Source organism: Cetorhinus maximus, chromosome 11, assembly GCF_964194155.1.
Source record: "Cetorhinus maximus chromosome 11, sCetMax3.hap1.1, whole genome shotgun sequence".
NCBI classification, from domain to species: Eukaryota; Metazoa; Chordata; class Chondrichthyes; order Lamniformes; family Cetorhinidae; genus Cetorhinus; species Cetorhinus maximus.
Window position 1 is genome coordinate 50617 of NC_135889.1, and position 144179 is coordinate 194795.

The following is a 144179-nucleotide window of genomic DNA, read 5'->3' on the forward strand; positions in this document are numbered from 1 at the left end:
AGTGTGTCTGTGTGTGTACAGGTGTGGATGTCTCTCTCAGTGTGAGTGTGTGTACAGGAGTGGATATCGCTCTCAGTGTGTGTGTGTACAAGAGTGGATGTCTCTCTCAGTGTGTGTGTGTGTACAGGAGTGGATATCTCTCTCAGTGTGTGTGTGTGTACAGGAGTGGAAATCTCTCTCACTGTGTTTGTGTGTACAGGAGTGGATATCGCTCTCAGTGTGTGTGTGTACAAGAGTAGATGTCTCTCTCAGTGTGTGTGTGTGTACAGGAGTGGATGTCTCTCTCAGTGAGTGTGTGTGTGTGTGTGTGTACAGGAGTGGATGTCTCTCTCAGCGTGTGTGTGTACAGGAGCTGATGTCCCTCTCACTGTGTGTGTGTGTACAGGAGTGGATGTCTCTCTCAGTGTGTGTGTGTGTGTACAGGAGAGGATGTCTAATTCAGTGTGTCTTTGTGTACAGGAGTGGATAAACATCTCAATGTCTGTGTCTGTACAGAAGTGGATGTCTCTCTCAGTGTGTGCGTGTTTGTGTACAGGACTGGATGTCTCTCTCGGTGAGTGTGTGTGTACAGGAGTTGATGTCTCTTTCAGTGTGTGTGTACAGGAGTCGACGTCTCTCTCAGTGTGTGTGTGTGAGTACAGGAGTGGATGTCTCTCTCAGTGTGTGTGTGTGTACAGGTGTGTATGTCTCTCTCACTGTGTGTGTGTGTACAGGAGTGGATGTCTCTCTCAGTGTCTATGTGTACAGGAGTGTATGTTTCTCTCAGTGCGTGTGTGTACAGGAGTTGATGTCTCTCTCAGTGTGTGTGTGTGTACAGGAGTGGATGTCTCTCTCAGTGTGTGTGTGTGTGTACAGGAGTGGATGTCTCTCTCAGTGTGTGTGTGTGTGTACAGGAGTGGATGTCTCTCTCAGTGTGTGCGTGTACAGGAGTGGATTTCTCTCTCAGTGCGTGTGTGTACAGGAGTGGATGTCTCTCTCAGTGTGTGTGTGTGTACAGGTGTGGATGTCACTCTCAGTGTGTTTGTGTGTTTGTACAGGAGTGGATGTCTCTCTCAGTGACTGTGCGTGTACAGGAGTGGATGTCTCTCTCAGTGTGTGTGTGTACAGGAGTGGATTTCTCTCTCAGTGCCTGTGTGTACAGGAGTGGATGTCTCTCTCAGTGAGTGTGTGTGTGTGTACAGGAGTGGATGTCTCTCTCAGTGTGCGTGTGTACAGGAGAGGATGTCTCTCTCAATGTGTCAGTGTGTACAGGAGTGGATGTCTCTCTCAGTGTGTGTGTGTGTGTACAGGAGAGAATGTCTCTCTCAATGTGTGAGTCTACTGGATTGAATTTCTCTCTCAGTGAGTGTGTGTGTACAGGCGTGGATGTCTCTCTCAGTGTGTGTGTGTGTACAGGAGTGGATGTCTCTCTCAGTATGTGTGTGTACAGGAGTGGATGTCTCTCTCAGTGTGTGTGTGTGTACAGGAGTTGATTTCTCTCTCCGTGTCTGTGTGTGTACAGGAGTGGATGTCTCTCTCAGTGTGTGTGTGTACAGGAGTGGATGTCTCTCTCAGTGTGTGTGTGTGTGTGTACAGGAGTGGATGTCTCTCTCGGTGAGTGTGTGTGTACAGGAGTTGATGTCTCTCTCAGTGTGTGTGTGTGTACAGGAGTCGACGTCTCTCTCAGTGTGTGTGTGTGAGTACAGGAGTGGATGTCTCTCTCAGTGTGTGTGTGTGTACAGGTGTGTATGTCTCTCTCACTGTGTGTGTGTGTACAGGAGTGGATGTCTCTCTCCGTGTCTATGTGTACAGGAGTGTATGTTTCTCTCAGTGCGTGTGTGTGTACAGGAGTTGATGTCTCTCTCTGTCTGTGTGTGTGTACTGGAGTGGATGTCTCTCTCAGTGTGTGTGTGTGTACAGGAGTGGATGTCTCTCACAGTGTGTGAATGTGTACAGGAGTGGATGTCTCTCTCAGTGTGTGTGTGTGTACAGGAGTGGATGTCTCTCTCAGTATGTGTGTGTGTGTGTGTACAGGAGTGGATGTCACTCTCAGTGTGTGTGTGTGTACAGGAGTGGATGTCTCTCTCAGTGTGTGTGTCTACAGGAGTGGATGTCTCTCTCAGTGTGTGTGTGCACAGGAATGGATGTCTTTCTCAGTGTGTGTGTGTGTGCGTACAGGAGTGGATGTCTCTCTCAGTGTGTGTGTGTGTACAGGAGTGGATGTCGCTCTCAGTGTGTGTGTGTCCAGGAGTGGATGTCTCTCTCAGTGTGTGTGTGTGTGTGTACAGGAGTGGATGTCTCTCTCAGTGTGTGTGTGTGTGTGTACAGGAGTGGATTTCTCTCTCATTGTGTGTGTGTGTACAGGAGTGGATTTCTCTCTCAGTGTGTGTGTGTATACAGGAGTGAATGTCTCTCTCAGTGTGTGTGTGTGCACAGGAGTGGATGTCTCTCTCAGTGTGTTTGTGTGTGTACAGGTGTGGATTTCTCTCTCAGTGTGTGTGTGTGTGTATAGGTGTGGATGTCTCTCTCAGTGTGAGTGTGTGTACAGGAGTGGATATCGCTCTCAGTGTGTGTGTGTACAGGAGTAGATGTCCCTCTCAGTGTGTGTGTGTGTACAGGAGTGGATGTCTCTCTCAGTGTGTGTGTGTGTACAGGAGTGGATGTGTCTCTCAGTATGTGTGTGTACAGGAGTGGATGTCTCTCTCAGTGTGTGTGTGTGTACAGGAGTTGATTTCTCTCTCCGTGTCTGTGTGAGTACAGGAGTGGATGTCTCTCTCAGTGTGTGTGTGCACAGGAGTGGATGTATCTCTCAGTGTGTGTGTGTGTGTGTACAGGAGTGGATGTCTCTCTCAGTGAGAGTGTGTTTGTGTGTACAGGAGTGGATGTCTCTCTCAGCGTGTGTGTGTACAGGAGCTGATGTCTCTCTCACTATGTGTGTGTGTACAGGAGTGGATTTCAGTCTCAGTGTATGTGTGTGTGTTTACAAGAGTGCATGTCTCTCTCAGTGTCTGTGCGTGTACAGGAGTGGATGTCTTTCTCAGTGAGTGTGTGTGTGTGTACAGGAGAGGATGTCTCTCTCAGTGAGTGTGTGTGTGTGTACAGGAGAGGATGTCTCTCTCAGTGTGTCAGTGTGTACAGGAGTGAATGTCTCTCTCAGTGTGTGTGTGTGTGTATAGGAGTGGATGTCTCTCTCAGTGAGTGTGTGTGTGTGTGTGTACAAGAGAGGATGTCTCTCTCAGTGTGTCAGTGTGTACAGGAGTGGATGTCTCTCTCAGTGTGTGTGTGTGTGTACAGGAGAGGATGTCTCTCTCAATGTGTGAGTCTACTGGATTGAATTTCTCTCTCAGTGAGTGTGTGTGTGTGTACAGGAGTGGATGTCTCCCTCAGTGTGTGTGTGTGTACAGGAGTGGATGTCTCTCTCAGTATGTGTGTGTACAGGAGTGGATGTCTCTCTCAGTGTGTGTGTGTGTACAGGAGTTGATTTCTCTCTCCGTGTCTGTGTGAGTACAGGAGTGGATGTCTCTCTCAGTGTGTGTGTGCACAGGAGTGGATGTATCTCTCAGTGTGTGTGTGTACAGGAGTGGATGTCTCTCTCAGTGTGTGTGTGTGTGTGTGTGTGTGTACAGGAGTGGATGTCTCTCTCAGTGTGTGTGTGTACAGGAGTGGATTTCTCTCTCAGTGCGTGTGTGTACAGGAGTGGATGTCTCTCTCAGTGTGTGTGTGTGTACAGGTGTGGATGTCACTCTCAGTGTGTGTGTGTGTTTGTACAGGAGTGGATGTCTCTCTCAGTGACTGTGCGTGTACAGGAGTGGATGTCTCTCTCAGTGTGTGTGTGTACAGGAGTGGATTTCTCTCTCAGTGCCTGTGTGTACAGGAGTGGATGTCTCTCTCAGTGAGTGTGTGTGTGTGTACAGGAGTGGATGTCTCTCTCAGTGTGCGTGTGTACAGGAGAGGATGTCTCTCTCAGTGAGTGTGTGTGTGTGTACAGGAGTGGATGTCTCTCTCAGTGTGCGTGTGTACAGGAGAGGATGTCTCTCTCAATGTGTCAGTGTGTACAGGAGTGGATGTCTCTCTCAGTGTGTGTGTGTGTGTACAGGAGAGAATGTCTCTCTCAATGTGTCAGTCTACTGGATTGAATTTCTCTCTCAGTGAGTGTGTGTGTACAGGCGTGGATGTCTCTCTCAGTGTGTGTGTGTGTACAGGAGTGGATGTCTCTCTCAGTATGTGTGTGTACAGGAGTGGATGTCTCTCTCAGTGTGTGTGTGTGTACAGGAGTTGATTTCTCTCTCCGTGTCTGTGTGTGTACAGGAGTGGATGTCTCTCTCAGTGTGTGTGTGTACAGGAGTGGAAGTCTCTCTCAGTGTGTGTGTGTGTGTGTGTACAGGAGTGGATGTCTCTCTCGGTGAGTGTGTGTGTACAGGAGTTGATGTCTCTCTCAGTGTGTGTGTGTGTACAGGAGTCGACGTCTCTCTCAGTGTGTGTGTGTGAGTACAGGAGTGGATGTCTCTCTCAGTGTGTGTGTGTGTGTGTGTGTGTACAGGAGTGGATGTCTCTCTCAGTGTGTTTGTGTACAGGAGTGGATGTCTCTCTCAGTGTGTGTCTGTGTACAGGAGAGGATGTCTCTCTCAGTGTGTGTGTGTATACAGGAGTGGATGTCTCATTGTGTGTGTGTGTGTAGAGGAGTGTATGGCTCTCTCATTGGGTGCATGTGTACAGGAGTGGATGTCTCTCTCAGTGTGTGTGTGTACAGGAGTGGATATCTCTCTCAGTGTGTGTGTGTGTACAGGATTGAATGTCTCTCTCAGTGTGTGCGTGTGTTTACAGGAGTTGATGTCTCTCTCAGTGTGTGTGTGTGTGTGTGTACAGGAGTGGATGTCTCTCTCAGCGTGTGTGTGTACAGGAGTTGATGTCTCTCTAACTGTGTGTGTGTGTACAGGAGTGGATTTCACTCTCAGTGTGAGCGTGTGTGTTTACAGGAGTGCTTGTCTCTCTCAGTGTCTATGTGTACAGGAGTGTATGTTTCTCTCAGTGTGTGTGTGTGTACAGGAGTTGATGTCGCTCTCAGTGTGTGTGTGTGTACAGGAGTGGATGTCTTTCTCAGTGTGTGTGTGAGTGTGTACAGGAGTGGATGTCTCTCTCAGTGTGTGTGTGTGTACAGGAGTGGATGTCTCTCTCAGTGTGTGTGAGTGTGTGTACAGGAGTGGATGTCTCTCTCAGTGTGTGTGTGTACAGGAGTGGATGTCTCTCTCAGTGTGTGTGTGTGTGTGCACAGGAGTGGATGTCTCTCTCAGTGTGTGACTGTGTATAGGAGTGGATGTCTCTCTCAGTGTGTGTGTGTCCAGGAGTGGATGTCTCTCTCAGTGTGTGTGTGTGTGTGTGTACAGGAGTGGATGTCTCCCTCAGTATGTGTGTGTGTGTGTACAGGTGTGGATTTCTCTCTCAGTGTGTGTGTGTGTACATGAGTGGATTTCTCTCTCAGTGTGTGTGTGTATACAGGAGTGGATGTCTCTCTCAGTGTGTGTCTGTGCACAGGATTGGATGTCTCTCTCAGTGTGTGTGTGTGTGTGTGTACAGGTGTGGATGTATCTCTCAGTGTGTCTGTGTGTGTACAGGTGTGGAAGTCTCTCTCAGTGTGAGTGTGTGTACAGGAGTGGATATCGCTCTCAGTGTGTGTGTGTACAAGAGTGGATGTCTCTCTCAGTGTGTGTGTGTGTACAGGAGTGGATGTCTCTCTCAGTGTGTGTGTGTGTACAGGAGTGGATGTCTCTCTCACCGTGTTTGTGTGTACAGGAGTGGATATCGCTCTCAGTGTGTGCGTGTGTGTTTACAGGAGTGCATGTCTCTCTCAGTGTCTATGTGTACAGGAGTGTATGTTTCTCTCAGTGTGTGTGTGTGTACAGGAGTTGATGTCGCTCTCAGTGTGTGTGTGTGTACAGGAGTGGATGTCTTTCTCAGTGTGTGTGTGTGTGTGTACAGGAGTGGATGTCTCTCTCAGTGTGTGTGTGTGTACAGGAGAGGATGTCTCTCTCAGTGTGTGTGAGTGTGTGTACAGGAGTGGATGTCTCTCTCAGTGTGTGTGTGTACAGGAGTGGATGTCTCTCTCAGTGTGTGTGTGTGTGTGTGTACAGGAGTGGATGTCTCTCTCAGTGTGTGTGTGTGTACAGGAGTGGATGTCTCTCTCAGTGTGTGTGTGTCCAGGAGTGGATGTCTCTCTCAGTGTGTGTGTGTATGTGTACAGGAGTGCATGTCTCCCTCAGTGTGTGTGTGTGTGTGTACAGGTGTGGATTTCTCTCTCAGTGTGTGTGTGTGTACAGGAGTGGATTTCTCTCTCAGTGTGTGTGTGTATACAGGAGTGGATGTCTCTCTCAGTGTGTGTCTGTGCACAGGATTGGATGTCTCTCTCAGTGTGTGTGTGTGTGAGTGTGTACAGGTGTGGATGTCTCTCTCAGTGTGTCTGTGTGTGTACAGGTGTGGATGTCTCTCTCAGTGTGAGTGTGTGTACAGGAGTGGATATCGCTCTCAGTGTGTGTGTGTACAAGAGTGGATGTCTCTCTCAGTGTGTGTGTGTGTACAGGAGTGGATGTCTCTCTCAGTGTGTGTGTGTGCACAGGAGTGGAAATCTCTCTCTGTGTTTGTGTGTACAGGAGTGGATATCGCTCTCAGTGTGTGTGTGTACAAGAGTAGATGTCTCTCTCAGTGTGTGTGTGTGTACAGGAGTGGATGTCTCTCTCAGTGAGTGTGTGTGTGTGTGTGTGTACAGGAGTGGATGTCTCTCTCAGCGTGTGTGTGTACAGGAGCTGATGTCCCTCTCACTGTGTGTGTGTGTACAGGAGTGGATGTCTCTCTCAGTGTGTGTGTGTGTGTACAGGAGAGGATGTCTAATTCAGTGTGTCTGTGTGTACAGGAGTGGATAAACATCTCAATGTCTGTGTCTGTACAGAAGTGGATTTCTCTCTCAGTGTGTGCCTGTTTGTGTACAGGACTGGATGTCTCTCTCGATGAGTGTGTGTGTACAGGAGTTGATGTCTCTTTCAGTGTGTGTGTACAGGAGTCGACGTCTCTCTCAGTGTGTGTGTGTGAGTACAGGAGTGGATGTCTCTCTCAGTGTGTGTGTGTGTACAGGTGTGTATGTCTCTCTCACTGTGTGTGTGTGTACAGGAGTGGATGTCTCTCTCAGTGTCTATGTGTACAGGAGTGTATGTTTCTCTCAGTGCGTGTGTGTACAGGAGTTGATGTCTCTCTCAGTGTGTGTGTGTGTACAGGAGTGGATGTCTCTCTCAGTGTGTGTGTGTGTGTACAGGAGTGGATGTCTCTCTCAGTGTGTGTGTGTGTGTACAGGAGTGGATGTCTCTCTCAGTGTGTGTGTGTACAGGAGTGGATTTCTCTCTCAGTGCGTGTGTGTACAGGAGTGGATGTCTCTCTCAGTGTGTGTGTGTGTACAGGTGTGGATGTCACTCTCAGTGTGTTTGTGTGTTTGTACAGGAGTGGATGTCTCTCTCAGTGACTGTGCGTGTACAGGAGTGGATGTCTCTCTCAGTGTGTGTGTGTACAGGAGTGGATTTCTCTCTCAGTGCCTGTGTGTACAGGAGTGGATGTCTCTCTCAGTGAGTGTGTGTGTGTGTACAGGAGTGGATGTCTCTCTCAGTGTGCGTGTGTACAGGAGAGGATGTCTCTCTCAATGTGTCAGTGTGTACAGGAGTGGATGTCTCTCTCAGTGTGTGTGTGTGTGTACAGGAGAGAATGTCTCTCTCAATGTGTCAGTCTACTGGATTGAATTTCTCTCTCAGTGAGTGTGTGTGTACAGGCGTGGATGTCTCTCTCAGTGTGTGTGTGTGTACAGGAGTGGATGTCTCTCTCAGTATGTGTGTGTACAGGAGTGGATGTCTCTCTCAGTGTGTGTGTGTGTACAGGAGTTGATTTCTCTCTCCGTGTCTGTGTGTGTACAGGAGTGGATGTCTCTCTCAGTGTGTGTGTGTACAGGAGTGGATGTCTCTCTCAGTGTGTGTGTGTGTGTGTGTACAGGAGTGGATGACTCTCTCGGTGAGTGTGTGTGTACAGGAGTTGATGTCTCTCTCAGTGTGTGTGTGTGTACAGGAGTCGACGTCTCTCTCAGTGTGTGTGTGTGAGTACAGGAGTGGATGTCTCTCTCAGTGTGTGTGTGTGTACAGGTGTGTATGTCTCTCTCACTGTGTGTGTGTGTACAGGAGTGGATGTCTCTCTCCGTGTCCATGTGCACAGGAGTGTATGTTTCTCTCAGTGCGCGTGTGTGTGTACAGGAGTTGATGTCTCTCTCTGTCTGTGTGTGTGTACAGGAGTGGATGTCTCTCTCAGTGTGTGTGTGTGTACAGGAGTGGATGTCTCTCACAGTGTGTGAATGTGTACAGGAGTGGATGTCTCTCTCAGTGTGTGTGTGTGTACAGGAGTGGATGTCTCTCTCAGTATGTGTGTGTGTGTGTGTGTACAGGAGTGGATGTCACTCTCAGTGTGTGTGTGTGTACAGGAGTGGATGTCTCTCTCAGTGTGTGTGTCTACAGGTGTGGATGTCTCTCTCAGTGTGTGTGTGCACAGGAATGGATGTCTTTCTCAGTGTGTGTGTGTGTGCGTACAGGAGTGGATGTCTCTCTCAGTGTGTGTGTGTGTACAGGAGTGGATGTCGCTCTCAGTGTGTGTGTGTCCAGGAGTGGATGTCTCTCTCAGTGTGTGTGTGTGTGTGTACAGGAGTGGATGTCTCTCTCAGTGTGTGTGTGTGTGTGTGTACAGGTGTGGATTTCTCTCTCATTGTGTGTGTGTGTACAGGAGTGGATTTCTCTCTCAGTGTGTGTGTGTATACAGGAGTGAATGTCTCTCTCAGTGTGTGTGTGTGCACAGGAGTGGATGTCTCTCTCAGTGTGTTTGTGTGTGTACAGGTGTGGATTTCTCTCTCAGTGTGTGTGTGTGTGTATATGTGTGGATGTCTCTCTCAGTGTGAGTGTGTGTACAGGAGTGGATATCGCTCTCAGTGTGTGTGTGTACAGGAGTAGATGTCCCTCTCAGTGTGTGTGTGTGTACAGGAGTGGATGTCTCTCTCAGTGTGTGTGTGTGTACAGGAGTGGATGTGTCTCTCAGTATGTTTGTGTACAGGAGTGGATGTCTCTCTCAGTGTGTGTGTGTGTGTGTACAGGAGTGGATGTCTCTCTCAGTGAGAGTGTGTTTGTGTGTACAGGAGTGGATGTCTCTCTCAGCGTGTGTGTGTACAGGAGCTGATGTCTCTCTCACTATGTGTGTGTGTACAGGAGTGGATTTCAGTCTCAGTGTATGTGTGTGTGTTTACAAGAGTGCATGTCTCTCTCAGTGCCTGTGCGTGTACAGGAGTGGATGTCTTTCTCAGTGAGTGTGTGTGTGTGTACAGGAGAGGATGTCTCTCTCAGTGAGTGTGTGTGTGTGTACAGGAGAGGATGTCTCTCTCAGTGTGTCAGTGTGTACAGGAGTGAATGTCTCTCTCAGTGTGTGTGTGTGTGTATAGGAGTGGATGTCTCTCTCAGTGAGTGAGTGTGTGTGTGTGTACAAGAGAGGATGTCTCTCTCAGTGTGTCAGTGTGTACAGGAGTGGATGTCTCTCTCAGTGTGTGTGTGTGTGTACAGGAGAGGATGTCTCTCTCAATGTGTGAGTCTACTGGATTGAATTTCTCTCTCAGTGAGTGTGTGTGTGTGTACAGGAGTGGATGTCTCCCTCAGTGTGTGTGTGTGTACAGGAGTGGATGTCTCTCTCAGTATGTGTGTGTACAGGAATGGATGTCTCTCTCAGTGTGTGTGTGTGTACAGGAGTTGATTTCTCTCTCCGTGTCTGTGTGAGTACAGGAGTGGATGTCTCTCTCAGTGTGTGTGTGCACAGGAGTGGATGTATCTCTCAGTGTGTGTGTGTACAGGAGTGGATGTCTCTCTCAGTGTGTGTGTGTGTGTGTGTGTGTACAGGAGTGGATGTCTCTCTCAGTGTGTGTGTGTACAGGAGTGGATTTCTCTCTCAGTGCGTGTGTGTACAGGAGTGGATGTCTCTCTCAGTGTGTGTGTGTGTACAGGTGTGGATGTCACTCTCAGTGTGTGTGTGTGTTTGTACATGAGTGGATGTCTCTCTCAGTGACTGTGCGTGTACAGGAGTGGATGTCTCTCTCAGTGTGTGTGTGTACAGGAGTGGATTTCTCTCTCAGTGCTTGTGTGTACAGGAGTGGATGTCTCTCTCAGTGAGTGTGTGTGTGTGTACAGGAGTGGATGTCTCTCTCAGTGTGCGTGTGTACAGGAGAGGATGTCTCTCTCAATGTGTCAGTGTGTACAGGAGTGGATGTCTCTCTCAGTGTGTGCGTGTGTGTACAGGAGAGAATGTCTCTCTCAATGTGTCAGTCTACTGGATTGAATTTCTCTCTCAGTGAGTGTGTGTGTACAGGCGTGGATGTCTCTCTCAGTGTGTGTGTGTGTACAGGAGTGGATGTCTCTCTCAGTATGTGTGTGTACAGGAGTGGATGTCTCTCTCAGTGTGTGTGTGTGTACAGGAGTTGATTTCTCTCTCCGTGACTGTGTGTGTACAGGAGTGGATGTCTCTCTCAGTGTGTGTGTGTACAGGAGTGGAAGTCTCTCTCAGTGTGTGTGTGTGTGTGTACAGGAGTGGATGTCTCTCTCGGTGAGTGTGTGTGTACAGGAGTTGATGTCTCTCTCAGTGTGTGTGTGTGTGCAGGAGTCGACGTCTCTCTCAGTGTGTGTGTGTGAGTACAGGAGTGGATGTCTCTCTCAGTGTGTGTGTGTGTACAGGTGTGTATGTCTCTCTCTCTGTGTGTGTGTGTACAGGAGTGGATGTCTCTCTCCGTGTCTATGTGTACAGGAGTGTATGATTCTCTCAGTGCGTGTCTGTGTACAGGAGTTGATGTCTCTCTCTGTCTGTGTGTGTGTACTGGAGTGGATGTCTCTCTCAGTGTGTGTGTGTGTACAGGAGTGGATGTCTCTCACAGTGTGTGAATGTGTACAGGAGTGGATGTCTCTCTCAGTGTGTGTGTGTGTACAGGAGTGGATGTCTCTCTCAGTATGTGTGTGTGTGTGTGTACAGGAGTGGATGTCACTCTCAGTGTGTGTGTATGTACAGGAGTGGATGTCTCTCTCGGTGTGTGTGTCTACAGGAGTGGATGTCTCTCTCAGTGTGTGTGTGCACAGGAATGGATGTCTCTCTCAGTGTGTGTGTGTGTGCGTACAGGAGTGGATGTCTCTCTCAGTGTGTCTGTGTGTACAGGAGTGGATGTCGCTCTCAGTGTGTGTGTGTCCAGGAGTGGATGTCTCTCTCAGTGTGTGTGTGTGTGTGTACAGGAGGGGATGTCTCTCTCAGTGTGTGTGTGTGTGTGTACAGGAGTGGATTTCTCGCTCATTGTGTGTGTGTGTACAGGAGTGGATTTCTCTCTCAGTGTGTGTGTGTATACAGGAGTGAATGTCTCTCTCAGTGTGTGTGTGTGCACAGGAGTGGATGTCTCTCTCAGTGTGTTTGTGTGTGTACAGGTGTGGATTTCACTCTCAGTGTGTGTGTGTGTGTATAGGTGTGGATGTCTCTCTCAGTGTGAGTGTGTGTACAGGAGTGGATATCGCTCTCAGTGTGTGTGTGTAAAGGAGTAGATGTCTCTCTCAGTGTGTGTGTGTGTACAGGAGTGGATGTCTCTCTCAGTGTGTGTGTGTGTACAGGAGTGGATGTCTCTCTCAGTATGTGTGTGTACAGGAGTGGATGTCTCTCTCAGTGTGTGTGTGTGTACAGGAGTTGATTTCTCTCTCCGTGTCTGTGTGAGTACAGGAGTGGATGTCTCTCCAATGTGTGTGTGCACAGGAGTGGATGTATCTCTCAGTGTGTGTGTGTGTGTGTACAGGAGTGGATGTCTCTCTCAGTGAGAGTGTGTATGTGTGTACAGGAGTGGATGTCTCTCTCAGCGTGTGTGTGTACAGGAGCTGATGTCTCTCTCACTGTGTGTGTGTGTACAGGAGTGGATTTCAGTCTCAGTGTATGTGTGTGTGTTTACAAGAGTGCATGTCTCTCTCAGTGTCTGTGCGTGTACAGGAGTGGATGTCTTTCTCAGTGAGTGTGTGTGTGTGTACAGGAGAGGATGTCTCTCTCAGTGAGTGTGTGAGTGAACAGGAGAGGATGTCTCTCTCAGTGTGTCAGTGTGTACAGGAGTCGATGTCTCTCTCAGTGTGTGTGTGTGTGTACAGGAGTGGATGTCTCTCTCAGTGAGTGTGTGTGTGTGTGTGTACAAGAGAGGATGTCTCTCTCAGTGTGTCAGTGTGTACATGAGTGGATGTCTCTCTCAGTGTGTGTGTGTGTGTACAGGAGAGGATGTCTCTCTCAATGTGTGAGTCTAATGGATTGAATATCTCTCTCAGTGAGTGTGTGTGTACAGGAGTGGATGTCTCCCTCAGTGTGTGTGTGTGTACAGGAGCGGATGTCTCTCTCAGTATGTGTGTGTACAGGAGTGGATGTCTCTCTCAGTGTGTGTGTGTTTACAGGAGTTGATTTCTCTCTCCGTGTCTGTGTGAGTACAGGAGTGGATGTCTCTCTCAGTGTGTGTGTGCACAGGAGTGGATGTATCTCTCAGTGTGTGTGTGTGTGTGTACAGGAGTGGATGTCTCTCTCAGTGTGTGTGTGTGTACAGGAGTGGATGTCTCTCTCAGTGTGTGTGTGTCCAGGAGTGGATGTCTCTCTCTGTGATTGTGTGTGTGTGTACAGGAGTGGATGTCTCTCTCAGTGTGTGAGTGTGTGTGTGTGTACAGGAGTGGCTGTATCTCTCAGCGTGTGTGTGTACATGAGTTGATGTCTCTCTGACTGTGTGTGTGTGTACAGGAGTGGATTTCACTCTCAGTGTGTGTCTGTGTGATTACAGGAGTGCATGTCTCTCTCAGTGTCTGTGCGTGTACAGGAGTTGTAGTCTCTGTCAGTGTGTGCGTGTGTGTACAGGAGTGGATGTCTCTCTCAGTGTGTGTGTGTTTGTACAGGAGAGGATGTCTCTATCAGTGTGTCTGTGTGTACAGGAGTGGATAAACTTCTCAATGTCTGTGTCTGTACAGGAGTGGATGTCTCTCTCAGTGTGTGCGTGTTTGTGTACAGGAGTGGATGTCTCTCTCGGTGAGTGTGTGTGTACAGGAGTTGATGTCTCTCTCAGTGTGTGTGTGTGTACAGGAGTCGACGTCTCTCTCAGTGTGTGTGTGTGAGTACAGGAGTGGATGTCTCTCTCAGTGTGTGTGTGTGTAGAGGTGTGTATGTCTCCCTCACTGTGTGTTTGTGTACAGGAGTGGATGTCTCTCTCAGTGTCTATGTGTACAGGAGTGTATGTTTCTCTCAGTGCTTGTGTGTACAGGAGTTGATGTCTCTCTCAGTGTGTGTGTTTGTACAGGAGTTGATGTCTCTCTTCGTGTGTGTGTGTGTGTACAGGAGTGGATGTCTCTCTCAGTGTGTGTGTGTGTGTACAGGATTCGATGTCTCTCTCAGTCTGTGTGTGTACAGGAGTGGATTTCTCTCTCAGTGCGTGTGTGTACAGGAGTGGATGTCTCTCTCAGTGTGTGTGTGTGTACAGGTGTGGATGTCACTCTCAGTGTGTGTGTGTGTGTGTACAGGAGTGGATGTCTCTCTCATTGACTGTGCGTGTACAGGAGTGGATGTCTCTCTCAGTGTGTGTGTGTACAGGAGTGGATTTCTCTCTCAGTGCGTGTGTGTACAGGAGTGGATGTCTCTCTCAGTGAGTGTGTGTGTGTGTACAGGAGTGGATGTCTCTCTCAGTGTGTGTGTGTACAGGAGAGGATGTCTCTCTCAATGTGTCAGTGTGTACAGGAGTGGATGTCTCTCTCAGTGTGTGTGTGTACAGGAGAGGATGTCTCTCTCAATGTGTGAGTCTACTGGATTGAATTTCTCTCTCAGTGAGTGTGTGTGTACAGGAGTGGATGTCTCTCTCAGTGTGTGTGTGTGTACAGGAGTGGATGTCTCTCTCAGTATGTGTGTGTACAGGAGTGGATGTCACTCTCAGTGTGTGTGTGTGTACAGGAGTTGATTTCTCTCTCCGTGTCTGTGTGTGTACAGGAGTGGATGTCTAACTCAGTGTGTGTGTGTACAGGAGTGGATGTCTCTCTCAGTGTGTGTGTGTGTGTGAACAGGAGTTGATGTCTCTCTCGGTGAGTGTGTGTGTACAGGAGTTGATGTCTCTCTCAGTGTGTGTGTGTGTACAGGAGTCGACGTCTCTCTCAGTGTGTGTGTGTGAGTACAGGAGTGGATGTCTCTCTCACTGTGTATGTGTGTACAGGTGTGTATGTCTCTCTCACTGTGTGTGTGTGTACAGGAGTGGATGTCTCTCTCCGTGTCTATGTGTACAGGAGTGTATGTTTCTCTCAGTGCGTGTGTGTGTACAGGAGTTGATGTCTCTCTCAGTCTGTGTGTGTGTACAGGAGTGGATGTCTCTCTCAGTGTGTGTGTGTGTGTGTGTACAGGAGTGGATGTCTCTCTCAGTGTGTGCGTGTGTACAGGAGTGGATGTCTCTCTCAGTGTGTGTGTGTACAGGAGTGGATTTCTCTCTCAGTGCGTGTGTGTACAGGAGGGGATGTCTCTCTCAGTGTGTGTGTGTGTACAGGAGTGGATGTCTCTCTCAGTGTGTGTGTGTGTGTGTGTGTACAGGAGTGGATGTCTCTCTCAGTGTGTGTGTGTACAGGAGAGGATGTCTCTCTCAGTGTGTCAGTGTGTACTGGAGTGGATGTCTCTCTCAGTGTGTGTGTGTGTGTACAGGAGAGGATGTCTCTCTCAATTTGTGAGTCTACTGGATTGAATTTCTCTCTCAGTGAGTGTGTGTGTACAGGAGTGGATGTCTCTCTCAGTGTGTGTGTGTGTACAGGAGTGGATGTCTCTCTCAGTATGTGTGTGTACAGGAGTGGATGTCCCTCTCAGTGTGTGTGTGTGTACAGGAGTTGATTTCTCTCTCCGTGTCTGTGTGTGTACAGGAGTGGATGTCTCTCTCAGTGTGTGTGTGCACAGGAGTGGATGTCTCTCTCAGTGTGTGTGTGTGTGTGTAGAGGAGTGGATGTCTCTCTCAGTGTGTGTGTGTGTACAGGAGTGGATCTCTCTCTCAATGTGTGTGTGTCCAGGAGTGGATGTCTCTCTCAGAGTGTGTGTGTGTGTGTACAGGAGTGGATGTCTCTCTCAGTGTGTGTGTGTGTGTGTACAGGAGTGGATTTGTCTCTCAGTGTGTGTGTGTATACAGGAGTGGATTTCTCTCTCAGTGTGTGTGTGTATACAGGAGTGAATGTCTCTCTCAGTGTGTGTGTGTGCACAGGAGTGGATGTCTCTCTCAGTGTGTGTGTGTGTGTAGAGGTGTGGATGTCTCTCTCAGAGTGTGTGTGTGTGTGTACATGTGTGGATGTCTCTCTCAGTGTGAGTGTGTGTACAGGAGTGGATATCGCTCTCAGTGAGTGTGTGTACAGGAGTAGATGTCTCTCTCAGTGTGTGTGTGTGTACAGGAGTGGATGTCTCTCTCAGTGTGTGTGTGTGTACAGGAGTGGATGTCTCTCTCACTGTGTTTGTGTGTACAGGAGTGGATATCGCTCTCAGTGTGTGTGTGTACAGGAGTAGATGTCTCTCTCAGTGTGTGTGTGTGTACAGGACTGGATGTCTCTCTCAGTGATTGTGTGTGTGTGTACAGGAGTGGATGTCTCTCTCAGTGAGTGTGTGTGTGTGTGTATAGGATTGGAAGTCTCTCTCAGCGTGTGTGTGTACAGGAGTTGATGTCTCTCTCACTGTGTGTGTGTGCACAGGAGTGGATTTCACTCTCAGTGTGTGTGTGTGTGTGTACAGGAGTGGATGTCTCTCTCAGTGTCTGTGCGTGTACAGGAGCTGTAGTCTCTCTCAGAGTGTGCGTGTGTGTACTGGAGTGGATGTCTCTCTCAGTGTGTGTGTGTGTGTACAGGAGAGGATGTCTCTATCAGTGTGTCTGTGTGTACAGGAGTGGATAAACTTCTCAATGTCTGTGTCTGTACAGGAGTGGATGTCTCTCTCAGTGTGTGCTTGTGTACAGGAGTTCATGTCTCTCTCAGTGCGTGTTTGTGTACAGGAGTGGATGTCTCTCTCGGTGAGTGTGTGTGTACAGGAGTTGATGTCTCTCTCAGTGTGTGTTTGTGTACAGGAGTCGACGTCTTTCTCAGTGTATGTGTGTGAGTGCAGGAGTGGATGTCTCTCTCATTGTGTGCGTGTGTACAGGTGTGTATGTCTCTCTCACTGTGTGTATGTGTACAGGAGTGGATGTCTCTCTCAGTGTGTGTGTGTGAACAGGAGAGGATATCTCTCTCAGTGTGTGTGTGTGTACAGGTGTGTATGTCTCTCTCAGTGTGTGGATGTGTGTACAAGAGTGGATGTCTCTCTCAGTGTGTGTGTGTGTACAGGAGTGGATGTCTCTCTCAGTGTGTGTGTGTGAACAGGAGTGGATGTCTCTCTCAGTGTGTGTGCGTGTACAGGAGTGGATGTCTCTCTCAGTGTGTGTGTGTGTACAGGAGTGGATGTCTCTCTCAGTGTGTGTGTGTGTACGGGAGTGGATGTCTCTCTCAGTGTGTGTGTGTGTAAAGGTGTGTATGTGTCTCTCAGTTTGTGTATGTGTGTACAGGAGTTGATGTCTCTCTCAGTGTGTGTGTGTGTACAGTAGTTGATTTCTCTGTGTGTGTGTGTGTATACAGGAGTGCATTTCCCTCTCAGTGTGTGTGTGTGTACAGGAGTTGATGTCTCTCTCAGTGTGTGTGTGTACAGGAGTGGATGTCTCTCTCAGTGTGTGTGTGTGAACAGGAGTGGATGCCTCTCTCAGTGTGTGTGTGTGTACAGGTGTGTATGTCTCTCTCAGTGTGTGGATGTGTGTACAGGAGTGGATGTCTCTCTCAGTGTGTGTGTGTGTCCAGGAGTGGATGTCTCTCTCAGTGTGTGTGTGTGTGTATAGGAGTGGATGTCTCTCTCAGTGTGTGTGTATGTACAGAAGTGGATGTCTCTCTCAGTTTTTGTCTGTACAGGAGTGGATTTCTCTCTCAGTGCGTGTGTTTACAGGAGTGGATGTCTCTCTCAGTGAGTGTGTGTGTGTGTGCAGGAGTGGATGTCTCTCTCACTGTGTGTGTGTACAGGAGTGGATTTCTCTCTCAGTGAGTATGTGTACAGGAGAGGATATCTCTCTCAGTGTGTGTGTGTGTGTACAGGAGAGGATGTCTCTCTCTGTGTGTGAGTGTACAGGAGTGAATTTCTCTCTCAGTGAGTGTGTGTGTATGGGAGTGGATGTCTCTCTCAGTGTGTGTGTGTGTACAGGAGTGGATGTCTCTCTCAGTATGTGTGTATACAGGAGTGGATGTCTCTCTCAGTGTATGTGTGTGTACAGGAGTTGATTTCTCTCTCCGTGTCTGTGTGTGTATAGGAGTGGATGTCTCTCTCAGTGTGTGTGTGTGTGTGTACAGAAGTGGATGTCTCTCTCAGTGTGTGTGTGTGTGCGTACAGGAAAGGATGTCTCTCTCAGTGTGACAGTGTGTACAGGAGTGGATGTCTCTCTCAGTGTGTGTGTGTGTGAACAGGAGAGGATGTCTCTCTCAATGTGTGAGTCTACTGGAGTGAATTTCTCTCTCAGTGTGTGTGTGTGTACAGGAGTGGATGTCTCTCTCAGTGTGTGTGTGTGTGTGTGGGTACACGAGTGGATGTCTCTCTCAGTGTGTGTGTGTACAGGAGAGGATGTCTCTCTCAGTGTGTCAGTGTGTACTGGAGTGGATGTCTCTCTCAGTGTGTGTGTGTGTGTACAGGAGAGGATGTCTCTCTCAATTTGTGAGTCTACTGGATTGAATTTCTCTCTCAGTGTGTGTGTGTGTACAGGAGTGGATGTCTCTCTCAGTGTGTGTGTGTGTACAGGAGTGAATGTCCCTCTCAGTATGTGTGTGTACAGGAGTGGATGTCTCTCTCAGTGTGTGTGTGTGTACAGGAGTTGATTTCTCTCTCCGTGTCTGTGTGTGTACAGGAGTGGATGTCACTCTCAGTGTGTGTGTGCACAGGAGTGGATGTCTCTCTCAGTGTGTGTGTGTGTGTGTACAGGAGTGGATGTCTCTCTCAGTGTGTGTGTGTGTACAGGAGTGGATGTCTCTCTCAGTGTGTGTGTGTGTACAGGAGTGGATTTCTCTCTCAGTGTGTGTGTGTATACAGGAGTGAATGTCTCTCTCAGTGTGTGTGTGTGCACAGGAGTGGATGTCTCTCTCAGTGTGTGTGTGTGTGTACAGGTGTGGATGTCTCTCTCAGAGTGTGTGTGTGTGTAAATGTGTGGATGTCTCTCTCAGTGTGAGTGTGTGTACAGGAGTGGATATCGCTCTCAGTGTGTGTGTGTACAGGAGTGGATGTCTCTCTCAGTGTGTGTGTGTGTACAGGAGTGGATGTCTCTCTCAGTGTTTGTGTGTGTACAGGAGTCGATGTCTCTCTCACTTTGTTTGTGTGTACAGGAGTGGATATCGCTCTCAGTGTGTGTGTGTACAGGAGTAGATGTCTCTCTCAGTGTGTGTGTGTGTACAGGACTGGATGTCTCTCTCAGTGATTGAGTGTGTGTGTACAGGAGTGGATGTCTCTCTCAGTGAGTGTGTGTGTGTGTGTATAGGATTGGAAGTCTCTCTCAGCGTGTGTGTGTACAGGAGTTGATGTCTCTCTCACTGTGTGTGTGTGCACAGGAGTGGATTTCACTCTCAGTGTGTGTGTGTGTGTGTACAAGAGTGGATGTCTCTCTCAGTGTCTGTGCGTGTACAGGAGCTGTAGTCTCTCTCAGTGTGTGCGTGTGTGTACAGGAGTGGATGTCTCTCTCAGTGTGTGTGTGTGTGTACAGGAGAGGATGTCTCTATCAGTGTGTCTGTGTGTACAGGAGTGGATAAACATCTCAATGTCTGTGTCTGTACAGGATTGGATGTCTCTCTCAGTGTGTGCGTGTGTACAGGAGTTCATGTCTCTCTCAGTGCGTGTTTGTGTACAGGAGTGGATGTCTCTCTCGGTGAGTGTGTGTGTACTGGAGTTGATGTCTCTCTCAGTGTGTGTGTGTGTACAGGAGTCGACGTCTTTCTCAGTGTGTGTGTGTGAGTGCAGGAGTGGATGTCTCTCTCATTGTGTGCGTGTGTACAGGTGTGTATGTCTCTCTCACTGTGTGTATGTGTACAGGAGTGGATGTCTCTCTCAGTGTGTGTGTGTGAACAGGAGTGGATGTCTCTCTCTGTGTGTGTGTGTACAGGTGTGTATGTCTCTCTCAGTGTGTGGATGTGTGTACAGGAGTGGTTGTCTCTCTCAGTGTGTGTGTGTGTACAGGAGTGGATGTCTCTCTCAGTGTGTGTGTGTGAACAGGAGTGGATGTCTCTCTCAGTGTGTGTGTGTGTACAGGAGTGGATGTCTCTCTCAGTGTGTGTGTGTGTACAGGAGTGGATGTCTCTCTCAGTGTGTGTGTGTGTACGGGAGTGGATGTCTCTCTCAGTGTGTGTGTGTGTAAAGGTGTGTATGTGTCTCTCAGTTTGTGTATGTGTGTACAGGAGTTGATGTCTCTCTCAGTGTGTGTGTGTGTACAGTAGTTGATTTCTCTGAGTGTGTGTGTGTATACAGGAGTGCATTTCCATCTCAGTGTGTGTGTGTGTACAGGAGTTGATGTCTCTCTCAGTGTGTGTGTGTACAGGATCGGATTTCTCACTCAGTGTGTGTGTGTGTCCAGGAGTGGATGTCTCTCTCAGTGTGTGTGTGTGGGTGTATAGGAGTGGATGTCTCTCTCAGTGTGTGTGTATGTACAGAAGTGGATGTCTCTCTCAGTTTTTGTCTGTACAGGAGTGGATTTCTCTCTCAGTGCGTGTGTTTACAGGAGTGGATGTCTCTCTCAGTGAGTGTGTGTGTGTGTACAGGAGTGGATGTCTCTCTCACTGTGTGTGTGTACAGGAGTGGATTTCTCTCTCAGTGAGTATGTGTACAGGAGAGGATGTCTCTCTCAGTGTGTGTGTGTGTGTACAGGAGAGGATGTCTCTCTCTGTGTGTGAGTGTACAGGAGTGAATTTCTCTCTCAGTGAGTGTGTGTGTACAGGAGTGGATGTCTCTCTCAGTGTGTGTGTGTGTACAGAAGTGAATGACTCTCACAGTATGTGTGTATACAGGAGTGGATGTCTCTCTCAGTGTGTGTGTGTGTACAGGAGTTGATTTCTCTCTCCGTGTCTGTGTGTGTACAGGAGTGGATGTCTCTCTCAGTGTGTGTGTGTGTGTGTACAGGAGTGGATGTCTCTCTCAGTGTGTGTGTGTGTGTGTACACGAGAGGATGTCTCTCTCAGTGTGTCAGTGTGTACAGGAGTGGATGTCTCTCTCAGTGTGTGTGTGTGTGTACAGGAGAGGATGTCTCTCTCAGTGTGTCAGTGTGTACAGGAGTGGATGTCTCTCTCAGTGAGTGTGTGTGTACAGGAGTGGATGTCTCTCTCAGTGTGTGTGTGTGTACAGGAGTGGATGTCTCTCTCAGTATGTGTGTGTACAGGAGTGGATGTCTCTCTCAGTGTGTCAGTGTGTACAGGAGTTGATTTCTCTCTCCGTGTCTGTGTGAGTACAGGAGTGGATGTCTCTCTCAGTGTGTGTGAGCACAGGAGTGGATGTATCTCTCAGTGTGTGTGTGTGTGTGTTCAGGAGTGGATGTCTCTCTCAGTGTGTGTGTGTGTACAGGAGTGGATGTCTCTCTCAGTGTGTGTGTGTCCAGGAGTGGATGTCTCTCTCAGTGATTGTGTGTGTGTCTACAGGAGTGGATGTCTCTCTCATTGTGTGTGTGTGTGTGTGTACAGGAGTGGATGTCTCTCTCAGCGTGTGTGTGTACAGGAGTTGATGTCTCTCTGACTGTGTGTGTGTGTACAGGAGTGGATTTCACTCTCAGTGTGTGTGTGTGTGTGTTTACAGGAGTGCATGTCTCTCTCAGTGTCTGTGCGTGTACAGGAGTTGTAGTCTCTGTCAGTGTGTGCGTGTGTGTACAGGAGTGGATGTCTCTGTGTGTGTGTGTGTGTGTGTACAGGAGAGGATGTCTCTATCAGTGTGTCTGTGTGTACAGGAGTGGATAAACTTCTCAAAGTCTGTGTCTGTACAGGAGTGGATGTCTCTCTCAGTGTGTGCGTGTTTGTGTACAGGAGTGGATGTCTCTCTCGGTGAGTGTGTGTGTACAGGAGTTGATGTCTCTCTCAGTGTGAGTGTGTGTACAGGAGTCGACGTCTCTCTCAGTGTGTGTGTGTGAGTACAGGAGTGGATGTCTCTCTCAGTGTGTGTGTGTGTACAGGTGTGTATGTCTCTCTCACTGTGTGTGTGTGTACTGGAGTGGATGTCTCTCTCAGTGTCTATGTGTACAGGAGTGTATGTTTCTCTCAATGCGTGTGTGTACAGGAGTTGATGTCTCTCTCAGTGTGTGTGTGTGTACAGGAGTGGATGTCTCTCTCGGTGTGTGTGTGTGTGTACAGGAGTGGATGTCTCTCTCAGTGTGTGTGTGTACAGGAGTGGATTTCTCTCTCAGTGCGTGTGTGTACAGGAGTGGATGTCTCTCTCATTGTGTGTGTGTGTACAGGTGTGGATGTCACTCTCAGTGTGTGTGTGTACAGGAGTGGATGTCTCTCTCAATGACTGTGCGTGTACAGGAGTGGATGTCTCTCTCAGTGTGTGTGTGCACAGGAGTGGATTTCCCACTCAGTGCATGTGTGTACAGGAGTGGATGTCTCTCTCAGTGAGTGTGTGTGTGTGTACAGGAGTGGATGTCTCTCTCAGTGTGTGTGTGTACAGGAGAGGATGTCTCTCTCAATGTGTCAGTGTGTACAGGAGTGGATGTCTCTCTCAGTGTGTGTGTGTGTGTACAGGAGAGGATGTCTCTCTCAATGTGTGAGTCGACTGGATTGAATTCTCTCTCAGTGAGTGTGTGTGTACAGGAGTGGATGTCTCTCTCAGTGTGTGTGTGTGTACAGGAGTGGATGTCTCTCTCAGTGTGTGTGTGTACAGGGGTGGATGTCTCTCTCAGAGTGTGTGTGTGTGTGTACAGGAGTGGATGTCTCTCTCGGTGAGGGTGTGTGTACAGGAGTTGATGTCTCTCTCAGTGTGTGTGTGTGTACAGGAGTCGACGTCTCTCTCAGTGTGTGTGTGTGAGTACAGGAGTGGATGTCTCTCTCACTGTGTGTGTGTGTACAGGAGTGGATGTCTCCCTCACTGTGTGTGTATGTACAGGAGTGGATGTCTCTCTCCGTGTCTATGTGTACAGGAGTGTATGTTTCTCTCAGTGCGTGTGTGTGTACAGGAGTAGATGTCTCTCTCAGTCTGTGTGTGTGTACAGGAGTGGATATCTCTCTCAGTGTGTGTGTGTGTGTGTACAGGAGTGGATGTCTCTCTCAGTGTGTGCGTGTGTACAGGAGTGGATGTCTCTCTCAGTGTGTGTGTGTACAGGAGTGGATTTCTCTCTCAGTGCGTGTGTGTACAGGAGTGGATGTCTCTCTCAGTGTGTGTGTGTGTACAGGAGTGGATGTCTCTCTCAGTGTGTGTGTGTGTGTGTGTGTACAGGAGTGGATGTCTCTCTCAGTGTGTGTGTGTACAGGAGAGGATGTCTCTCTCAGTGTGTCAGTGTGTACTGGAGTGGATGTCTCTCTCAGTGTGTGTGTGTGTGTACAGGAGAGGATGTCTCTCTCAATGTGTGAGTCTACTGGATTGAATTTCTCTCTCAGTGAGTGTGTGTGTACAGGAGTGGATGTCTCTCTCACTGTGTGTGTGTACAGAAGTGGATGTCTCTCTCAGTATGTGTGTGTACAGGAGTGGATGTCTCTCTCAGTGTGTGTGTGTGTACAGGAGTTGATTTCTCTCTCCGTGTCTGTGCATGTACAGGAGTGGATGTCTCTCTCAGTGTGTGTGTGCACAGGAGTGGATGTCTCTCTCAGTGTGTGTGTGTGTGTGTACAGGAATGGATGTCTCTCTCAGTGTGTGTGTGTGTACAGGAGTGGATGTCTCTCTCAGTGTATGTGTGTCCAGGAGTGGATGTCTCTCTCAGTGTGTGTGTGTGTGTGTACAGGAGTAGTTGTCTCTCTCAGTGTGTGTGTGTATGTACAGGATTGGATTTCTCTCTCAGTGTGTGTGTGTGTACAGGAGTGGATTTCTCTCTCAGTGTGCGTGTGTGTACAGGAGTGAATGTCTCTCTCAGTGTGTGTGTGTGCACAGGAGTGGATGTCTCTCTCAGTGTGTGTGTGTGTGTACAGGTGTGGATGTCTCTCTCAGTGTGTGTGTGTGTGTGTACAGGTGTGGATGTCTCTCTCAGTGTGAGTGTGTGTACAGGAGTGGATATCGCTCTCAGTGTGTGTGTGTACAGGAGTAGATGTCTCTCTCAGTGTGTGTGTGTGTGTATACAGGAGTGGATGTCTCTCTCAGTGTGTGTGTGTGTACAGGAGTGGATGTCTCTCTCACTGTTTTTGTGTGTACAGGAGTGGATATCGCTCTCAGTGTGTGTGTGTACAGGAGTAGATGTCTCTCTCAGTGTGTGTGTGTGTGTACAGGACTGGATGTCTCTCTCAGTGATTGTGTGTGTGTGTACAAGAGTGGATGTCTCTCTCAGTGAGTGTGTGTGTGTGTGTACAGGATTGGATGTCTCTCTCAGCGTGTGTGTGTACAGGAGTTGATGTCTCTCTCACTGTGTGTGTTTGCACAGGAGTGGATTTCACTCTCAGTGTGTGTGTGTGTGTGTACAGGAGTGGATGTCTCTCTCAGTGTCTGTGCGTGTACAGGAGTTGTAGTCTCTCTCAGTGTGTGCGTGTGTGTACAGGAGTGGATGTCTCTCTCAGTGTGTGTGTGTGTGTACAGGAGAGGATGTCTCTATCAGTGTGTCTGAGTGTACAGGAGTGGATAAACATCTCAATGTCTGTGTCTGTACAGGAGTGGATGTCTCTCTCAGTGTGTGCATGTGTACAGGAGTTGATGTTTCTCTCAGTGCGTGTTTGTGTACAGGAGAGGATGTCTCTCTCGGTGAGTGTGTGTGTACATGAGTTGATGTCTCTCTCGGTGTGTTTCTGTGTACAGGAGTCGACGTCTCTGTCAGTGTGTGTGTGTGAGTACAGGAGTGGATGTCTCTCTCATTGTGTGCGTGTGTACAGGTGTGTATGTCTCTCTCACTGTGTGTATGTGTACAGGAGTGGATGTCTCTCTCAGTGCGTGTGTGTGAACAGGAGTGGATGTCTCTCTCAGTGTGTGTGTGTGTACAGGTGTGTATGTCTCTCTCAGTGTGTGGATGTGTGTACAGGAGTGGATGTCTCTCTCAGTGTGTGTGTGTGTACAGGAGTGGATGTCTCTCTCAGTGTGTGTGTGTGAACAGGAGTGGATGTCTCTCTCAGTGTGTGTGTGTGTACAGGAATGGATGTCTCTCTCAGTGTGTGTGTGTGTACAGGAGTGGATGTCTCTCTCAGTGTGTGTGTGTGTACGGGAGTGGATGTCTCTCTCAGTGTGTGTGTCTGTACAGGTGTGTATGTGTCTCTCAGTTTGTGTATGTGTGTACAGGAGTTGATGTCTCACTCAGTGTGTGTGTTTGTACAAGAGTTGATTTCTCTGTATGTGTGTGTGTATACAGGAGTGCATTTCCCTCTCAGTGTGTGTGTGTTTACAGGAGTGGATTTCTCTCTCAGTGCGTGTGTTTACAGGAGTGGATGTCTCTCTCAGTGAGTGTGTGTGTGTGTACAGGAGTGGATGTCTCTCTCACTGTGTGTGTGTACAGGAGTGGATTTCTCTCTCAGTGAGTATGTGTACAGGAGAGGATGTCTCTCTCAGTGTGTGTGTGTGTGTACAGGAGAGGATGTCTCTCTCTGTGTGTGAGTGTACAGGAGTGAATTTCTCTCTCAGTGAGTGTGTGTGTACAGGAGTGGATGTCTCTCTCAGTGTGTGTGTGTGTACAGGAGTGGATGTCTCTCTCAGTATGTGTGTATACAGGAGTGGATTGTCTCTTTCAGTGTGTGTGTGTGTACAGGAGTTGATTTCTCTCTCCGTGTCTGTGTGTGTACAGGAGTGGATGTCTCTCTCAGTGTGTGTGTGTGTGTGTACAGGAGTGGATGTCTCTCTCAGTGTGTGTGTGTGTGTGTACAGGAGTGGATGTCTCTCTCAGTGTGTGTGTGTCCACAGGAGTAGATGTCTCTCTCAATGTGTTTGTGTCCAGGAGTGGATGTCTCTCTCAGTGTGTGTGTGTATGTGTACAGGAGTGGATGTCATTCTCAGTGTGTGTGTGTGTATTGGAGTGTATGTCTCTCTCAGTGTGTGTGTGTGTGTGTACAGGAGTGGATTTCTCTCTCAGTGTGTGTGTGTATACTGGAGTGGATGTCTCTCTCAGTTTGGGTGTGAGTGTGTACAGGAGTGGATTTCTCTCTCAGTGTCTATGTGTACAGGAGTGGATGTTTCTCTCAGTGTGTGTGTGTGTACAGGAGTTGATGTCTCTCTCAGTGTGTGTGTGTACAGGAGCGGATTTCTCTCTCTGTTTGTGTCTGTGTACAGGAGTGGATTTCTCTTTCAGTGTGTGTGTACAGGAGTGGATGTCTCTCTCAGTGTGTGTGTGTGTACAGGAGTGGATGTCTCTCTCAGTATGTGTGTGTGTACAAGAGTGGATGTCTCTCTCAGTGTGTGTGTGTGTACAGGAGTGGATATCTCTCTCAGTGTGTGTTTGTGTACAGGAGTGGATGTCTCTCTCAGTGTGTATGTGTGTACAGGAGTGGATGTCTCTCTCAGTGTGTGTGATTGTGTACAGGAGTGGATGTCTCTCTCAGTGTGTGTGTGTGTACAGGAGTATATGTCTCTCTCAGTGTGTGTGTGTGTACAGGAGTGGATGTCTCTCTCATTGTGTGTATGTACAGGATTGAATGTCTCTCTCAGTGTGTGTGTGTGTACAGGATTGGATGTCTCTCTCAGTGTGTGTGTGTGTACAGGAGTGGATGTCTCTCTCAGTGTGTGTGTGTGTACAGGAGTGGATGTCTCTCTCAGTGTGTGTGTGTGTACAGGAGTGGATGTCTCTCTCAGTGTGTGTGTGAATACAGGAGTATATGTCTCTCTCAGTGTGTGTGTGTGTACAGGAGTGGATGTCTCTGTCAGTGTGTGTATGTACAGGATTGAATGTCTCTCTCAGTGTGTGTGTGTGTACAGGAGTGGATGTCTCTATCACTGTGTGTGTGTACAGGAGTGGATGTCTCTCTCAGTGTGTGTGTGTGAACAGGAGTGGATGTCTCTCTCAGTGTGTGTGTGTGTACAGGAGTTGATGTCTCTCTCAGTGTGTGTGTGTGTACAGGCGTGGATGTCTCTCTCAGTGTGTGTGTGTGTACGGGAGTGGATGTCTCTCTCAGTGTGTGTGTGTGTAAAGATGTGTATGTGTCTCTCAGTTTGTGTATGTGTGTACAGGAGTTGATGTCTCTCTCAGTGTGTGTGTGTGTACAGTAGTTGATTTCTCTGTGTGTGTGTGTGTATATAGGAGTGCATTTCCCTCTCAGTGTGTGTGTGTGTACAGGAGTTGATGTCTCTCTCAGTGTGTGTGTGTACAGGATCGGATTTCTCACTCAGTGTGTGTGTGTGTCCAGGAGTGGATGTCTCTCTCAGTGTGTGTGTGTGTGTGTATAGGAGTGGATGTCTCTCTCAGTGTGTGTGTATGTACAGAAGTGGATGTCACTCTCAGTTTTTGTCTGTACAGGAGTGGATTTCTCTCTCAGTGCGTGTGTTTACAGGAGTGGATGTCTCTCTCAGTGAGTGTGTGTGTGTGTACAGGAGTGGATGTCTCTCTCACTGTGTGTGTGTACAGGAGTGGATTTCTCTCTCAGTGAGTATGTGTACAGGAGAGGATGTCTCTCTCAGTGTGTGTGTGTGTGTACAGGAGAGGATGTCTCTCTCTGTGTGTGAGTGTACAGGAGTGAATTTCTCTCTCAGTGAGTGTGTGTGTACAGGAGTGGATGTGTCTCTCAGTGTGTGTGTGTGTACAGGAGTGGATGTCTCTCTCAGTATGTGTGTATACAGGAGTGGATGTCTCTCTCAGTGTGTGTGTGTGTACAGGAGTTGATTTCTCTCTCCGTGTCTGTGTGTGTACAGGAGTGGATGTCTCTCTCAGTGTGTGTGTGTGTGTGTACAGGAGTGGATGTCTCTCTCAGTGTGTGTGTGTGTGTGTACAGGAGTGGATGTCTCTCTCAGTGTGTCAGTGTATACAGGAGTGGATGTCTCTCTCAGTGTGTTTGTGTGTGTACAGGAGAGGATGTCTCTCTCAGTGTGTCAGTGTGTACAGGAGTGGATTTCTCTCTCAGTGAGTGTGTGTGTACAGTAGTGGATGTCTCTCTCAGTGTGTGTGTGTGTACAGGAGTGGATGTCTCTCTCAGTATGTGTGTGTACAGGAGTGGATGTCTCTCTCAGTGTGTCAGTGTGTACAGGAGTTGATTTCTCTCTCCGTGTCTGTGTGAGTACAGGAGTGGATGTCTCTCTCAGTGTGTGAGAGCACAGGAGTGGATGTATCTCTCAGTGTGTGTGTGTGTGTGTTCAGGAGTGGATGTCTCTCTCAGTGTGTGTGTGTATACAGGAGTGGTTGTCTCTCTCAGTGTGTGTGTGTCCAGGAGTGGATGTCTCTCTCAGTGATTGTGTGTGTGTCTACAGGAGTGGATGTCTCTCTCAGTGTGTGTGTGTGTGTGTGTACAGGAGTGGATGTCTCTCTCAGCGTGTGTGTGTACAGGAGTTGATGTCTCTCTGACTGTGTGTGTGTGTACAGGAGTGGATTTCACTCTCAGTGTGTGTGTGTGTGTTTACAGGAGTGCATGTCTCTCTCAGTGTCTGTGCGTGTACAGGAGCTGTAGTCTCTGTCAGTGCGTGCGTGTGTGTACAGGAGTGGATGTCTCTCTGTGTGTGTGTGTGTGTGTACAGGAGAGGATGTCTCTATCAGTGTGTCTGTGTGTACAGGAGTGGATAAACTTCTCAAAGTCTGTGTCTGTACAGGAGTGGATGTCTCTCTCAGTGTGTGCGTGTTTGTGTACAGGAGTGGATGTCTCTCTCGGTGAGTGTGTGTCTACAGGAGTTGATGTCTCTATCAGTGTGTGTGTGTACAGTAGTCGACGTCTCTCTCAGTGTGTGTGTGTGAGTACAGGAGTGGATGTCTCTCTCAGTGTGTGTGTGTGTACAGGTGTGTATGTCTCTCTCACTGTGTGTGTGTGTACTGGAGTGGATGTCTCTCTCAGTGTCTGTGTGTACAGGAGTGTATGTTTCTCTCAGTGCGTGTGTGTACAGGAGTTGATGTCTCTCTCAGTGTGTGTGTGTGTACAGGAGTGGATGTCTCTCTCAGTGTGTATGTGTGTGTACAGGAGTGGATGTCTCTCTCAGTGTGTGTGTGTGTGTACAGGAGTGGATGTCTCTCTCAGTGTGTGTGTGTACAGGAGTGGATTTCTCTCTCAGTGCGTGTGTGTACAGGAGTGGATGTCTCTCTCAGTGTGTGTGTGTGTACAGGTGTGGATGTCACTCTCAGTGTGTGTGTGTACAGGAGTGGATGTCTCTCTCAATGACTGAGCGTGTACAGGAGTGGATGTCTCTCTCAGTGTGTGTGTGTGTACAGGAGTGGATATCTCTCTCAGTGCGTGTGTGTACAGGAGTGGATGTCTCTCTCAGTGAGTGTGTGTGTGTGTGTACAGGAGTGGATGTCTCTCTCAGTGTGTCTGTGTACAGGAGAGGATGTCTCTCTCAATGTGTCAGTGTGTACAGGAGTGGATGTCTCTCTCAGTGTGTGTGTGTGTGTACAGGAGAGGATGTCTCTCTCAATGTGTGAGTCGACTGGATTGAATTTCTCTCTCAGTGAGTGTGTGTGTACAGGAGTGGATGTCTCTCTCATTGTGTGTGTGTGTACAGGAGTGGATGTCTCTCTCAGTATGTGTGTGTACAGGAGTGGATGTCTCTCTCAGTGTGTGTGTGTGTGTACAGGAGTTGATTTTTCTCTCCGTGTCTGTGTGTGTACAGGAGTGGATGTCTCTATCAGTGTGTGTGTGTACAGGGGTGGATGTCTCTCTCAGAGTGTGTGTGTGTGTGTACAGGAGTGGATGTCTCTCTCGGTGAGTGTGTGTGTACAGGAGTTGATGTCTCTCTCAGTGTGTGTGTGTGTACAGGAGTGGATATCTCTCTCAGTGTGTGTTTGTGTACAGGAGTGGATGTCTCTCTCAGTGTGTATGTGTGTACAGGAGTGGATGTCTCTCTCAGTGTGTGTGATTGTGTCAGGAGTGGATGTCTCTCTCAGTGTGTGTGTGTGTACAGGAGTATATGTCTCTCTCAGTGTGTGTGTGTGTACAGGAGTGGATGTCTCTCTCATTGTGTGTATGTACAGGATTGAATGTCTCTCTCAGTGTGTGTGTGTGTACAGGATTGGATGTCTCTCTCAGTGTGTGTGTGTGTACAGGAGTGGATGTCTCTCTCAGTGTGTGTGTGTGTACAGGAGTGGATGTCTCTCTCAGTGTGTGTGTGTGCACAGGAGTGGATGTCTCTCTCAGTGTGTGTGTGAAAACAGGAGTATATGTCTCTCTCAGTGTGTGTGTATGTACAGGAGTGGATGTCTCTGTCAGTGTGTGTATGTACAGGATTGAATGTCTCTCTCAGTGTGTGTGTGTGTACAGGAGTGGATGTCTCTATCACTGTGTGTGTGTACAGGAGTGGATGTCTCTCTCAGTGTGTGTGTGTGAACAGGAGTGGATGTCTCTCTCAGTGTGTGTGTGTGTACAGGAGTGGATGTCTCTCTCAGTGTGTGTGTGTGTACAGGCGTGGATGTCTCTCTCAGTGTGTGTGTGTGTACGGGAGTGGATGTCTCTCTGTGTGTGTGTGTGTGTAAAGGTGTGTATGTGTCTCTCAGTTTGTGTATGTGTGTACAGGAGTTGATGTCTCTCTCAGTGTGTGTGTGTGTACAGTAGTTGATTTCTCTGTGTGTGTGTGTGTATATAGGAGTGCATTTCCCTCTCAGTGTGTGTGTGTGTACAGGAGTTGATGTCTCTCTCAGTGTGTGTGTGTACAGGATCGGATTTCTCACTCAGTGTGTGTGTGTGTCCAGGAGTGGATGTCTCTCTCAGTGTGTGTGTGTGTGTGTATAGGAGTGGATGTCTCTCTCAGTGTGTGTGTATGTACAGAAGTGGATGTCTCTCTCAGTTTTTGTCTGTACAGGAGTGGATTTCTCTCTCAGTGCGTGTGTTTACAGGAGTGGATGTCTCTCTCAGTGAGTGTGTGTGTGTGTACAGGAGTGGATGTCTCTCTCACTGTGTGTGTGTACAGGAGTGGATTTCTCTCTCAGTGAGTATGTGTACAGGAGAGGATGTCTCTCTCAGTGTGTGTGTGTGTGTACAGGAGAGGATGTCTCTCTCTGTGTGTGAGTGTACAGGAGTGAATTTCTCTCTCAGTGAGTGTGTGTGTACAGGAGTGGATGTGTCTCTCAGTGTGTGTGTGTGTACAGGAGTGGATGTCTCTCTCAGTATGTGTGTATACAGGAGTGGATGTCTCTCTCAGTGTGTGTGTGTGTACAGGAGTTGATTTCTCTCTCCGTGTCTGTGTGTGTACAGGAGTGGATGTCTCTCTCAGTGTGTGTGTGTGTGTGTGTACAGGAGTGGATGTCTCTCTCAGTGTGTGTGTGTGTGTGTACAGGAGAGGATGTCTCTCTCAGTGTGTCAGTGTATACAGGAGTGGATGTCTCTCTCAGTGTGTGTGTGTGTGTACAGGAGAGGATGTCTCTCTCAGTGTGTCAGTGTGTACAGGAGTGGATGTCTCTCTCAGTGAGTGTGTGTGTACAGGAGTGGATGTCTCTCTCAGTGTGTGTGTGTGTACAGGAGTGGATGTCTCTCTCAGTATGTGTGTGTACAGGAGTGGATGTCTCTCTCAGTGTGTCAGTGTGTACAGGAGTTGATTTCTCTCTCCGTGTCTGTGTGAGTACAGGAGTGGATGTCTCTCTCAGTGTGTGTGAGCACAGGAGTGGATGTATCTCTCAGTGTGTGTGTGTGTGTGTTCAGGAGTGGATGTCTCTCTCAGTGTGTGTGTGTATACAGGAGTGGATGTCTCTCTCAGTGTGTGTGTGTCCAGGAGTGGATGTCTCAGTGATTGTGTGTGTGTCTACAGGAGTGGATGTCTCTCTCAGTGTGTGTGTGTGTGTGTGTACAGGAGTGGATGTCTCTCTCAGCGTGTGTGTGTACAGGAGTTGATGTCTCTCTGACTGTGTGTGTGTGTACAGGAGTGGATTTCACTCTCAGTGTGTGTGTGTGTGTTTACAGGAGTGCATGTCTCTCTCAGTGTCTGTGCGTGTACAGGAGCTGTAGTCTCTGTCAGTGGGTGCGTGTGTGTACAGGAGTGGATGTCTCTGTGTGTGTGTGTGTGTGTGTGTGTGTACAGGAGAGGATGTCTCTATCAGTGTGTCTGTGTGTACAGGAGTGGATAAACTTCTCAAAGTCTGTGTCTGTACAGGAGTGGATGTCTCTCTCAGTGTGTGCGTGTTTGTGTACAGGAGTGGATGTCTCTCTCGGTGAGTGTGTGTGTACAGGAGTTGATGTCTCTCTCAGTGTGTGTGTGTGTACAGGAGTCGACGTCTCTCTCAGTGTGTGTGTGTGAGTACAGGAGTGGATGTCTCTCTCAGTGTGTGTGTGTGTACAGGTGTGTATGTCTCTCTCACTGTGTGTGTGTGTACAGGAGTGGATGTCTCTCTCAGTGTCTGTGTGTACAGGAGTGTATGTTTCTCTCAGTGCGTGTGTGTACAGGAGTTGATGTCTCTCTCAGTGTGTGTGTGTGTACAGGAGTGGATGTCTCTCTCAGTGTGTGTGTGTGTGTACAGGAGTGGATGTCTCTCTCAGTGTGTGTGTGTGTGTGTACAGGAGTGGATGTCTCTCTCAGTGTGTGTGTGTACAGGAGTGGATTTCTCTCTCAGTGCGTGTGTGTACAGGAGTGGATGTCTCTCTCAGTGTGTGTTTGTGTACAGGTGTGGATGTCACTCTCAGTGTGTGTGTGTACAGGAGTGGATGTCTCTCTCAATGACTGTGCGTGTACAGGATTGGATGTCTCTCTCAGTGTGTGTGTGTACAGGAGTGGATTTCTCTCTCAGTGCGTGTGTGTACAGGAGTGGATGTCTCTCTCAGTGTGTGTGTGTGTGTGTACAGGAGAGGATGTCTCTCTCAATGTGTGAGTCGACTGGATTGAATTTCTCTCTCAGTGAGTGTGTGTGTACAGGAGTGGATGTCTCTCTCAGTGTGTGTGTGTGTACAGGAGTGGATGTCTCTCTCAGTATGTGTGTGTACAGGAGTGGATGTCTCTCTCAGTGTGTGTGTGTGTGTACAGGAGTTGATTTCTCTCTCCGTGTCTGTGTGTGTACAGGAGTGGATGTCTCTCTCAGTATGTGTGTGTACAGGAGTGGATGTCTCTCTCAGTGTGTGTGTGTGTGTACAGGAGTTGATTTCTCTCTCCGTGTCTGTGTGTGTACAGGAGTGGATGTCTCTATCAGTGTGTGTGTGTACAGGGGTGGATGTCTCTCTCAGAGTGTGTGTGTGTGTGTACAGGAGTGGATGTCTCTCTCGGTGAGTGTGTGTGTACAGGAGTTGATGTCTCTCTCAGTGTGTGTGTGTGTACAGGAGTCGACGTCTCTCTCAGTGTGTGTGTGTGAGTACAGGAGTGGATGTCTCTCTCACTGTGTGTGTGTGTACAGGAGTGGATGTCTCCCTCACTGTGTGTGTGTGTACAGGAGTGGATGTCTCTCTCCGTGTCTATGTGTACAGGAGTGTATGTTTCACTCAGTGCGTGTGTGAGTACAGGATTAGATGTCTCTCTCAGTCTGTGAGTGTGTACAGGAGTGGATATCTCTCTCAGTGTGTATGTGTGTGTGTACAGGAGTGGATGTCTCTCTCAGTGGGTGCGTGTGTACAGGAGTGGATGTCTCTCTCAGTGTGTGTGTGTACAGGAGTGGATTTCTCGCTCAGTGCGTGTGTGTACAGGAGTGGATGTCTCTATCAGTGTGTGTGTGTGTACAGGAGTGGATGTCTCTCTCAGTGTGTGTGTGTGTGTGTGTGTACAGGAGTGGATGTCTCTCTCAGTGTGTGTGTGTACAGGAGAGGATGTCTCTCTCAGTGTGTCAGTGTGTACTGGAGTGGATGTCTCTCTCAGTGTGTGTGTGTGTGTACAGGAGAGGATGTCTCTCTCAATGTGTGAGTCTACTGGATTGAATTTCTCTCTCAGTGAGTGTGTGTGTACAGGAGTGGATGTCTCTCTCAGTGTGTGTGTGTGTACAGGAGTGGATGTCTCTCTCAGTATGTGTGTGTACAGGAGTGGATGTCTCTCTCAGTGTGTGTGTGTGTACAGGAGTTGATTTCTCTCTCCGTGTCTGTGCGTGTACAGGAGTGGATGTCTCTCTCAGTGTGTGTGTGCACAGGAGTGGATGTCTCTCTCAGTGTGTGTGTGTGTGTGTACAGGAGTGGATGTCTCTCTCAGTGTGTGTGTGTGTACAGGAGTGGATGTCTCTCTCAGTGTATGTGTGTCCAGGAGTGGATGTCTCTCTCAGTGTGTGTGTGTGTGTGTACAGGAGTGGATGTCTCTCTCAGTGTGTGTGTGTGTATGTACAGGATTGGATTTCTCTCTCAGTGTGTGTGTGTGTGTGTACAGGAGTGGATTTCTCTCTCATTGTGCGTGTGTGTACAGGAGTGAATGTCTCTCTCAGTGTGTGTGTGTGCACAGGAGTGAATGTCTCTCTCAGTGTGTGTGTGTGTGTACAGGTGTGGATGTCTCTCTCAGTGTGTGTGTGTGTGTGTACAGGTGTGGATGTCTCTCTCAGTGTGAGTGTGTGTACAGGAGTGGATATCGCTCTCAGTGTGTGTGTGTACAGGAGTAGATGTCTCTCTCAGTGTGTGTGTGTGTGTATACAGGAGTGGATGTCTCTCTCAGTGTGTGTGTGTGTACAGGAGTGGATGTCTCTCTCACTGTGTTTGTGTGTACAGGAGTGGATATCGCTCTCAGTGTGTGTGTGTACAGGAGTAGATGTCTCTCTCAGTGTGTGTGTGTGTGTACAGGACTGGATGTCTCTCTCAGTGATTGTGTGTGTGTGTACAAGAGTGGATGTCTCTCTCAGTGAGTGTGTGTGTGTGTGTACAGGATTGGATGTCTCTCTCAGCGTGTGTGTGTACAGGAGTGGATGTCTCTCTCAGTGTCTGTGCGTGTACAGGAGTTGTAGTCTCTCTCAGTGTGTTCATGTGTGTACAGGAGTGGATGTCTCTCTCAGTGTGTGTGTGTGTGTACAGGAGAGGATGTCTCTATCAGTGTGTCTGTGTGTACAGGAGTGGATAAACATCTCAATGTCTGTGTCTGTACAGGAGTGGATGTCTCTCTCAGTGTGTGCATGTGTACAGGAGTTGATGTCTCTCTCAGTGCGTGTTTGTGTACAGGAGTGGATGTCTCTCTCGGTGAGTGTGTGTGTACAGGAGTTGATGTCTCTCTCGGTGTGTGTGTGTGTACAGGAGTCGACGTCTCTGTCAGTGTGTGTGTGTGAGTACAGGAGTGGATGTCTCTCTCAGTGTGTGCGTGTGTACAGGTGTGTATGTCTCTCTCACTGTGTGTATGTGTACAGGAGTGGATGTCTCTCTCAGTGCGTGTGTGTGAACAGGAGTGGATGTCTCTCTCAGTGTGTGTGTGTGTACAGGTGTGTATGTCTCTATCAGTGTGTGGATGTGTGTACAGGAGTGGATGTCTCTCTCAGTGTGTGTGTGTGTACAGGAGTGGATGTCTCTCTCAGTGTGTTTGTGTGAACAGGAGTGGATGTCTCTCTCAGTGTGTGTGTATGTACAGGAATGGATGTCTCTCTCAGTGTGTGTGTGTGTACAGGAGTGGATGTCTCTCTCAGTGTGTGTGTGTGTACGGGAGTGGATGTCTCTCTCAGTGTGTGTGTCTGTACAGGTGTGTATGTGTCTCTCAGTTTGTGTATGTGTGTACAGGAGTTGATGTCTCACTCAGTGTGTGTGTTTGTACAGGAGTTGATTTCTCTGTATGTGTGTGTGTATACAGGAGTGCATTTCCCTCTCAGTGTGTGTGTGTTTACAGGAGTGGATTTCTCTCTCAGTGCGTGTGTTTACAGGAGTGGATGTCTCTCTCAGTGAGTGTGTGTGTGTGTACAGGAGTGGATGTCTCTCTCACTGTGTGTGTGTACAGGAGTGGATTTCTCTCTCAGTGAGTATGTGTACAGGAGAGGATGTCTCTCTCAGTGTGTGTGTGTGTGTACAGGAGAGGATGTCTCTCTCTGTGTGTGGGTGTACAGGAGTGAATTTCTCTCTCAGTGAGTGTGTGTGTACAGGAGTGGATGTCTCTCTCAGTGTGTGTGTGTGTACAGGAGTGGATGTCTCTCTCAGTATGTGTGTATACAGGAGTGGATATCTCTCTCAGTGTGTGTGTGTGTACAGGAGTTGATTTCTCTCTCCGTGTCTGTGTGTGTACAGGAGTGGATGTCTCTCTCAGTGTGTGTGTGTGTGTGTACAGGAGTGGATGTCTCTCTCAGTGTGTGTGTGTGTGTGTACAGGAGTGGATGTCTCTCTCAGTGTGTGTGTGTCCACAGGAGTGGATGTCTCTCTCAATGTGTGTGTGTCCAGGAGTGGATGTCTCTCTCAGTGTGTGTGTGTATGTGTACAGGAGAGGATGTCTCTCTCAGTGTGTCAGTGTGTACTGGAGTGGATGTCTCTCTCAGTGTGTGTGTGTGTGTACAGGAGAGGATGTCTCTCTCAATGTGTGAGTCTACTGGATTGAATTTCTCTCTCAGTGAGTGTGTGTGTACAGGAGTGGATGTCTCTCTCAGTGTGTGTGTGTGTACAGGAGTGGATGTCTCTCTCAGTATGTGTGTGTACAGGAGTGGATGTCTCTCTCAGTGTGTGTGTGTGTACAGGAGTTGATTTCTCTCTCCGTGTCTGTGTGTGTACAGGAGTGGATGTCTCTCTCAGTCTGTGTGTGCACAGGAGTGGATGTCTCTCTCAGTGTGTGTGTGTGTGTGTACAGGAGTGGATGTCTCTCTCAGTGTGTGTGTGTGTACAGGAGTGGATGTCTCTCTCAGTGTATGTGTGTCCAGGAGTGGATGTCTCTCTCAGTGTGTGTGTGTGTGTGTGTACAGGAGTGGATGTCTCTCTCAGTGTGTGTGTGTGTATGTACAGGATTGGATATCTCTCTCAGTGTGTGTGTGTGTGTACAGGAGTGGATTTCTCTCTCAGTGTGCGTGTGTGTACAGGAGTGAATGTCTCTCTCAGTGTGTGTGTGTGCACAGGAGTGAATGTCTCTCACAGTGTGTGTGTGTGTGTACAGGTGTGGATGTCTCTCTCGGTGTGTGTGTGTGTGTGTACAGGTGTGGATGTCTCTCTCAGTGTGAGTGTGTGTACAGGAGTGGATATCGCTCTCAGTGTGTGTGTGTACAGGAGTCGATGTCTCTCTCAGTGTGTGTGTGTGTGTATACAGGTGTGGATGTCTCTCTCAGTGTGTGTGTGTGTACAGGAGTGGATGTCTCTCTCACTGTGTTTGTGTGTACAGGAGTGGATATCGCTCTCAGTGTGTGTGTGTACAGGAGTAGATGTCTCTCTCAGTGTGTGTGTGTGTGTACAGGACTGGATGTCTCTCTCAGTGATTGTGTGTGTGTGTACAAGAGTGGATGTCTCTCTCAGTGAGTGTGTGTGTGTGTGTACAGGATTGGATGTCTCTCTCAGCGTGTGTGTGTACAGGAGTGGATGTCTCTCTCAGTGTCTGTGCGTGTACAGGAGTTGTAGTCTCTCTCAGTGTGTTCATGTGTGTACAGGAGTGGATGTCTCTCTCAGTGTGTGTGTGTGTGTACAGGAGAGGATGTCTCTATCAGTGTGTCTGTGTGTACAGGAGTGGATAAACATCTCAATGTCTGTGTCTGTACAGGAGTGGATGTCTCTCTCAGTGTGTGCATGTGTACAGGAGTTGATGTCTCTCTCAGTGCGTGTTTGTGTACAGGAGTGGATGTCTCTCTCGGTGAGTGTGTGTGTACAGGAGTTGATGTCTCTCTCGGTGTGTGTGTGTGTACAGGAGTCGACGTCTCTGTCAGTGTGTGTGTGTGAGTACAGGAGTGGATGTCTCTCTCAGTGTGTGCGTGTGTACAGGTGTGTATGTCTCTCTCACTGTGTGTATGTGTACAGGAGTGGATGTCTCTCTCAGTGCGTGTGTGTGAACAGGAGTGGATGTCTCTCTCAGTGTGTGTGTGTGTACAGGTGTGTATGTCTCTATCAGTGTGTGGATGTGTGTACAGGAGTGGATGTCTCTCTCAGTGTGTGTGTGTGTACAGGAGTAGATGTCTCTCTCAGTGTGTGTGTGTGAACAGGAGTGGATGTCTCTCTCAGTGTGTGTGTATGTACAGGAATGGATGTCTCTGTGTGTGTGTGTGTGTACAGGAGTGGATGTCTCTCTCAGTGTGTGTGTGTGTACGGGAGTGGATGTCTCTCTCAGTGTGTGTGTCTGTACAGGTGTGTATGTGTCTCTCAGTTTGTGTATGTGTGTACAGGAGTTGATGTCTCACTCAGTGTGTGTGTTTGTACAGGAGTTGATTTCTCTGTATGTGTGTGTGTATACAGGAGTGCATTTCCCTCTCAGTGTGTGTGTGTTTACAGGAGTGGATTTCTCTCTCAGTGCGTGTTTTCACAGGAGTGGATGTCTCTCTCAGTGAGTGTGTGTGTGTGTACAGGAGTGGATGTCTCTCTCACTGTGTGTGTGTACAGGAGTGGATTTCTCTCTCAGTGAGTATGTGTACAGGAGAGGATGTCTCTCTCAGTGTGTGTGTGTGTGTACAGGAGAGGATGTCTCTCTCTGTGTGTGAGTGTACAGGAGTGAATTTCTCTCTCAGTGAGTGTGTGTGTACAGGAGTGGATGTCTCTCTCAGTGTGTGTGTGTGTACAGGAGTGGATGTCTCTCTCAGTATGTGTGTATACAGGAGTGGATGTCTCTCTCAGTGTGTGTGTGTGTACAGGAGTTGATTTATCTCTCCGTGTCTGCGTGTGTACAGGAGTGGATGTCTCTCTCAGTGTGTGTGTGTGTGTGTGTACAGGAGTGGATGTCTCTCTCAGTGTGTGTGTGTCCACAGGAGTGGATGTCTCTCTCAATGTGTGTGTGTCCAGGAGTGGATGTCTCTCTCAGTGTGTGTGTGTATGTGTACAGGAGTGGATGTCATTCTCAGTGTGTGTGTGTGTATTGGAGTGTATGTCTCTCTCAGTGTGTGTGTGTGTGTGTACAGGAGTGGATTTCTCTCTCAGTGTGTGTGTGTATACTGGAGTGGATGTCTCTCTCAGTTTGTGTGTGTGTGTGTACAGGAGTGGATTACTCTCTCAGTGTCTATGTGTACAGGAGTGGATGTTTCTCTCAGTGTGTGTGTGTGTACAGGAGTTGATGTCTCTCTCAGTGTGTGTGTGTACAGGAGCAGATTTCTCTCTCTGTTTGTGTCTGTGTACAGGAGTGGATTTCTCTCTCAGTGTGTGTGTGTACAGGAGTGGATGTCTCTCTCAGCTTGTGTGTGTGTACAGGAGTGGATGTCTCTCTCAGTATGTGTGTGTGTACAGGAGTGGATGTCTCTCTCAGTGTGTGTGTGTGTACAGTAATGGATATCTCTCTCAGTGTGTGTTTGTGTACAGGAGTTGATGTCTCTCTCAGTGTGTATGTGTGTACAGGAGTGGATGTCTCTCTCAGTGTGTGTGTTTGTGTACAGGAGTGGATGTCTCTCTCAGTGTGTGTGTGTGTACAGGAGTATATGTCTCTCTCAGTGTGTGTGTGTGTACAGGAGTGGATGTCTCTCTCATTGTGTGTATGTACAGGATTGAATGTCTCTCTCAGTGTGTGTGTGTGTACAGGATTGGATGTCTCTCTCAGTGTGTGTGTGTGTACAGGAGTGGATGTCTCTCTCAGTGTGTGTGTGTGTACAGGAGTGGATGTCTCTCTCAGTGTGTGTGTGTGTACAGGAGTGGATGTCTCTCTCAGTGTGTGTGTGAATACAGGAGTATATGTCTCTCTCAGTGTGTGTGTGTGTACAGGAGTGGATGTCTCTGTCAGTGTGTGTATGTACAGGAATGAATGTCTCTCTCAGTGTGTGTGTGTGCACAGGAGTAGATGTCTCTATCACTGTGTGTGTGTACAGGAGTGGATGTCTCTCTCAGTGTGTGTGTGTGTGTACAGGAGTGGATGTCTCTCTCAGTGTGTGTGTGTGTACAGGAGTGGATGTCTCTCTCAGTGTGTGTGTGTGTACAGGAGTGGATGTCTCTCTCCGTGTGTGTGTGTGTACAGGAGTGGATGTCTCTCTCAGTGTGTGTGTACAGGAGTGGATGTCTCTCTCAGTGTGTGTGTGTGTACAGGAGTGGATGTCTCTCTCAGTGTGTGTGTGTACAGGAGTGGATGTCTCTCTCAGTGTTTGTGTGAGTACAGGAGTGGATGTCTCTCTAGTGTGTGTGTGTACAGGAGTGGATGTCTCTCTCAGTGTGTGTGTGTGTACAGGAGTGGATGTCTCTCTTAGTGTGTGTGTGTGTACAGGAGTGGATGTCTCTCTCAGTGTGTGTGTTTACAGGAGTGGATGAATCTCTCAGTGTGTGTGTGTGTACAGGAGTGGATGTCTCTCTCAGCGTGTGTGTGTACAGGAGTGGATGTCCCTCTCAGTGTGTGTGTGTGTGCAGGAGTGGATGTCTCTCTGAGTGTGTGTGTGTGTACAGGAGTGGATGTCTCTCTCAGTGTGCGTGTGTGTACAGGAGTGGATGTCTCTCTCAGTGTGTGTACAGGATTGAATGTCTCTCTCAGTGTGTGTGTGTGTACAGGAGTGGATGTCTCTCTCAGTGTGTGTGTGTGTACAGGAGTGGATGTCTCTCTCAGTGTGTGTGTGTGTGTACAGGAGTGGATGTCACTCTCAGTGAGTGTGTGTGTACAGGAGTGGATGTCTCTCTGAGTGTGTGTGTGTGTACAGGAGTGGATGTCTCTCTCAGTGTGTTTGTGTACAGGAGTGGATGTCTCCCTCAGTGTGTGTGTGTGTGTACAGGAGTGGATGTTTCTCTCAGTGTGTGTGTGTGTACAGGACTGGATGTCTCTCTCAGTGTGTGTGTGTGTACAGGAGTGGATGTCTCTCTCAGTGTGTGTGTGTACAGGAGTGGATGTCTCTCTCAGTGTGTGTGTGTGTACAGGAGTGGATGTCTCTCTCAGTGTGTGTGTGTGTACAGGACTGGATGTCTCTCTCAGTGTGTGTGTGAGTACAGGAGTGGATGTCTCTCTCAGTGTGTGTGTGAGTACAGGAGTGGATGTCTCTCTCATGTGTGTGTACAGGAGTGGATGTCTCTCTCAGTGTGTGTGTGTGTACAGGAGTGGATGTCTCTCTCAGTGTGTGTGTACAGTAGTGGATGTCTCTCTCAGTGTGTGTGTGTTTACAGGAGTGGATGTCTCTCTTAGTTTGTGTGTCTGTACAGGAGTGGATGTCTCTCTCAGTGTGTGTGTTTACAGGAGTGGATGTCTCTCTCAGTGTGTTTGTGTGTACAGGAGAGAATGTCTCTCTCAGTGTGTGTTTGTACAGCATTGGATGTCTCTCTCAGTGTGTGTGTGTGTGCAGGAGTGGATGTCTCTCTCAGTGTGTGTGTGTGTACAGGAGTGGTTGTCTCTCTCAGTATGTGTGTGTGTACAGGAGTGGATGTCTCTCTCAGTGTGTGTGTGTGTACAGGAGTGGATATCTCTCTCAGTGTGTGTGTGTGTACAGGAGTGGATGTCTCTCTCAGTGTGTATGTGTGTACAGGAGTGGATGTCTCTCTCAGTGTGTGTGTTTGTGTACAGTTGTGGATGTCTCTCTCAGTGTGTGTGTGTGTACAGGTGTATATGTCTCTCTCAGTGTGTGTGTGTACAGGATTGAATGTCTCTCTCAGTGTGTGTGTCTGTGTACAGGAGTGGATGTCTCTCTCAGTGTGTGTGTGTGTACAGGAGTGGATGTCTCTCTCAGTGTGTGTGTGTGTACAGGAGTGGATGTCTCTCTCAGTGTGTGTGTGTGTACAGGAGTGGATGTCTCTCTCAGTGTGTGTGTGTGTACAGGAGTATATGTCTCTCTCAGTGTTTGTGTGTGTACAGGAGTGGATGTCTCTGTCTGTGTGTGTATGTACAGGATTGAATGTCTCTCTCAGTGTGTGTGTGCGTACAGGAGTGGATGTCTCTATCACTGTGTGTGTGTACAGGAGTGGATGTCTCTCTCAGTGTGTGTGTGTGTACAGGAGTGGATGTCTCTCTCAGTGTGTGTGTGTGTACAGGAGTGGATGTCTCTCTCAGTGTGTGTGTGTGTACAGGAGTGGATGTCTCTCTCAGTGTGTGTGTGTGTACAGGAGTATATGTCTCTCTCAGTGTTTGTGTGTGTACAGGAGTGGATGTCTCTGTCTGTGTGTGTATGTACAGGATTGAATGTCTCTCTCAGTGTGTGTGTGCGTACAGGAGTGGATGTCTCTATCACTGTGTGTGTGTACAGGAGTGGATGTCTCTCTCAGTGTGTGTGTGTGTACAGGAGTGGATGTCTCTCTCAGTGTGTGTGTGTGTACAGGAGTGGATGTCTCTCTCAGTGTGTTTGTGTGTACAGGAGTGGATGTCTCTCTCAGTGTGTGTGTGTGTACAGGAGTGGATGTCTCTCTCAGTGTGTGTGTACAGGAGTGGATGTCTCTCTCAGTGTGTGTGTGCGTACAGCAGTGGATGTCTCTCTCAGTGTGTGTGTGTACAGGAGTGGATGTCTCTCTCAGTGTGTGTGTGAGTACAGGAGTGGATGTCTCTCTCAGTGTGTGTGTGTACAGGAGTGTATGTCTCTCTCAGTGTGTGTGTGAGTACAGGAGTGGATGTCTCTCTCAGTGTGTGTGTACAGGAGTGGATGTCTCTCTCAGTTTTTGTGTGTGTACAGGAGTGGATGCCTCTCTCAGTGTGTGTGTACAGTGGTGGTTGTCTCTCTCAGTGTGTGTGTGTGTACAGGAGTGGATGTCTCTCTTAGTGTGTGTGTGTGTGTACAGGAGTGGATGTCTCTCTCAATGTTTGTGTTTACAGGAGTGGATGTCTCTCTCAGTGTGTGTGTGTGTACAGGAGTGGATGTCTCTCTCAGTGTGTGTGTGTACAGGAGTGGATGTCTCTCTCAGTGTGTGTGTGTGTGCAGGAGTGGATGTCTCTCTCAGTGTGTGTGTGTGTACAGGAGTGGATGTCTCTCTCAGTGTGCGTGTGTGTACAGGAGTGGATGTCTCTCTCAGTGTGTGTACAGGATTGAATGTCTCTCTCAGTGTGTGTGTGTGTACAGGAGTGGATGTCTCTCTCAGTGTGTGTGTTTGTACAGGAGTGGATGTCTCTCTCAGTGTGTGTGTGTGTTTACAGGAGTGGATGTCACTCTCAGTGTGTGTGTGTGTACAGGAGTGGATGTCTCTCTCAGTGTGTGTGTGTGTACAGGAGTGGATGTCTCTCTCAGTGTGTTTGTGCACAGGAGTGGATGTCTCCCTCAGTGTGTGTGTGTACAGGAGTGGATGTTTCTCTCAGTGTGTGTGTGTGTACTGGACTGGATGTCTCTCTCAGTGTGTGTGTGTGTACAGGAGTGGATGTCTCTCTCAGTTTGTGTGTGTACAGGAGTGGATGTCTCTCTCAGTGTGTGTGTGTGTACAGGAGTGGATGTCTCTCTCAGTGTGTGTGTGTACAGGAGTGGATGTCTCTCTCAGTGTGTGTCTGTCTACAGGAGTGGATGTCTCTCTCAGTGTGTGTGTGTACAGGAGTGGATGTCTCTCTCAGTGTGTGTGTGTGTGTACAGGAGTGGATGTCTCTCTCAGTGTGTGTGTGTTTGTACAGGAGTGGATGTCTCTCTCAGTGTGTGTGTGTGCACAGGAGTGGATGTCTCTCTCAGTGTGTTTGTGTACAGGAGTGGATGTCTCACTCAGTGTGTGTGCGTACAGGAGTGGATGTCTCTCTCAGTGTGTGTGTGTACAGGAGTGGATGTCTCTCTCAGTGTGTGTGTGTGTACAGGAGTGGATGTCTCTCTCAGTGTGTGTGTGTGTTTACAGGAGTGGATGTCACTCTCAGTGTGTGTGTGTGTACAGGAGTGGATGTCTCTCTCAGTGTGTGTGTGTGTACAGGAGTGGATGTCTCTCTCAGTGTGTTTGTGTACAGGAGTGGATGTCTCCCTCAGTGTGTGTGTGTACAGGAGTGGATGTTTCTCTCAGTGTGTGTGTGTGTACTGGACTGGATGTCTCTCTCAGTGTGTGTGTGTGTACAGGAGTGGATGTCTCTCTCAGTGTATGTGTGTACAGGAGTGGATGTCTCTCTCAGTGTGTGTGTGTGTACAGGAGTGGATGTCTCTCTCAGTGTGTGTGTGTACAGGAGTGGATGTCTCTCTCAGTGTGTGTGTGTCTACAGGAGTGGATGTCTCTCTCAGTGTGTGTGTGTACAGGATTGGATGTCTCTCTCAGTGTGTGTGTGTGTGTACAGGAGTGGATGTCTCTCTCAGTGTGTGTGTGTTTGTACAGGAGTGGATGTCTCTCTCAGTGTGTGTGTGTGTACAGGAGTGGATGTCTCTCTCAGTGTGTGTGTGTGTACAGGAGTGGATGTCTCTCTCAGTGTGTTTGTGTACAGGAGTGGATGTCTCCCTCAGTGTGTGTGCGTACAGGAGTGGATGTCTCTCTCAGTGTGTGTGTGTCCAGGAGTGGATGTCTCTCTCAGTGTGTGTGTGTACAGGAGTGGATGTCTCTCTCAGTGTGTGTGTGTGTACAGGAGTGGATGTCTCTCTCAGTGTGTGTGTGTGTACAGGAGTGGATGTCTCTCTCAGTGTGTGTGTGTGTACAGGAGTGGATGTCTCACTCAGTGTGTGTGTGTGTACAGGAGTGGATGTCTCTCTCAGTGTGTGTGTGTGTACAGGAGTGGATGTCTCTCTCAGTGTGTGTGTGTGTACAGGAGTGGATGTCTCACTCAGTGTGTGTGTGTGTACAGGAGTGGATGTCTCTCTCAGTGTGTGTGTGTACAGGAGTGGATGTCTCTCTCAGTGTGTGTGTGTGTACAGGAGTGGATGTCTCTCTCAGTGTGTGTGTGTGTACAGGAGTGGATGTATATATCCATGAATATTTATCCAAATGAATATATTAATTGCAGTAATTATTTTGATTATTTTGAAATGGTAATCTTATTTCCCAACTCAGATTCATGCCCTGAATTTGTTTTCTTTCTCCCAGCCCCTGAACTCCATCTGACAGTGTAATGTTGACGAGTGGTGATTGAATGTTGTGGAAACCAACAGAAAGGGAACTTGGAGGCTGAAGGATCAAGGGAGCAGCCAGTTCTGTAACAAATCGTGCAGCTGGATGGCTAGATCGTGCGGGGAGTCATTGTGAAACCCTGGTTACCAATTTATCTCTTCAACTTCAACCTGCAGTTTCATTTTCACCCAGAGACAGGTGACAGTTTTACACCCATCATTTTTTTTCATCATTGTCTTGGGATTAAAGTGATACAACCCTACCCTCTGCTGGCCGCTCACCGCCACTACAGGCGCTGCTCTTCGCCAGTCTCAAAGAAGCTCAGTTATTGCATGGCTGCATCTGCAAACACTTTGATGTAGTGTGAATATTGAACAATACTGTAAGGGATTGAAGTTCACAGCAGGGTGCACAGTTCGCCCGGGTGGTGTATTCGCTCTTTTACCACCTGGCCCTGTACATGTACTCTCTCCTCATCCCCCATTGGAGTTATTGGCTGGAGATGGTTGTTTGGAGTTACTTCAGACTGCAATGTGCACATTTGGTACGGTAATCAGACTCTAATCTCATTCAGAATGGGAGTAGTTAAATGTTGCTGTACTTGGTAATTCCTCTGCAATACATTGTCACTGCTTAACGCGACACATTGGATCGTGTTAAAGCTTTTTTTATTACTAATGTCTCCAAGATAATTTTCTCAATTCCTCACATTCTTTGTCAGAGTTGAAAAAATACATAGCAAACAGAAACAATGTACGGGAGAGAATTTATTTTCACATCTTTGCAGCCTTTATTCACATGGTGTCCGTGCTGGCCCAGAAGTGAAGAGCTCTGCAACATATTCCCATTTTGCAGCACTTGGTCTGCACTCTGCAGGTTACAGTGATACAGAGGGAGAGCAGCTCAGCTGGAATCCAAATGCACCAGCTCCACTCTTTGCCCCTTCTTTACCTTGCCAGTCACAAACATCAAAAAATCTCCAACACAGCTGTCAAGGAAATTGTTCCTTTCATAAATGATTGCTGACTCTGGTGAAATTGGTGACCATTCCTCAAATCACAATAAAGACAGAGAGGCTGACTGATATCTCAGTTATTTCTGAAAACTGTTAACATCAACAGGAAACAGGGGTGGCTAAACTGATTCTGTTCCAAAGGTGAAATGTGTTGCTGCTTTATAATATCAATCTCACACTCACTCACACACACACACTCCCCACATTCATAGACAGACACACATTCACTCAGAGACATGGACACACACACACTCAGAGACATGGACACACACACACTCAGAGACATGGACACACACACACACACTCAGAGACATGGACACACACACACACACTCAGAGACATGGACACACACACACACACTCAGAGACATGGACACACACACACTCACTCAGAGACATGGACACACACACAGAGACATGGACACACACACACACTCAGAGACATGGACACACACACACTCACTCAGAGACATGGACACACACACACTCAGAGACATGGACACACACACACAGTCAGAGACATGCACACACACACACAGTCAGAGACATGGACACACACACACACTCACTCAGAGACATGGACACACACACACAGTCAGAGACATGGACACACACACACACAGTCAGAGACATGGACACACACACACTCAGCGACATGGACACACACACACTCAGAGACATGGATACACACACACTCAGATACATGGACACACGCACACACTCAGAGACATGGATACACACACACTCAGAGACATGGACACACACACACTCAGAGACATGGACACACACACACACACACACACTCAGAGACATGGACACACACACACACTCAGAGACATGGACACACACACACTCAGAGACATGGACACACACACACTCAGAGACATGGACACACACACTCAGAGACATGGACACACACACTCAGAGACATGGACACACACACACTCAGAGACATGGACACACACACACTCAGAGACATGGATACACACACACACTCAGAGACATGGACACAAACACACTCACTCAGAGACATGGACACACACACAGAGACATGGACACACACACACACTCAGCGACATGGACACACACACACTCAGAGACATGGACACACACACACTCAGAGACATGGACACACACACACACTCAGAGACATGGACACACACACACACTCAGAGACATGGACACACACACACACACAGAGACATGGACACACACACACACTCAGAGACATGGACACACGCACACTCAGAGACATGGACACACACACACACTCAGAGACATGGACACACACACACACTCAGAGACATGGACACACACACTCAGAGACATGGACACACACACTCAGAGACATGGACACACACACACACTCAGAGACATGAACACACACACACACTCAGAGACATGGACACATACACACACTCAGAGACATGGACACACACACACACTCAGAGACATGGACACACACACACAGTCAGAGACATGGACACACACACACACACTCAGAGACATGGACACACACACACACACTCAGAGACATGGACACACACACTCAGAGACATGGACACACACACACATTCAGAGACATGGACTCACACACTCAGAGACATGGACACACACACACACACTCAGAGACATGGACACACACACATACTCAGAGACATGGACACACACACACACTCAGAGACATGGACACACACACACACACAGACATGGACACACACACTCACTCAGAGACATGGACACACACACACACACACACACACAGAGACATGAACACACACACTCACTCAGAGACATGGACACACACACACACTCAGAGACATGGACACACACACACTCAGGGACATGGACACACACACACTCAGGGACATGGACACACACACACTCAGGGACATGGACACACACACACTCAGGGACATGGACACACACACACTCAGAGACATGGACACACACACACAGTTAGAGACATGGACACACACACACACACTCAGAGACATGGACACACACACACACTCAGAGACATGGACACACACACACACTCAGAGACATGGACACACACACACACTCAGAGACATGGACACACACACACACACACACACAGACATGGACACACACACTCACTCAGAGACATGGACACACACACACAGAGACATGGACACACACACACACACACACTCAGAGACATAAACACACACACACACACACTCAGAGACTTGGACACACACACACACACAGAGATATGGACACACACACTCACTCAGAGACATGGACACACACACACACACAGAGACATGGACACACACACACACACACACACACAGAGACATGGACACACACACACACACGCTCAGAGGCATGGACACACACACACACAGAGACATGGACACACACACACTCAGAGACATGAACACACACACACACACAGAGACATGGACACACACACGCACAGAGACATGGACACACACACACACTCAGAGACATGGACACACACACACACTCAGAGACATGAACACACACACACACACTGAAAGACATGAACACACACACACACACACACAGACATGGACACACACACACTCAGAGACATGAACACACACACACACACAGAGACATGGACACACACACACACACAGAGACATGAACACACACACACACACAGAGACATGAACACACACACACACACACACACAGAGACATGGACACACACACACACACACTCAGAGACATGGACACACACACACACACAGAGACATGGACACACACACACACAGAGACATGGACACACACACACACAGAGACATGGACACACACACACACACTCAGAGGCATGGACACACACACACACAGAGACATGGACACACACACACTCAGAGACATGAACACACACACACTCAGACATGAACACACACACACACACAGAGACATGGACACACACACACACACAGAGACATGAACACACACACACGCAGAGACATGGACACACACACACTCAGAGACATGGACACACACACACAGTCAGAGACATGGACACACACACACTCAGAGACATGGACACACACACACACTCAGAGACATGGACACACACACACACACAGACATGGACACACACTCACACACAGAGACATGGACACACACACACACACACACACACACACAGAGACATGGACACACACATACTCAGAGACATGGACACACACACACACTCAGAGACATGGACACACACACACACTCAGAGACATGGACACACACACACACTCAGAGACATGGACACACACACACACTCAGAGACATGGACACACACACACACACAGAGACATGGACACACACACACACACACACTCAGAGACATAAACACACACACACACTCAGAGACATGGACACACACACACACACAGAGATATGGACACACACACTCACTCAGAGACATGGACACACACACACACACAGAGACATGGACACACACACACACACTCAGAGACATGGACACACACACACACACAGACATGGACACACACACACTCAGAGAAATGAACACACACACACACACACACACACACACACAGAGACATGGACACACACACGCACAGAGACATGGACACACACTCACACTCAGAGACATGGACACACACACACACTCAGAGACATGAACACACACACACACAGACATGGACACTCACACACTCAGAGACATGAACACACACACGCACACAGAGACATGGACACACACACACACACAGAGACATGGACACACACACACTCAGAGACATGAACACACACACACACGCAGAGACATGGACACACACACACACACACAGAGACATGGACACACACACACACACAGACATGGACACACACACACACACACACACAGACATGGACACACACACACACACACATGGCAAACAGCATCATGTAAAGGGAGGTACAAATTAAATAAAGGTAAGGAACCGATCAAACATACAAATCAAACCAGAGACCCAGGTACAGAATGAATCCCACACTTATACACAGAACCAGAGATTGACAGATACAGAATGAATCCCACACTTATACACAGTACCAGAGATTGACAGATACAGAATGAATCCAACACTCATACACAGTACCAGAGACTGACAGATGCAGAATTAATCCCACATTCATACACAGTACCAGAGATTGACAGATACAGAATGAATCCCACATTCATACACAGTACCAGAGACTGACGGATGCAGAATTAATCCCACATTCATACACAGTACCAGAGACTGACAGATACAGAATGAATCCCACATTCATACACATTACCAGAGACTGACAGATACTGAATTAATCCCACATTCATACACAGTACCAGAGACTGACAGATAGAGAATGAATCCCACATTCATACACAGTACCAGAGACTGACAAATAAATACTGCAACCTACGCTTACAAGCAGTAGAGAGTCTGTCATGTGCAGAATGATTCCACCAGTCACCAAAACGCCAGATTCAGAAAGAAACAGAGTGAATTTCCACAGCAGGAAGGACACCACTCACCAGCACCCTCTCCAAACTCCGAATGATTTGGAATGTAGCTGGTAAGCTCCGGGACAATTTATTATTTGTAAGGTGAGAAGCAGCAGGATGTAGTGAAGAGCGTGACGGTCATAACCAGGCAGACTGCCTCACCACAAAAGCTGCTCCAGAGGAGATTCCATGGGATCCACCCAAAACACAATCACTGGCACCGGTACGAGAGATTCCAGTTAAATCTCATTTTTAAAAAATTGTCAGGGCCCTGACCCAGATGTTACTATTGTCAAGTAGGCTGAACATCATATAAATGACTTGCCCTCATCTCTTGCAGCAAGTAAGGACTCAGTCGTTATACATGATGAAGTTTTCCAGAACAAGGATGGCTCTAATTTGATCTTAATGTCTTAGAATAGAATTAATTTTGTTCTTGGATTAGGGCAGGTTTCCCTTTTTCAAGCCTCGATATATTACATAATTATTGTTGATTTCTGAAGATGCTGCATGTTAAAAAAAGAGTTATCAAAGTGAATGCTGGTCCTATAGAAAGTGAGTCTGGGGAATTATTAATAGGAAATAAGGATTTGGCAGATGAATTGAACATGTATTTTACATCAGTCATCACGATAGATGATACAAGTAACATCCCAGAAATAGCTTTAAATCAGAAAATGGAACATAAGAATATAAGAACTAAGAGCAGGAGTAGGCAATTCAGCCCCTCAAGCCTACCCCGCCATTAAATACGATCATGATTGATCTCATTTTGGCCTCAACTCCAATTTCCCGCACTCTCCCCATATCCTTTAAACCCATTACTAATTAAAAATCTGCCTATCTCCTCCTTAAATGTATTCTGCGTCCCAGCATCCACTGCACTCTGAGGTAGTGAACTGCCCGATCTCTCAGCAATTTAATGCTGGGGTGGACGAGGTCTCAGATGGGCTGCCCACCCCTGCCCCAATTGAGAAACATAGGAAATAGGAGCAGGACATGGTCATTCGGCCCTTCGAGCCTGCTCCGCCATTCAGTATGATCATGGCTGATCCTCTATCTCAACGCCATCCTCCCGCTCTCTCCCCATAACACTTGACGCCTGCAGAGCCCAGAAACCTTTCAATTTCCTTCTTAAATATATTCCCTTAACGACCCTTTCCTGCCCAGCCTCAATTTTTAATCTGGCGGGAGGACTTCCCGAGTCTGGAGGAAGCCCGACAATGATCCAGTTCAGGCCTTGGGCGAGGGATGTGGGCGGAGTGAAGGTTCCTCCATCAGGGGTGGGTATGGTGCTGTAGTGGTATTGTCGCTGGACTAGTAATCCTTATTCCTAGGCTACTGGTCTGGGGATACGGGTTCAAATCCACCACAGCAGCTGGTGGAGTTTGAATTTACTTAAACAAATTCTGGAATAGAAACTAGTCTCAGTGATGGTGACTATGAAACCATTGTCAATTGTTGTAAAGACCCATCTTGTGACATTTAACTTTGTTAAAGGCGCCCTATAAATGGAAGTTATTGTTGTTGCTGTAGTTCTGTATCTTTTATGTTTTATTTATGGTCGTTAATGATGAAGTGACGAGAGTGTCTGAACCGCCCTTGTGGATAACCATTAGGAAACGGCTGTTACTGGTTAGGGTCACTGATTCCTTCCTAACCTGGTTAATAATCTTAGAGACCATGGGAAAGAGAGCAACAGTTCAGACCTTGTGAGTGTGACAATAAAACAGGATTAACAGGAAGAGTCCCAATCAGAAAGCTCACAGGTAAGAAAGAAGCAGAGAGTTCCTATTTACTGCCTAGTGTCATCCCCAAGACACCGGGGAAGAACAACCCAGGATGTGGAATCAGGAAAATCCTGTCCAGCTCCCTTGGCCCATTGAATAAGGAAAGTCCCCTAATCTGGACTTCCGCAAGATCCTAACACACATCTTCTCACAAACACCCCGTTTCTGACCATCCGGAGACAGGAAGATTTGGGCCCTTGGAATTTACAAAAGAATATTTCAATACCAAATAAGCAACTCTGAAATCAAAATAAAACATGACTAAAGGAGGGGAATGTTCAAATCTCTGTGTGGAGAAGCTGGATTATCTTTTCAGGTCCAGAGAAGGTTCAGGGCCCTGAACTGTTAACCCGAACTTCTCCACAGACGCTTCAGGATCAGCCTGTCCAGCATTTTCAGATTTATTTCATTTTATTCTGTTTATATTTCACCCCCATTTCTTTTGCTTTTATTTCCTGTGAAGTTATCAGCTTAGTTTTTATTGATATTTGTGTTCGTTTTTTTCAGTCATGTAAACCTGAGAAATCAGACAGAAATGGTGCTTAATGTCTAGTAAAGAATAAAATGGTAAATTCACAATAATCCAAGGAGTGAAGCAATATCGTTATTATTTCTCAATTCTACTCATTTCTCACTATAAAATGTGGAACAATACAACATAATTAACAGACAGAAACTATTTGCTTACATTGCACAGTGTGGCTGTTTTTTGTAACGCTGACTGTAAATGTGAATCTGAGCCGCTCTGTTATAGTTCTCAGTTCCGGCCAGTAGATGTTCCCACACTCCGGAACAATGAAGTTTACAGATTAGAGAAGAACACAACACAATAATTGTTCACATTGTATTGGACAGGGGAAATTTGGGAATAATAGGGAAGAAGATTAGCTCTAGGTCCATTACACAGGAGACGCAACACAATAATTGTTCAGATCTGACAAAGAGAAAGCGCGGGTGTAGCACATGTTTCTTACTGATCTCTATTGAGGAGGAGCTGGGCCGCAAGTGCCATTTTCTTGTGGTCTCAGCTCTTTTAAGAGAGATGTGGTGATGCTGAGAAGAACCTCCAAGCTCAGAATTTAATAAGTTACATAGTTTTATTTGCATCTTTTTGAGCATTGCTTTCTTTGCCTTTGCCGATTTCGGCGTGGCCTTGACCCACCATGGGGGTTGGGGGGAGGTGGTTGGTCTGGCAACAACTCATCCAAGACTCATGTCTGCAGCCGCAGAAAGGCCAGCGGTCTCCCTGAACTACAGAATCCCCAATTATTGCACCTCCTCACCCCCCCGGTCAGCTGAACAATCCGTGGCACCATGGGTTTGGCTCTGGCTGCACTCCCCAGTTGACCCGTCATTCTCACCAGTATTCAGGGCTGAATAAATGTTGAGCGAGATGCACTGAGGGGATTAGTGCAATACTGGCCTTGTCCTCCTTGACACCCATTTCCTATGAGGAAAGACTGGATCGGCTGGGGTTGTTTTCTTTGGAACAGAGGAGACTCAGGGACCATTTATTTGAGGTGTTTACAATTATGAGGGTAGAGCTGGAGTGGATCGGGAGGACCTATTCTGTATAGTTGCAGACAGGGTCACCCAGGAACATTAATTACACAATTAATAGGCAGGTAAGTAGCACAATGAATGAGAGGCTGCTAACTCAGTCTATCACCATCAAAAAGTATTCATTAGATCACTGATTATAAAATTATAGTTTAGATCAGATTGGGGAGATTCATTTATTATGAACCATTCAGGAATCTAATTCATCCATTCCGTAGTCTGTCGATCTAATACTGTTGATTAGAGAAGGTTTGTCTTGGGATTTTGCCCATAATGGGGTATAAAGTAAACCGGCCGGGTTTTTGGACTCGGCCCGATTCTCTTTTCCATTGTTTGTTGCTTTCCCCGATGAGGTGTTAATCCCTGGCGCTCTCTGTCTGTTCCAGTGGATACAACACATCCCAGCCGCTCTAGTACAAGAAGATATGGGGAGCACCCCGGTGTCTGCATGAACATTTATCCCCCAACTTGCTCCTCTGGTGAGAAACTGGCATTAGAAATCAGCGGCCTCACAGAAACCTTTCAATTTCCATTTCAAGGATCTGAATCACCAGTTTTACACCCGAGTGACAAGTTCCACCCACTTCCCAGCTGTGGCTGTTGCTGGTGAAGTCACTGTAATTGTCGACTCAAATTACCCTGAGATGTCGCTGTTGGGGCATCTCCTAGAATGATCGATGTGACTGTTTGATACAACTAAGCGGAATACTCGGGCACTTCAGAGGCCGCGAACATGACAGCCAATCACATTGGAGAGTCTGGAGTCAGAGACAGAACAGGCCAGATAAGGATGGCACGTTTCCTTTACAAACACTCGGGCAGATTAATGATCAATGACAACAGTTTCTATTTAAAATACAGCTTCTGTTAAACTGAATTAAAATTCTCAAACTTTCATCTGAACTCATGTTCTCTGGGTTATCAGCAAAACCCCTGGATTGTTAGTCCAGCAACATAACCCAATACACAATCCTCCCCTGATAGTTGAAATCGACTCCATTAAATGGGCCACTTATCTCAGTGCAATTTGTGGGCTATGAGCGTTAATCGGGTGTCAGTGACAACACCATAAAAACGTGTAAAAGCCTTTACAAAGTGTGTTTTTTTGTCCCTGTTACTTGTTCTTTCCACTGTATCAGTATTAATTTCTCATTACTGTATGGTGATTATGTTGACATTTCTGAGTTGATTCCTTACATTAAACCATAGAGTCTTATCTCTCTGTCCCTTGATCTGTCAGTCTGTGGCCCCAGGAGATATCTAATACCAGATCATCTTTCTTGTGTGAGCCTGTTGTTCGAATCTGATCCCCACCCTGGGCCCTCCCTGTCTGTACATTTCCCCAGTGACCCATTGGGGAACATTCAGCCCCGGATATCCTGCAGAAGCAGCGCCTGTGGGGCCGGGCGGCTGAGTCTCGTGACCCTGTGGCTGGGCCTCTGACGTCACAATGGGAGATGACGCTCACTCAGCTCGAGCTGGAAACTAGGAAAGGGCCAGTAGGATTTAAACCTGGAGCGCGGCCGGTTAAAGGGGAGGGAGAGAAACTCGGTTAAAAATGTTCCTATAATGAGAACAGGAATGTTTATCAATCCTAAGGTTTACATTTCACACTCAGTCCAGATCTGGTTCCCTGCAGCGACTCCAGCTGATTTTTTCCATTTTGACTGAACTGATAGTACTCCAGCCTGAAACAGATTGAAGATTAAACAGGAATAAACAGATTGAACAACAGTGTCAATAACAGGGAGACTGGAGTAAATGGGCCAAATCTCCTGCTCACTGGGTCATCAGAGACCGGACATATGGCTGAAGATGGGCAGCGGGTCCCTGGGATGTCCTGACCCGCAGGCCTACGTGGGAATTGTCCCAGAGGTTTAAATTTCCACTGGGCAATACCCCTGCTGCCCGGGACCCTGTGTGAATGTCTCTGACTCTGGGTAAGAATCGGAGACTTGGGACAAATCCACAGGACTTACCCGGGTAGTTACCCAGGAAATGTTAGACTGTAAAACCCGGTCTAATACCCGGGTAGCTCAACAACTGAGTCCCCCAATCACCCACCCCCAACCCCCCCAACCCCCGCCCCACCCCCACTGACCATGATACTACACCCACACTACCCGGTTAAACCCTCCAACCACCTCCACCCCCCCACTGACCATCATACTACACCCACACTACCTGATTAACCCCTCCAAACACCCCCACCCCCCACTGACCATCATACTACACCCACATTACCCGATTAACTCCTCCAACCACCCCCACCCACCCACTGACCATCATACTACACCCACACTACCCGATTAACCCGTCCAACCAACCCCACACCCCACTGACCATCATACTACACCCACACTACCCGATTAAACCCTCCAACCACCTCCACCCGCCACAGACCATCATACTACACCCACACAACCCAATTAACCCCTCCAACCACCCCCACTCCCCACTGACCATCATACTACACCCTCACTACCCGATTAACCCCTTCAACCAGCCCCAACCCCCACTGACCATCATACTACACCCACACTACCCGATTAACCCCTCCAACCACCCCCACCCTCCCACTGACCATCATACTGCACCCACACTACCCGATTAACCCCTCCAACCACCCCCACCCACCCACTGACCATCATAATACACCCACACTACCCGATTAACCCGTCCAACCAACCCCACACCCCACTGACCATCATACTACACCCACACTACCCGATTAAACCCTCCAACCACCCCCACCCACCCACTGACCATCATACTACACCCACACTACCCGATAAAACCCTCCAACCACCCCCACCCCCCACTGACCATTATACTACACCCACACTACCCGATTAACCCCTCCAAACACCCCCAACGCCCACTGACCATCATACTACACCCACACTACCCGATTAACCCCTCCAAACACCCCCAACCCCCACTGACCATCATACTACACCCACACGACCCGATTAACCCCTCCAACCACCCCCACCCACCACTGACCATCATACTACACCCACACTACCCGATTAACCCCTCCAACCACCCCCAACCCCCACTGACCATCATAGTAGACCAACACTACCCTATTAACCCCTCCAACCACTCCCACCCCCCTCTGACCATCATGCTACACCCACACTACACGATTAACCCCTCCAACCACCCCCGCCCCCCACTGACCATCATACTACACCCACACTACCCGATAAACCCCTCCAACCACCCCCACCCCCCCACTGACCATTATACTACAACCACACTACCCGATTAACCCCTCCAACCAACCTAACACACCCCCACTGACCATCATACTACACCCACACTACCCGATTAACCCCTCCAACCACCCCCACCCCCCACTGACCATCATACTACACCCACACTACCCGATTAACCCCTCCAACCACCATGACCCCCACTGACCATCATACTACACCCACACTACCCGATTAACCCCTCCAACCACCCCCACCCCCCACTGACCATCATACTACACCCACACTCCCCGATTAACCTCTCCAACCACCCCCACCCCCCCACTGACCATCATACTACACCCACACTACCCGACTAACCCCTCCAACCACCCCCACCCCACCACTGACCATCATACTATGCCCACACTACCCGATTAACCCCTGTAAACACCCCCACCACCCACTGACCATCATATTACACCCACACTACCCGATTAACCCCTCCAACCAACACCACCCTCGACTGACCATCATACTACACCCACACTACCCGATTAAACCCTCCAACCACCCCACCACTCCCCACTGACCATTATACAACACCTACACTACCCGATTAACACCTCCAACCACCCCCACCTCCCACTGACCATCATACTACACCCACACTACCCGATTAACCCCTCCAATCACCCCCACCCCCCACTGACCATCATATTACACCCACACTACCCGATTAACCCATCCAACCCCCACCCCCCCATTGACCATCATACTACACCCACACTACCCGATTAACCCCTCCAACCCCCACCCCCCACTGACCATCATACTACACCCACACTACCTGATTAACCCATCCAACCACCCCCACCCCCCCCCAGTGACCATCATACTACACCCACACTACCCGATTAACCCCTCCAACCACCCCCACCCCCACCCCCCACTGACCATCATTCTACACCCACACTACCCGATTAACCCCTCCAACCAATCCCACCCCCCCCAGTGACCATCATACTACACCCACACTACCCGATTAACCCCTCCAACCACCCCCACCCCCCACTGACCACCATACTACACCCACACTACCCGATTAACCCCTCCAACCACCCCCACCCCCCCCAGTGACCATCATACTACACCCACACTACCCGATTAACCCCTCCAACCACCCCCACCCCCCCCAGTGACCATCATACTACACCCACACTATCCGATTAACCCCTCCACCCACCCCCACCCCACCACTGACCATCATACTACACCCACACTATCCGATTAACCCCTCCACCCACCTCCACACCCCACTGACCATCATATTACACCCACACTACCCGATTAACCCCTCCAACCACCCCCACTCACCACTGACCATCATACTACACCCACACTACCCGATTAACCCCTCCAACCCCCACTCACCACTGACCATCATACTACACCCACACTACCCGATTAACCCCTCCAACCACCGCCACCCCCCACTGACCATCATACTACACCCACAATACCCGATTAAGCCCTCCAACCACCCCCACCCCCCCACTGACCATCATACTACACCCACACTACCCGATTAAGCCCTCCAACCACCCCCACCCGCCACTGACCATCATACTTCACCCACACTACCCGATTAACCCCTCCAAACACCCCCAACCCCCACTAACCATCATACTACACCCACACTACCCGATTAACCCCTCCAACCACCCCCACCCCCCCACTGACCATCATACTACACCCACACTGCCCGATTAACCCCTCCAACCACCCCCACCCACACTGACCGTCATACTACACCCACACTACCCGATTAACCCCTCCAACCACCCCCACCCCCCACTGAACATCATACTCCACCCACACTACCCGATTAACCCCTCCAACCACCCCCTCCCCCCCACTGACCATCATACTACACCCACACTACCCGATTACCCCCTCCAACCACCCCCACCCCCCCACTGACCATCATACTACACCCACACTACCCGATTAACCCCTTCAACCACCCCCACCCCCCCACTGACCATCATACTACACCCACACTGCCCGATTCACCCCTCCAACCACCCCCACCCCCCCACTGACCATCATACTACACCCACACTGCCCGATTCACCCCTCCAACCACCCCCACCCCCCCCACTGACCATCATACTACACCCACACTACCCGATTAACCCCTCCAACCACCCCCACCCCCCCACTGACCATCATACTACACCCACACTACCCGATTAACCCCTCCAAACACCCCCGCCAACCCGACTACCTCCTGAGCCCCCCCAACTCTTTTCTTGACCAAATCTGACTAAACCCCCGGCTCTACAGCCCGACCCAACAACGCCGCTGACCCAGCCCCATTGGCCATCAACCTGACCGCATTAACCCCCCGACCCCACCGACCCCACCATTCTCCCCTGACCCGACTAGACTCTGCTCGGGTGGAGCTCCCCGGGAAGGGGGGGTCACTGCTGAAGATCCCGGGAGGAAAATGAAGCAGTTTCAGTTTGGGAGAATCTTGTCAAGCAGCGGCAATCCGCTTTTCATTGCTGCTGTTTGATAGATTCAGGACCACATATTTTAAATCCCATTTATATTTTAATTATTACATTAAAAATTAACACAAACACTCACTTGATCAGATTTGGAGTCCTGCAGGTCAGGATGAGTTGGCTGAAAGCGAGGACAGATTGGTCTGTGAAGCGGTTGTATACCAGGTTCAGATCCGTCAGTGACCGGTTTGTACTGAGAGCGGAGGCGAGATACTCGGCACAAGAATCACAGTGAGACGGTTACCCCATAGACTAAGGAACAGGGGGAGAAAAATAACAGGAATCAGGGTAAATCCACAGTGTTTTAACGAATACTATTAATAATAATATACAGTAAGAGACATTCCAAAAGCACAACATCCATTTATAAAGGAAAAAGAAAACACTATTAATGCTGCAAATTAAATATAAATATAATATACTGGAAATACTCAGCAGATCAGGCAAGTATTTGTGAAGAGAGAAACAGAGTTAAACATAGAACCATAGAAACTAGGAGCAGGAGTAGGCCATTCGGCCCTTTGAGCCTGCTCCACCATTCATTATGATCATGGTTGATCATCCAACTCAATATCCTGCTCCCGCTTTCTCCCCATATCCTTTGATCCCTTTCGCCCCAAGAACTATATCTAACTCCTTCTTCAACATATGCAATGCTTTGGCCTCTACTACTTTCTGTGGTAGTGCTCACCAATTTCTGGGTGAAGAAATTTCTTCTCATCTCAGTCTGAAATAATCTATCCCGTATCCTCAGACTGTGACCCCTGGTTCTGGATCCCCCACCATTGGGAACATCCTTCCTGAATCTACCCTGTCTAGTCCTGTTAGAATTTTATAGGTTTCTATGAGATCCCCCCTCATTCTTCTGAACTCCAGCGAATATAATCCTAACCGACTCAATCTCTCCTCATATGTCGGTCCCGCCAACCCAGGAATCAGTCTGGTAAACTTTTGCTGCACTCCCTCTATAGCAAGAACATCCTCCTCGGGTAAGCAGAGGCCTGATGGCTGGGTGGATGGTTGGTGGAGCTGAGAGATCGAGTGGCCTAATGAACGGGCACAGGAGAGCCTCTGGGGTCCACAAAACATAATGCTTCTCTATCCATCACTGGCCACAGATTGTAGTCTGAAGAACGTGTTGGAATAAGAACAGAATAACTAGGAGCAGGAGTAGGCCATTCAGCCCCTCAAGCCTTCTCCGTCATTTGATAAGATGATGGCTGATCTGATTCTGGCTCATCTGATTCTGGCTGATCTGATTCTGGCCTGAACTCAGCTTTCCTGTTGGTCTGCGTAACCCTCGATTCTCTTTTCAATCAAAAATCTACCTTAACTCAGCCTTGAATATATTTAATGACCCAGCCTCCACTCGCCTCTTGGGAAGAGAATTCCACAGACTAACTAAATTTCTTCTCATCTCAGTCTTAAATGGGAGACCACTATTTTTTAAAACAGTGTCCCTAAGTTCTCCACCCACAAGAGGAAAAATCCTCTCAGCATACACCCTGTCAAGTCCCCTCAGGATCTTCTGTGTTCAATAAGATCACCTCTCAGCCTCCTGAACACCAACGGGTATAGGCCCAATCTGCTTAACTTTTCATCATAAAATAAACCCCTTCATCCCAGCAATCAGTCGAGTGAACCTTCTCTGAACTGGTTCTAATGCAATTATACCCTTTCTTAACTAAATACACCAAAACTGTATAGTTTACTCCAGATGCTGTCTGACTAAGGCCCTGTTTAGCTGCAGCAAAACTTCCCTACTTTTACAATGCATTCCCCTTGCAATAAAAACATATGAAATAGGGGCAGGAGCCAACTATTCAGCCCTTCGAGCCCACTCCGCCATTCACTGAGATCATGGTTCATCTTCCACTTCAACAACATTTCCTTTTATTAACCCCATGTTCCATGATGCTTTCAATGTGTAGAAATCTATAAATCCCAGTCTTGAACATACTAAATGACTGAGCCTCCTCTGGGCAGTGAATTCCAAATATTCACCACCCTCTGAGTGAAGAGATTCCTGCACATCTCAGTCCTAAATGGCCTGCCCCTTATTCTGAGACTGCGTCCCCTGGTTCTAGACACCCCCAGCCTGGGGCAACCTCCTACCTGCATCTACACTGTCAATCCCTGTAAGAATTTTGTATGCCTGAATGAGATCACCTCTCATTCTTCTAAACTCAAGAGAATAGAGGTCCAGTCTATTTAATTTTTCCTCGGCATGCATTGCTCCAGGAATTATTTTAGTGGAACCTTCATTGCACTCAGTCTAAGACAAGTAAATCTTTCCTTAGGTAAGACGACAAAAACTGCATAGAATGCTCCTGTTGCCGTCTCACCAAGGCAGTGAGACATCTTTACTCCTAAACTCAAATCCACTTGTAATAAAAGCCAACGTACCATTTACCTTTTTAACTGTTTGCTGTACCTGCATGTTAGCTTTAAGTGAGTCATGAACAAGGACATTGAAATACATTTGAAGATCAACGCTTCCCAGTCTCTCACCATTTAACAAATGGTCTGTATTTGTTATTTCCTTCCAATGTGGATAACCTCACATTTCTCCATATTGTATTCCATCTGCCAAATTTTGGCCACTGTCTTATCCTCTCCAGATCCCCTTGAAGCATCTTTGCATCCTCCACACAACTCACACTTCCACCTAATTTCCTGTCACCTGCAAACTTCTAAATATTACATTTAATCCCCACGTCCAAATCATTGATATAGATTGTGAATAGCTGCGGCTGTGATCCTTGTGCTACCTCACTGTACCACATCCACGGGTCTCCCCTTATCTATTTTGCTTATCATCAGGTTCAGGGAATTTGTCTACTTTAAGTCCCATTAATTTCTCTAATACTTTTTTTAACAAATATTAATATCTTGCAGTTCCTCGTTTACACTAGTCCCTTGATACTCCTTTATTTCTGAGTGATTTTTAATATTTTTCTCTGTGAAGACAGACACAAAGTATTTGTTTAATTTCCCTGCCATTTCCTTATTCTACATTGTAAATTTTCCTGACCTTGCTTGAAATGGAACCACATTTATTTTTACTAATATTTTCCTTTTTTCATACCTACATAAGCATTTACAATCAGTTTTTGTGTTTCTTGCTAGTTTACTCTCATATTCTATCTTTTCTTTCTTCATCCATTTCTATGTCCTCCTCTGCAGATTTCTAAAATGCTCCCAATTCTCAGGCTTTCCTTTTTCTGGCAACTTTATACATCTCTTCCCTTGATCTAATACAATTCTTGATTTCTTCCGTTGGGACACTTTGGTTGCTGGGTTTTTGTGCATCAAAGTATTTTTGTTGTAAACACATCACATTTCAAAGCCTTGAATGGAAATTGGGGTAAAGGCACCACTGAGATTCACACTCAGGATCTTCGGTTTACTAGACAGTCGTTGGAACTGCTTCAGCCACAGCATCCACAGAAACGCCAGCAGACCAATTGTCTCCCTAATCACTTGCTCCACTGCATGCCTAGCGATTCATGGACTGGGGCTCCCAGATCCCTCAGTACCGTACAGTCTGCAGTCTTTCTCCATTCAGGTAAGACACTGCTTTTTTATTCTTACAGCCAAAGAGGACAAATTCACATTGTCCCACATTAAACTCCATCTGCCAATTTTTTGCCCATTCACTTCACCTCTAAATCCCTTAATAGACTATTTATGTCCACTTGACAAGTTACTTTCCTACCTTTGCGCCATCGGCAAATTTAGCTACCATGCATTCAGTTCCTTCACCCAAGTAATTTACACAGGTATTGGAGGCCCCAGCACTGACCTCTGTGTCACTCCACTAGTAGCAGTTTGCCAAACCAAAAATGGCCCTTTACCCCAACTCTCTGTTTGCTGTTCGCTAATCAATCATCTATACATACTAATATGCTACCACCTACATAACAAGTTCTTATCTTGTTATCTTTGTTAACTTTGATGTGACACTTTATCAAATTGCTTTTGGAAATCCAAGTGCACCAAATCTACAGATTCTGCTATGTCAATTTTCATGTTACTTCCTCAAAGAAATCTAATACATTCTCCCCATGTGATTTCCAATCTGCTGGACCTTCCATGAATCTAGGGAATTTTGGAAGATCACAATCAATGCATCTACTCTGTCTGCAGCCACTTCCTTTAAGACCCTATGATGAAAGCCATCAAGTCAAGGGACTTGTTAACCTTTGGAGCTAATAGTTTTCCTAATACCTTTTCCCTCAGAACCCTGATTGTTTTAAGTTCCTCCTTTCTTTTTACCTCTTGATTTTCAAGTATTCTTGGGTTGTTTTTTGTGTATTCGACAGTGAAGAGGGAAACAAATTGCCTGTTCAACACTTCTGCCATTTCCTCCTTTCCCAGTATTAATTTCCCAGCCTCACCCTCTAAGGGACCTGTGCACACTTTAGTTCTCATTTCCTATATAAATATTTGGGGAACCTCTATCAGCTTTTATACTTCTAACTGGCTTTCTCTCATACTCTGCTGATAAAAGGCAACTTTACTATGATGTCATTAATTAATCCAGTCTCATTGAACATTCCCAGGTCTAAAATAGCCGTTCTGTGGTTGTCACTGGAACATATTCACTAAGAAACTGTCTTGAATACACTCTATGAGCTCATCTTCCAGGAAACCTTTGCCATTCTGCTTCATCCAATATGTATGAAGATTAAAATAACCCGCAATTATTGCAGCACCTTTCTTACAAGTGCCCATTATTTTTTCCTGTATATTCTGTCCGAAAGTGTGAAGGTATTAGGGGCCTATAAGCTACTCCCACATGGACTGCTCTGGTTCAAGAAGGCAGCTCACCACAACTTTTCCAAGGACAATTAAGGATGGGCAATTAATGTTGGCCTAGTCAGTGATGCCTGGATCCCATGATTGAATAAAAAAGTGACATGTTACCTTTGCTAATTCATATTCTACTCAAACTAATTCTACATCTTGATCTTCTGAACTAAGGTCATCTCTGACTACTGTGCTAATGTCATCAGTTATTAACAGAACGACCCCAGGACCTTTTCCTCACTTTTGGCATCTAATCACTTTGCTCTTTTTCGCAAATTAATGGCCACAGTGACCGGGGACAGACACTCAACTCTGAGGAGGAGGGGAGACCTCGCAATATTCCCCTACACCCGAGACACAAAGATCTTTGGGACTGGCATCCCATAGCCTAGGGTTCAGAGAGAGAAATAACATGAATCAAACTAAATGTTTCCTTTTATTCATAGCTAACACTAATAATAATGGACAGTGTTTTTTAATACTAGTAACAGTGCTCAAATATATTGTTAAATATTCAGTTATTCTAAACACAATCTCACACTGTCTAGTACTTTCTCCAGTTTCTGTATTTTACAGTCCGGTCTCCTCAGAGCTACAGACAGTCGTTTCACTCCTGAATCTCCCAGTTCGTTAAAAGCCAGGTCCAGATCTGTCAGTGAGCGATTAAAAACAGAGGCAAGATCCTCAGCACAAGAATCTGTCAGATTGTTGCCCCATAGACTAGGGGGTGGGGGGAGGGTTCGAGAGAGAAAAAATAACAGGAATCAGAATAAATTTCCAGTTTTTTTCAAAGAATGTAACTAATTAAAATAATAATATGCAGTGTGAAACATTCAAGAAACACAACTTCAAAACATAAAAGCAATCTCTAATTGATGCTGTGGATGTGAAATATAAAGGAATGTTCTGTAAATAGTCAGCCTGGGAGACAGTATCTGTGAAGGGAGAAACAGAGCCCAGAGTCCCGCAGGCGGGCGCGTGCCTGACCCAAGCAGGCGGGGAATCGCGCGAGATGATGTCGGACAAGCGTCCTGACGTCATCGCGCACTCGTGCGATATTTGGCTTGGCGGGCACGCGCAAATGTTGACCAGCTCCCGCGGACAATGAAGCGGGAAATTAAACCCATTAACGTCCCGATTGTCAGCGGGTTTTCGTGGCCCATCCAACCTGACGTTGGGGGACCAGCCAATCGACCAGGCGGCCTTTACATTCTTGATGAAACCTCATCCAAGGGAGGGATGAAATCTCCGTTAGGATTTATAATAAAAATAAATATCTGGGGACTGTTTTTTTTGTGAGGTCTGTTTTCAGGTGCTTGATTTTGCTGCAGGGACAGTTTTGCAGCACTTTTGTGCTTTATTTTATTATCTGGAGGTCTGCAGCTCTCTGAGGCATCTGTCTGCCTTCAGGGAACTCACTGGAAGCGCTCCCCAGCACTTACAGTGAGGTCGGTGCCGCCCTCTTCCCTCCCCCAGCGGCAGTGCTGAGCCTTTCCCCGGGTACGCTTCACACTGGCTGCCTCTCAATTGGCCAAGCAGTGTAAGATCATGGTCGCGGGGCTGATCGGGCAGAAGCACATTTCATATCCGCTCCCAGGCTCCCCGATCGTGCACCCAACAAGGGAAAAATTCAGGCCAGGTTAATGTTTCAGTTTGATGAGCTTACATTAGAACTGGGAAAAGCAGTGTCTTGACTGGTTTTAAGTGACAGCAAATTGGGGGGAGGGGGATTACTAAATGGAAGTGCACCGATTATTAACGTGACAAAACTGGTGAGGGTACAAAACAAATCACGGGACTCCACACCTTAAACCCGTGTCACTCGTGTGTGGACATGGAGGGAGGAGGGTAAAGGAATGGAGTTTGTGGTGGGGAGAAAGATAATGGCTGTGAGGTCAGTACACAGTGTTAGCCTTACAGCCTTATATGTGACTAAGGTTAAAGCTGAACTTGGTCAAAAGGTCTTGCCCACCCAGCCACTGGCATTGCCCAGGCAGCAGCATTGGCTGTCAGAAGCATGTCAGCCTCTCTGAGGAGAGCCCCGGTCAGTCAGAGTTGACTCCTGTGCTGCCGTGACTCAGTGGGTGCGGGCAGGAAGCATCCCTGTGTCTCCATGATGGGCAGTCAGGCTGTCACCAGCATAGACTCGTGTATGTCTTTGATGGGTGAGTAACAATGGACAGTTGTAGAAGAGAGCACACAATGTCGGGGAACAATCCAAGATGGGTGGCTAGTCCAGATATTGTCATCCTTAAACCAATGGAAGATGAAATGCTAGAGATGGGAGATTGGAAGCAGGGCGGGCAATCACTGACGGTGAGATGGTTGTGGAGCTGAGAGAGTGAATGGCCTAATGGATGGACACAGGAGAGCCGATGGAGACCACAAAACATAGTGATCATATATCAGTCCCTAGTCACATCGAGTAGTATGAAGGAAATGTTGGAATGTGCATTGCCCTATAATCACTCTCCTCCCTCTCACAAATCAAGGGCTGTGATTGGGGGCTGGCCGTCCACCTCTGAGGAGGAGGAGAGGACCTCTGGGTGCACCGTCACATTATTCCCCCACACCCTCGGGACAAAAATCTTTTGGACTGACATCCCATTGACTGGAGGCTAGAGTGAGAGAAATAACAGGAGGCAGAGAAAATGCAGTTTCATTTTCATTAATAACATTATCACTGACATTAATAATAATGGACAGTGTTTATTTATTTATGTAATAACACTGCTGAAAATGTACTGTTAGACATTCAGTTATTATCAACATAATCTCACACAGTTTGGTACTTACCCCAGTCTCTGTATTTTACAGTCCAAGTTCCTCAGAGCCACAGACAGTAGTTTCACTCCTGAGTCTCCCAGTTGATTAACACCCAGGTCCAGATCTGTCAGTGACTGGTTTGTCCTGATCGCAGAGGCAAGATCCTTGGCACAAGAATCTGTGAGATTGTTATTCCTCAGACTGGAGATAAGGGAGAGAAAACCAACAGGAATCAGGGTAAATCTCCGGTGTCCGAGGGAACACTATTACTGACAATAGTAATGTACAGCGTGAGACATTCCATTATATGGAGGGAAAATACTATTGATGATAAAAATCTGAAACATAAATAGAAAATGCTGGAAATACTCAGCAAGTCAGACACTATATGTGAAGAAAGAATTAGAGATAACAGTTTGAATTTTAAGCTCACCCGCCAGGGGGTTTTTAAGTAATGGGTGAGAATAAAATTTTTGGGCTGGGTTTCCCACCAGCCGAGACCTCTCAGCGATTGACGCTGGGGTGGGTGAGGTCTCAGACGGGCCACCCGCCCACCCCAGTTGAGGCCCTTAAGTGGCCAATTATTGATCACCTGAGGGCCCTTTCCCACCCAGCCTCAATTTTTAGGTTGGCGGAAGGAGTTTCTGGGTCTGGTGGAAGCCCAAAACTAACCGGATTCAGGCCTTTGGCGGAAGCGGCCGGGGGCGGGGAGGTGTCTCCATCAGAAGCCCCCCTTTTAACCTCGGGCATCCCCCATCCCCCCCTCCCCCAGCTGCCCCACCAAGGTCCAGTGGCCGCAGGACCTCCCTCCAACCCTCAGTCCCTGACACCCCAATCGCCTACTGTCCAGCCCCCAGGCCTCCACTATCCTCCCCATCCTGAGACCCCCAAAACTTCCCTTTTCCTGGACTCCCAGGACTGAGGCTGTGGGGAGTGCATGCAGTCTCAGTCCTGTCCATAGCACCTTCTGGCACTGCATGAACTAGAGAACTGCCGGCAAATCTGATAGTCTGGCAGGTCTCAGAGACAGGACTTCCTCCCAAGTGAGGGATGGAAGTCCTGCCTGCAGCCAATCAACACTCATTGGAGTGTGAAATCTCCGTGGGACAGACAGTGTTGGAGGAGTCGTGTTCCCCACCGAATCTTCGGATGGCGTGACGGGAAACATCACCATCCTAAAAATCCCGGCCAATGTTTCAGTTTGTTAACCTTCATCAGAACTGGGAAAAAACAAGGACTTGACAGGTTTTAACCGACAGGGAAATGGGGGAGAGGGAGGTAAGAAAGGAACAAAATGGAAGTGCAGGAGTGATTAAATGACAAAGGGATGATGGTGCATGAAGGACAGCAATCATTAACTCCGGGTGTGAGACTTTGCTTTTTGAGAGCCAAGTTGCAGCATGAAATTCCAGAGAGGTGCAAGAATTATGGAGTAGCTATAATGGGGAACTTTAATTGTCCCAATATAGATTGGGATAATATTAATGTGACAGGCGGAGAGGGGCAAGAATTCCCAGAGTGACCAGGAAATTGTTCTACAGCAGCGTGTTTCCAGTGTGAGGAAGGATGCACAGCTTGACATGATTCTTTGGAATGAGATGGGCCAAGTGGATCAAGTCTAAAGGAGTGATCACTGTATCATAAGGTTTAAGGTGACTATGGGATAAAACAAAGAACAGTTCAGAGTAAGAATAATTAATATGGGGAAAGCCAACTTTAATGGTCTAAGAATGGGTCTGACCCAGTTAAATTGGACTGTTTGAGCCAATAATCGTCAGACGTGTCTGGCCTCCCCCATTGAGGATGGGAATATTGGTGGAGCCATTTCCTCCAGTGAGCTGTTTAATCGCCCGTCACCATTCACAACTGGATGTGACAGGTGTACAAAACTTTGATCTTATCGGTTGGTTGTGGGATCATGTTCTTCTCCCATTAGTTGGCATGCAAGTTGTCCTGGGTTGTAGCTTCACCAGTTTGGTGCCTCATTTTTAGGTGCACCCAAGTCTAAGTCATTAGCATATATCAAGAAATGTAATACTGCTCGTCCTGAAGCAACCGGTGGAGAGCTCCACTGTCTGCTTCCTCGAACTGAAAAATAACCATTAACAACTATTTTCTGTTTCCTGTCACTCAGACAACTTTATATCCATGCTGTCACAGTCCCTTTTATTACTTGGGCTTTAACTTCGCTGCCAAGCTAATTATGTGCCTATTAATAAGTTTTATTTTAAATAACACTATTCCCAATACTAATAATAACAACGTGTTTATGTTTCAGATTATTAAATATGGAAATTATTGTCATTGGCAGCTGCGCCTTGAGCTCTTCAGCCCCAAGCTTTGGATTTCCCTTCCTAATTCCTTCCACCTCTCTACCCCTCTCTTCTCCTTTAACACTCTCATTAAAACCTACCTCCCTGACTTGGCTTTTAGTTGCCTGTCCTAATATCTCATTTTCCACGCTGCCCAAGTCTGTTAGATAACACTCCTGTGAAGTGTCTTGGGACAATTAAATATATTAAAGCTGCTATATGAATGAAAGTTTATGTTGTTGTTGATGACACCATGACTGATACTAATGATACCGTACAGTGTTCGACATCCTGTTATCAGAAACAACATCTCACACAGTTTCTGAATTTTACTGTTGGGTTATTGGGAGCCACAGACTGTGATAGCTGATTCATTTTGATAGTTTATTATCTGCCTTACCAATATATTTGTGAATGTTTTACACTTTTATTACAAACTGAGAAGCTTTCTAGTTTAAAGATCTATAATGTGAATGTCTAATTAAGCTAAGCTAAAAATGTAAGAATACAATATGGGGGGGAATTTTACTGCACGGGAGGGACTGTAAAATAGGATGGGCCCTTCACAATCCATTGACTTCGGCGGGGTCTGGAAAATCCCGCTGGCGAGAGGGACCATAAAATTCCACCATGGGAATTGTAGAAGCAATAATCGTTTTGTTCATTTCTTAATTCTGATTCATGTCTTTGAGAATGAATTTAAATGATTTTTGAAGGTATTATTCCTGAATCTTGCAGTTTGTCGTAACTCAGGTCCAGGCTCATCAGTGCCCAATTTGTGCTGAGAGGGGAGCTATGAATATGTGAGGCTGTTACTATCCGGCTGGAGATCAGAGAGAGAAACATTTCATGAATCAGAGTAAATCCGTGGTGTTTATTAATAACAATAATACTTGTAGTAATGATAATGTGCAGTGTTTATTACTGACACTATTACTGATAATCATAATACTTTACAGCATCAGACATGCAGTTATTATAAACATAATTCCACAGCCTGGTAACTTGCTGGGAGACAGAGCAGAGCTGCAGGAGACAGTTAGGTTCTGAGGACCGCCTGTAAATAAAGACCAGGGATTGCAGTGTGGCCGACCTTGCTGGGAGTGGGAGCGGAGTTGCAGGGGGCAGTCGGGAGCTGAGGAATGCCTACAAATAAAGACCAGGGATTGCAGAGCGGCCGACCTTGCTGGGAGTGGGAGCGGAGCTGCAGGGGGCAGTCGGGAGCTGAGGAATGCACCGTTTCAGCTGCTGTCAGGAAGCAGTGGGGGGGGAACGGCAATTGTGACGTCACAGGAAGCCAGTGCGTTGATTGGCCGGTAGGTGCCCAGTGGGAGGGACAGTGTGCAGGCTTAGACTGGTGTGGGAGTTAAGGTAGATCTATAAATAAAAATAACTAAGACTTTGAAATTAAATAACCCGAAACTTTAAAACCTTAACATTAAAATTTAAACATGCATTAAAAAAATAATTAAAACAAACACCTGAAACACTCACCTGTGTATTCAAGAAGTGTATAACTTTTAGTTCTCAGTGGTGCTCACATTGAATAAGCACAGTAAATTGTAGCACACATAGGAATAAAGTCATTCAGTTAAATGAACTAAATAAGACAGGGTAAAATGGCAGGACAGGTGTTACGTTGCAGCTGTGGGTTGTGAAATCGCTTGGGTGCCAAGGCGATCCATGACAAACATGCCTGCAGAAACTGTAAGCAGCTAGAGGAATTCCAGACCAGGCTTATTGACCTGGAAGCCGAACTGCAGGCTCTGCTCAACACAAGGGATGGGAAGAAATGACTGGGCACTTTGTTCCAAAAGATGGTCACACATCTTAGAATAGGGTCACCTGTTTTGGTCAACAGTGAGGGACAGGATGATGTGGCTGTGGGCAAAACAGGTAAAGGGACCAAGCATACAGCAGAGTAGGAGCCTCAGACTTTGCAATTATTAAACAGGTTTGAGGTGCTCACAACCTGTGTGGACGAAAGCGAGGCCTGCAAGGTGGATGAGCAGGCTGGCCATGGTATCATGGTACAGGAAGCCATTCATGTGTGGGAGAGCAAACAGGAATGTACTTATGATAGGGCATAGTACAATGAGGGGAATTGACACTCTTCTCTGTAGAGAGGAGTGAGGGTTCAGACAGCTGTGCTCCCTGCCCAGTGCCAGGGGTCAGGACATCTGTTCAGAGCTGGAGAGGAACTTGGTGGGATGGGGAGGATCCAATTGTCATAGACCATGTAAGTACATAGGCAGGAAAAGGAAAGAGGTTCTGCAAAGTCAGTGTGAAGGTCTAGGTACCGAATTAAGAAGCAGAGCCTCAAACGTACTACTTTCTGCGATATTACCTGAGCCACGTGCAAATTGGCAGAGGGCAAATGAAATTAGAGGGACGAATGCGTGACTCAAAGACTGGTGTGGGGAGGAATGGGTTCTGGGTTGTGGGGCACCAGCACCAGTACTGGGGAAAGTGGGGGCTGTACCATGGAACGGTCCACACCTGAACCATGCTGGGATGAGTGTGCCTGTGAATTGCGTAACTCGGGAAGTAGAGAGGGCTTTGAACCAAACGGGGTGCATGGGGAAGGGCGGTGGTGGGGGTGGTGAGTGAGGGATCAAACTTGGCTAGATGTAGCAAATCAAGGGGTAGAGTCAAGACAGGAAAACAAAATAGTAATATGAGAAATGAGGGACAGAGAATGGCAGGAAAGGCCAAAGGGGAAGGACAGAGAATACACAAAGAGTCAAGACTAAATGTTACAAAGATAACAAAGGCAAAACCATTGGCTTTGTATGTGAATGCATGGAACATTCATAACAAAGTAAATGAATTGATAGAGCACACTGAAGTAAATAAATATGACCTGATAGCCATTATGGAGACGTGGCTGCAGAAAGACAAGGATTCAGTCCTGAATACTGAGGGGTGCATGACATTGAAGAAGAATAGGAAGCTAGGTAAAGGTGGAGGGGTAGCACTGGTAATCAAAGATAGCATTGGTGCAACCGTTAGAGTTGACCTTGCTTCAGGAGATCAGGATATCGAATCAGTTTGAGTGGGGTTGAGAAATAGTAGGGGAGAAAGTCACTAGTGGGAGTGGTCTACAGGCCCCCTAACAGTAACCACAATGGAGGACAAGAAGAAGTATTGGGTGGTTGTATTAAAGGGGTGGCAATAATCATGGGTGATTTTAATCTACATATAAACTGGAAAAATCAGACTGGATGAGGAGTCCTTACAATGCTTTCGAGATAGTTTCTTAGAGCAGCACGTTCTGGAACCAACCAGGGGGCAGGTTATATTAGACTTGGTATTGTGTAACGTGACAAGATTAATTAGTGACCTGAAAGTGAAGGCACAACTAATTAGCAGCGACCACAATATGATTGTATTTTACATCCAGTTTGAAAGGGAGGAGAATAGGCCTGAGACTAGTACCTTAAATTTATATAAGGGCAACTATGTGGGCATGAAAGCTGAGCAAGCAGAAGTGAACTGGGATACTTAGCTTTAGGATATGTCAATAGAGGAACATTTAAGGGGATATTTCAGAATATTCAGAATAAGTATAATCCTACGATAAAGAAAAAAATCCTTAACTTATTTAGTTAACCATCCGTGGTTAACTAAAGGAGTTCAGGTAAGCATCAAACATAAGGAAAATGCACATAACAGGACAAAGATGAGTGGCAGGACAGATGATTGGTCAGAATATAAAGAATGGCAAAGAAAGACTAAAAGGTTAATCAGGAGAAATAAATTAGCGTATGAGAGAAAGCTAGCGAGAAATGTAAAAATGGACAAGAGTTTCTACAGGTACTTAAAAAGGAAAAGACTAAGTAAAGTGAGTGTTGTTCCTCTAGAGAGTGACAGTGGGGAATTATTAGCAGATAATAAGGAAATGGCAAATGAAATGAACAAATATTTTATTTCTGTGTTCACTATAGAGGATAAAAAAAACATTCCAGTAATAGCTGCAAATCAGAAGGTGAAAGAGAGAGAGGAACTTGGTGAAAATTCAATCACTAAGGAACTGGTACAGAGCAAACTGATGGAGCTGTGGGCTGACAAGTCTCCTCACCCTAATGGACAACAGCCTCGTGTATTAAGAGGTGGCCTATGAGGTAGATGGTGTGTTGGTGCCAATTTTCCAAAATTCACTAGATTCTGGAAATGTTCCATCAGACTGGAAAGTTGGAAATATAACCTTTCTGTTCAAGAAGGGAGCGAGGCAGAAAACAGGAAACTATCGGTATTGGTGGTGGGGAAGTTGTCAAAATGGATCATTCAGGGGGTTATAGTTCAACACTTAGAAAAACTTGGGTAGAGTCAGCATGGTTTTGTGAAAGGAAACTCATGGGCAGAAATCCCCCCCCGCCTCCCTCCACCTTTTGGGGGTGGTGGGGGTGTTGGGTGGGGTCGGGCGTGACCCCGATGGGCGCCCCAGATCGAGGCTGTGCCGCCATTTTATGTGGGCGGGACAATTAAAGCCCACCCAGCGTGACGCACACCCCCGAAGCACTGAACACTCTCTGTGGGGGCAGCGGGAGTGGGGAGGGGGGATTCCCTGAGTCGGGGCCTGCACTCTTTCACACATGCGCGGGTGACAGAGGCAGAAATCTCCCTGAGGCACAGAGCGGCCTCACCGAGATTAATTGTGGAATGAAAGTTTTTATTAAAGACACAAAAAATTATTAAGACATGTCCCCTCATGAGACAGTGTTTATCAAATGTTTAAAAATGTTTTATTTAATTAATAAACCCTTCATGAAACCTCATCCCACCCATGGATGAGGTTTTATGAAAAATGTGAAGGCCACCTGGACTCTTTGCCTGCCCCCCAACCTTCAGGTTGGACAGGCAGCATTCTGAACTACTTTCATTACTTTCCTAATGGCCTCAATAGGCCTTTGGCAGTTTGGTTGCGCACCCACCAAACTGAAAATCTAAATAGCGCGCGGTGACGCTGAGACTCCCGTCCAATGTCACCGTGCGTCATTTTATGTGTCGGTGAGCAGGCCCCACCCACGCTCGCCAACCTGAAAATTCTGCCCATATTTAACCAGTTTATTGGGAATTATTTGAAGGAGTAATATGCACTGTGGATAAAGGGAGCTTGTAGACAGACTGTACTTGAATTTCCAGAAGGCGTTTGATAAGGTGCCATGCCAAAGGTTACTGTGGACAAGAAATGCTGGTGGTGTAGGGGGTAACATATTAGCATGGATAGGAGATTGGTTGGCTGGCAGAAAGCAGAGGATGTATAAATGGGTCTTTTTACTGAAAAGCAGGATGTGTCGAGTGGAGTCCCGCAGGGATCTGTGCTGGGGTCTCAGCTTTTTACAATTTACATCAATGATTTACATGAAGGGAGTGATGGCACGGTCACTAAATTTTCAGATGACACAAAGAATAGGTTGGAAAATATGTTGTGAAGAGGATAGAAGGAGGTTGCAGATGGATATAGTTAAGTTGAGTGAGTGAGCAATAACCTGGCAAACAGATTATAACGTGGGAAAATGGGAAGTTGTTCAAATTGGCAAGAAGAATAAAAAAGTAGAGAATTATTTAAACAGAGAACGACTGCAGAATTCCGAGGTGCAGATGGATCTGGGTGTTCTAGTACATGAGTCATAAAAAGTTAGTACGCAGGTACAGCAAGTAATTCAAAAGGCTAATGGAATGCCGTCCTTTATTAAAGGGGACTTGAACAGAGAAGTAAGGATGTTATGCTTCAGTTATACGGGGCATTGGTAAGACCGTATCTTGAATAGTGTGTAGTTTTGATCTCCTTATTTAAGGAAGGATGTAAATGCGTTGGAAGCAGTTCATAGGTGGTTTCCTGGATTGATACCTGGAATGAGTGGGTTGTCTTGTGAGGAAAGGTTGGACAGACTGTGCTTGTTTCAATTGGAGTTTAAAAGCGTGAGGGGTGATTTGATTTAAGTGTATAAGATGCTGAATGGTCTTGATGAGGTGGACATGGAAAAGACTTTTCCTCCTGTGGGTGAGTCCAGAACTCGGGGTCACTGATTTTAAAATTAGGGTTTTTCATTTAAGGACAGATATGAGAATTTGTTTTCTCTCAGACAGTTGTGAGACTGTGGATCTCTGCCTCAGAAGGTGGAGGAGGCGGGGTTATTGAATATTTTTAAGGCGGAACTGGATAGATTCTTGTTAGGCAAGAGAATCAAAGATTATCAGCAGTAGATAGGAATGTGAAATTCACAACACAAGCAGATCAGCCATGATCTTATTGAATAACAGAGCAGGATCGAGGGGCCAAATGACCAACTCCTACTCCTATTTCTTACGTTCTTATGTACTTAACTCAGTTTCTATATTTTACTGTCCAGATTCCTCAGAGCTGCAGACAGCAGTTTCACTCCAGAATCTTTCAGTTTATTATTACTTAGGTTCGTCAGTGACTGGTTTGTATTGACAGCGGAGGCAAGATCCTTAGCACAAGAAACTGTGAGAGAGTTGTTACACAGTCTGGAGATCAGAGGGAGAGAAAACAGTGGAAATCTGGACAAAATACAGGCAGGGGTGAAATTGGACATGAATGGAGCTGCAGAATAGTCAGCACTGCATCGGTCATCTGCGATATGGGTCTACCTCAATAGTCCTCAATATCAGGTGTTCCTATAGACACCAGAAAATGTGATTTTACCTGTTTTACATCCCTGCCATTTCCATGTCCATTTTCACCCCACTGATTAATATTAATCCTATTACTAATACTCATAATAACGTACATAGTGCTATTAATAACCAAAATCCTGAAACCAATAATAAAATACAGTGTCAGACATCCGGTTATTATAAACACAAACTCACACAGTCTGGTACTTACTCCAGTTCCTGAATTTTACAGCCTGGATTCCTCAGGACCGCAGACAGTAGTTTCACTTCTGAATCTCCCAGATTATTTTTACTCAGTCTAAACAGAGAAGTGAGAAACACATTAAAACAGGCTGAATTTTCACAATGGAGGCAAGGAACAGGATTATTTTGCGTCCAAAACCCACAACCGGTGGGAAAGTGATTAAAGTTATGATTTTTAAATGGGGACATCATTATTTGTCATGGAGACAGATTTCCTGTTCACTTGGCAGCCATCACTGAGGCTGCTGGTTGTCCTGAGGGAGAGATCAGGAGTTTGTACCAAAGCCTCCCACAGCACCAGAGGGAGGTGAGATGTCACAGGGAAGCCCGAGGCTTGGTACCCAGGGCAGGGAATCCCCTCACTTTATCGCTGCCAAACTGGAGGCCATGAGGGAGGGGGTGGGGGCGAGTTCCTCTTCCCCGAGGGGGGCAGGAGGAAGCCACCTCATCATGCAGCAGGGGCTCCACTTTGTTCAGCGTCCTCTCCCTTCACCTCCTCTCTCACAGCCTGCTGTTCCCTCGATGAGCTGTGTCATCCCAGTGCCTCATTCTCCTCAAGGTCCACACCTCTCTGGAGAGCCATGTTATGGAGAATGCAGCAGATTTCCACACTGACAGAGACACTTGCAAGAGGGGATTGGAGGTCACCACCCGACTGGTCCAGGCACTGGAATCACATCTTCAGAAGCCTGATGTCCTGTTCAATGGTTGTCCCACCATTGTGCCTCTTTCTGGGACTCCCACAGAGAGCTCAGTAACATCACTTCGAGGAATATCCATTATCCTCTAGGACACACACTTTGGAGGATGAAGTATCATGGCAGTTTCCGGGAAAGTGAGTGCACACATGGAGGAAGTTTTTGTTGTGGTCACAGACGAGTCATTGAGGAAGTGGAAGCCCTTCCTGTATGGATCTCCCTGACCAGTCACTGGGTGCCTTGATGGCCAATGGGTACAATCAGTGATACCCTGCCCCTGGGGGAATCCCTGTGTCCCTGCAAGGCCTCTCTGTTATTTAATGAATGCGCTGTCCAGCTTTGGCTAAAAGTGAATCCATGACCTGTGAGATGGCCTGGTGAGCAGCCACATGTGACATGTCTCTAAGGTCCACACCCGATCCTTGGAAGGAGCCAGAAGTGAAGGAATTCAATGCCACAATAACTGTGACCAGCGCTGTGAGGTATTCAGCATTGAGGGCACAGATGTATGTGGGCACTGCCTGAAGGGGCACAATATCCACCATCACTGGGCCTTGATAGCTCCGCCTTCAGCAATAGTTCCTGTATTGAATGTTTGGCCTCTGTTGCCTTCCTGCCCCTCTTTCCTCTCCCGTGCCCTTCTGATGCCTGGGGTTCTGCCCTCCCTGCAGAGGGTGTTGCCCCTCATTCAACATCTGACAGCTGGAGCCTTCCTTCTGGGAAGGTGGCCTCTCAATTGTTCTTCGCAGCCTTTCTCCCTCTTTTACCCCCACACTGCTGGGAGTGCCAACCCCATTCAAATCCTGAGTTTCCCTCCGCACTGCTGGGAGTGCCAACCCCATTCATATCCTGAGTTTCCCTCCACACTGCTGGGAGTGCCAACCCCATTCAAATCCTGAGTTTCCCTCCGCACTGCTGGGAGTGCCAACCCCATTCATATCCTGAGTTTCCCTCCGCACTGCTGGGAGTGCCAACTCCATTCAAATCCTGAGTTTCTCTCCGCACTGCTGGGAGTGCCAACCCCATACAAATCCTGAGTTTCTCTCCGCACTGCTGGGAGTGCCAACCCCATACAAATCCTGAGTTTCCCTCCGCACTGCTGGGAATGCCAACCCCATTCAAATCCTGAGTTTCCCTCCACACTGCTGGGAGTGTCAACCCCATTCAAATCCTGAGTTTCCCTCCACACTGCTGGGAGTGCCAACCCCATTCAAATCCTGAGTTTCCACCCTCCCTGCCACCTCCACAGCACCAAGGAACCCCCTTACTAAGTGCCTGCCCCACTGACCTTCTTATCGGGCTGTGGCAGCCATGGCTGGCTCCCTCTGTGCCCACTTTCCTTCAGATGAAGGGGTTATCTGTCCGCTCCTTTAGAACTTTAAATCTCAAAACTTATTATGTGCTGAACAAAGTTCTCAACTGTCTTACTTGACATTCCTGTCCCAACCCGCCTACTCTTGGTGATTCACGATGAAACGAGTATCAGCATCTTGAAATTGACACACTGCCGGTGCCAGTATTCTTGGCACTTTCGCCCCCTCCCTCCGCTGCCTCTGTTTCCCTCCTTCGGGGAGCCCCGAAATGTAATTACATTGAATAAAAACTCAGATCAGATTCAATTGTTTTTCCCAATATCACAGGAAACATGGAAGCAACATCAGAAATCAATGCAGAGATTTTACTGTTACTGCAAATTAAATCTATTGGGGGTAATTTGATCTTTTGTCGATAGTGTATGATGGGTGATCTTGGATCACCCGCCCATACTACAGCTCACCCGATTTTCCTTTCAATTGAAGGGAAAAGGAAACAGTGAGCAGTGTAAACTGGGCAACAATTCACTATCACTAATTTAACTACTGGTGAATACCACTTTCACCCCTCTCAATGTTTATTAGATAGAGAGTTGTCTGTGTGCAGCATCTAAATGTCCCCCTGTTTGGCCTCAATCCCTGATGATCAGGATTACTCTCCTGAAGCTCAGTGACTGGCCGGCCAAGTTTGAGGAAACTTGTCTCATTTCTGTTCTTTGTTAATTCTGGGGCTTTTATGAGAACGGCCCAATTTTCCAAGAATTAAAGCAGTGATTCCATGTCCTTCATAACTCTGTGCATGACATTACTCTGTATAACACCTCGGAGTGAATTATATTGTGAAACTCTGCTAACTGTTGCTTTAAAATCCATCCCCCTGGAGTTTATACAACAAGGAAATTTTATTCTCTCCCCTTAACAAAGTTGAAGTGTCCCTGTTCTCCTCGTTAACAGGGAAGGGCTGTCCCCCACTTTATTTAGTATTAAACAGGCTCTACCTTTACCGCAGGTGAGACTATTGCTATAGTTCAGAGAAATTTCCGGGTTTCCTAATCCCTCCGATTCCCCACACCTGGCGCTGAATAATCCGCTCCTGTACGGAGAGGGAGGGGGAACTTTACCCGACAGTGGGCGGATCTCCCAACCCACCATTCAAACTTGGCGTATGATCCGTTAATTGATCCAGCTGCGAACGGAGGGCGGGTTTCAGGCCAACAGGGGGCGAGCATCTGCCCAATCAGTATTGGAGGGCGGCATGTCCAGCCTTTGAGGTCATTGGCCTTGACCCGAAACAAAGTCACAGTCAGTAATTTAATGGGCCCTCTGGAATGGGGCAGTGTCAGGGAACATAACAAATGCTGGCATTGTTCACAGCTTGGAGGCTCACTGGGACTTCAGCTATTTCCAGGCTGTTAATTTATGAGTTCTGCTCTCTCCAAACTTTTCCACTGAGCAGAACTGGCATTCGTTATGAACCGTTGCATGGAGGAGTTGTCTAGTTGCTGCATGTTTTCCTTCAGAGATGTCTGCACCATTGGAGCGAGGGGAGAGGCAGGGGAGAAGGGCCAAACCAGCCCCTGGGTTTAATGAGGACTCACTCAGAGCCCTCCTACATGCAGTGTCCAACCAACATGAGCAGCTGATGCCTTCCGGTGGGAAGAGGAAGAAGCCAAGCCAAACACGTGCTGCCTGGGAGCAGGAGCTGAAGAGGTCAGCAATGTTGGGCTTGTCAGGAGAACCTGGCCTCAATGCCAGAAGGGCCTCAATGACCTCATGAGTGTGGCCAGGGTGAGTAAGGCCTCAGTATGTGCAATCTTGTGCCAGTGTGCTGCAGGGCACAGTCAGGAAGGCAGGAGGAAAGAGAATTTAGCTGGGCCTCCAAGACAACATGATGAACAAAGGCTTCACTGCCAGTGACAATGTCTCAGTGTCTTGAAAGCTTTGGTCCAGTTGGAGGGTGGGGGTTTGGCAGGATGTGAAGGTGAGAGATTTGCACAGTATCAAGGCTGCCATGCACTTTACTAATAGAGGGTCCAGCATGCCATTCAGTAATCTGAAATTGTTAACAAGTGGATATTACACATTCAGGAGGTGTGAGCCCACAATGCCCATTTTATAGCCCTATATGATGGACAACAAATAGATACAACACTCAGCAGAACACTAAGCAGACAAAAAAAATGATTGTAATTTATATGGGTTTGAAATGGAACCTGTGCTCCTTAAATTTAGCACTCCCGGCAGTTACTCATCACATCCTGCCAATCAGAAAAAAGACCCAATTATGCATAGCCTCTGTTTTCTGAAAGCCAGCCAATCTTCTATCCATGCTAATACGTTAATCCCTACACCATGGTCTTTATTTTATGCAATAACCTTTGATGTGGCACTTTATCAAATGCCTAAGGAAATCCAAGCACAGTACGTCCACAGGCTTCCCCCTATCCACTGCACATGTCACTCCTTCAAAGAACTTCATTAAATTGGTTATACATGATTGCCCTTCCACAAAACCATGTTTTCTCTTCCCGATTACCTTGCGTTTCTCTAAGTGCCCAGCTATGACCCCCTTAATGATCGATTCTAACACCTTCCCCACTTCAGACGTCAAGCTAACTGATTCATAGTTTCCTGCTTTCTGCCTCCCTCCCTTCTTGAATAGAGGGGTTATATTTGCTACTTTCCAATCTGATGGAAGCTTTCTGGAACCTAGCGAATATTGGAAAATTAACACCAGCGCATCCAATACCTCATTAGTCACCTCTTTTAAGACCCTAAGATGAAGCCCATCAGGACGCGGAGTCTTGTCAGCCTGCAGCTCCATCAGTTCACTCAGCACTGCTTCCTTAGTGATTCTAATTTCACCAGGTTCCTCTCTCCCTTCCACATCTTGATTTCCAGCTATTGCTGGATATTGTCAAAGTGTGCTAACTGCTGCTGTAAAATCTAACCGCTGGATTTTATGCAACAAGGAAAGTTTATTCTGTCCTGTTACAAAGTTGACATGTCCCTGTACCCGTAGTTGATATGGGAGGGATGTTTCCCACATTATTCCCCATTAAATAACAACGACATTTACTGCAGGTGCAGCTTTTATGATATTTCCGGGAATTTCCAGGAGTTCCCTGCTTGCAGCAGTTTCACAGATATGGGGTGGATTATCAGAAAATCCTGTTCTACACCAACTGTCAGTTCTACCAGAGACTGTCCACTCTGTGTCAGAACCAGTCAATGGTACAGATTCCTGAAAATACCTCCCAGTTGTCCAGCATGTGTCTGCATTCTGGGTATGGACGTGCAATGGGGGAATTCAAACTTATAGATCAGCAGCAGGTTTCTACATTAAATGAACAGAATTGGGAGCAAATTTAAATAATTAGAATTCAAAAGGTCTTCTTATGTAATTATCTAAATTTAAGATATTTCACCCTCCCGCCAGAAACAATTTGATTAATTATGATGATATAATAGGCCTAATTGCCCTTGTGATCAGTACAGCTTACAGTTGATATGGTTTGTAATAATTATTATTATTTGTTATTTTTATCTCCACTGGTGTTTATTGTCCTTAGACTATCTATATTCTGTTCCCTTTGTAAATAATTAGCACTATTTCTTATCATCAAAATCCCACGCTTAAAATAAAAGATTAAACATTAAGTATCCCAACAATTTGTTCACAAAGGCATTATTCTTATTTTCCAATTAGGAATTTTACACTCATCTTATTTTGTTAAATTTTTTCTGGCTCTGCCTCTTTTTTCTTGAACTGGAAGTTACTTATTTTCACATTTGTATAATAGTAAATTTTACTTCAATAATGAAAATACGAGCTCCAGGACCAAACAAGCAATTACCTCAAACTCTGATATTTGTACAGAACGTTTTCCAGCCGCTGGAGTCCTTCACACTGAATGTAGCATTCGTATAGACTGAGCTCTTTTATTGTATCACAGAGTCCAAGGACATGAGACAGGACCGCACAGTCAATCGGGGTCAGTCGCAATCCACTAAATGCAAGTGTTCCAACAGATCCCACTGTGGCCTGAGCCAGTGCTTTATTCTGAGACTCAAACAGGTAGTGGAATGTGTTCAGGAGGTTCCTTTTACCAGTTTCAGTCGCTGTGTTTCCAATCTGACCTTTAACCTTCTCCTTCACCCAGTCAATCACTCGACAGGTTGTTTGATGAAGAAATGGACTCAGAAACTCCTCCAGGGGCCGAGCTGACTGTGGGGAGGACAGACCAGCAACAAAACGGAGAAATATCTCAAATCTCCCATCTTCTTCACTGTCCGCTTCACTGAGGAGTTTCTGGATGTCCTTGGGATCGGAAGTCAGGAATTGTGCGAGTGCAGCTACAAACTCTTGGATGGTGAGGTGTGGGAACGTGTAAACCACACTCTGGACAGAATCATCTCTCTCCAAAAGTTCCATCAGGAACCCAGACAGGAACTGGGAAGGTTGCAGATTGTACTTGATCAAATCTCCATTACTAAACACAATCTTCTTCTCAGAGACTCCTGTGAAGGCCATCTCACCAAGCTTCAGGAACACATCACGGGGGCTTTCAATCTCTCGGCCATGGTTTTTCAGAATGTTGTAAATATAGTAGGAATATAGCTGGGTGATGGTCTTGGGAACTTGCTGCTGTTTCCTGTCTCTTTGTGTAAAGAAGGGGCCCAGTGACAGACCGAGGATCCAGCAGTAGGAAGGGTTGTAGCACATGGTGTACAGGATCTCGTTCTCCTCCACGTGTTTGAAAACAGCTGCTGCCACTGCCTGATCTTCAAAAAACTTGTTGAAATATTCCTTCCGTTCATCACCAACAAATCCCAGGATTTCAGCCCAGACACTGATCTCAGCCTTTTCCAATAAATGCAATGCAGTGGGGCGGCTGGTCACTAGCACTGAACATCCTGGGAGCAGCTTGTGCTGTATTAAACTGTACACAATGTCAGACACTTCACACCAGCATTCAGGATCTGTGCACATGAACTGAGGTTCTGTATTTCTCCGATTGTCAGCAAAATCAATCCTGTCCTTGAATTCATCCAAACCATCGAATATAAACAGCAATCCCTCTGGGTTCTTCCAGAGCTCTCCCAGAACATTCCCAAAGTAAGGATACTGATCCAGTATCAAATTCCTCAAATTTATTCTACTGTTAATATTGTTCAAATCCAGGAATTTAAAACTGAAAACAAATTGAAAGTCTGGGTATATTTTCCCAGTGGCCCAGTCATAAACAATCTTTTGTACCATTGTTGTTTTTCCGATCCCTGGGACTCCACTCACTGCTGCTGAACTCCCAGATTTGGATTTTCTCCCGGAAAAACTGCTCTGGAACAATTGGTTAGTTCGGATTTTTTCCAGTTCTCTCTGGAGATGTTTCTTTCTCCACTCTTCATGGTCCCGGCCTCTTGCCAGCAGTTCATGTTCTACAAGTGTCCGATCTCGAACATTAGAAATGACCGTTAGCTCAGCGTATCGATCAATCAGCTGGAAAATCTTAACCTTCTCCTTTATTAGGATAGTGTTCACTCTGTGTTTCAGTTTGTACCCGGAGGATCTCCTTGTGTTTCTGTTGAACACCTTCAATTAGAATAGACAGAAAATGTTAGTTGTAGTAACATAAAAGGCTTCTCAATATGATCTTGCTGAATAGATAGATTCATTTTACGGTTTCAATCAAAGTTTCTGCTGGAATTAAAGCTCAATTATTGGAAACCTCGCTTGAAAGTGAGCAATGGCCAAGAAAAATTTAAAGTCGTCACTTGGTTCTAATATTTACTGAACATGGAGATTTTATAAAGGTGATATTTTCTCTCTGATGGTTAACACTTTCTGACCTGCCTTTACTCTAGTCACCTCATTACAAATCCACAAAGGCCCTGGTTATATGGTGGTAGATGTTCTTGTCAATCAGTTTATGAAATCCTCAGCGAAGCCAATCTTCTGCAGCAATGGTAAATAGGACATTGGATAGGAGTGGGAGAGGGAGTGAGTGTAATTGTTCAGCAGTCCCACTGTTATTGTAACCTGCCTTCAGCAAGTTATCTTTGATATCACTGTGCACTTGGACAGCAAGATTCCTTCTGGTATTCTGTCAGGCTGTGGGCAGGTTATCTGAGATATTAGGGCCGATTGGTTCAGTTTTCTGGGCGGCCAGTGTGGATCAGGTTGGTGCCAACAGCATGGGGTTCGATTCCATTCCAGCTGGGATGGATCTTGGACCTGCCTCCTTGCCCTACCGTGGTTTAGCTGTGAGTCGGACCTGCCTTCGGACAGAGAACTCAAAAAGAATAATCCTTTTCCTGTTGTCCTGCGTTTCAGAAATCGCTAACAATTTTTCAGGAGTTTTACACATGCATACATTGATTGTGTTTTTATAATAGTCCTGTCATCTTACTGATCAGAACTTGAAATAGAACAACTACCAACTTCACTCCATGCAACATTACAGCAGTAACATTCACAGTTCATTTGAACTGTTTACAAATAATTAGTTTTGCTTCTAGTTTCCCACAATGTAGTTTTGGGAAATTGAAAATATATTTATTGTAATTATTACATTGGGTTCAAACACAACCCGTGAATTGTAGGATTATTCTTTGAGTAGAATAGTGTGCTCTCTTTCACCGCCATGAGGAAATGGGTCAGTAGATTCCCAGTCGCCCTGAATATTCCCTTTTCCTCACATTTCTCCACATTAATGTTCTGTTGTGTGAATATCTGTAGATATTCTCATTTCGGATCAAAGACTTTCTGACCTCTCATCCTGTTCCGTGAAATAATAAAAATGTAATGTTTCAAATTTCATTAACATTATCCATACCATTTAAAAAGGGACAAATAGTGGAAGGGATAATAAGGAATGTTCTTTATGATCACTGGGAAAGGGAAGAGGCCATTAGAAATTCACAACACAACTTCAAAAAAATTAGCTTGTGTCCAACAAATTTGGAGGAGTTTATTGAGGAAGTCACTAGGATAGGGCATGAGAGAAATCTGGTGGACATTGTCACTCTAGACTTTCAGAAAGCCTTCGATAAACATCCTCACACTAGGTTACTTCATTTGATGGAGTGTGAGTTGAAATTTGAAGCTCTGGATTAGGAAATCTCTTCGATCCCGAACCTCAAATTTAATTGGAAGATATGTGACAAGTGATCTCTCCCGAGGGTTGGTCCTGCACCCAAAACTTTTGACAATCTGTATTCATGAGCTGGACAAGGGTGAAAATATGAATCAGGAGCACAAGTAGTAGGGTGTTAGGAGTACAATATACACGTTTTCAGGTGACAAAAACATCGATTTGAAGATTAAGATAGTAGAGGGTGATCAAATCCAATAAAACGTTTAGATGTGCTACAACTGTGGACACACATTGGCAAACAGTGTTCCATTCAGATAACTGTACCTCATACATATTGATTGGGCCAATATTGAATACAAACATCACTTGCAGGGAACAATACTGAGACAGGGTGAGATAAAAAAGATCTTGGTGCTACTGTGTACAGATCACTGAAGGTTCATGATCAGTGCAGAAAAACTGTAGTTAAAGCTAACAAAGTATTGAGTTTATATTAATGGAACCAATCAATATAAAACAAGGGCTATCACATTGCCTGTACAGGTTCCTGGTCAGACCACATCTCAATAGTGTGCACAGTTTTGGTTACCCCTACGTGTTAGATAATATAGTGTCATTGGAAAAGTTCCAAAGGAGAGCTGCAGGAATGATTCCCAGCTTAGAGAAGCTCAGCTTCTCAGACAGGCTCAAGGATTTTAACTTGTTTAATTTCAAGCAGCAAAGATTTATGCTAATTTACAGAGGCCTAGTAAATACATGAATGCCTGGATAGAGTCCCTATTGATAGATGATGCTAGTTTATCAAATTGGGGAGGACTAGTTAAAACTATGTAAGTGTAGGAATAAACAGCATATTCAGTGTTTCTTTTCTCTGCCCGGAGAACTGTGAGCCTTTGGAAAGAGTTTCCAGTTGCTATGGTCGGTGCTGACTCTGAAGAGGGAGCTGGATCAGTTCCTGACTTGGACAGAGATCGCATCATGTAGAAAGTAACAGGCTTATAGGTAACAACTGGACAACGTGATTTCCTGAATTGGATTCGATCAACTGAGGAGGTCAGAGAAGAATACGAGGGAACGTTTCCCACACTGGCTCTGGGCTTTTCTATTTTTGCCTCGACCAGGAGATTGCCTGATCCTTGTGAGTGGCAGGGGTGGGGGAGTGGGAGGCAGCAGCGGGAAGAACTGTTTAGCCATCATGGTTGCGCCATGGTGGTGTGGAGTTGGCTTGATGGACCTTCTGCGATCTTCCTGCTCAGCATTTGATTTGTTAATGATGGGAATGATTTCTTGGGTGCAGGGAACCCGTAACATCTGGCTCAAGGCCCAGCTCTTCACTGCGAGCCCAGAGAATCCGTGCACACCCAGGTTTGCATTATGATTCACAGCATAGTGGGATTCTGGCAGCTGTGTATAAAATATCAGAATAGCAAACAGCAGCTGGACTAAGTCAAAAAATGCAATGTCCGCATATTTACAGAATACAACAGAAATCATTTCATATGAATTGTAAATTGAATATGTCCATAGTTGAGGATCAATGACAAATCCTCATCATGTTCAATCTCCTGTTTCCCAGCACTTGATTTTCTGATTTTCAGAATCTGAGAATCTCAAAAACAAAGGTTCCAATCATTCAGATTCTCAGAAAGGAGGCGATGGTATTGTCGCTGAACTAGTAACCCAGAGACCTAGAGTACTGCTCTGGAAGTCTGGGTTCAAATCCCACCATGGTGGATGGGAGAATTAGAATTCAATACAAATCTGGAATTAAAAGCCTAATGATGACCATGAAACCATTGTTGATTGTTGTAAAAACCCATCTGGTTCAACCCATCTGCTGTCCTTACCTGGTCTGGCCTCCATGCAACTTCAGACCCACAGCAGTTAGCTCTTTGCAGTGAGCTCTGAAATGGCCTCGCACACAGTTGTAACACAAAATAGGAATGAAACCAGATGCAGCACCCGGTATCGACCGAGGAAACAACAACGGCAATCCCAGCCCTGTCCACCCTGCAAAGTCCTTCTTACTAACATCTCCCAAAAATGGGAGAGCTGTCTCACAGGCTAGTCAATCCTCATGGAGATAATGTCCCATATTATCAGATAATATCCATCCTTATCCCTGGGACTGGGATAATACAGGTGTCCTGTCAGCAGAGGTGGCGGCACAGTGGTATTTACCCTGGGAGTCCTCAACATCGACTCCACACCCCAAGAATTCTCATGGCATCAGGTCAAATGTGGGAAAGGAAACCTCCTGCTGTGTACCACGTGCCGCTCTCCCTTAGCTAATTTGGTTCTCCTCTATGTTGAACGAAGGAAGCACTGAGGGTGGCAACAATGCAGTACTCTGGGTGGGGGACTTCAATGTCCATCACCAAGAGTGGCTCGGTAGCACCACTACTGACCGAGCTGGCTGAGTCCTAAATGACATAACTGCTAGACTGGGTCTGCAGCAGGCGGTGAGGGAACCAACAAGAGGGGGAAAAACATACTTGACCTCATCCTCACCAACCTGCCTGCCGCTGATGCATCTGTCCATGACAGTATCGGTAGGAGTGATCATCGCACAGTCATTATGCAGACAAAGTCCCGCCTTCACATTGAGGATATCCTCCTTTGTGTTGTGTGGCACTACCACCGTGCTAAATGGGATAGATTTCTATCAGATCCACCCAACTCAAGACAGGGCATCGATGTGGGCCATCAGCAGCAGCAGAATTGTACTCGAACACAATCTGTAACCTCATGGCCCGACGTATCCCCCACTCTACAAATACCATCAAGCCAGGGGTTCAATGAAGAGTGCAGGAGGGCATGGCTAACAAGTAGCAAGTAACATTCACGCCACACAAGTGTCAGGCAATGACCAGCTCCTACTAGAGAGAATCCAACCATTGCCCCTTGATGTTCAATGGTGTTACCATCATTGAATCCCCCACTACCAACATCCTCGGGGTTACCATTGACCAGGAACTGAACTGGACTAGCTACAAAAATACTGTGGCTACAAGAGCAGGTCAAAGGCTGGAAATCTCGCAATGAGTAACTCACCTCCTGACTCCCCAAAGCTGTCCAACATCTACAAGGCACAAGTCAGGAGTGTGATGGAATACTCCCCACTTGCCTGGATGAGTGCAGCTCCCATAACACTCAAGAAATTGGACACTGTCCAGGACAAAGCAGTCCGCTTGATTGGCACCACATCCACAAACATTCACTCCCTCCACCACTGACGCACAGTAGCAGCAGTGTATACCATCTACAAGGTGCACTGCAGAAACTCACCAAGTCTCCTTAGACAGCATCTTCCAAACCTACGACCACTACCACCTATGAGGACCAGGGCAGCAGATAGATGGGAACACCACCACCTGGAGGTTGCCCTCCAAGTCGCTCACCATCCTGATTTGGAAATATATCGCCGCTCCTTCACTGTCGCTGGGTCAAATTCCTAGAACTCCCTTTCTAACAGCACTGTGGGCGTACCTACACCACATGGACTGCAGTGGCTCAAGAAGGCAGGTCACCACCACCATCTCAAGGGCAACTAGGGATGGGCAATAAATGCTGGCCCTGCCAGCGAAGCCCACACCCCGTGAATGAATAAAAAAAAGTGAAATGGTTTTAAATGTCCATTTCATCTCTTACCTTTCAGGTGACTGGGTACTTCAGATAAGCCTCTTCCAATGTTCATGTAATCAAATGGATCAGAACCTGTTTAAAGCAATTAACTTTCATGAAATGAGATCTGTGTCATGTTATAGCAAAATCTGCAATGTTTGAATCTGAAATTGAATTCACTGTGTGATTTTACCGTACCAAGTTCCTGTATTTCTTTTATTATTTTATCCAACTTTGGGACCCCATGATGCACTTTCACAAAGGATTCCCACATCACCCTTCGGGCCCGAGAGCCTTTCTCCATCACCAGACTTAGGAGAAGCTTGGAACTCTCCGCCCGGTTTCCCTTATCCGTGAGCTCGGTGACTTTCTGCAAAGAATAATAATGAATATATTGAGGATCAGAGTGAAAGATAAACACTGAGAATGAGAAGGAAAGGATCTGCTCAGTGATGGCATTTCCAATTGTTTTGAGCACAATAAACAGTCACTGGGCCAAGAACTGATGCATAATGAACATTCACTAAAAATCATCTTCATCTCATTTCAGTCATTAACAGCAAATAAATGTGAATAAACTAAGCCAGAAGTCTGAAATACATTTTGGGGAGAGTGAGGAATCATTGACAATCTGCAGTATTTTAATGTGATCAGTGTGATGAGTTTTCTTTGTCAAATTATTGATTGACAATATGATCCACCTGTTTCCTCACACTGACTTCTTGCTGTTACAGTTTCTCATTTACTCAGCAAGAAAATAGCAGCAAATCAGATCTCTGGTGGCAGGGAAGGGAAGATTCTGGTCATTAAGTTATTTTAACAGAAGAATGGGAATCTTAAAATGAAAACTGGCAGAGAAATCACCATTGACTGAACCAAACCAGTACTGTTGATTTATCTGTCAGGAGAATCGACCAATAATAATGGTGAAAAATCCAATCAATCCGATCAATTTCCCCCTCAGTAACTGAAAGTTCAGAAGCTTGATATTTTTGCAAATTTGCTACGAGTATGAAAACTTGGTAAGGAGTGGGAAGTGGATAGGTTTTGAGAGTGAGTGGGACCCAAGATAACTGAACACTGTGGTGGTGTGAAGGAGAGGCTGCTCATAGGGCCAGAGTCAGAGCAATGGAGAATTCCAATGGGAGGTTTCAGGACTCGGGCAGCTTACAAGGAACGAAAGGGTCAAGGTCATTGAGTTATTTAAACAGAAGAATGGGAATTTTAAATTGAAGGCATCTGAGGACTGGGAGATATTATAGGTTTGTGAGCACACAAGTGATATCTGGGACCGGGAGTGGTTCAGGGTAAAGACAGTAGAATCTGAGTAGCTTAACATTCCAGAGGTTGCAAGGTTACCTTGGTTACCTCCACACTCAACTGTTCCAAATCCATGGATGAAGGTTGAGGAGAAGTGTTGAGATAGGGGTAGAGACTTGCAGTGTTATGTGGAGAGAAATAGGACATTTTGGTGCTGGCAAGTTTGCAGCAAATTGAGTTCAGCTTGAAGCTGGACACTGAAATCCCAGATAGCCTGGCTAAGCTTTAGTCAGTGACCAGGGGGAGAAATCCAAACAAGTGGTGAGAAGATGGAGTTTGTGGCTGGGAAAGCAGACAATGGGGTCAATTTTTCCAATGTCTAACAGTAGGAAAAGGGAGTTACGTTCCACACCAAGGGTATAGAGGCAGGAAATTACACAGTGAATGAACTCAATTACCTGATGTTCACCCATGAGGGGTGACTGTCAGAGTGAGAAACAGGGACAGGAGTTTTAAAATATTCTTTGACGAGATGTGGGCATCACTGGCTAAGTCAGCATTTGTTACTCATTCTTAATGACCCTAGAGAAGGCGGTGGTGAGCGACCTTCTTGAACTGTTGCAGTCCATCTGGTACCGGTACACCCACAGTGCTGCTGGGAAGGACATTCTCATTTTGACCTAGTGACAGTGAGGGAATGGTGATTGAGTTCCAAGTCAGAGTGGTTGGAGGGGAAGTTGCAGATTGAATGAGTTTAGTTTGCTGATGCTCCCATGAGGAGTGATGGGTCACACCAAGAGGGCAGAGAAAAATAATTTATTCCAGTTGTGTGCAGTTTTGGACACTCCATTATTGAATGAAATATAAACACTGAAGGAACTGTCCTGCAGATTCATCAGGATGTTACCAGGGATGAGGAGTTATTGTTAATGTGGGTATTTGAGAGTTTAGGATTCAAGGTGAGCAGACTAAAGGATGAATTGATCAAAGTCTTCAAGCCTCCGAAGCATGAGATAAAATCACAGCATCGATGGGGGAAATGATTGTTTTTTTCTGACCCACAGATTTTTCTTTTGGCTTTCTTTCTTAGTTTGGGTTTTGCACATTTTCAGCTCTCCCCTGTTTTCAAATGTCTTTTGTTTAACCCACAGGCTTATTTTTGTCATCTACCATTTCTCAATTTACTGTTTAGAAGTTTCCTAGTAGTTCATTGCTTTCCCACTATACCCTCCCTGTTCTCTCCTTTTCCCAGCCTCATCAAACTCTTTCTTTTTATTTATAGAGATAAACCTGAATCATTCCCCTATCCTTTTACAGATAATGATGGATCTGCTGGGTGTTTTCAGTTTCATGTCATTGTGTCAGATTCACAATATTTACAGTTCTATCCATTTTCCCATTTCTATTCTGTAAGATTTGGTGATTCCGTTATCTAATGTGGGAACAATTCTCAGTGGCAGCATGGAAAGCAAATTAGGTGTTGGGGTGTATTAAGAGGGCAATATTGAGCCAAAAGTGTGAGGTAATTTGCAACTTGCTAAAAACATTGGTGTGACCATACTTAGAATACTGTGTATAGTCCTGACTGCCTCAGTACAACAAGGTTATGAGAGCTACTGAAGAGAACAACTAGAACGTTTGAGAGGATGGAGGTGTTGGGCGAGGATCTATTGTGTAAACTGGGCGCGTCCTCACTGGAAAAAGAGATTGAGAAGTAATATGATTGCTGTTTCCCATTGACTTCAATTTGTGAGGACACCATGATACCACATTAGCTCAAATGCTGCCTGGATGTGAAGGGAAAGCACCTTCACCTTTCCTCTGGAATTCTTTTGGCCATGTTTGAGCCAAAGCTGCGATTAGGTCTGGAACAGAGTGGTCCTGGCAGAACCCAAACTGAGTATTGGTGAGCAGGTTATTGCTGAGTAAGGGCCAGTTCAAAGCACTGTCGATGATACCTTCCATTGTTTTGCTGATGACTGAGAGTAGGCTGATGGAATTGCAATTGCTGGCTCAGATTTGTCCTGCTTTTCATGGATAGGATATTCCCGTGAAATTTTCCATATTATCAGGGAGATGCGAGTGTTGCACTGAGACAACTTGACTAGAATTGCGGCTAGTCCTGGATCACTAATCTCCAGCATTACAGCCGGGATATTGTTGGGGACCTTGTATCCAGTGAGCTCGGTTGCTCCTTTACATCATGTGGAGGGATTTAAATTGGCTGAAGACTTGTTTCAGTGATAATGGGAACCAGAACCTAGTGGATGAATCATCCACTAAACACTTCGGACTGAAGATAGTTGCAAAAGCTTCAGTTTTATCTTTTGCATTCGTGCTGGGCTCCCCATCATTGATTATGTGAATGTTTGTGGATTCTTCTCCTCCAGTTAGTTGTTTAGCTGTTCACCACAATATTACTGGTCTGGCAGGAATGCAAAGCTATATGCACTGTTGGTTGTGGGATCACTTGCTTCTGAATATCACAGGATCACAGAGTGCAGAAGAGGCCCTTCGGCCCATCGAGTCTGCATCGAAACGTGAGAAACACCTGCCCTACCTACCTAACCCCATTTACCAGCCCATAGCTTTGAATTTTATGATGTGCCAAGTGCTCATCCAGGTACATTTTAAAGGATGTGAGGCAACCCACCTCCACCACCCTCCCAGGCAGCGCATTCCAGACCTTCACCACCCTCTGGGTAAAAACGTTTTTCCTCACATCCCCTTAAACCTCCTGCCCCTCACCTTGAACTTATGTCCCCTCGTAACTGACCCTTCAACTAAGGGGAACAGTTGCTCCCTATCTATTCTGTCCATGCCCCTCATAATCTTGTACACCTCAATCAGGTCACCCCTCAGGTCTTCTCTGCTCCAACGAAAACCACCCAAGTATATCCAACCTCTCTTCATAACTTAAATTTTTCATCCCAGGCAACATCCTGGTGAATCTCCTCTGCACCCCCTCCAGTGCAATCACATCCTTCCTATAGTACTCCAGCCGTGGCCTCACCAAGGTTCTGTAAAACTCCAACAGGACCTCCCTACTTTTGTAATCTATGCCTTGATTGATAAAGGTAAGTGTCCCATATGCCTTTTTCACCACCCCACTAACATGCCCCTCTTCCTTCAGAGATCTATGAACACACATGCCAAGGTCCCTTTGTTCCTCAGAACTTCCTAGTGTCATGCCGTTCATTGAATACTTCCTTGTCAAATTACTCCTTCCAAAGTATATCACCTCACACTTTACAGGGTTAAATTCCATCTGCCACTTATCTGCCGATTTGACCATCCCGTCTATATCTTCCTGAAGCCCAAGACACTCAACCTCACTGTTAACCACCCGGCCAATCATTGTATCATCCGCAAACTTACTAGTCCTACCCACATTGTCATTTATGTCATTTTTATAAATGATGAATAATAGGGGACCCAGCACAGATCCCTGTGGTACGCCACTGGACACAGGCTTCCAGTCACTAAAACATCCTTCTGTCATCACACTCTGCCTCCTACAACTAAGCCAATTTTGAATCCACCTCGTCAAATTACCCTGTCTCCCATGTGCATTTGCCTTCTTTATAAGTCTCCCATGTGGGACCTTGTCAAAGGCTTTGCTGAATTCCATATAAACTACATCAACTACACTACCCTCATCTACACACCTGGTCACCTCCTCAAAAAATTAAATTAAATTTGTTAGGCATGGCCTCCCTCTGACAAAGCCATGCTGATTATCCCTGATCAAACTTTGCCTCTCCAAGTGGAGATAGATTCTCTCCTTCAGAATTTTCTCCAATAGTTTCCCTACCACTGACGTGAGGCTCACTGGCCCGTAGTCCCCTGGCTTCTCTCTATAACACTTCTTAAATAGCAGAACCATATTAGCTGTTCTGCAGTCCTCTGGAACCTCCCCCGTGGCCAGAGAGGAATTAAAAATTTGAGTCAGAGCCCCTGCGATCTCCTCCCTTGCCTCCCTCAGCAGTCTGGGACACACATCATCCGGACCTGGAGATTTGTCCACTTTTAAGCCTGCCAACACCTCCAATACCTTGTCACTCCCGATATCAATTTGCTCAAGAACCTTGCAGTCTCTATCCCCGAGTTCGATATCTTCATCCTCATTCTCTTGGGTGAAGACAGATGTGAAGTATATATGTTATGGTGATGTGTTGTGGCCTCACCAGGTAGGCATCTCATGTTTATACCCCTGATGCTGATCCTGCAATGCTCTCCTACACATTAATTGAACCAGGGTTGAGCCCCTGGTTTGATTGAAATGGTGGAGTGATGGATATGCCTCACCACAATTCTGCAGCTGATGGCCCACAGTGCTTTGTGGATAGTGAGTTTAGAGACAGTAGATCTATTGTGTATCCATCACATTTAGCACGGTGATACTATCGCACAACACAATGACAGGTGTCTTCAATTTGAAGACGGTACTTCATTTCCTACAAGAACTGTGCGGTGGTCACTCCTATAGTGTCATAGACAGATGCATCTGCAATAGGTAGATGGGTGAGGACAAATAGGGTTCCACCTCCTGTTGGTTCTCTGGCCAACTGCTGCAAGCCCAGTCTGGCAGATATGTCTTTCAGGACTCAGAAAGCTCTGTCATTAGTGGTGCTACCGAGCCATTCTTGATGGGAGAAATTAAGTCCCCACCTATAGTGAATTCTCTGCCCCTGCTTTCTCTAATTAACCTGGAGGAGTCCATATTCACCAACTGAAGGAGGGCAATAATCAGCAGGTGGTTTTGTTGTCTATCTTTGGCCCCATGCCAAGAGATTTCCTGGGGTTCTGAGTCTATATTGAGGACTCTCCCTGGTTACTGTATACCCCTAGGCTGCCATCTCTGGTGGATCCATCTAGTGGGAAAGGGCATACTCAGGAATAGTAGCAGAAGAGTCTGGGATGTTGTTTGATGGTCATATTGACAGGATTATTCTTATGTCAGGCTGTTGTTTTATTAGTCACATTTGTTACAAGTCCTTCAATGTTAGTGGGGACTTTGCATGGTCGACTGAGCTGTGACTGAATCCAATGCTGGGAGCTCTTATTACACCTTTTTATAGCTGTGTTGCATGTTGATCTAGACCATTTCAGAGGGCAGTGAAGAGTCAGCCATGTTGCTGGGTGTCTGGAGTCATATACAGGTCAGGATGAGTAAGGACAGCAGGTTTCCTTCCCTAAAGGACATGAGCCACCCAGATGGCTTTTGATGACAATTCAATATTATCTAATTACCTTAGATCAAATTCACAAACTGTCACAGTGAGATCTAAGTTCAGGTCTCTGGAGTATGAGTCCAGGCTACTAGTTTGTTAATTCAGTAACATAACCACAATGCTGCTGTATCTGTATGTGGTAAGTGTTGTATGCTTGGAAGAAACAGATCACTTTGGGTCTACGGTTCCCAAAGCTCTGAGGCTTTCCTCACCTCATGCTTGGTTCTGTTGTAGACTAATTATTGGAGGTTGATTTATCACCATTATCAGCATGTGACTGCCCGGGTGTTAGAAGATGATCTAGATAGATCTTGGTCTTCTATCATCCTTACATTCTGCAACTTCTGTAATGTTTAAATAACCCAAACTCATTGCAACCCTCCCACTTACCCGATGTTCTTTTCCATTGAAAATCTTCTCGTATGTTAACAATGAGCTGATTCCATCCACCCCTTCTTCAATCGCCTGTTCTAGTCTGTCCCAGTAAAACTTTGTCAACTGGAACAGCTGGAAATCATCCCACTTTGTCAAGAACTCAGTGATTCTGGAGTTTGGATCTGTGAACACAAAATGGAGAAAAACAAACATCATTGAATTTCTAGCCACGTTGTTCTACTTCCTTTACAGGAAGCGACTGAATCCTCCTGTGAGCCACATTATCAAACAAAGTGTGAAAATCCAGAAACATTAAGTGATAGCATAACTGATTTGTGACCTAATTCCTAACCTTGCCCCAAATCCCTTCATACCCATGGTTAACAAGAAGCTATCAATCTCAAATTTAAACCCAGCAATTGTCTTTATTGTTTGCTGGATGTGGGAGTCGTTGGCAAGGCCAGCGTTTGTTGTCCATCCCAAATTGCCCCAGAGAAGGAGGTGGTGAGACACCTTCTTGAACCACTGCAATATATCTGGTGCATGTATGCCCACAGCGCTTCTGGGAAGGGAGTCCCAGGATTTTGACACAGTCACAGTAAAGGAACAGTGATTTTATTCAAGGTCAGGATAGTGTGTAGCCTGGAGAGGAACTTGCAGGTTCTGGTGCTCCCATGCATCTGTTGCCCTTGTTCTTCTTGGTGGTAAAAGTCATGGATTTGGAAGGTGGAGTCAAAGGAGCCTTGGTGAGATGCTACGGTGCATCTTGTAGACACTACACACTGCTGCCACTGTGCGTAAGTGGTGGAAGGAGCTAATGTCTTCACATTGAGGATACCCTCCATCATCGTGCTAATTGGGATAGATTTCAAACAGATGTAACAACTCAAGGCAGGGCAACCATGAGGTGCTGTGAGCGATCAGCAGCAGCAGAACTGTACTCAGCCACAATCTATAACCTCATGGCCCGGTATTTCCCACACTCAACCATTACCACCAAGCCAGGGGATTAACCTTGGTTCAATGAAAAGTGCAGGAGGGCACACCTGGAGCAGCATCTGGCATACCTAAAAACGAGGTGTCAACCTGGTGAAGCTATAACACAGGACTACTTGTGTGCCAAACAGCATTAGCAGCAAGTAACAGACAGAGCTAAGTGATTCCGCAACCATTGGATCACATCTAAGCTCTGTAATCCTACCATGTCCAGTCATGAATGATGGCGGACAATTAGACCACTCACTGGAGGAGGAGGCTCCACAAATACCCCCATCCTCAATGATGGGGGAGTCCAGTACATCAGTGCAAAAGATAAGGCTGAAGCATTTGCTGCAATCTTCAGCCAGAAGTGCCCAGTGGATGATCCATCTCAGCCTCCTCCAGATGCCCCCAGCATCACAGATGCCAGTCTTCAGCCAATTCAATTCACTCCACGTGATAAAGAAACAGATGCAGGCACCAGATACTGCAAAGGCTATGGGCCCTGACAATATTCCAGCAACAGTATTGAAGACTTGTGCTCCAGAACTTGCCGCGCCCCTAGCCAAGCTGTTTCAGTGCAGCTACAATACTGGCACCTGCCCCTACAATGTGAAAAATTGCCCAGTTATGTCCTGTACACAAAAAGCAGGACAAATCCAACCCGGCCAATTACCCATCAGTCTACTCGCGACCATCAGTAAAGTGAAGGAAGGAGTCAGCAACAGTGCTTTCAAGCGGCAATTTCTCAGCAATAACCTGCTCACTGACACCCAGTTTGGGTTCCGCCAGGATCACTCAGCTCCTTACCTCATTACAGTCTTGTTTCAAACATGGACATAAGAGCTGAGCTCCAGAGGTGGGATGAAAGTGACTGCCTTGACATCAATGCAGCATTTGATTGGGTGTGGCATCAGGGAACCTTAGCAAAACTGTAGTCAATGGGAATCAGTGGCAAAACTCTCCAGTGGTTGGAGTCAGACCAAGCACAAATGTAGATGGATGTGGTTGTTGGAGGTCAATCATCTCAGTCCCAGGACATCACTGCAGGAGTTCCTCAGGGTAGTGTCCTAGGCCCAACCATCTCCAGCTGCTTCATCAATGACCTTCATTCCATCATAAGGTCTGAAGTGGAGATGTTCACTGATGATTGCACAATGTTCAGCATCATTCACAACTCCTCAGATACTGAAGCAGTCCATGTCCACATGCAGCAAGGCCTGGGTGATATCCAGGCTTTGGCTGACAAGTGGCAAGTAATATTTGTGCCACACAACTATCAGACAATGACCATCTCCAACAAGAGAGAATCTAACCATCGCCCCTTGACATTTAATGCCATTGCTATTGCTGAATTCTCCACCATCAATATCCTGGGGGTTACCATTGACCAGAATGTGAACTGAACTAGCCACATAAATACAGTGGCTAGAAGAGCAGGTCAGAGGCTAGGAATGCTGCAGTGAGTAACTCAACTCCTGACTCCCCAAAGCCTGTCCACCATCTACAAGGCACAAGTCAGCAGTGTGATAGAATACTCTGCACTTGCCTGGATGAGTGCAGCTCCATGAATACTCACGAAGTTTGACAGCATCCAGTACAAAGCAACCCGGTTGATTGGCACCCCATCCATAAACATTCACTCCCTCCACCACCGACGCACAGTAGCAGCAGCGTGTACGATCTACAAGATGCACTGCAGGAACTCACCAAGGCTGCTTAGACAGCACCTTCCCACCCACAGACGCTACCATCTCAGAAGGCAAGGGCAGCAATAGATGGGAACACCACCATCTGGAAGTTCTCCTCTAAGCCACTCAGCATCTTGGCTTGAAAATATATCACCATTCCTTCACTGTTGCTGGAACTCCCTCCCTAACAGCACTGTGGATATACCTGCGCCATATGGACTGCAGCAGTTCAAGGCGGGAGCTAACCACCATCATCTCAAGGGCAATTTAGAACTCAGGATGGGCAATAAATGCTGGCCTATCCAGTGAAGCCCACAACCCATGAATTAATTTTTTTTAATGTTTTAAGTGGTGGATGGGATGCCGATCAAGTGGGCTCTTTGTTCTGGATGGTGTAGATTTTTGAGTGTTGTTGGAGCTGCAGACATCTAGGCAAGGGGAGAATATTCCATTGCACTCCTAAGTTGTGCTTTGCAGATGGTGGGCAGACTTTGAGAAGACAGGAGTGAGTTACTCTCCTCATAATTCCCAGCTTCTGACATGCTCTTGTAGCTACAGTATTTATATGGCGAATCCAGTTCAGTTACTGGTCAATGGTAACCCCCAGGATGTTGAGAGCGGGCAATTCAATGATGGTGATGCCATTAAATGTCAAGCGGAGATGGTTATATTCTATCTAGTTGGAGACCATCATTGCTTGGCACTTGTATGGCATGAATGCTACTTGCCATTTTATGATCAGGTAGCTCTCGGAGGTGGGACATCCTTTCTGATAGCAGCTTAAGTCTTGTTCTGAGCCAATTAATGGCCCTATGGCTGTTAATTTGGCTCGGACACTCCCAGTCACATGGAGCTTGGTGCAGCTTAATTTTAATCCAGGGAGGTGGTGCGGGTCACTGCCTTGGTGTGGAATTCTCCCCATGGCTCTATGACTAGGGAGTATAGTAAAAAAGATTGGAGCCAGACCTTTCAGGAGTGAGATTATAATAAAAACTTCAATACAAGGGAACCCTCTTCTGTAAGCAGCCTATTGATTCTAGATCTGAGATGAGGTGACTGTCCCTGCCATCATGGCAGCATTTGGCCACGCATGGCTCCAATGCCAGGTATCTACTGAACAGTTCCAGAACTCAGGGGCTCCCTCAACCTGTGACTGTGATATCCCGTTAGAGGGTCAATCATTTAACTCCTTCTACTCGGTCCCTGTCCTGTTCCCTCTTCCTGTCTGAGCTGCAAGTAATGCACAAGATATGGTCAATCTATTAGCATAGAAATTTTATTCTGAAGTATTTTATGAACATACCTGTGCCCATTCTCATTCTTTTTGTAGTTGTTGGATATTCTGTCTCGTTTGGACCTTCAGCCATGGTGCTGACAGATGTTCCCAGATTAGGATGTTCTGTAATAAATATTAGACGAATACAAGGATTAGATGGATATATTAAAATCAGAAGAACATTGACAGCTTCAAACAGTGAGGCGATGCACAGCATTTATTTGCAGGATACCGTTAGAGATTTTACAATCTCACAAATGTCACGGTGATACAGATGGTAGATTTTTTGGCTGCTAGACAATGTACGACCTGCTCTCACCCTTCTCCTCAAAAAACCCACGCTTGACCCCTTTGTCCTTGCAAACAACTGTCCTCCAGTCTCCTTTTCCCTCTCAAAGTCCTTGAACATGTTATTATCTCCAAAATCCATGCCCATCTTTCATGGAATTCCATGTTTGAATACCTCCAATCAAGGTGCAACCATTCCACAGGATCAAAACGGCTCTTATTGAAGTCACAAATAACAACCTTCCTGGCTCTGACAGTAAGAAATGAAGCATTTTCATCCTTCCCGACCTGTCTACAGCCTTTGACATGGTTGACCACATCATCCTTCTCCAACTCCTCTCTGCTGTCACCCAGCTGGGTGAAAATGCAGCAAAAGTTCCCAGATCAATTCTTATCTATTAAATTGCAGCCAAAGAATCTCTTCCCACTCCCACACCATTATCTCTGGAGTCCCCCAATGATGTCTCGTTAGCCCTCTTCTATTTCTCATCAATACGCTGTCCCTTGGCAACCTGGTTCCACATGTAAGCTGAGGACACCCAGCTCTACTTCATCACTGCTTCCTGTATCCTGACTCTAAACAAGTCTCTTTTACCCATCACCTGTGCCTACTGGTCCACGCTGGCTCCTAGTCTCACAACATCTCATTTTAAAATCCCCAACCTCACTTTTCAAATTTCTCCATGGCCCCTCTCGTCCTATCTATGTAACCTCGAACAGCTCTGGAAGCTATCGACATCTCTGCCCTCCATCTCTCCAAGTCTGACATGTTTCACATCCGGATGATAATCGTCCAAAACTGGGGGCCAAGTTCTGAGCTCTGGAATTCCCTTCCTTAGCCTCTCAGCCTCTGTTACTTTTCTCTCCTCCTTTCAAATTCTCCTTAAAAACACTAACTCTCTGACTAAAGTTTTAGGTCACCTGCTCTGGTACTCCTTCAGTATCTCGGTGCCTTTTTAAAAAGGAATTGTACTGGTTTTGTTAAACAGCACGGGATGTTTTGTTAATGAAAGGTGCTATACAAATGCAATTTGTTGCATTTTCTCCACTTGTGTGTCTCACTGCATGTCTGCCCATACCCTTGTGCCCAAACAAACTATCAGCCAGTGTCCTATCATTTCTCCACTGTCGAAGTATAAAAATGATTCAGTCTCGGATCAGTCTTTTCTCCAAATTGCAAATTAAATTATTCTCCACGTTAATTTGTAAAGAAGTTTGAGACAATGTAAAATTTAGTTATCAGCTGTTTAACTCACATTACACCCACCCCCCACTGAACGAACCCCGAAACCCCCACTGACCCAGCCCCGCACCCCCCACTGAACCAACCCTGAAACCCCCACTGACCCGGCCCCGCACCCCCCACTGACTCAGCCCCGCACCCCCCACTGACCCAGCCCCACACCCCCCACTGACCCAGCCCCTCACCCCCCACTGTCCCAGCCCCGCACCCCCCACTGACCCAGCCCCGCACCCCCCACCGACCCAGCCCCGCACCCCCCACTGACCCGGCCCCGCACCCCCCACTGACCCGGCCCCGCACCCCCAACTGACCCGGCCCCGCACCCCCCACTGACCCAGCTTTGTCCTATCTTCATTCCATTTGCCTTCCTAATCACTGGCTGAACTAACATGCTAATCTTTAGTGATTCATCTCCCAGTGCACTCAAATCCCTCTGTACACAGAGCTCTGCAATCTCCCTTAATTTAAATAATATTCTGCTTTTCTATTCTTCCTGCCAAAATGGACAAGTTCATTTTTTTTCTATATTGTACGCCATCTGCCAAATTTTTGCCCATTCACTTAACCTATCTAAACCCCTTCGTAAACTCTGATGTTCTCTTAACAACTTATTTTCCTACCTATTTTTGTGTCATCAGCAAACTTAAGCTACCATGCATTCGGTTCCTTCATCCAAGTTATTGATATAAACTGGATATAGTTAAGGCCCCAGCACTGATCCCTGTGACACTCCACTAGTTGCAACTTGCCAGCCTAAAATTGAACCACTTATTCTGACTCCCTGCATCTTGTTAACTAACCAATCCTCTACCATGTTATTGTGTTACCCCCTCCATCATGAGCTCCTATTTGGTGCTGTAACCTTTAATGTGGCACCTTATCAAATGCCTTTTGGAAATCCAGTGCACCACATCTACAGATTCCCCCTTATCATCCTTGCTTGCAACATAGAAAGATTACAGCACAAGAGAACAAAAACAAAAATACCTGGAAAAACTCAGCTGGTCTGGCAGCATCTGCGGAGAGGAACACAGTTAACTTTTCCAGTCCGAATCACTCTTCGTCAGAACTAAGGAAAATCGAAAAGAGGTGAAATATAAGCTGCTTTAAGGGGGAGGGGGTGGGGGGTGGGACAGGTAGAGCTGGATAGAGGGCCAGTGATTGGTGGAGATTGCCAAAAGATGTCATAGACAAAAGGACCAAAGAGGTGTTGACGGTGGTGACATTAGCTAAGGAATGTGCAAATGGTGACATTAAGGGTAGAAAGCAGGACGAGCGAGGTACAGGTAGCCCTAGTGGGGGTGGGGTGGGGGGAAGGGATCGAAATAGGCTAAAATATAGAGATAAAACAGTGGATGGAAATACATTTAAAAATAATGGAAATAGGTGGGAAAAGAAAAATATATGTAAATTATTGGAAAAGGGGGGATCGGAAACGGGGTGTGGATGGAGGAGAGAGTTCATCATCTAAAATTGTTGAACTCAATATTCAGTTAAGAAGGCTGTAAAGTGCCGAGTCGGAAATTGAGGTGCTGTTCCTCCAGTTTGCGTTGGGCTTCACTGGAACAATGCAGCAGGCCAAGGACGGACATGTGGGCATGACAGCAGGGTGTAGTGTTGAAATGGCAAGCGACAGGGAGGTCTGGGTAATGCTTGCGGACAGACCGAAGATGTTCTGCAAAGCGGTCACCCTGTCTGCGTTTGGTCTCTCCAATGTAGAGGAAACCGCATTGGGAGCAATGAATGCAGTAGACTAAATTGAGGGAAGTGCAAGTGAAATGCTGCTTCACTTGAAAGGAGTGTTTGGGCCCTTGGACAATGAGGAGAGGGGAAGTAAAGGGGCAGGTGTTGCACCTTCTGCGGTTGCATGGGAAGGTGCCATGGGAGGGGGTTGAGGTGTAGGGGGTGATGGAGGAGTGGACCAGGGTGTCCCGGAGGGAACGATCCCTGCGGAATGCCGTCAGGGGGGGTGAAGGGAAGATGTGTTTGGTGGTGGCATCATGCTGGAGTTGGTGGAAATGGCGGAGGATGATCCTTTGAATGCAGAGACTGGTGTGGTGATAAGTGAGGACAAGGGCGACCCTATCATGTTTCTGGGAGGGAGGGAGAAGGTGTGAGGGCGGATGCGCGGGAGATGAGCCGGACACGGTTGAGGGCCCTGTCAACCACCGTGGGTGGAAAACCTCACTTAAGGAAGGAGGAGGACATGTCAGAGGAACTGTTTGCCACATTTCTGTCTTCACCCCTTCCCCTGTCTCCCAGAACCCTGATAGGGTCCCACGTGTCCTCACTTTTCACCCCACCAGGATCCATATTCAAAGGATCATCCCCCACCATTTTTTGTCAACTCCAACATGAGGCCACCACAAAACACATCTTTTCCTCACCCCCTGTCAGCATTCCGTAGGGAGCATTCCCTCTGTGACACTCTGGTTCACTCCTCCATCAGCCCCCAAATCCTCATCGCCTTTCAATGGCACCCTCCCATGCAATTGCAGATGGTGCAACACCTCATCATTTACTGCTTCCGTTCTCATGATCCAATGCCCCAACACTCCTTTCAGGAGAAAGGGCGCTTCACTTGCACCTCTTTCAATTTTGCCGACTGTATTCGCTGATCCCGAAGCAGTCTCCTCTATATTGGGGAGACTAAACGCAGACTGAGGGATCGATTTGCAGAACACCTTCACTCAGTCTGCAAGCATGACCCAGACCTTCCTGTTGCTTGCCAATTCAACACACCACCTTGCTCCCATGCCCACATGTCCGTCCATGGCTCCTGCAATGCTCCAGTGAAGCCCAAGGCAAACCGGAGGAACGGCACCTCATCTTTTGATTGGGTAATTTACGGCCTTTTGAAGTGAACATTAAGCACAACAACTTCAGACCATGAACTTTGTGCTAGTGAGTATAGGAATAGGAGATAGAAAGGATGAATGCGTGGCTGAAGAGATGGTGCAAGAGGGAGAGCTTTAGTTTCCGGAATTATTGGGTCTGTTTCTGGCGAAGTTGGGGCCTGTACAAGTCGGAGATTTGCTCATGAACTGGAACAGGACAAACATCCTTCTGGGGGGGGTTTGCTAGTGCTGCTGGCTGGGACGGGGGGGCGCAGCTTTAAACTGATTTGGCAGGGGGATGGGATGCAGAGCGGAGGTACAGTAGGGGGTGATGCACAGCCAAATATAGAAGGGAAACGAATCAATCTGGAAGGGAGAACAAATATAGACCTGTTAAGGCACAAAGCTGGATTGCGTTTACTTTAACCCAAGGAGTTTTACCAGTAAGGCCGATGAATTGAGGACATTGATTAACACATAGGAATGTAATGTTGGTGCAATCGGAGAGAGATGGTTGAGGGGAGGACAGGGATGGCAGCTAAATATTACAGTGTATAGAATCTTCATGTGTGACAGGGCAGGGTGTAAAAGAGGAGGTGCCATTGCCCTATTGATCAAGGGTCAATTGCTGCAGTAAAGTGGGATGGTATCATAGAAGATTCCTCAAATGAAGCCATATGGGTAGAACTTTAAAAACATAAAGGGGGGCAATCTCTTTGCTGGGAGTGTACTTTCGGCCTCCAAACATTCAGGGGGAGAGAGAGGAGCAGATATGTAGGGAAATCTCAGTGAAGTGTAAAAGTAATAGGGTAATAATAGTAGGGGATTTCAAATTCCCCAATATTAACTGGGCTGCTCATGATGTGAATGGTGGAATTCTTAAAGTGGATCCAGGAGAGCTTTTTGAGCCAGCATGTAGAAAGTCCTACAAGAGAAGGGGTAGTCCTGGCCCTAATCTTAGGGAATGAAGCCGGGCAAGTGGGAGAAGTGTCAGTGGGGGAGCATTTCGGCGACAGTGACCACAACTCTGAAATTTAAGGTAGTTATGGAAAAGGACAAAGATGGGCTGGAAAGAAAGTTACTGAACTGGGTGAAGGCCAGTTTCAATACGATCAGTCAGGATCCGGACAAAGTGGAGTGGGAGCAGCTACTTGTATGAAAGTCCACATCAGAGCAGTGGGAGTCATTCAAAACGCAATAGTGAGAGTTCAGGGCCAACATGTTCCCCTGAAGGTGAAGGGTAGGACCAACAAGTCCAAGAAACCTGCATGTCAAAGGGATATAGCACATTGAATAAGTTTATAAAGGTGGCTTATGTCAGATACAGAGGGCTGAAAACAACAGAAGCCCTCGAGGAGTAAAGAAAGTGTGGGTGGGTGCGGGGTGGGGCGCAGGAGTAATTAAATAATTAGGAGAGCAAAACAGGGGCAAGATAAAACACGGGCGGACAAGATAAAGGAAAATCCGAAGGCATTTTATAAATATATTAAGGGCAAGAGGATAACCAGGGGAAGAATAGAGCCCACTTGGGGCCAAAGTGGCAATCTGCGTGGAGCCAGAGAGTGAGGTTTTGAACGATTACTTTTCAGCCTTGTTCACTATGGAGAAGGACAATGTAGGTGTAGAAATCAGGGAAGGGCACTGTGATATGCTTGAAGAAATTAACATTGAAGAAAAAGGTATTAGTGGTTTTAGCGAGCTTAAAAGTAGATACATTCCCAGGCCCAGGTGAGATGTACCCAAGGCTGCTTTGTGAGGCAAGGCAGGAGATTTCAGGGGCTCTGGCACTAATTTTCAAATCCTCTCTGGCTACAAGAGAGACTCCAGGGGACTAGAGGACAGCGAATTTGGCACCATTATTCAAGAAGCCTAGTATGGATAAACCAGGTAATGACAGGGCAGTGAGTCTAACATCAGTGGTAGGGAAACTATTGGGAAAAAAATATGAGGCACAGGATTAATTTCCACTCGCAGGGGCAGGGATTAATCTGGGATAGTCAGTATGGCTTTGTCAGGGGGAGATCATGTCTAACAAACTTGTTTGAATTTTTCGAGGAGGTGACTAGTTTTGTAGATGAGGGTAGTGAAGTTAATGTAGTCAACGTGGACTTAAGTAAGGTTTTTGACAAGGCTCCAGATGGGAGAATGGGCAAGAAAGTAAGAGTCCATTGGATCCAGGGCAATTTGGCAAATTGGATCCGAAATTGGCTTAGTGCCAGGAGGCAGAGTGTCAGGGTCAAAGGTTGTTTTTGCAATTGGAATCCTGTAACGAGTGATGTACTGCAGGGATCAGTTATGGGACCCTTGCTGTTTGTTCTGTACATTAATGACTTAGATGTGAATATAGGAAGTATGATCAGTAAGTTTGAAGATGACGCGAAAATTGGTGGTGTTGTACATAGTGAGGAGGAAAGTCCTGTAATAGTGAGATATAGGTGGGCTGGTAAGATGGGCAGAGCAGTGGCAAATGGAATTTATTCCTGAGAAGTGTGAGGTGATGCATTTTGGGAGGACTAACATGGCAAAGGAATACACAATGAATGGTAGGAGCCTAGGAAGTACAGAGGATCAGAGGGACCTTGGTGTACATGTCCAAAGATCCCTGAAGGTAGCAGCACAGGTAGATAAGGGGGATTAGAAGGCATATGGGATACTTGCCTTTATTAGCCGAGCCATAGAATATAAGAAGAGGGTGGTAATGTTGGAGCTGTGTAAAACACTAGTTAGACCACAGCTGGATTACTGTGTGCACTTCTGGTTGCCATAGGAAGGAGGTGATTGCACTGGAGAGGGTGCAGCCAAGATTCACCAGGGTGTTGCCTGGGCTGCAGCATTTCAGCTTTGGAGAGAGACTGGATAAGCTAGCGTTGTTTTCCTTAGAGCAGAGAAGGTTGAGGGGGGTCCTGATAGAGGTATACAAAATTATGAGGGGTGTAGATAGGGTAGATAGGAAGAAACTTGTCCCCTTAGCAGAGTTGTCAATAACGATGGGACATCAATTTAACATGAGGTGCAGGAGGTTTAGAGGGGATTTGAGGAATTTTTTTTTCACCCAGAGGGTGGTTGGAATCTGGAACACACTGCCTGAGGGGGTGGTAGAGACAGGAACCCCTACACCATTTAAGTAGTGTTTAGATAAGCACTTGAAACACCATAGCAGACAGGGCTCCAGGACAAGTGCTGGAAAATGGGATTAGAATAGATAAGTGCTTGATGGCTGGCACGGACATGAAGGGCCTGTTTCTGTGTAACTCTGTCTCTCTCTCTCTCTCCTCCATCTTTACCCCCATTTTTACTCATTTAAAAAAAATACTTCTTTACTTTTATTTATTTTTAATCTATATATTCTTTGTTTTATCCTTTTTCACCACCATCCCTCCCCCCCACCACAGGGACCATCTGTCACTGTTTTCTGTATATGTTGTGCTTTTACACAGCGCTATGCCTTGTTCTTCTATTACCTTTCTGCCATGATCAGCACCTTCTTTAGCTCTTACCACCACCATTAACACTCCCTTTGTTTCTGTCCATGACATCCTCGTCCACCTCTCCTGAGCTCCCACCTACCCTAACCTTCTATTTTGCTCCACCTGCTCCGCCCCCTCTTAAATAGTATAAAATCCATCACATTTCCACTTCCCTTTAGCTCTGAAAAAGTCATATGGACTGGAAATGTTAACTCTGTTTCTCTCTCCACAGTTAATGACAGACCTGCTGAGTTTTTCCAGCATTTTCTGTTTTTACCTCCAACCTGGTTCTGAGAGTTAATCTATGCAGATGTTATCTGCGGTGTCCTACAGATTCATACCCCGAAGCTTGAAGTTTCATTTAACTATGGTGCAACAAAGCTGGGTGACAACCACAAGACATGGTGCCTATAACCGAGCACCAGTAAAACAGCTTCTAGCATATTCCACCTGCAATGCCAACACAACGGCATAATGAGATCCCCGCTATACTTGTAATACAGAGACCCAGGAGGCAGATGTTGTCGTTTGAATCCAATAAAAATCTGGAATTAAAACTTTACTGAGCACGGAACCATTGACAAATGTTGTGAAAGCCCATTTGGTTCACTAATAACCTTTAGGGCAGGAAATCTGCCATCCTTACCTGGTCTGGCCTACATGTGACTCCAGACCCACAGCAATGTGGTTGACTCTTAAATGCCCTCTAGCAAGCCATTCAGCTGAACCAAACTGCTCCAAATCCCCAAAAAAGGATCAAAACTGGACGGACCACCTGGCATCGATCTAGGCACCGGAAATGACAACGGCAAACTCAGCCCTCACAATCCTGCAAAGTCCTCCTTACCAGCAGACTGCGGCTAGTGCCAAAATTGGGAGAGCTGTCTCACAGGCTGGTCAAGCAACAGCCCTGACATAGTCATCCTCACGGTATCATATCTTACAGATAATGTCCCAGACACCATCAACATCCCTGGGTATGCCCTGCCCTGCCCTATTGGAAGGACAGGCCCAGCAGAGGTGGTAGTACGGTGGTATACACAGTCAACAGGGAGTTGCCCTGGGATTCCTCAACATCATCTCCAGACACCATGAAGTCTCTTGGTCAAACATGGGCAAGGAAACCTCCTGCTGATTACCACGTGCCGTCCTCCCTCAGCTGATGAATCAGGGCTTCCTCCATGTTGAACACCACTTGGAGGAACCACTGAGGGTGGAAAGGGTGCAAAATGTACTCTGGGAGGGAGACTTCAACGTCCATCACCAAGAGTGGCTCGGTTGCTCCAAGCCGAGCTGGCCGAATACAAAAGGAAGTGACTGGCGGCAGACAGTTAAACAATTCACTGGAGGCTACACAAATATCCCCATCCTCAAATGATGGGGAAGCCAAGCACATCAGTGCATAAGATAAGGCTGCAGCATTTGCTACAATCTTCAGCCAGAAGTGGCGTGTGGATGATCCATCTCGGCCTCCTCCGGAGCTCCCCAGCATCACAGATGCCAGTCTACAGCCAATTCAATTCACTCCACGTGATATCAAGAAACGACTAAAGGCACTGGACACGGCAAAGAATATGTACCCCGACAACATTCCGGCAATAATACTGGAGACTTATGCTCCAGAACTTGCCCTGCCCCTAGCCAAGCTATTCCAATACAACTACAACGTTAGCATCAACCCAGCTATGTGGAAAATTGCCCAGGCACATCCTGTACACAAAAATCAGGACAAATCCAACTCGGCCAATTACCTCCCCATCAGTCTACTCTCGATCAATAGTCAAGGAATGGAAGGGGTCAGAAACAGTGCTATCAAGCAGCACTTGCTTAGCAGTAACCTGCACAGTGATGCCTAGTTTGAGTTCCGCCAGGGCCACTCAACTCCTGACCTCATTACAGCCTTGATTCAAACATGGACAAAAGAGCTGAACTCGAGGTAAGGTGAAAGTGGTTTCCCTTGACATCAAGGCCACATTTGACAGTGTGTTACACCAAGGAGCCCTGGCAAAACAGGAGTCAATGGGAATCGGGGGAAAATCTCCACTGGTTGGAGTCATGCCTAGCGCAAAGGAAGATGGTTGTGGTTGCTCGAGATCAGTCATCTCAGCTCCAGGACATCACTGCAGGAGTTCCTCAGGATAGTGTCCCCGGCCCAACCACCTTCAGCTGCTTCATCACTGACCTTCTTTCCATGATAAGGCCAGAAGTGGGGATGTTTGCTGATGATTGCACAATGTTCAGCACCATTCACGATAATGGAGCAGTCCACGTCCAAATGCAGGAAGAGCAGGACAATATCCAGACTTGGGCTGACAAGTGGCAAGTAACACTCACACCACACAAGTGCCAGGAAATGACCATCTCCAACAAGAGAGAATCTAACCACTTGACGTTCAATGGCATTACAATCACGTAACCCCGACTATCAACGTCCTTGGGGGGCGGGGGAGGGGGGAGCGGGGTTACCATTGACCAGAAACGGAACTGGACTAGCCATATAAATACAATGGCTACAAGAGCAGGTCAGAGGCTTGGAATCCTGTGATGAGTAACTCATCTTCTGATGCCTCAATGCCTGTCCACCATCTACAAGACACAAGTTAGGAGTATGATGGGATACTCCCCACTTGCCAGGACACCCAAGAAGCTTGACACCATCCAGGATAAAGCAGCCCACTTGATTGGCACCACATCCAAAAAATATTCTCTCCCTCCACCACTGACACACAGTGGCAGCTGTGTGTACCATCTACAAGGTGCACTGCAGGAATTCACCAAGGCTCCTTCAACAGCACCTTCCAAGCACACAGTCATTGCCATCTAGATGGATAATGGCAGCAGATAGATGGGAACACCACCAGCTGGAAGTTTCCCTCCAAGTCACTCACCACCCTGACTTGGAAATATGCCACCGTTCCTTCACTGTCACTGGGTCAAAATCCTGGAACTCCCTTCCTAACAGCACTGTGGGTGCACATGTACCACATGGAATGCAGCAGTTCAAGAAGGCAGCTCATCAGCACCTTCTCAAGGGAAATTAGGGATGGGTAATAAATACTGGCCCAGCCAGCGAAGCCCACCTCCCTTGAATGAATGTTTAAAATGCCATCGCTAACAGGCAACTGAACATCACCCTGGATGGCCAGAGTCTGAACAATCGCCACCTTTTCTATCTTGGCGTCATCCTTGACAGAAGTCTTACATACAAGCAGCACGTCAGCAAGACAGCAGAAAAATAACCTGCAACAGGCTCACAGTTAACTGACAAGTTCCTCATGGGGATCACAGGCCAACATCCTGAGGATCTCTCCTCTTGCCATCATGTACTCAACTGCAGAATACTGAGGCCCAGTAAGATACCAATCTGACCACAACAAATGTACCATCGTACATCATGCAGGACTCTTTGCCCAAATCACCTCCCTTGGTTCCCTGCTCTGAAGAGCAGCACCCCTGCCCCCACCGCCCCACACCATCCCCAACATCAGAAGGATAATTGCAACGGGCAAGCAATTGGCAAGTCTAGTCTAACCTAGAATGCTCTAAGTCAACAACTTCCTCAACCCACCAGCAGTATACCTTCCATCACGCCGTCCCATATGGTTCAACACACGACAGCGAGAAGTAACATCTGTGGACCCGGGGCAGGAGGATTAGCAGGAGAAAACATCCACCAGAAACCACTCTTGTTGTAGAACGCAATGCTCATCCACCCAGCTTTGAGCTCCTAGAGTGGGTCTCTAAAACCGTTTCTAAACTGACCAATGCTCTGTGCATCACTCAACATTAGTGAGGTGATCTCATTGAAACATAGAAGAATCTGAAGGGGCATGACCGTGTAGACACTGAAAAGCTGTTTCCCATGGCTGGGAATCTAGAAGATGGGATTACAGATTATTCAGGGCTGAGATAAGGAGGAACTGATTCACTCAGAGTTGTGAATCTTTGGAATTCTCTACCCCAGAGATTGTGGATGCTCGTTTGATCTTGCATGGACAGCAGTGGTTCAAGAAGGGACCTCACCACCACCTTCTCAATTGGGGATGGGCAATAAAAATGCTGCCTAGACAGTGACACCCACATTCAATGAAATAAAAAAAGGAAGGATATAAGGAGCAGGCAGGAAAGCAGAGTTGAGGTAGAAGAGTCATTATGATCAGGCATAGTGCAGCAGGCTCAAGAGGCCAAAGGGTCCACAGCTTATGTCCACAGCTACTTATGTTCCTGTGTTAAAATCATGGCATTGCCAGATCAGGAGGCAATGCAGTAACACACTAACAGAGACTTACAGTTCACTGCCCGGCAGACAGGATGAAAAGGCACTGATGTCTGTAGAGGAGCAGTCAGGGTCACAGCAGCAGTCAAGTTCACAGACTCTGCCAATCAGGCCACAGGTACAAATGGGAACAGCTGGAACAAGACAGAGAGAGAAATGTCTTACCACAAAGCACAGAAAGTATCAAAAACCATCTCCCTCCCATGTCTGAATCAACAATAATTTTCTTCTCCATTTCCCCATATCAATCTGCAAACTTATACTCCCATTGCTTTCTACTTATTCAATTACTGGTGCCAGATATGCTCTCAAACCTTTGAATTAAAAATAACACGGTGAATTTGTGGTCCAATTTTAATCGTGATGCAGGACCGAAGAGACTTCAAAGAAAACACTCTCAGATTTTGAGACATTTTTTTTCTATGTTATAAACAGAGTTATAGATTACAAAAATGAGGAAGTTATGTTCAATTTTTATCAATCACAGGTTGGGCCTGAGCGAGAGTTTCCAGGTCCCGCACTTAAAGAGCTGGAGCAGAATTAACAGAATGGTAGCAAGAATGAGAAACTTTACAAGATAAACTGCAGTGGTTAAAGAAGGTGACTAACCACCAGCTTGTCAACGGCATTTAGGAACATGCAACAGATGCTGGCCTTGTCAATGACACCCAAATCCCATGAAAGAATTTTTTAAAAAACATCAGTTATGTGAAGCCCTGGGAAAACTGGTGCTGTTTCCCTTAGAGCAGAGAAGGCTAAAGGGAGATTGAACTGAGGAGTTCAAAATGAGGAAGGTTTTGATAGTGAGGGAGGAAGTTTTTCCATTGGCAGAGGGGTCGGAAGCAGAGGAGGACAGATTTATGGAATCTGTAATTGATAAAGGAACCAGAAGGGAGATGAGTTTTTATTTTAAATAGTGAGGTATGATGATCTGGAAGGAGTGATATGAAAGAGCGGGCACAGAAGTAACTCCCCATCCTGCACCACCCATTCTCCCCATACCACCCTCCCCCGCCCCCTGCCAACTACCTGCTCTGATTGAGGATCTTAGGAATGTGAAAAGAATTGCTCAGTTGACAGAAACTTTAATGACTGGTGTGGGAGGCCAGGGCAAGGGGACAACTTTCCTAATATCAGAGTCACAATATTCAGGAGAGCAAGTTAGGAAACATTTCCTGACACAAAGGGTGGGGGAAGTGGAGAACTCTGTCCCAGAAAATTTGTGCTCGAGAACATTCCGCACCATATCCAAGCTGTTCCAGTAAAGCTACAACAGCTACAGCTACCTGGCTATGTGGAAAATTGCCCAGTTATGTCCTGTACACAAAGAGCAGGACAAGTCAGCTAATTACCGCCCCATCAGTCTACTCTCCATCATCAGTAAAGTAGCAGGAGTCATCAACAGTGCTATCATGCAGCACTTGTTTAGCAATAACCTGCTCACTGACACCCAGTTTGAGTTCAGCCAGGGCCACTCAGCTCCTAAACTTATGACAGTGAGATGAGAGTGACTGCCCTTGAGATCAATTCTCCATTTGACTGAGTGTAGCATCAAGGAGCCCGAGCAAAACTGGAGTCAACGGGAATCAGGGGGAAAACTCTCTGCTAGTTGGAGTCATACCGAGCACAAAGGAAGATGGTTGTTGGAGGTCAGTCATCTCAGCTCCAGGAGTTCCTCAGGGTAGTGTCCTCAGCCCAACCATCCTTAGCTGTTTCAATGACCTTCCTTCCACAAGATCAGAAGTGGGGATGTTCGCTGATGATTGCACAATGTTCAGCACCATTAGTGACTCCTCAGATACCGATGCAGTCCATGTCCAAATGCAGCAAGACCTGGACAATATCCAGGCTTGAGCTGACAAGTGGAAGCAACATTCACACCACACAGGTGTCTGGCAATGACCATCCCCAACAAGAGGGAATCCAACCATGGCTTCTTGATGTCCAATGGCATTCCCATCACTGAATCCCCCACTATCAACATCCTGGGTTTAACATTGACCAGAAACTGAGCTGCACAGGCCAAATAAAAACTGTGGCTACAAGAGCAGGTCAGAGGCTGGGAATCCTGCAGCGGGTAACTAGCCTCCTGACCCCCCCAAAGCCTGTCCATTGGGCGGGGATTTGATGATGGGGGAGGGGGTGTTTGTGAATGACGGTGAGAAGGTCAGTGTTTCTGGGGAATTTACAGTATTTCTAGAGAGTGAAAGCTTTGTATTGAAGTCAGATTGTTGAATAGAGGGGCGGCCCGGGATTAACCTGCTGCTTTGGAGAGAAAAGGGCGCATTTCCGCTCAGTGGACAGGAATTGGGGGTGGGGAGGATGGTCATGTCTGTAGTTGGGGGGTGGGGGGGATGGTCATGTCTGGAGTTTGGGGGTGGGGGGGGATGCTCATGTCTGGAGTTTGGGGGTGGGGGGGGTGGTCATGTCTGGAGTTTCGGGGTGGGGGGGATGGTCATGTCTGGAGTTTGGGGGTGGGGGGGATGGTCATGTCTGGAGTTTGGGGGTGGGGGGGATGGTCATGTCTGGAGTTTGGGGGTGGGGGGGATGCTCATGTCTGGAGTTTGGAGGTGGGGGGTGTTGTCATGTCTGGAGTTTGGGGGTGGGGGGGATGCTCATGTCTGGAGTTTCGGGGTGGGGGGGTGGTCATGTCTGGAGTTTGGGGGTGGTCATGTCTGGAGTTTGGGGGTGGGAGGGTGCTCATGTCTGGAGTTTGGGAGTGGGGGGGTGTGGTCATGTCTGGAGTTTGGGGGTGGGGGGAATGGTCATGTCTGGAGTTTCGGGGCGGGGGGGATGGTCACGTCTGGAGTTTGGGGGTGGGAGGGATGCTCAAGTCTGGAGTTTGGGGGGGTGCTCAAGTCTGGAGTTTGGGGGGTGCTCATGTCTGGAGTTTGGGGGGGGATGCTCATGTCTGGAGATTGGAGTTTGGGGGGGGATGCTCATGTCTGGAGTTTGGGGGGGTGGTGCTCATGTCTGGAGTTTGGGGTTGGGGGGGATGCTCAAGTCTGGAGTTTGGGGGTGGGGGTGATGCTCATGTCTGGAGTTTGGGGGTTGGGGGGGATGCTCATGTCTGGAAAGTGGAGTTGGGGGGGGATGCTCATGTCTGGAGTTTGGGGGGGGGATGCTCATGTCTGGAGTTTGGGGGTGGGGGTGATGCTCATGTCTGGAGTTTAGGGGTGGGGGGATGCTCATGTCTGGAGTTTGGGGGTGGGGGGGATGCTCATGTCTGGAGTTTGGGGGTGGGGGGGATGCTCATGTCTGGAGTTTGGGGGTGTGGTGGGGATGCTCATGTCTGGAGTTTGGGGGTGTGGGGGGATGCTCAGGTCTGGCGTTCGGGGGTGGGGGGGGATGCTCATGTCTGGAGTTTGGGGGTGGGGGGGATGCTCATGACTGGAGTTTGGGGGTGAGGGGGTGCTCATGTCTGGAGTTTGGAGGTGGGGGGGATGCTTATGTCTGGAATTTGGAGGGGGTGCTCATGTCGGGAGTTTGGGGGTGGGTGGGATGCTCACGTCTGGAGCTGGGGGGGATGCCCATGTCTGGAGTTTGTGGGGGGGGGAATGCTCATGTCTGCAGTTTTGGGGGGGTGCGGGGGGGGTGCTCATGTCTGGACTTTGTGGGGAGTGCTCATGTCTGGAGTTTGGAGCTGGGGGGTATGCTCATGTCTGGAGTTTGTGGGGGGTGCTCATGTCTGGAGTTTGGGGGTGGGGGATGCTCATGTCTGGAGTTTGGGGGTGGGGGGTTGCCCATGTCTGGAGTTTGGGGGTGGGGGGGATGCTCATGTCTGGAGTTTGGAGTTGGGGGGATGCTCATGTCTGGAGTTTGGTGGTGGGGGGGGATGCTCATGTCTGGAGATTGGAGTTGGGGGGGATGCTCATGTCATGAGTTTGGGGGGGGTGCTCATGTCTGGGGTTTGGGGGGGGCTGCTCATGTCTGGAGTTTGGGGGTGAGGGTGATGCTCATGTCTGGAGTTTGGGGGTGGGGGGGATGGTCATGTCTGGAGTTTGGGGGTGGGGGGGATGGTCATGTCTTGAGTTTGGGGGTGGGGGGGATGGTCATGTCTGGAGTTTGGGGGTGGGGGGATGGTCATGTCTGGAGTTTGGGGGTGGGGCGATGGTCATGTCTGGAGTTTGGGGGTGGGGGAATGGTCATGTCTGGAGTTTGGGGGTGGGGGGATGGTCATGTCTGGAGTTTGGGGCTGGGGGGGATTCTCATGTCTGGAGTTTGGGGGTGGGGGCGATGTTCATGTCTGGAGTATAGGGGGGGTGCTCATGTCTGGATGTGGGGGTAGATGCTCATGTCTGGAGTTTGGGGGTGGGTGGGATGTTCATGTCTGGATTTTGGGGGGGGTTGTTCAAGTCTGGAGTTTGGGGTGGAATGCCCATGTCTGGAGTTAGGGGGGATGCTCATGTCCGGCGATTGGGGGTGGGGGATGCTCATGTCTGGAGTTTGGGGGTGGGGGGGTGCTCATGTCTGGAGTTTCGGGGTGGGGGGAATTGTCATGTCTGGAGTTTGGGGGTGGGGGGGATGCTCATGTCTGGAGTTTGGGGGGGATGCCCATGTCTGGAGTTTGGGATGGATGCTCATGTCTGGCATTTGGGGGTGGGGGGGATGCTCATGTCTGGAGTTTGGGGGTGGGGGGTGCTCATGTCTGGAGTTTGGGGGTGGGGGGTTGCCCATGTCTGGAGTTTGGGAGTGGGGGGGATGCTCATGTCTGGAGTTTGGGGGTGGGGGGGATGCTCATGTCTGGAGTTTGGGGGTGGGGGGGTTGCTCAAGTCTGGAGTTTGGGGGTGGGGGTGATGGGCATGTCTGGAGTTTGGGGGTGGGAGGATGCTCATGTCTGGAGCTTGGGGGTGGGGGGATGCTCATGTCTGGAGTTTGGGGGTGGTTGGGATGCTCATGTCTGGAGTTTGGGGGTGGGGGGGATGGTCATGTCTGGAGTTTGGGGGTGGGGGGGATGCTCATGTCTGGAGTTTGAGGGTGGGGGTGTTGTCATGTCTGGAGTTTGGGGGTGGGGGGGATGCTCATGTCTGCAGTTTGGGGGTGGGGGGTGGTCATGTCTGGAGTTTGGGGGTGCTCATGTCTGGAGTTTGGGGGTGGGAGGGTGCTCATGTCTGGAGTTTGTGGGTGGGGGGGTGTGGTCATGTCTGGAGTTTGGGGTGGGGGGGACGGTCATGTGTGGAGTTTGGGGGTGGGGGGGATGGTCACCTCTGGAGTTTGGGGGTGGGGTGGATGCTCAAGTCTGGAGTTTGGGGGGGTGCTCATGTCTGGAGTTTGGGGGGGGGTACTCATGTCTGGAGTTTGGGGGGGATGCTCATGTCTGGAGATTGGAGTTGGGGGGCATGCTCATGTCTGGAGATTGGGGGGGGGGATGCTCATGTCTGGAGTTTGGGGGTGGGGCGGATGCTCATGTCTGGAGTTTGGGGGTGGGGGTGATGCTCATGTCTGGAGCTTGGGGGTGGGGGGGGGGAGCTCATGTCTGGAGATTGGAGTTTGGGGGGATGCTCATGTCTGGAGTTTGGGAGTGGGGGGGATGCTCATGTCTGGAGTTTGGGAGTGGGGGTGATGCTCATGTCTGGAGTTTGGGGGTGGGGGGGATGCTCATGTCTGGAGTTTGGGGGTGGGGGGGATGCTCATGTCTGGAGTTTGGGGGTGTGGGGGGGATGCTCATGTCTGGAGTTTGGGGGTGGGGGGGATGCTCATGTCTGGCGTTTGGGGGTGGGGGGATGTTCATGACTGGAGTTTGGGGGTGAGGGGGTGCTCATGTCTGGAGTTTGGGGGTGGGGGGGATGCTTATGTCTGGAGTTTGGAGGGGGTGCTCATGTCTGGAGTTTGGGGGTGGGTGGGATGCTCACATCTGGAGTTGGGGGGGATGCCCATGTCTGGAGTTTGTGGGAGGGGGGAATGCTCATGTCTTCAGTTTTGGGGGTGGGGGGTGCTCATGTCTGGACTTTGTGGGGAGTGCTCATGTCTGGAGTTTGGAGCTGGGGGGTATGCTCATGTCTGGAGTTTGCATGGGGGATGCTCATGTCTGGAGTTTGTGGGGGGTGCTCATGTCTGGAGTTTGGGGGTGGGGGATGCTCATGTCTGGAGTTTGGGGGTGGGGGGTTGCTTATGTCTGGAGTTTGGGGGTGGGGGGGATGCTCATGTCTGGAGTTTGGAGTTAAGGGGGATGCTCATGTCTGGAGTTTGGGGGTGGTGGGGGATGCTCATGTCTGGAGATTGGAGTTGGGGGGGATGCTCTTGTCTGGAGTTTGGGGGGGGGTGCTCATGTCTTGAGTTTGGGGGGGGATGCTCATGTCTGGAGTTTGTGGGGGGATGCTCATGTCTGGAGTTTGGGGGGGGGGTGCTCATGTCTGGAGTTTGGGGGTGGGGGGGATGCTCATGTCTGGAGTTTGGGGTGGGGGGGATGGTCATGTCTGGAGTTTGAGGCGGGGGGGATGGTCATGTCTGGAGTTTGGGGCGGGGGGGATGGTCATGTCTGGAGTTTGGGGCGGTGGGGATGGTCATGTCTGGAGTTTGGGGCGGGGGGGATGGTCATGTCTGGAGTTTGGGGCGGGGGGGATGGTCATGTCCAGAGTTTGGGGGCGTCCATGCTCATGTCTGGAGTTTGGCAGGGTGCTGTCCATGGGTGAGCAAGGCGGTGTGGGTGAGTCCGGGGTGTGGGCTGTGGGTCGTTCCGGTGGGGTGTTGGTGTGTGGGAGAATCCGGGGGGTGGGGTGTGGGTGGTTACGGAGGTGGTGGGGTGGGGGGGTGTGGGGGTGGGGTGGTGTGGGGGAGAGACCAGGGTGTTGGGGTGCGGGAAATTCGGGTGGGTGGTGGTGCGGGTGAGTCTGGAGTGTGGGGGTGCAGGAGAGTCCCGGGTGGTGTGGTTGTGGGAGAGTCCACGGGGTGGGGGTTCAGGTGTGGGAGTCTCTGGCTGAGCTAGGTGTTCGGGGTGACCGGAGGTTAAGGGGGGTTTTTGCGGCTGTCCAGAGGTTGGGGGAGGTGGAGTTTGAGGGGGCCTGGAGGCTGGGGGCTCCCGGAGTTTTGGTGTGGATTTGTGGCTGTCCTGGTCGGTGGGGCTTGAGGTGTCCCGGTGGGTGGGTGTTGGGGTGCCTAAAGGGCGGGGGGAAGAGTGGGGATTTGGGGGGGTCTCGGCGTTGGGCAAGAGTGAGGAGTTGGATGTGTCCGGGTGGGCGTGGAGGGTGTCTGGAAGTCAAGGGTGTGGGGTTTGGGGTGTCCGGAGGCCGGGGGTGCGAATAGAGGGTTGGGGGTGTCCTGGGGACTGGAGGGTGGGGTTGGCGGTGTTTGGAGGTCGAGGGGCAGAGGCGGTGGGTTTGTGGGTACCTGGAGTTCGGGGCAATGGGAATTGAGGTTGTCCGGTTGTTGGGGGCTAGGAGTTAGGGTGCCCAGAGGTCGTGGAGTAGGTGTTGGTGGTGTCCAGAGGTCAGGGAATGTGGATACTGGTTGGGGTAGCTGGAGATCAGGGGTGGTGCTTAGCAGCAGGCAATGTCTGGAGAGGGGGGGCGCGGCTGGTGGTTGAGGCTATCCGGATATAGTGAGGGAATTGCCAGGGGTTGTGGTTCTGGAGATCAGGAGGGGGTTGTGAGGTCCAGAGTTTGGGGGGGTAGGGTTTGGTGGTCGGCTGGTGATGGGGTTTGGGTGTGTCCAGAGGTCAGGGGTTGGATGTCTCGGGAGGTAGGAGGTGTTGGGGGGCGTCTCGGTTGCTATGGGGGTTGGGTTGTTTGCATGTGAGTCGGGGGTGTCTGGAGGGGGTGCGGGTGTTGGGGGTGTCCAGTGGGTATCTGGGAGTGGGTGCGGTGGTTGGGGGTCTGTCGGGGGGCGGGTGTCGGGGGCGTCTGGGCGGGGAAGGGGGCTTGGATTGGGTGTCTCAAGGGATGAGGGTTGGTCCCCGGGGGGCTGTTTCCACGTGGTGATCGTTGTCTGGGTTGGTGGTGTCTGGGTGGACGGGGTTGGGGGTGTCCGGGTGGGTATTGGAGGTGAAGATGTCTGGGGGTATTGGGGGTGTCTGGGGGATTGGGGGGTTGGCAGTGTCTGGAGGGGTGAGGGTTGGGACCTGGGGGGTGCTGTTTCCACGTGGTGATCGTTGTCTGGGTTGGTGGTGTCTGGGTGGAGGGGGTTGGGGGTGTCTGGGTGGGTATTGGAGGTGAAGGTGTCTGGGGGGTATTAGGGGTGTCTGGGGGATTGGGGGGTTGGCAGTGTCTGGGGGGGTGAGGGTTGGGACCCGGGGGAGGGTGTTTGGGACTGTGTGTTGACGCGTGGGGTTTGTTTTCTGGGCTTGGTGTGTCCGGGGCTGGGAGTTGGGTGTGCCCAGGGGTGGAGATTGGGGTTGTCTGGGTGGGTGGGGGTTGTCTGGGTGGGTGGGAGTTGCCTGTGGGGATTTGGGGGATTGGGGGTGTCTGTGTGGGTGGGTGTTGCCTGAGGGGATTTGGGGGATTGGGGGTGTCTGTGTGGGTGGGGGTTGACTGTGGGGATTTGGGGGATTGGGGTGTCTTGAGGTTGAGGGGTCAGGGTTGAATGTGTCCGAGGTGAGGTTGGGGTTTTGGGGTCTCCGTGGGAGGCTGGGTGTTGGGGGTGTCCAGATTCTGGGGGTGGGGTTCAGCAGTTTCTGGCTGGTGGTTCAGGGTATCTGGGGGTGGTTGGCGTTGACTGGAGGTCGGGTGTAGTGCTGAGTCATGGGGGTGCCTGGTGTGGGTTTTGGTGGTGTCTAAGGGGGGGTGCAGGTTGGCAGTGCCTGGTTGTAGTACGTTTTGGGGTTCTCCGGGGAGTGGGGGCTGGGGGTACCCAGAGTTCGGGGAGTGGTGGTGAGGCTTGAGGATGCCGGGGATGGGGGTAGGTCTAGAGGGAGTAAGTGGGTGGAGGTGTCCGTTGTTGGTGGGGTGGGGAGCTTTGGGATTCGGGGTGTCCGACGTCGCGGGGTTGTGGTTGGGTTGGGGGGGGTGCGTTCTGGACGTCTGAGGGGCCTGAGTTTGGGGGAGGTTGCAGAGCCGTGGAGGCTGGAGGGCATCCGAAGGCTGGTTCTGGGTCTTGGGAGGTCAGGGGGGGTTTCGGAGGTTGGAGGGGATTCCAGTGGTCAGCAGGTCGCTGTTGTGATACGGAGGGAGAGGTGGGGAGGTGGGGCGGTGTTCCGTTGGTCAGGATGGGTGAGGATGCCTGGAGATCAGCGGGCGGGGGTTGATGTTTGGGGCTTTCGGAGATCAGGGAGTGAGGTCCAAGTTTCAGGGTTGTCCAAAGATCCGAGGGTGAACCCGGGTGGTAGGGAGGTACGGAGATCAAAGGGGGCGGGGCAGTGGGAGGGTCCTGAGGTCAAGGTGTGTTCAGGGCGGTGGGGGGTCCTGAGGTCGAGGTGGGTCTGGGGTAGTGAGGGGGTCCTGAGGAAGAGGTGGTTCCAGGGCACTGGGGGGCTCCTGAGGTCAAGGTGGGTCCAGGGCGCTGGGGGTGTCCTGAGGTCGAGCTGGGACCAGGACGGCAGGAGGGTTCTGAGGTCGAGGTGGGTCTGGGGTGGTGGGGGGGTCCTGAGGTCAAGGTGGGTCTGGGGCTGTGGTGGGAGTCCTGAGGTCGAGGTGGGTCCTGAGGTTGAGATGGGTCCTGAGGTCGAGGTGGTTCCTGAGGTCGAGGTGGACATCATGATGGAGTTGGCGGAAATGGCGGAGGATGATCCTTTGAATGCGGAGGCTGGTGGGGTGATAAGTGAGGACAAGGGGGACCCTATCATGTTTCTGGGAGGGAGAGGAAGGTGTGAGGGTGGATGTGCGAGAGATGGGCCGGACACGGTTGAGGGCCCTGTCAACCACCGTGGGTGGAAAACCTCAGTTAAGGAAGAAGGAGGACATGTCAGAGGAACTGTTTTTGAAGGTAGCATCATCAGAACAGATGCGACGGAGGCGAAGGAACTGAGAGAATGGGATGGAGTCCTTACAGGAAGCAGGGTGTGAGGAGCTGTAGTCGAGGTAGCTGTGGGAGTTGGTGGGATTGTAATGGATATTGGTGAACAGTGATGCCAATCATTGTTGCCACTTTCAAAAACAGTTCCTTTGATCACTTATCACCCCACCAGCCTCCGCATTCAAAGGATCATCCTCCGCCATTTCCGCCAACTCCAGCATGATGCCACCACCAAACACATCTTCCCTTCACACCCCCTGCGGCATTCCGCAGGGATCGTTCCCTCCGTGACACCCTGGTCCACTCCTCCATCACCCCCTACACCTCAACCCCCTCCCACGGCACCTTCCCATGCAACCGCAGAAGGTGCAAAACCTCCCCCTTCACTTCCCCTCTCCTCACCATCCAAGGGCCCAAACACTCCTTTCAAGTGAAGCAGCATTTCACTTGCACTCCCCTCAATTTAGTCTACTGCATTCGCTGCTCCCAATGCAGTTTTCCCTACATTGGAGAGACCAAACACAGACTGGGTGACCGTTTTGCAGAACACCTTCGGTCTGTCAACAAGCAAGACCCAGACCTTCCTGTCACTTGCCATTTCAACACTCCACCCTGCTCTCATGCCCACATGCCTCTCCTTGGCCTGCTGCAATGTTCCAGTGAAGCTCAACACAAACTGGAGGAACAGCACCTCATCTTCTGACTACGCACTTTACAGCCTTCTGGACTGAATATTGAGTTCAACTATTTTAGATCATGAACTCTCTGCTCCATCCCAACCCCCTTTCCGATCCCCCTTTTTTCCAATAAGTTATATAGATTTTTCTTTTCCCACCTATTTCCATTATTTTTAGATGTATTTCCATCCATTGTTTTATCTCTACCTTTTAGCCTATTTGGATCCCTTCCCCCCAGCCCACCCCCACTAGGTCTATCTGTACCTTGCTCCTCCTGCTTTCTACCCTTAATGTCACCTATTAGCACATTTCTTAGATAATATCAGCACCGTCAACATCTCTTTGTCCTTTTGTCTATGACATCTTTTGGCAAACTCCACTTATCACTGATCTTCTATCCAGCTCTACTTGTCCCACCCCCACCCCCCTTAAACCAGCTTATATTTCACCTCTTTTCTATTTTCCTTAGTTCTGTTGAAGAGTCACACTGAGTCGAAATGTTAGCTCTGTTCCTCTCCGCAGATGCTGTCAGACCTGCTGAGTTTTTCCAGGTATTTTTATTTTTGTTTTTATTTTAGATTTCCAGTATCCACGGTTATTTGCTTTTAGCTTATTCCTTCTTTAACGCCTGCTGCACCTGGATGCTTACCTTCCGTGAATGGTGTACGGGAACACCTAGATCTCATTGCACATTCCCCTCTCTCAATTTATAGCCATTCAGATAATAATTTGCCTTCCTGTTTTTGCTACCAAAGTGGATAACCTCACATTTATCCACATTATATTGCATCTGCCATGCATTTGCCCTCTCACTCAGCTTCTCCAAATCACACTGAAGCTGCTCTGCATCCTCCTCACAGCTCACCCTCCCACCCAGCTTTGTGTCATCTGCAAATTTGGAGATATTATATTTAGCTCCCACATCTAAATCAGTAATATATATTGCGAATAGCTGGTTTCCCAGCACCGATCCCTGTGGTACCCCACTTGTCACTGCATGCCATTCGAAAAAAAAACCTGTTTATTCCTACTCTTTGTTTCCTGTCTGTCAAACTGTTTTCTATCCATCTCAATACACTACCACCAATCCCATGTGCTTTCATTTTACACGCTAATTTCTTATGTGGGACTTTGTCGAAAGCCTTCTGGACGTCCAAATAAACCACATCCACTGGCTCCTCCTCATCAACTCTACTAGTTACATTCTCGAAAAATTCCAGTAGATTTGTCAAGCATGATTTCCCTTTCGTAAATCCATGCTGACTCTTTCCGATTCTGCCACTGTTTTCCAAGTGCTCAGCTATTAAATCTTATAAAATGGACTCTAGAATTTTCCCCACTACCGACGTCAGGCTGACTGGTCTATAATTCCCTGGTTTCTCTCTACCTCCCTTTTTAAATAGTGGGGTTACATTAGCTACCCTCCAATCTGTAGGAACTGTTCAGGAGTCTATAGAATCTCGGAAGATTCAATCCAATGCATCCACTATTTCTAGGGCCACCCCCTTAATTACTCTAGGATTTAGATTATCAGCCCTAGGGATTTATCGGCCTTCAATCCCATCAATTTCTCCATCACCATTTCCCTACTAATACTAATTTCTGTCAATTCCTCCCTCTCACTAAACCCTGTGTTCCCCAACATTTCTGGTATGTTATTAGTGTCCTCCTTTGTGAAGACAGCCAAAGTATGTATTTAGTTGGTCAGCCATTTCTTTGTTCCCCATTCTAAATTCCGCTGTTTTTGACTGTCGGGGACCTACATTTGTCTTCACCAATCTTTTTCTCTTCACATACCAATAGAAAGTTTTACAGTCAGTTTTTATGTTCCCCGCAAGCTTACTCTCGTACTCTATTTTTCTCTTCTTAATCAATCCCTTGGTCCTCCTTTGCTGAATTCTAAACTGCTCCCAAACCAGAGGTCTGTCGTTTTTTTTCTGGCCAATCTGCATGCCTGTTCCTTGAATCTAATACTATCTCTAATATCCCTTGTAAGCCATGGATTTTCCACCTTTCCTATTTTACGTTTGCGCCAGACAGGAAAAGTCAGTTGTTGAAGTTCACCCATGTGCTCTATGAACGTTTGCCATTGCCTATCCACCGTCCTCCCTTTAAGTAACGTTTCCCAATCCATCATAACCACCTCGCGTCTCATACCATCGTAGTTTCCTTTATTAAGATTAGGACCCTAGTCTCAGAATCAACTACGTCACTCTCCATCTTGATGAAGAATTCTATCATGTTACGGTCGCTCATCCCCAAGGGGCCTTGCACAACTAGACTGCCAATTATTCCTTTCTCATTACTCAATACCCAGTCTAGGGTGGCCTGTTCTCTAAAATAGGCATAGGGCAAATAAGATTAAAGAAACTAATGCGTGTTTCAAAGACTGGTGTGGGACAAGTGGGGTTTGTGGGGCACTGGCACCAGTATTTGGGAAAGCAGGAACAGTACCGTTGGGGTGGTCTACACCTGAACTGTGCTGGGGCAGGTGTCCTTGCGAGCTGCCTAACTAAGGAAGTAGAGAGGATTTTAAACTGAATAGTAGAGGCAAGGGATCAAATTTGGGAAGATGTGGTAAACTAAAGAGTAGAGACAAGGCAAGTGAGACAGCTATTAATATGCAAAATAATATACAGGCTGAAACAGGAAGGGACACAGAGTACAATTCTCAGGAGTAAATCGGCAGAAAAAGCTAGATGCTGCAAAAATAATCAAAACTAAAGGCTCCGTATCTAAACACGCGTAGCATTCGAAACAAAACAGATGAACTGACAGTGCAAATAGAAATAATAAGTATGATCTGATAGAAATTACAAAGACATGCTACAGGATGACATAGATTGGCACCTGAATATTGAAGTGTATGTGACATAGAGGGAGGACAGAAAATTACGAAAAGGTTGAGGAGTGGTTCTGTTAATTAATGATGGTATCAGCACATTAGAGAGAGATGACCTAAGTTCAGAAGCCCAGGATTTGAAATGGTTTGGGTTGAGATGAGGAATGATAAAGGCAGGAAGTCACTTGTGCTAGTGGTGCACATGCCCTCTAATTGTAACTACACTGTAGGACAGAGTATAAAAAAGGAGATAATGGGAGTTTGCCAGAAAGATACAACAATACTCACGGGGGATTTTTATCTACATATGGACTGGAAAAATCATGGGCAAAGGTAGCGTAGATGAAGAGTTCATAGAATGTTTTCAGGATAGTTTCTTAGAGCAGCACATTCTGGTGTCAACCAGAGAGCAGGGTATACCAGACCTGGTATTGAGCAATGAGATAGGATTAATTGATAACCTCCTTGTGAAGGCACCCCTAACTAGCAGCGATCATCGTTTGATTGAATTTTACATTCATTTTGAGGGAGAAATGAGTGCATCCAAGACTAGTATTTTAAACTTAAATAAGGGCAATTATGAGGGCACAAAAGCAGAGCTGGCTAAAGTAAACTGGAAAATGAGGTTAAGGAATAGGTCAATAGACGTTCAGTGGCAGACGTTTAAAGGGATATTTCAGAATATATACATTCCAATGGGAAAGGAAAATTCCAAAGGGAGGGCCCACCATCTGAGGTTAAGTAAAAAAAGTTAAAGACAGTTTCAAACTTAAAGAAAAACCATATAGTTATGCAAAGATGGGCGGTAGGTCAGCAGATTGGAAAGAATACACAGAACAGCAAATGATGACAAAGGTTTATAAGTAGAGAAATATTAGAGTATGAGAGAAAGCTATTTAGTAATATAAAGATGGATAGTAAGAGTTTCTATAGATATTTAAATAGGAAAAGAGTTATAAAGTAATAAAGTGAGCATTGGTCCGATACAAAGTGGGTCTGGGGAATTGATAGCGGAAAGGAGGGAGATGGCGGACAAATTAAACAGGTATTTTGCTTCGGTCTTCACTATAAAGGACACAAGTAACATCCTGGAAGTAGCTGTAAATCAGGAAGTGGAAGGGAGGGAGGAACTCGGGAAAATTATAATCACAAAGGAAGTGGTATTGAGCAAATTGTTGGGGCTGCGGGCTGACAAATCCCCAGGTCCAAATGGACTTCACCCTAAGGTCTTGAAAGAAGTGGCTAGTAAGATAGTTGATGCACTAATTTTAATTTTCCAAAGTTCCCTAGGTTCAGGGAAGGTTCCATTATATTTGAAAATAGCAAATATATCTCCTTTATTCAAAAAGATAGGGAGACAGAAAGCAGGAAACTATAACCAGTCAGCCTAACATCTGTCATAGGGAAAATGTTATACGCTATTGTTAAAGATGTCATAGCAGGGCACTTAGAAAAAATCAAGGCAATCAGACAGAGTCAACATGGTTTTGTAAAATGCAAATCATGTTTAACCAACTTATTGGAGTTTTTTGAAGGAATCACATGTGCTGTGGATAAAAGGAGCAGGTGGATGTCCTGTACTAAGATTTAAAGAAGGCATTTAAGAGTCAACTGCATTGCTGTGGGTCTGGAGTCATGTGTAGGCCAGGTAAGGGCAGCAGATTTCTGTCCCTATAGAATGGAACATAGGATATTGGTGAACCAGATGGGTTTTTACAACAATTGGCAATAGCTTTGTGGTCATCATCAGACTTTTAATTCCAGATTTTTATTCAATTTAAATTTCACCATTTTTCATGGTGGGATTTGAACCTGGGTCCCTCAGAGAATTATCCTGGGTCTTACTGGAATACTAGCCCAGTGACAATACCACTATGCCACCACCTCCCCCATTGAAAGATGATCTGTTGCTCCCTGATATTACGCTGAGCTTCAGTGGGTCAGAGCAGGAGGCCCAGGACACAGTTGGAGTGGAGACCAGAATTAAAATGACAGGAGATTGGGAGCTCAGGGTCATGCCCACAAACTGAATTGGAGGAGTTTGCAAAGTGGGCATCCAATCTGCATTTGCTCTTCCCCAATGTAAAGGAGACAGTGCTGAAAGTAGCAAATACAGTTGCTAAACTGAAAGAAGTACAAGGACATCACTTTATCATCTGGGAGGAATTGTTTAGGATCCTGGACAGTGAGAAATAAGGAGGATGTGGCATCTCCTGTTTACCTTCCATTTACTCTATCTTTCCTGTAGACCTTAAAACTGGGTATATTTAATTCCCAGTCCTGACCATCTTGCGGCCATGTCTCCATAATGGGTAGTGTGCCATAACCTCCAAGTTAAATATGCACCTGCAACTAATTGAATTTGTACTTTATACTCTGTGATTTCTACACACTAACCGGCACTTCTGTTCGTACATATTTCTTATTTTTTTGTCCTCATTTCATTTCTTTACATCTTTTATTTTCCTTTCATCTGTCCAGGTTTGAATGCCTGCCCCCATCGACACTGTTTCTACTGGAACTTCCGGACTTCAATACCATCGCCGACAAGGCTAATTCATCTCTGCAAACCTGTCTCATTGTAGAAGTCAACTCTACTGGAAACATGAATTATCCAGCATCAGCTCAGCCTGCCGACCTCTGTGAAGGAATTCATCACTGAGCTTTTGATTCTGGACTCATGTGAAACAATAATACTTTGCTCTGTGGTCTTTGCCCTGTAAATCAATCTTTCTCTATCCCTCATTTATTGTATGAATGCACAGGGAGCTACATAGCGACACCCCCCTCAAGCGTTTTGAGTGTGTGTAAATAAACTAAAGCTCTGAGTTCACCCTTCCTCTGGGGTTATTAATAGAAACTGCATCACACCAAAGCTGAGGGGTTGGGAAATACACCACTGCTTATAAAGGAGAAAATCAAAATCAAAACAGCTTTCTGTTCATGGACGGGTGGTGAGAGGAGAAATCAGGGCTGTTTAAATTCAATCCCCTCCTGTCAGTAACACTACAATTCTCAGAACCACATTTCAGGAACAATATCAAGGCCTTGGATTGGATTCAGAGGAAATTTACCAGGATGATGCCAGGAATGAGGGTCACCTTTTACATGGAGAGATTGGAGAAACTTGGATTGTTCTCTTTAGAACAGGGAAGGTGAAGAGCAGGCAGGGCAGAGAGATTCAAAGTGGAGGGGTTTTAATGGAAGAAGAGAAGAATCAAGCGAATGGCAAGTGTAGGCAATGATTTAAAGTAATTGGCAAAAGAACGGGAGGAGAATTGAAAAAAAATCAGTGGGTTGTTTAAAATCTGGGTGCACAACATGAAGGAGTAATGGAAGCAGATTTCAGAGAAATTTCAAGTGGCCAGGTCAGTGGGGTACAGGTGTGGGCTGGGTCAGTGGGGTGTGGGCTGGGTCAGTGAGGTGTGGGCTGGGTCAGTGGGGTGTGGGCTGGGTCAGGGGGGCACAGGTGTGGGCTGGGTCAGTGGGGTGTGGGCTGGGTCAGTGGGGTGTGGGCCTGGGTCAGTGGGGTGTGGGCTGGGTCAGGGGGGCACAGGTGTGGGCCTGGGTCAGTGAGGTGTGGGCCTGGGTCAGTGGGGTGTGGGCTGGGTCAGTGGGGTGTGGGCTGGGTCAGTGGGGTGTCTAAAATTCACTTGTGACTGTGTTTTGTGACAGAAAATGATCTCAGTTCAGGTTCCATTGTACGGCCTCATGCTGGATAATTGTGCTGGGTGGTCAGACTCTCTCAGTCTAATTCTCGCCAATTCCTGCCTTACCTTGTAATCTTTGTATAATGTCTACAGGACCAATGTTTATCAGAGTAAATAGGGCTTCCTCTCACCTTTCTCCCCAAGTCAGTCTGTGACAACTCTTTGAATTGGAAAGGTTCTCTCCAGTTGGTTCTCTCTCAATCCTGTGCTGGTTCACCTGTTGCTCCTCAGTCTACAATCCCTGTTTACTTCCAGCTGTGTCCTTCACTCCATCATTCATTGGAAGATCTAATTATAACGGGATATAAAATGTGATGACAATTGACAAAGTGAAGTAGAATGTCACTTTCCCCAGATCCCTGGCCTGTCCTCCTGGGCTTACAGCAAATAGCTAGAATTTGGGTGAAAATATTTTGATTACTGTCCCGCCACTGGCCTCCCGCCACCTCCTCACATCTGTCAACCTCTGATCTTTTTTTTATATTCGTTCACGCGATGTGGGCATTGCTGGCTAGGCCAACATTTATTGCCCATCCCTAATCGCCCTTGAGAATGTGGTGGTGAGCTGCTTTCCTGAATCACTGCAGTCCATGTGGTTTCGGTCTGTGGTGATCTGTCTTACTCTCTGTCTCCCACATGTGCATGTGGTAATGTCTCCTCATCAGCCTCCCCCACTGTCTGTATCTCTCTCTCTCTCTTCCTGTATCTCACCCCACGTTATCCCCACTTGCAGCTCATACCCTATATCACCCAATCTGTCTACACCTTTGTGTCCACGATCTGATTTACTATCTTCCTTTGTCCCATCTTTCCCACTCTATCAGTTTGCACCATTAACCACTTTCTCCAGCTGCCCACGTCGACCTCTCTCTTTTTCTGTCTCCCCTGCCCGTCACTTTCGCTCAGTCCCCTTATATATCTCCTCACATCTGTATCTCTCCATCTGCCCTTTTATTCTCTTGCTGTCTTTCTTCCGCCTGGTGCCCCATCTCTCTGTCTCTCCCTGAACCTGCCCCTTGTTTCTCTGACAAAAACAGAATTACCTGGAAAAACTCAGCAGGTCTGGCAGCATCGGCGGAGAAGAAAAGAGTTGACGTCTCGAGTCCTCATGACCCTTCAGCAGAACTGAGTAAAGTTAGGAGAGGGGTGAAATATAAGCTGCTTTAAGGTGGGGGAGAGAAGTTGAGGGGGGTGGGTGGTTGTAGTGACAAGCAAGCAGTGATAGGAGCAGATAATCAAAATATGTCACAGACAAAAGTCAAAAAGGTGTTAAAGGTGGTGATATTATCTAAGAGAATGTGCTAATTAAGAATGGATGGCAGGATACTCAAGGCACAGCTCTAATGGGGGTGGGGTGGAAAGACTGACAAGGCATTACAGGTATAGATTTTAAAATAATGGAAATAGGTGGGAAAAGAAAAATCTATATAAATTATTGGAAAAAACAAAAGGGAGGGAGAAGAAACAGAAAGGGGGTGGGGATGGAGGAGGGAGTTCAAGATCTAAAGTTGTTGAATTCAATATTCAGCCCGGAAGGCTGTAAAGTGCCTAGTCGGAAGATGAGGCGCTGTTCCTCCAGTTTGCGTTGGGCTTCACTGGAACAATGCAGCAAGCCAAGGACAGACATGTGGGCAAGAGAGCAGGGTGGAGTGTTAAAATGGCAAGCGACAGGGAGGTTTGGGTCTTTCTCGCGGACAGACCGCAGGTGTTCTGCAAAGCGGTCGCCCAGTTTGCGTTTGGTCTATCCAATGTAGAGGAGACTGCATTGGGAGCAACGAATGCAGTAGACTAAGTTAGGGGAAATGCAAGTGAAATGCTGCTTCACTTGAAAGGAATGTTTGGGCCCTTGGACGGTGAGGAGAGAGGTAGTGAAGGGGCAGGTGTTGCATCTTCTGCGTGGGCAAGGGGAGGTGCCATAGGTGGGGGTTGAGGATTAGGGGGTAATGGAGGAGTGGACCAAGGTGTCCAGGATGGAACGATCCCTACGGAATGCTGCTAGGGGGGGTGAACGGAAGATGTGTTTGGTGGTGGCATCATGCTGGAGTTGGCGGAAATGGCGGAGGATGATCCTTTGAATGCGGAGGCTGGTGGGATGATAAGTGAGGACAAGGGGGACCCTATCATGTTTCTGGGAGGGAGGAGAAGGCGGATGTGTGGGAGATGGGCCGGACACGGTTGAGGGCCCTATCAACGACCGTGGGTGGGAAACCTCGGTTAAGGAAGAAGGAAGACATGTCAGAGGAAGTGTTTTTGAAGGTAGCATCATCAGAACAGATGCGACGGAGGCTTAGGAACTGAGAAAATGGGATGTAGTCCTTACAGGAAGCGGGGTGTGAGGAGCTGTAGTCGAGGTAACTGTGGGAGTCGGTAAGCTTGTAACAATCCCCATCCACCACAACTCTCCGTCTGGCTGAACTTGTTCTCACACTGAACAATTTCTCCTTTAACTCCTTTCGCTTCCTCCAAATAAAAGGTGTGGCTATGGGTACCCGCATGGGCCCCAGCTATGCCTGTCTCTTTATGGGGTATGTGGAACATTCCTTGTTCCAGTCCTACTCCGGTCCCCTCCCACAAATCTTTCTCCGGTACATCGATGATTACTTCGGTGCTGCTTCATGCTCTCGTCGGGACCTGGAAAAATTTATTAATTTTGCTTCCAATCTCCACCCCTCCATCATTTTCACATGGTCCATCTCTGACACTTCCCTTCCCTTCCTTGACCTCTCTGTCGAAATTTCTGGTGATAGACTGTCCACCAATATCCATTAAAAGCCTACCAACTCCCACAGCTACCTCGACTACAGCTCCTCACACCCTGCTTCCTGTAAGGACTCCACCCCATTCTCTCAGTTCCATCGCCTCCATCTCATCTGTTCTGATGATGCTACCTTCAAAAACAGTTCCTCTGACATTTCCTCCTTCATCCTTAACCGAGGTTTTCCACCCACGGTCGTTGACAGGGCCCTCAACCGTGTCCGGCCCATCTCCTGCGCATCCGCCCTCACGCCTTCTACTCCCTCCCAGAAACATGATAGGGTCCTCCTTGTCCTTACTTATCACCCCACCAGCCTCCGCATTCAAAAATCATCCTCCGCCATTTCTGCCAACTCCAGCATGATGCCACCATCAAACACATCTTCCCTTCACCCACCCCGGCAGCATTCCGTAGGGATCGTTCCCTCCGGGACACCCTGGTCCACTCCTCCATCACCCCCTACACCTCAACCCCACTTATGGCACCTCCCCTTGCCCACGCAGAAGATGCAACACCTGCCCCTTCACTTCCTCTCTCCTCACCGTCCAAGGGCTCAAACAATCCTTTCAAGTGAAGCAGCATTTCTCTTGCATTTCCCCTAACTTAGTCTACTGCATTCGTTGCTCCCAATGCGGTCTCCTCTACATTGGAGAGTCCAAACGCAAACTGGGCGACCGCTTTGCAGAACACCTGCGGTCTGTCCGCAAGAAAGACCCAAACCTCCCTGTCGCTTGCCATTTTAAAACTCCACCCTGCTCTCTTGCCCACATGTCTGTCCGTGGCTTGCTGCATTGTTCCAGTGAAGCCCAAAGCAAACTCGAGGAACAGCACCTCATCTTCCGACTAGGCACTTTACAGCCTTCCGGACTGAATATTGAATTCAACAACTTTAGATCTTGAACTCCCTCCTCCATCCCCACCCCCTTTCTGTTTCATCCCCCTCCCTTTTGTTTTTCCCAATAATTTATATAGATTTTTCTTTTCCCAGCTATTTCCATTATTTTTAAATCTATACCTGTAATGCCCTGTCAGTCTTTCCACTCCACCTCCACTAGAGCTGTACCTTGAGTGTCCTGCCATCCATTCTTAATTAGCACATTCTCTTAGATAATATCACCATCTTTAACATCTTTGCTCCTTTGTCTGTGCCATCTTTTGATTATCTGCTCCTATCACTGCTTGTTTGTCGCTACAACCACACTCACGCCAAACTTCTCTCCCCCCACCCCCCCCACCCACCCCCCACATTAAACCAGCTTATATTTCAACCCTCTCCTAACTTTACTGAGTTCTGTTGAAGGGTCATGAGGACTCGAAATGTGAACTCTTTTCTTCTCCGCCGATGCTGCCAGACCTGCTGAGTTTTTCCAGGTAATTCTGTTTTTGTTTTGGATTTCCAGCATCCGCGGTAGTTTTTTGTTTTTATCTCCTTGTTTCTCTGTCTCCCCAATTCACCTCTCTGTCCGTCTACCTCATCTGTCTCTCTCACTGTCTCCCATATCCATGTCTGTCTTACCTCAGCCATGTCTATCTCCCCCATCTGTCTCTATCACCGTCTCATCCTTTGTCTATCTCCCATGTCTGTGCCTTACCCTCCCCACATCTGCCTCTCTATTTCTCTGTCTCTCCCTGTACCTCTGCACCTCTCTCTGCCCTTTGCTCTTCTGTATATCCCTCTTTCACTCCCATGCACCTCTCTCTCTATCCTTTCCTTATCTGTCTCTCCATCTTTCAACCATCTTCCCTGGCTCTGTATATCCTCCATCTGTCTCTCCATCATATGGCCCCCAAATACTTATCTCTCCACTCATGCTTCTCTTTCTCTTTGACTCCACCCATCCCTCTCACTCACTCTGCCCCCATACCCCCAGTATATCTCACATCTCTCTCTCCATGTCCCCCCATCCAGCTCCTCCATCTGCTTTCGCTTCCAGTCTGCCTCTCCCCAGTTGACTCCCAGTCTGCTTCTCTCTTTCTCCCCCATCTATCTTCCCACAATCTGTATCCACAGGTCTCTCTTTCTATCCCTCTGGCTGTTTCTTATGTATGTCTAGCCAGGTTGTCTTCACATTTCTGTCTCTCTTTCCCACCTGTCTGATTAAATCTCATTTAATAGTTGCTGCTTGACTAATCAAATTGATTCTTTTTGATGGCATAGCAGAGAAGGTTGACAAAGGGAATGCAGTGGATGTTGCCTATATGGATTTTAAGAAAGCCTTTGACAATGTACCATATAAAAGGTTGGTTAAAAATTGAGGCTCATGGAGTAGGAGGGTCATTGTAAGCTTGGATAAAAAATTGGTTTAAGGATAGTTAAAAAAAAAGGTCATGGTAAATGGTTGTTTTTCAGAATGGAGGATGGTAGTGTTGTTCCCCAAGGATTAGTGCGAGGACTACTTCTTTTTAGATATATATATATATAAATAACTTGGGTATTGGAATATAGGGTAAAATTTCAAAAATTTTCAAATATTACCAAACTTTGAGGATGTGGCAAACAGTGAGAATGATACCAATTGACTGCAACAGGATATAGATAGGTTAGCAGAATGGGCAGGCAAGAGGCATTTGGAATTTAGTACAGAGAAGTGTGAGGTGATGCATTTTTCCAGAAGGGAAAGGGAGAGGAAGTATAGACTAAATGTCACAGTTCAAAAGAGTGTTCAGGGACAGAGGGACCTAGGGGTTCACCAGCAGAGATCTTCAAAGCTGGCAGGATATAATGGGAGAGCAGTTAGCAAAGCATATGGGATCTTTGCCTTCATCATCAAGATATTGAGTAAAAAAGCAGGGATGTATTGCTGAACTGGTTAGGTCACAATGAGTGTATTGTGTTCCAGTTCTGGTCACCACACTTTAGGAAGGATGTAAAGGTCCTTGGGAGGATGCGGTGGAGATTTACCAGAATGGTTCCAGGGATTTAGGTTAGGTGAGAGAATCTGGGGTTTCTTCATTGGACCAAAGGAGGCTGAGGGGAGATCTGGTAGAGGTGTGAAAGATTGTGACAGACTTAAATAAGGTAGACAAATAAAAGCTGTTACCCTTAACTGATGGCACAAGGACTTGGAGATACAGGTTTAAGGTTTTGGGCAAGAGATGCAAGGGAATGTGAGGAAAAAGATTCTTTATGCAGCCTATGGTAATAACCAAATTTAGCCAAAATTAGATGACTGAGCAAGTGAGTCTGGAAGGCATAGAAATTGTAGGCCAGTTAAGGCACAAGGGATTTTGGCAAGGTTGGATGGTGTTTATTTTAATGCAAGGAGTCTGACGAATAAGGCTGATGAGTTGAGGGCACAAATTAACACATGGAAGTATGATGTCATTGCTGTCACAGAAACATGGTTGAGAGAGGGGCAGGATTGGCAGCTCAATATTCTAGGATATAGGGTCTTCAGGCAAGACAGGGAAGGAGGTAAAAGAGGAAAGGTATCACAATATTGATTAAGGAATCAATTACAGCAGTAAGAAGGGATGACACCTTAGAAGTCTCCTCAAATGGAGCCATATGGGTAGAATGGAAAATGAAAAAAGTTGCAATCACATTGCTGGGAGTGTACTATAGGCCCCCAAACAGTCAGAGAGAAATAGAAGAGCAGATATGTAGGCAAATTTCAGAGAAATGTAAATTTAATAGAGTAGTAATAGTGTGGGATATCAACTTCCCCAACATGAACTGGGTTAGTCAGACTGTTATAGGTTTAGAGGAAGTGAAATTTTTTAAATGCATCCAGGAGAGCTATTTAAGCCAGTACGCAGAATGTCCTAAAGAGAGGGGGTGGTCCTGGACTTAATTTTAGGGAATGAAGCTGGGCAAGTGGTAGAGGTATCAGTGGGGGAGCATTTTGCAGATAGTGATTGCAGATAGATTCAAGGTTGTTATGGAAAAGGACAAAGATGGGCCAGAAATCAGAGTTCTAAATTGGGGGAACGCCGATTTTAATAAGATCAGATTTAATTTGGCCAGAGTGGACTGGGAGCAGCTACTTTTAGGTAAATCTGCGTCAGAGCAGTGGGACTCATTCAAGAAGGAAATGGGGAGAGTACAGGGCCAACATATTCCAATAAAGATAAAGGGTGGGACCAACAAATTCAGGGAACCCTGGATGTTGAGGGATATACAGGATTGGATAAAGAGAAAAAGAAAGGCTTATGGCAGATACCAAGGGCGCAAAACTGCGGAAGCCCTAGAGGAGTATAGAATGTGTAGAGGGGAACTTGAAAAGGAAACTAGGAGAGCAAAAAGGGGGCATGAAAAAACATTGGCAGGTAAAATAACGGAAAATCCAAAATTATTTTACAAGTACATTAAGAATAAGAGGATAACTGGGGAAAGAGTAGGGCCAATTAAGGACCATAGTGGTAATTTGTGTGTGGAACCGGAAGACATAGGTAGGGTTCTAACTGAATACTTTGTGTCGGTGTTGACAAGTGAGAGGGTCGACGTAGGTATGGAAATCAGGCGGAAGGACTGGGATATAATTAAAGAAATTAGCATAGAAAGGGAGGAGGTTCTAAGTGGTCTGGCAGGCTTAAAAGTAGATAAATCTCTAAGCCTGGATGAAATGTATCCCAGGCTGTTGAATGAGGTAAGGAAGGAAATAGCAAGGGTGCTGGCAATAATTTTCAATACCTGTCTGGCCACAGGAGAGGTGCCAGAGGACTGCAGGACAGCTAATGTGGTACCGTTATTCAAGAAGGGAGGAAGGGTTAAAACAGGGAACTACAGGCCAGTCAGTCTAACCTCAGTGGTGGGGAAACTATTGGAAGCAATCCTGAGGGACAGAATTAATCTACACTTGGAGAGGCAGGGATTAATCAAGGACAGTCAGCAGGGTTTTGTTAAGGGGAGGTCATGTCTCACCAATTTGATTGAATTTTTCGAAGAGGTGACCAGATGTGTAGATGAGGGCAATGCATTTGACATAGTCTACTTGGACTTCAACAAGGCTTTTGATAAGCTCCCATATGGGAGACTGATAACGAAGGTAAGAGCCTATGTGATCCAAGGCAATTTGGCAAATTGGATCTAGAATTGGCTGAGTGGCAGGAAGCAGAAGGTGATGGTTGAGGGGTGTTTTTGTGACTAGAATGCCTGTGTCCAGTGGGATTCTACAGGGATCAGTGTTGGGTCCCTTGCTGTTTGTGTTATATATAAACAAGTTAGACTTGAATGTAGGAGGGTTGATCAGCAAATTCGCGGATGACATGAAAATTGTTGGGGTGGTAAATAGTGAGGAGGATAGCCTTAGATTACAGAAGGATATAGATGGGCTGGTCAGATGGGCTGATCAGTGGCAAATGGAATTTAATCCTGAATATCTTTATACAATCCCGTAAGTGTGTGGTGATGCACTTGGGCAGCACAAACAAGGCACGGGAATACACGATGAATAGAAGGACCCTGGGAAGTACCGAGAATCAGAGGGACCTTGGCGTGCAGGTCCACCAGTCCCTTAAGGTAGCATGACAGGTAGATAAGGTGATTGAGAAGGCATATGGGATACTTGCCTTTATTAGCCGAGGCATAGAATATAAGAGCAGGGAGGTTATGCTGGAACTGTATAAAACGCTGGTTTGGCCACAGCTAGAGCATTGCGCGCAGTTCCAGAATCTGCATTATAGGAAGGATGTGATTGCACTAGAGAGAGTGCAGAGGAGATTTACCAGGATATTGCCTGGGCTGGAGAATTTTAGTTATGAGGAGAGATTGGATAGACTGGGGTTATTTTCCCAGGAGCAGAGGAAATTGAGGGGAGACATGATTGAGATTTTAAAAAATTATGAGGGGCAGAGATAGGGTAGACAGGAAGGAACATTTCCCCTTGGTGGAGGGATCAATAACCAAGGGGCATAGATTTAAGGTAAGGGGCAGGAGGTTTAGAGGGGATGTGAGGAAGAATTTTTTCACCCAGAGGGTGGTGGGAATCAGGAACTCACTGCCTGAAAGGGTGGTAGAGGCAGAAACCCTCAAAACATTTAAAAAGCATTTGGATGTGCACTTGCGACGCCATGGCATACAAGGCTATGGGCCTGATGCTGGAAAATGGGATTAGAATAGTTAGGAACTTGTTTGACCAGCACAGACTCGATGCCGAAGGGCCTTTTTCTGTGCTGTAGACCTCTATGCCTGCCTCTCATCTCTCCCACACCCACCCCCCATCCCGGATGCCTCCCCCCATTGGTCTCTTTGTCCCCTTGCCTGACTCCCTCACTGTCTCTCTCTCTCTCTCTCTATTTCCTCTTCTCTGCTTCACCCCATCAGTTTGCCCCTGACCTGTCACTTTGTGCCTCCCACATCCGTCTGCCTCTGTCTGTCTCGACAAGTCTGCCTGTCCCCTTCCCTCAGGATTTCCCTCCACCAGTTGCTGTCCCCACCATCTGCCTCTTGTACTGAATCTGTCAGATTGTTACTCTGGAAATAGAGGAAATGGCTCAGCAAAAATAACTGAAAATGGAAATAACAAAAGCACCATCACGTGTGCAGAGCTCAGTAAGAGGGAGGTTAACCCTGAACATCCAGACAGGTGTTTTTATTTAACAATGAAGTTGTGATGCCAGTAATGGGATCCCTCCACAGACACAGCTGGACGAGCTTTGTTTTTCCAGGAGTTTCTATGTTTATTATAAACAAACCGCTCACTGGAAATCCCCCAATTGATGGCAGGGAGCAGCAACGCGCAAGCGCAGGGGGACTGATACACCAGCGCGTGCGTATCATTGTTTCGACCCCGCCCCCTTCCCAGTGAATATTGATTGGCTAAAATGCCGGGCATGCGCAGTCGGTTTTGTTGCTCCTCCCTCAGCTGCACATTGAATATCACAGTCACCAAAACAGCAGAGAGAGGAACAGAGTGAATCCCACATTGACACAGATTAGTGAGTCTGACAGTAACAGAGATGGACAGACATTGAAATGTTCCAGCTCACAGACAGTACCAGACACTGAAACATTCAATCATATAAAAGCAAAATATTACAGGTGCTGGAAATGTGAAATTGTAACAGAAAATCCTGAAAGACTCAGCAGGTCTGGCAGCATCTGTGGAGAGAGAAACAGTTAACGTTTCGAGTCCGTGTGACTCAGAATGAATTTCACACTTGGACATAGTGCAGAGATTGACAATTCCTTTAAGAAGGGAGTGAGGCAAAAGACAGGAAATTACAGGCCGATTAGCCTGACCTCGGTTGTTGTTAAGATTTTAGAATCCATTATTAAGGATGAGATTTCAGAATACTTAGAAATGCATGGTAAAATATGGCAAAGTCAGCATGGTTTCATCAAGGGGAGGTCATGCCTGACAAATCTGTTAGAATTCTTTGAGGAGGTAACGAGTAGGTTAGACAAAGGAGAGCCAATGGATGTTATCCATTTGGACTTCCAGAAGGCCTTTGACAAGGTGCCGCACAGGAGGCTGCTCATAGATAAGAGCCCATAGATAAGTGTTGGAGGCAAGGTACTAGCATGGATAGAAGATTGGCTGTCTGGCAGAAGGCAGAGAGTGGGGATAAGGGGATCCTTCTCAGGATGGCGGCCGGTGACTAGTGGAGTTCCGCAGGGGTCAGTGTTGGGACCACAACTTTTCACTTTATACATGAATGATCTAGATGAGGGCATCCTGGCTAAGTTTGCAGATCATACAAAGATAAGTGGAGGGACAGGTAGTATTGAGGAGGCTGCAGAAGGATTTGGACAGGTTCGGAGAATGGGCAAAGAAGTGGCAGATGGAATACAACGTGGGGAAGTGTGAGGTCATGCACTTTGGTAGGAAGAATAGAGGCACAGACTATTTTCTAAATGGGGAGAGAATTCAGAAATCTGGAGTGCAAAGGGACTTGGGAGACCAAGTCCAGGATTCTCTTAAGGTTAACTTGCAGGTTGAGTTGGTAGTTAGGAAGGCAAATGCAATGTTGGCATTTAATTCGAGAGGACTAGAATATAAAAGCAGGTAAAAGCAAAAAACTGCGGATGCTGGAAATCCAAAACAAAAATAAAAATACCTGGAAAAACTCAGCAGGTCTGGCATCATCTGCGGAGAGGAACACAGTTAACGTTTCAAGTCCATATGACTCTTCAACAGAACTAAGTAAAAATAGAAGAGAGGTGAAATATAAGCTGGTGTAAGGGGGGGGGGGGGGGTGGTGGTGGGACAGGTAAAGCTGGATAAAGGGCCAGTGATAGGTGGAGGTAAGCAAAAGATGTCACAGATAAAAGGACAAAGAGGTGTTGAAGGTGGTGATATTATCTAAGGAATGTGCTAATTAAGGGTAGAAAGGACAAGCAAGGTACAGATAGCCCTAGTGGGGGTGGGGTGAAGGAATCAAAATAGGCTAAAAGGCAGAGATAAAACAATGGATGGAAATATATTTTAAAATAATGGAAATAGGTGGGAAGAGAAAAATCTATATAAATTATTTGAAAAAAAAGGGGATTGGAAAGGGGGTGAGGATGGAGGAGAGAGTTCATGATCTAAAATTGTTGAACTCAATATTCAGTCTGGAAGGCTGTAAAGTGCCTATTCGGAAGATGATGTGCTATTCCTCCAGTTTCTGTTGAGCTTCACTGGAACAATGCAGCAGGCCAAGGATGGACATGTGGGCATGAGAGCAGGGTGGAGTGTTGAAAAAATGGCAAGCGACAGGGAGGTCTGGGTCATGCTTGCAGACAGACCGAAGGTGTTCCGCAAAGCGGTCACCCAGTCTGCGTTTGGTTTCTCCAATGGAGAGGAAACCACATTGGGAGCAGCGAATGCAGTAGACTAAATTGAGGGAACTGCAAGTGAAATGCTGCTTCGCATGAAAGGAGTGTTTGGGCCCTTGGATGGTGAGGAGAGGGGAAGTTAAGAGGCAGGTGTTGCACCTTCTGCAGTTGCATGGGAATGTACCGTGGGAGGGGGTTGAGGTGTAGGGGGTGATGGAGGAGTGGACCAGGGTGTCCCGGAGGGAACGATCCCTGCGGAATGCTGTCAGGGGGGTGAAGGGAAGATGTGTTTGGTGGTGGCATAATGCTGGAGTTGGCGGAAATGGCGGAGGATGATCCTTTGAATGCGGAGGCTGGTGGGGTGATAAGTGAGGACAAGGGGGACCCTATCATGTTTCTGGGAGGGAGAGGAAGGTGTGAGGGCGGATGCGCGGGAGATGGGCCGGATATGGTTGAGGGCCCTGTCAACCACCGTGGGTGGAAAACCTCGGTTAAGGAAGAAGGAAGACATGTCAGAGGAACTGTTTTTGAAAGTGGCATCATCAGAACAGATGCGACGGAGGCGAAGGAACTGAGAGAATGGGATGGAGTCCTTACAGGAAGCGGGGTGTGAGGAGCTGTAGCCGAGGTAGCTGTGGGAGTCGGTTGGCTTGTAATGGATATTGGTGGACAGTCTATCACCAGAAATTGAGACAGAGAGGTCAAGGAAGGGAAGGGAAGTGTCAGAGATGGACCATGTGAAAATGGGGTGGAAATTGGAAGCAAAATTAATACATTTTTCCAGGTCCAGACGAGAGAATGGAGCAGCACCGAAGTAATCTTCGATGTACCGGAGAAAGAGTTGTGGGAGGGGGCCGGAGTAGGACTGGAACAAGGAATGTTTCACATACCCCATAAAGAGACAGGCATAACTGGGGCCCATGCGGGTACCCATAGCCACACCTTTTATTTGGAGGAAGTGAGAGGAGTTTAAGGAGAAATTGTTCAGTGTGAGAACAAGTTCAGCCAGACGGAGGAGAGTAGTGGTGGATGGGGATTGTTTGGGCCTCTTTTCAAGGAAGAAGCGGAGAGCCATCAGACCATCCCAGTGGGAGATGGAGGTGTAGAGGGATTGGAGGTCCATGGTGAAGAAGAGGCGGTTGGGGCCAGGGAACTCAAAATTGTTGATATGATGTAGGGTGTCAGAGGAATCACGGATGTAGGTGGGAAGGGACTGGACAAGGGGAGAGAGAATGGAGTCAAGATAGCAAGATATGAGTTCCGTGGGGCAGGAACAGGCTGACACGATCGGTCTGCCAGGACAGTCTTGTTTGTGGATTTTGGGTAGGTGGTAGAAGCGGGCCGTCCGAGGTTGGGAGACTATTAGGTTGGAAGCTGTGGAAGGAAGATCTCCAGAGGAGATGAGGTCAGTAACAGTCCTGGAAACAATGGCTTGACAGCATGGTTCAGGTCTAGACCTTCCCAACGGTACAGATCCTACTTTCCCCAATACTGGTGCTAGTGCCTCACGAACCAGGACCAGTCTTTGAGCCACATATTGATTTTTCTAATCTTATTTGCCCTATGCCAATTTTCATGTGGTGCAGGTTATAATCCAGAGATTATTACCTTTGAGATTCTGCTTCTTAATTTGGTATATAGGTGCCATGCTCAGTCAGGGCATCCACCCTGCAGGCTCACTCTCATCCAAACAAGCTGAGGGAACCTCAAAGCTGCTGGACAATTGCAAAGGCTGAGCCCCTGCGTTCAGGGTTCCCTTACCTTCCTCATTCGCAGTCACACTCTCCTGTCCCTGACCACTGCCCAAATCAGAAGACCCTGTCCTAAGAGATGTGACTGCCTCCAGGTACAAAGTATCCAGGTAACTCTCCCCCACCCTAATGTGTTACACTGTCTGCAGTGCGGCCTGCAGCTCAATGACTCTGAGCTAAAGTTGTTCGAGTCGCAAACATTTACTGCAGATGTGATTGCCATGGAGTTACGCGATTAGGAGGATGAGAATTGTCCGGCTGGAAGAGGTTACAGGGATAGGGAAAAGAGGGGCTTTGTAGGAATGTCAACAGGATGAAGAGAGGGTTGTCCTTTGATGGCAGGTTGAGTAAATTGGGCCTATTCTGAGTTGAGAACAATGAGAGGTGATCTCATTGAAAGATACAAGAGTCTGAAGGGGCTTGACAGTGTAGACACTGAGAGGTTCTTTCCCCTACTTTGGGAATCAAGAACATGGGGGCACAGTGTCAAAACAAGGAGTGGATCTTTTAAGACTGAGATAAGGAGACACAAATGTTGTGAATCCTTGGAATTCTCTACCCGAGTGGTGGTGGATGCTGCATTGTTGAGTATATTCAAGACTGAGATTGAGATGTTTGATCTCTCATGAAATCAAGCGAAATGAGGATTGGGCAGGAAAGTGGAGTTGAGACAAAGGAGCAGCCCTGATCATATTGAATGGCAGAGCAGACTCAAGGGGCCATATAGTCGACTCCTGCTCCTATTTTTTACATTCTTAAGTTAAAATCCAGGCATCTCCTGATTCAGAGCCAATATAGTAACACTCTAATAGACACTTACAATTCTCTGCCTGGCAAACAGAAAGGGAAGGCATTGATGTCTGTGGAGGAGCAGTCAGTGTCACAGCAGTAATTGACTTCGCACACTGGGTCAGTCAGATTACAGGTGCAAATGGGAACAGCTGGGACAAGACAGAGAGAGAGAGAGAGAGAGAGAAAGATCTTATAATGGAGCGCGAACAGTCTCAAAAACCACCTCCCTTCCTTGTCTGAATTTACAATCACCACCTTCTCCATTTCCCAAAATCAATCTGCAAACTTATCCTGCCTCTGCTTTCTACTTATTCAATTAGAGATTCCAGATTTGCAACTGAACCCTTCAAATTAAAAATAATGTTAATTTGTGGTACAATGTTAATGGTATTGCAGGAACAGCGACACCTGGGGGATAACAAACACAGATGTTTAAAGATAACACGACAAGTTGAGACAAGTGTTTTAAAAGCTAGGAATCTTCAGCTTCATAAACAAATCTATAAATTACAAACACGAGGAAGTTATGTTAAAAGTTATGTTATCAGTCATCGGTTCCGCCTCAGCTGCGTCCAATTCTGGGTCCCTGGACCGGATTCCCACAACAGTACCAGGAATCAGAAACATTACCAAATGAACTGCAGCGGTTCAAGAAGCTGGTTCAGCACCACCTTCTCAAGGGTAATTAGGGATGGGCAACAAATGCTGACCTTGCCAGTCACATCTCATAAAAGAGAAAAAACTTCAGTTATGTGAAGACCATGGGGAAACTAGTGCTGTTCTCCTTAGAGCATAGAAGGGAGATTGAACAGAGAAGTTTAAAATGAACAATGTTTTGATAGTGAGGGAGAAAGGATTTCCACTGACATAAGTGTTTCGAATGACAGAGGGTGGGAGGCAGAGGACGACAGGTTTATGGTATTCTGTAATTGTGGTAAAAGAAGCAGAGGGAGTAGAGTTTTTATTTTAAACATTGAGTTATGATGATCTGGAAGGAATTATCTGAAGGAGTGAGGGCAGAAGTAACTCCCCATCCTGTCCCCTCTCCCACTGCCAGCTCTGACAGAGGGTTTTAGTGTGTTTAAAGGGATTGGTCAGGAGACAGAAACTTTACTCACTGGTGGGGGAGCCCAGGACAAGGGAACAAATATCTTAATATCAGAGTCAGGATATTGAGGAGAGAAAGTTAGGAACCGCTTCCTCACACAAAGGCTGGTGGAAGTGGGGAAGTCTCTCCCACATAAAGCAGCAGACATTAGCTGAGTGAATCATGTTCAGCCTGAGATGGGGATATTGTTGCTGCCCGAGGCTGTGGATATGAAGCCCAGGCGGCCGGATGGAGTTTGTCTCCCGGATCAGTCATGATCTGAGTGAATGGGCGGCTCAGGCTGGAGGGGCTGAATGGCTCCTCCTGTTCCCGCTGCCAGAGCTCAGAGCCCGCTTTACCTCCGGGCCCGGGGCCGGTCCGGGCTGGCGGGCGGGGGGGACATTGCCGGGTCCTGGAGCTGGGGGTGGCCATTCGGCCGCTTTGATCCGGGACAGCCCACCTTTCAGATACTTTACCCCTTGTCTGATGTCGGTTACCTTTATGTCTGTTATTTTTATTTTAGGGTCAGGAACAATGCCCAGGTTCACAGAGACTCAGCCCCAGACCGTGTTGCTGGTTCCCCCTCCCCCGAGCGCGGACACTCTCAGTAACGGGGCTCCCGGCTCCCCTGACACTGAAAACGAGGCGGCTCATCAGCCGGGGCCGGCCCGTTGCTAAGGGAACGCGGCTCAGTGGCGGCAGGGCGCAGGCGCGGCGTCTCAGCTCGGAAAGGGGGT

The 144179-nt window shown here is 47.4% G+C and overlaps 1 protein-coding gene across 1 annotated transcript; it reads right to left on the reverse strand.

Annotated features, from left to right (window-relative positions):
* Positions 1-54432: 54432 nt before the first annotated feature.
* Positions 54433-111277, reverse strand: LOC144686939 (NACHT, LRR and PYD domains-containing protein 3-like). The gene is given in 13 exon segments (XM_078552785.1): positions 54433-54508; positions 54607-54721; positions 58889-58999; positions 64174-64338; positions 66415-66585; positions 75553-75639; positions 81453-83141; positions 83143-83188; positions 88344-88409; positions 88515-88686; positions 95201-95367; positions 99158-99253; positions 111255-111277. Coding segments are annotated over 11 exon segments (2832 nt in total). The 5' UTR covers positions 99222-99253; positions 111255-111277; the 3' UTR covers positions 54433-54508; positions 54607-54627.
* Positions 111278-144179: the final 32902 nt, after the last annotated feature.